This window comes from Panthera leo, chromosome D3, assembly GCF_018350215.1.
Source record: "Panthera leo isolate Ple1 chromosome D3, P.leo_Ple1_pat1.1, whole genome shotgun sequence".
In the NCBI taxonomy this organism is placed as follows: domain Eukaryota; kingdom Metazoa; phylum Chordata; class Mammalia; order Carnivora; family Felidae; genus Panthera; species Panthera leo.
The window spans coordinates 24,695,116-24,825,441 of NC_056690.1; the positions used below are offsets into that span (position 1 = coordinate 24,695,116).

Here is a 130,326-nt window from a genome sequence, read left to right on the forward strand (position 1 = left end):
GATCTGTCTTAAGCTGATATAGGGTGTTTAAGGGTTATACTAATATTTAATCTAAAAACATTTTCATCTTGAATACTAGACTTACCATCAACCAGCCACAGAAATGAAGACTTAATTCTAATGGAAAAATCATAACACTTGAAGTAGTAAAGACATGTCATAACAAATTCACTATTGATGCACACAACAGCAATAATTTTACTATGTATCCGTTTTTATAAGGTAGAACATGGTTTCATTGGCTATGATTTTTGTATTATTATCGGCAGTAAAAAATTGTATGTTTTTTTCCTTTCTTTTCCCCCCACCCTGTTTTGTTTTTCACTTTAATTTTTATTATTTTTTAAATGTTTATTTTTCAGAGAGAAAGAGAGAGAGAGGACACAAGTGAAGGAGGGGAAGAAAGAGAGGAAGACAGAGAATTTGAAGCAGGCTCCAGGCTCTGAGCTGTCAGCACGGAGCCCGATGTGGGACTCGAACCCACGAGCCACGAGATCATGACCTGAGCCAAAGTCGGATGCTCAACCGACTGACCCACCCAGACACCCCTTGTTTTTCACTATATAGGTATGCCATCAGGTCCTCTAGTGTTGCCATGCAGGCTCAAGGATTATTTATTGATTGCTTCCTAACCAGTTTAATAACTTTTTAAAAAATTAGACACTTTCAAATTTAAATTTTTAAAATTTGACACTTAAAATACTATGTATTCTGGAATCTCTCTCCTGCCACTACTTAACCTGATGAGAAGTGAACTGTAAGAAAAATTAGAGAAACCATGAAACTTTATTTATTATAAATGGCAGGGAAGGGAGAGCTCAGAAGTCACTGTACTCCTCCAGTTTAGCAGAATATTCCCTCCAGCACCGAGTCCTCTCTCTAATAGATACTATGTGAGAAGATTCTACACCAGTGAAAACAGAAAATGCAATTACATTTTATTGCAAGAAATTTGGAAAACGTATTTTTAACAAAGTTAGCTATTCAAAAGTGTTACCTTAGGCTGTCTCTTAATAGCTCCTTTTCACAAGTGTGAAATTTAATGAAGGCAACTGCACTTACAAGCAAGACCAAAATGGTATCTTAATTACTAGCTGCATTTTCTTAGGCAGCAAGAGATTAAATGGAAACAGAAATTAGTTTTACAAATGGCATCATACATCTTTATGTTACACCCCCCTCCATCAAGTCACAGATGGTTATGTATCTGAAACTTCCTCATATTGTGGGCAATTTTCTTTTCCTTGGGCACACCCAAACCCATCACTGCTCTAAATTATATAGTATTTTGAATCATTTATAAGACTGAAGCAGTCTCTCATAATGATTTAACATTTACTGACCACATGAAATGGACTTTTCCTTACTTGACTCCACAGGACTATGAAATGTAAGACTTGTTGACTGGCCCTAGAAGGCTGCAGTGTACTCATGACCTGTGGGTCAGAGAAATAACTTGATCTAATGTTAATGGAAGGTCCCTGGCCCAGTTACTACTGCCAAATGCAACAGTCAAAGCTCAGGGTAAAGTCACGTCTAATATTTTTGGCTGTCATAGAATTCATGTCTTAAAATAGGGCCCAAAAGGCCCATGTGAATCTGCTCTCCTCAAATGTCTATAAAACTAAGGCATTAAAAAGAGTCCAGAGATTTTTGCCTCTAATAATAGCCAAGTAACACCTACAGAAAATAATGATTCCACAGATAACAATTATACACTCTGGACAAAATATATTTTTAAAAGTTACCTAAAAGCACTGGAGAGCAATCAAGAGAAGGAAGGAAGAAGATTCCATAGTGGAGCACTGAGCAGTGGGGTGAATCTTCCACTTTCAACTTTGGGCAGGCCCCAATCCATGCCATGTCAAGAGGCAAAAATTCAGATTTTAAAAAATCTATAGACTTTCTCGTCTAATAGGAAAAAAGTCAGGGCAAATACCGCAGCTGGTGAGAAAGAAAATGCTTCAAAGGAGAGAACAAGAGAGGAGTATCCTCAAATTGTGTCATAAACACTGCCCAAATATCTGGCTAACCACCAAAGCACCCACATGAAGGGCAGACTCCAAGTAGCCAATAATGGTAAAAGGACCAAACACAATTTTCAGCTGCTACCCATTGCAGAGAAGTTTCCAGTACCAGTTCAGCCAACCGAATGGACTGATTTAAAAAAAAAAAAAAAGAACAAAAAAAAAAACCCCGATACTCTTAGGAGGAATATAACAGAATCCAAAGTCTTCATATCATTCACAATGTCTGGGATAAAATCCAAACGTACTTCACAGAAAGAGGAAAGTACAAACCATACTCAGAGGCATTCAAGTGAAGGCTGATCCTGAGAGGACCCCACATGTTGAAATTTATAAACAGGGAATTTAAAGTAGCTATTACAATTATGTTCAAGGACACAAGGAGAATATATTTGTAAGGAATGAATAAATTAAACAGTCAGCAGAGAAATGGAAACTATATAAAAGGACTATTGAAATGACAATATCTAACAGAGAAAAAATTTTCTGGATGGGTTAACATCAGTTTGAAGATAATAGAAGGATATATGAACTTGAAGAGACATCAGTAGAAATTAGACAATATTTATAGAGAAAAATATATTTAAAAAATTTTTAACATTTATTTATTTTTGAGAGAGACAGAGTGTGAGCAGGGGAGGGGGCAGAGAGAGACCAGAGACACAGAATCTGAAGCAGGCTCTGAACTGTCAGCACAGAGCCCAACACAGGGCTCAAACTCACGAGCTGTGAGATCATGACCTGAGCTGAAGTCAGATGATTAACTGAGCCACTCAGGTTGAGAAAAAATTATTTTATTTTATTTATTTTTTTTAAACATTTATTTATTATTGAGAGACAGAGACAGACAGAGCGTGAGCATGGTAGGGGCAGAGAGAGGGGAGACACAGAATCTGAAGCAGGCTCCAGGCTCTGAGCTGTCAGCACAGAGCCCGACGTGGGGCTTGAACTCACAAACCAGGAGATCATGGCCTGAGCGGAAGTCGGACGCTTTACCGACTGAGCCACCCAGGCGCCCCGAGAAAAAAATATTTTAAAAAATGAACAGAGGCCTGGGGACTTGGGACAAAATGAAAAGGTAAAATTGGACTCCTAGAAGAGAGAAAATTAAAAAAAAAAAATCTAAATGAATAATGGCCAAAAGCTCACTCAACAGGGTAAAAGACATTAACTTATAAGAAATTCAGAGACCCCCAACAAAGATAAATACGAAGAAAAATATGCCTAGTCACAAATGATGAACACCAAAATTAAATAGAAAAATCTTGAAAGCAGCCAGAGGAAAACACATTATACATAAGGGAATAATGAATGATTCAAAATGCTGATTTCTTATCAGAAACAATAAAGGTGGGGAGAGGATCAAGAGAGAAGGATAAGAGAATCCTGAGCTCACCTCCTTCCACAGACACACCAAGACTACAACTATATAGAGAGCAACTCTCTCTGAGGTCAGCCTAAAGACTGGCAGAACAGCTCTCCCACAGCTAGAGATATAAAGTAAATGACACATCGAAAGAGGTAGGAAGGGCAGAGACATGGTCCGCTCAGAACCTACAACCCAAGTGGGAGGGATACCCCAGGTACAAAAGCCTTCCCTGCAGAGTGAAGGGTTCAAGCCCCACACTAGGCACCCCTGTCTGGCTTTGAAAATCAGTGGGTCTTAACGGTGGGAGAGCTGGACGGCTACAGGAAACAGAGACTCTGCTCTTAAAGTATCCCACACAAATTCACTAGCTCCGAGACCTAGCACAGAGGCAGCAGTTTGAAAAGCACCTGAGCCTATGTGATGATCTAGTAAGTTTAGGGCATGTGCAGGTGGGACAGGGGTCTGTAGGATACCTTCTCTGGGAACAAAAGTGCTGGTGAGAACCATTTTCATCACCCTCCTTCTACCTAGCTGGTGTAGCAATGGTAGGTGCTATTTCTACCACTTTCCATCTACCTGGCTAGAACTGCTCTCCTGCCCTGGTGTTCCCCTGTGGACCCGTGCAGCCAACCCATGCACCCCAGCAGGTGCCCCTCCAATGTGGTTCCCATGCCGCTGCACAGTAGGGAGCCTTGGCTGAGACTGCTTCACCCCCCAAGTGGCTCTCACCCACCAGCACACCTGCAGTAATTGTGGCGGGCCCTGCGGTCAGCCACACCAGGGGCTAGCCCTGCACACCAGTATACCCACAGTCACTGAGGCTGGGCCCCTCAGCCAGCTGTGCCAAGAGCACCCACCCCCCATTGCCCCCCACCCCCCACCGCAGTGTGCTTGCGGCAGTTGTTGCTGGGTGCTGCAGCCAGCAGGACGGTGCACACAGCCCGCACAAGGGCCACTCCTGGAGTACCTGGTTCCGGTGGCCAAAGGGAATTGTCCTTTCGGGCTCCACGGGACACCTTCTATATAGGACCACTCCTTCAAGACCTGGAGTTGTAACTGATCTACCTAACAGATATAATAACAGTAATGGACCAGCCACTTAAAGGGCTAGCATGAAAATTAAAAACTGCAGTAGTAAAAACAACTATAATAATGTATATTCACAAATAAAAAAGATGTAAAATGATATCAAAAACATAAGATGGAAGATTAAAATGTAGCACTTTCAGAATGTGTTTGAACTTAAGTGACCATCAAAAAATAGACTGCTGGGGCGCCTGGGTGGCTCAGTCGGTTGAGTGTCTGACTTCTGCTCAGGTCATGATCTCCCGGTTCGTGAGTTCGAGCCCCACATCGGGCTCTGTGCTGACAGCTCAGAGCCTGGAGCCTGCTTCGGATTCTGTGACTCCCTTTCTCTCTCTGCCCCTCCCCTGCTCATGCTCATGCTCTGTCTCTCTCTCTCTCTCTGTCAAAAACAAACGAACATTAAAAAAATTAAAAAAAAATAGACTGCTATATAGGAGGGTATCATAGATGAACCTTACGGTAACCACAAACCAAAAACCTATAACTGCATGCATGTGCACACACACACAAAGGAATCCAAACATAACACAAAGTCATCAAATCACAAGGAAGAGAGAAAGAAAGGAACAGAGAAGAGGTACAAAAACAACCAGAAAACAACACAATGGGGAAAGAACAGTCTCTTCAATAAATGGTGCTGGGAAAATTGGATAGCCAAAGCACAAAAGAATGAAACTGGACCACTGCCTTATACCAAACACAAAAAATTAACTCAAAATGGATCAAAGCTTTGAAAACAACATCTGAAACCATAAAATTCCTAGAAAAAAACATGGCAAGCTCCTTGACTTTGGTCTTGGCAATGATTTTTTGGGTTTGACACCAAAAGCAAAGGCAACAAAAGTGAGACTAAATCAAACGAAAAAGCTTCTGGAGAGCAAAGGAAACCAACAGTGAAATAAAAAGGCAACATACCAAATAGGAGAAATTATTTGTAAATCATATATCTGACAAAGGGTTAATATCCAAAATAAAGAACTCATGGGGCACTTGGGTAGCTCATTCGGTCAAGCATCTGACTCTGGATTTCGGCTCAGATCATGATCTTCCGGTTTGTGAATTCTAGCCGCACATTGGGCTCTGCGCTGACAAACCAGAGCCAGCTTGGGATTCTCTCTCTCCCTCTCTCTCTACCCCTCCCCAGCTCACATTCTCTAGCTCTCTTTCTCTCAAAATAAGTAAATAAATGGTAAAAAAAAAAAAAAATGATCTATCCCCATTAACCTCTAAAAAACAAAGAACTCATGCAAAAAACCAAAAAACTTTATTGAAAAATGGGCAGAGGATTTGGGGCGCCTGGTTGGCTCAAATAGACATTTTTATAAAGACAACACAGAGATGGCTAACAAGTATATGAAAACATGCTCAACATCACTAATCACCAGGGAGATGCAAATCAAAACCACAATGAGATATCTCCTCACATGTTAGAATGGCTATTATATTAAAAAGACAAGAAATAACAAGTATTGGCAAAGATGTGGAGAAGAGGGAGCCCTTGTACAGTTAGTAGCAAAGTAAACTGGTGCAGTCCCTATGGAGGACAATATGGCAGTTCCTCAAAAAATTAAAAATAGAACTATCACATGACCCAATAACTCTACTTCTGGGCATTTACCACAGAAAATGAAAACAAGGACTCAAAAACACATATGTACCCCCAGGTTTACTGCCAGCATTGTTTACAATAGCCAAGGTTACAATGGAAGCAAACTAAGGGTCTATCAACAGACAAAGAAAATATGGTGTATATATACACAAAGAACTATTACTTGGCTATAAAAATAATGACATCCTGCCATTTGCAACAACATGGATGGATGGATCCTGAGGGCACTATGTTAAGTGAAGGAAGCAAGAGAAAGACAAACATCATATGATCTCTCTTATATGTGGAATCTTAAAAAAATAACAAACAAAAAAACCTAGTTCATGGATACAGAGGACAGACTGCTGGTTGCCAGAGGCAGGGGAAAGAGGGGGAGTCAAACTGGCAAAGGGGATTGAAAAGTACAAACTTCCAGAGGCACCTGGGTGGCTCAGATGATTAAGCATCCAACTCTTGATTTTAGTTCATGGGTTGGAGCCCCACATTGGGCTCTATGGTGACATTGAGGGCTTGCTTGGGATTCTCTCTCCCTCCCTCTCTCTCTCTCTCTACCCCGTCCCTGCTCACATATGCTCTTTCTCTCAAAATAAACTTTAAAAAAAGTACAAACTTCCAGTTATAAAATAAATAAGTCATGGAGATATACAGCATGGTAACTACAGCTAATAGCACTGTATAGCATATTCAAAAGGTGCTAAGACCATAGATCTTAAAAGTTCTCATCACAAGAAAAAAAAGTTGTTACTGTATGTATGGTGACAGATGTTAACTAGAATTACTGTGGTGATCATTTTGCAATCTATACAAATGTCAAATTATTATGTTGTATACCTCAAATTACTATGTTATATGTTGCTATACCTCAATAAAAAATGGGTAAGAAATTTGAACAGATGCTTCACGAATGAAGATATATGAATGGCCAACAAGCACATTAGTCATCAGAGAAATTCAAATTAAAGCCACAGGGAGATAACATTATCCATCCACCACAATAACTAAGATTAAAAAGATTGAGAACACCAATGCTGATGAGTTTATGGAGCAAGCAGAACTTTCATATATTTCTGTTAGGAGCATAAAATGACACAACCACTTTTGAAAATAATTTGGCAGTTTCTTACTACAGTAAGCAATTCTCCATCTATGTATATATACAATAGAATTAGTACAAATGTCACTAAAGAATAGTGTCACTATTTGTAATAGTCAAAAACTGAAAACAACTCAAATGACTATTAACAGTTAAATGGCTAAATGGTATATATTCCTGTAATGGAATATTTTACAGCAATGGGAATGAACAGTTGTAGAGGAATCTCACACAGTGCTAAGCCAGACAGACACAAAAGAAAGCTTCTTTTATTATTCCATCTATGTAAAAGTTCAAAATAAGGAAAAACTAATCTATCATGATAAAAGATGAGAGTGATTACCTCTGGATGGTAAATCCTGAGAAGGACTGCAGGAGGGACTTTGGGGCTCTGTTTGATCTAGCTGTGTTTATGTGAGTGGTTGTTAATTATTAAAAACTCACCAAGAGATATATTTATGATTTTTTGTACTTTTTGGATGCAAGTTACATTTTAATAAAACTTTCCTTAAAAAACTAGAGGGGAAAGAGGCAGCTGGGTGGCTCAGTTGGTTGAGCATCTGACTTCAGCTCAGGTCATGATCTCACGGTTGTGAGTTCAAGCCTCACATCGGACTCGTTTCTGTCAACATGTAGCCTGCTTCGGATCCTCTGTCCTCCTCTCCCTCAGCCCCTTCCCTGCTTGGGCTCTCTCTCTCAAATAAATAAACATTTCAAAAAATTGAAAAAAAAAAAAACTAGAGAGGAAAGATGAACCACCTACAAACGATCAGGAGTTAGATGACTAACATCTTTTACCTCAATAATGAGAGCTAGAGACAGGGCCATGGTATCTGAAACAAGCCAAAAAAAAGGAAAACCAAACCTCCCTCCCAAAACAACAACAAAACCCTGAAATCTCAACCTAGAATTCTACATCAAAGTATTAAGAATGAAGATAGACTATTTTCATTTCAAATACTGTCATTTTCAAGCCAAAAATATGTAATTTACCACCAAGAGATCCTTTAGAACATGACCTTCAGGGAAAAGTAAAATCATCCAAGATTGGGGCACCTGGGTGGCTCAGTGGGTTAAGCATCCAACTTCAGCTCAGGCCATGATCTCGCGGTCTGTGGGTTCGAGCCCTGCATCGGGCTCTGTGCTGACAGCTCAGAGCCTGAAGCTTGCTTCAGATTCTGTGTCTCCGTCTCTCTGCCCCTCTCCCACTCATGCTCTGTCTCTCAAAAATAAATAAATGTTAAAGAAAAAAAATTTTAAATTATCCAAGATAGTAGGGCTGTGATGCAAAAGGAATGACGAGCAGACATACCAATAAATATGTAAGCAAATCCTAATAAATGTTGATTGTATGACATGGGTACAAAAATGTTTGATTTGTAAGAGAAAAGAAGGATGGGACCAATATAAAGTCCAGTATAATTGTTCAAACTCTTGTTCAAAGTTAAACTATTCTAAGGTCCTTGTATTATTCATGAGGAGAGTAAAAATACTGCTTAATTTTACTGCTCTCGCTCTCCCTCTCGCTCTCTCCTCTCTCTTTCCCTCGCTTCAAACATTCATGTCATAAAAGCTAGGATAAAAATTGAAATAGACAAAAACATATAAATTCCAAAAAAGTTGGCTGAACAAAACTGAGTAAGAAAAAGGGGATAAAACTCCTTCAATCCAAAAGATGACAGGGAATACAAAGAGAGAGTGAAATGGAAAAATCCACCATTTGAAAGAGTATTAGAATGTATTAAAAAAAAAAATCACAGGGGCGCCTGGGTGGCGCAGTCGGTTAAGCGTCCGACTTCAGCTCAGGTCACGATCTCACGGTCCGTGAGTTCGAGCCCCGCGTCGGGCTCTGGGCTGATGGTTCAGAGCCTGGAGCCTGCTTCCGATTCTGTGTCTCCCTCTCTCTCTGCCCCTCCCCCGTTCATGCTCTGTCTCTCTCTGTCTCAAAAATAAATAAACGTTAAAAAAAAAAATTAAAAAAAAAATCACAAAATAAAGGCTAACCCAATAAAGGCTAACCCAATAATCTGGCTATAATCTGTCAACAAGAGCCACATAGAAGGTAAGGATGAACAGTCAGGAAATGGAAAACAATAACACTTGTAGGAAAAGTACACGATAGCTTGGGTTTGCTTTAAAATATCACCGAAGTGTGGGGTGCCTGGGTGGCTCAGTTGGTTAAGCGTCCGACTTCAGCTCAGGTCATGATCTTGCGGTCCTTGAGTTTGAGCCCTGCGTCGGGCTGTGTGCTGACAGCTCAGAGTCTGGAGCCCGTTTCGGATTCTCCGTCTCTCTCTCTCTCTCTCTGACCCTCCCCCGTTCATGCTCTGTCTCTCTCTGTCTCAAAAATAAATAAATGTTAAAAATTAAAAATAAAAAAAAAATCACCAAAATGAACTGGGGAGGGAGAGTAGATGAAACAAGAATGCCAAATTGATAATTGTTGAAGGTAGGTGATGCACACATGAGAATTCGTTCCAATCTTCCAACTTGGATATTACAAAATTGCTTTTGTAATAACAAACAAGTTTAAAAAGGCACAGAGAAAGATATTCCAAAAGAATACTAACCCAAAGTAACTTGGCATAGCTACATAAGCATCAGATGAAAGGTAAAAGCATTGCTAGAGGGGTATTACAGATCGTAAGAATATCAATTCACCTAAAAGATGTAAACGTTCTACTTTTTATGCACCTAATCATATGGGCTCAAAAATATATGGGAAAAATTGAAAGAACTACAAGGAAAGAAAAATACATCAATCACTATATTGGGGAAATTTTAACACATCTCTGTCAGCAGTTGTATCTCTCTCTCACACACACACACACGAGTTAGAAAATATGAACAACACAATGAATAAGTTTAGCCTAATATAGTCCAAAAACTGGAGAAAACCGATTTTTCAAGAATAGTCACACATTTTACAAAAATGTCACACATAAAGAGATCTTGGGAAAAGTTTGATATACATCGGAGTTAGCATATATATCGGAGGAAAGACTATAAATTATGGTAAGATTGTTATCCATGTGGGGAAAGAAAATATTGGATCCTTATACCTCACACCATACACAAAAAATAAGTCCAGGTAGGGCCACCTGGGGGGCTCAGTCAGTTAAATGTCTGATTCTTGGTTTTGGCTCAGGTCGTGATCTCATGGTTTGTGGGTTTGAGCCCCGCATCGGGCTCTGTGCTGACTGCAGATCCTGCTTGGGATTCTGTTTTTCCCTCTCTCTACACCTCCCCTGCTTGCTCGCTCATTCTCTCGCTCTGAAAATAAATAAATAAGTAAACATTAAAAAAAAATAAGTCCCAGGTAGATTAATGACCCAAATACAAAATGTGAAGCTTTAAAACTTTGAGAATATCTTTATCATCTCTGGATAGAGAAATGTGGTATTTTTGAATCTATAATAAGTCAGGATGGTGACTCTTTGGGTAGAAGGCAAGAAATAAGAGAGGGAGACACAATCATACAGGTATACATGAGGGCTTCAACTTTACTGGAAATGATTGCTTCAGTAGCTGGTAGGCATATAGATATTCATTGTATTAGTCTTTTATCTTCATGTCAGAAGTATTTTACAAAGAATTCTTTAAAAATTTTTTTTAATGTTTATTTTTGAGAGAGACAGAGCATGAGCAGGGAAGGGGCAGAGAGAGAGGGAGACACAGAATCCAAAGCAGGCTCCAGGCTCTGAGCTGTCAGCACAGAGCCTGACACGGGGTTCAAACTCATGAACCACGAGATCATGACCTGAGGTGAAGTCGGATGCTTAAGCGACTGAGCCATCCAGGCACCCAAACGAGGAATTGTTAAATGTAAAACAAACACCCTTGTACACCAAGCAAAAGATACTAACCAGTTCAATCATGAGACTAAGGTGAAATAGATTAGATAGTATCCATGTAAATGGAAAAGAAAATAACGTGAAAAACTTAAAGGAAATCCTAGTTAGAAGGTAGAGGAAATGGGAGTAATTAAGAACATCTCTTCAGATATGGAGACCAAGAGAATGAGTGGAAATTCAGTCTTTGAATAGTGTCCACTCTATTTACTTAAAAAAAAAAAATCTTCCATTTAACATTTCAAATTATGTATTATTACCATATTACAGATAGGACTAAGATACTATAAATGATGCAGAGTTTTCTTGGCTCCAAAGCCAATATTCCCTTCCATGATAACACACTGGCATTAACAGAAATGGTCCAGAGGGGAAGCTAGCACACATGCACATATATGCACAATTATTAAATAGTCTTTAAAAGACGTTTGCATAGAACAAAAATTGTATGGTCTTTGAGTACGGTAGTGTTAGTTGCCTCACTGGGATCTAGTTATAGAACCAGCCTCAACCAAACATTCACAAGATTCTGGAGGCTATTCAACCTAGCATAGTTCTAAATGGAAAAAAATAAAACTTCTCAAGCTACACTTTTAGGTATCGTTTTCCCCTCTTTCTAAAGTACTGTCTGAATATCCTAATACTACTAGTTGTCTTAAACCACATTCTGCCATAAAATATGAAATTGGGAAAATTCAGCATGTTTCAATAGTTACGAATATTTCCTTCAATAGAATATTGAGGCATCTGAATCCTTTTTCATGGATATTTGACTACGTCAATAAGTACCATCAGCTACATGAGGGCCTTAATAAGTGTTAACTCAATGAAAGAATAAAACAGAGCCTGGGTGGCTCAGTCAGTTGAGTGTCTGACTCCTGATTTTGGCTCAGGTCGTGATCCCAGGGCTGTGGGATGGAACGCCACGTTGGGCTCTGTGCTGAGTGTAGAGACTGCTTCAGATTCTCTCCCTCTCTCCCCCTCTCCCCTGCTTGCATGTTCGTTCTTGCTCTCTAAAATAAAAAAGTAAATAAATAAAACAGAAAATGAACGAATGCACATAAAACATCAAAACTGGCCTTCCCACCTTCATTCTAGTTCGCCAAGGTTCCCAGGTAATTCTCAGTGGTACCACTCTTCTACGCTGGGAAAACCTGAGGCAGGTATGCCCAAGGCCCGCTAAAGCTTTTTAAATTCTATGGTTTCTTTTTAAGTCAGTATACCTCAAAATATACACTTAAATCAAATAATCTAGTGACAAAAATTCTGAATCCTTTAAATCATAAAAGTAATAAAACTGAAAGCTAGTAGAATTTGGTGGAAGAGAACTGTAAGCAGAATGGGAATGGAGAAATAGAAGATAGTAAGTTCTTCAGTGGGAACCAGGATTTTCGGTGTTGAGGAGATAAAGATACAAAAGAGGTTAAGTAAAAACTCTATAGTCCTGGATTTTAATTAGTATCAAATCATAGGGTACTTTATCTTCAAAAAGCTATTTTCATATTTATATAATTTATAGTTTGTACACTTGGAAATTCTATCACTTATACATAATACCTATTCATAACAAAATATGTTAAATTATATTTAGATGATATACAAATCTTATTTACATAATTGCACTAACAAGAATTCATGTTCTATTTTTCTGATTCATACATTTATATGTTATCTATGCTTTCAAATGTACAAAGTCTTTTAGCTATACCTATCAAAAAGACCAAAAAACAATTACTAGCCCATTAGCCATGACTTACCCAAGCACAAAGATTACATTCTGGAAATACTATTTGCCATCAAAAGAAACCAAAGTTTCTTGGCAAAATGGGAGATTCCAGTCTGGGGCAGCAGAAAATGTACAAGATCGGTCTTTTCATGTCAGATCCTTCCATACGAGATACAGAGAAAGTTATCAAGGACTACCCGGAACACTCAAAAGGACTCAGAGACGACTTGAAGAGGCTCAGCTGGCCCAAGATAGGACAGTGTGGGCAACAATAAAAACAGTATAGAAAGCAGTACTTCAAATGTGTTTAAATCTACACTAAAAAATAGTAATTGATCACTTTTAGGGGAAGATAGAAAACAAATTCTCATTTTGAAAAGCGGTTAAAAAAAAAATGGGCAAAAATCAAAGGTTTTTTTCCTGCCTTTCCTACATAAATTGTACCTACCACTAGATGGCCAGTTTCTCGTTATAGAAGCATTCCAGCCAACACATCAAGAATAATAAAAATCACCATTTTGCAATCCCCGATAAATTAGTGGATCTAAGCATTTAGCAATAATGGAAATGGCTACTATCACTGCAAAAAGAGAAAATATCCATGTTCTTTTAATGGAAGAACACACTACCACCTATGAAGTAAGTTTGCCAAAAATATCGCAGCTGAACCTGGTCAGCTCTCAGTTTGCTGAGAGCAGCAAAATCCAGAGTGGGGGAAATTCTACAGATCAAACACGATTTCCTGAACACACTGCATGGGGGGAAACAGGATAGGATTATATGCAGATTAAAAGAAGCAATTATTAGACAACAGAATTTGAGGGATGCATACTAAGGTGAGCAAAACTATAAACAAAGGCAAAGAAGTGATTCCTGTAAAAGTCAAGGAGGGAGAAGGGAGTTGTAGCTGGAACAGGTACATGGAGAACTTATGAAGAGACTGGCAAAGTTCTATTTCTTGGTCTGGCAGACATAACCAAGTGTTGTTCTCCTTACAATTAATTTGCAATTAATCTGTTTTGTGTAAAATTTTTGTATCTGTACTCTATTTTACAATTAAAAGTTTTTAAAAAATGTTTAAAAATACATTGGGATAATTTGAGGAAATGGGTACTCTCATACACTCCTGGTAGGAGCATAAATTGGTAGTCTTTATGGAGAACTTTTTGGCAGAGTCTGTAAAAATTACAAAAGTACATACTCTTGACTTAATTCCACTTTCAGGAATATACCTTACAGTTACTATTCTACATGTGTGATGTTAAAGGCAATTTATTACAGGACTCTTGTAAAGGGAGACTACTGGATACAACCCAATGAGGCCAGGTAAGAAACTATAGTGCACTATACAATGGAATTATCATGTATCCACCCATAAAATGAAGCAACCCAAGGTCACCTACACACCCAGTGGAATCTCTATCAAAATGCCAATGCAGAAAGGGAAAAACCTATCCTAAAATTCATACAGAGGGATCCCAAATAGCCAATACTACAAAGCTACAGTAATCAAAACAGTGTATTACTGGCATAAAGACAGATAGATGGATGAACAGAAAAGAGCCCAGAAATAAGCCCCTGCATATATGGTCAAATGACTTTTGACAAGGGTACATGACCATCCCACGGAAAAAGGAGATTTTACAACAAATGTTGCTGGGAAAATTGGATGCCCACATGGAAAAGAATGAAGTGAGAACTTAACATATAGCAATTAACTCAAAATGAATCAAATATCTAAATATAAGAGTTAAAACTTAAAAACTCTTAGAAGAAAACACAGGGCAAAAGCCTCGTTACCTTGTATTTAGCAATGATTTCTCACATATGACACCAAAGATACAGGCAATTAAAGAAAAAAAAAGATAAACTGGACATCAAGAAAATTACAAAAATTTGGGCACGTGCAGACAATATCAACAAAGTAAAAACGCAGCCCACAGATTGGGAGAAAATACTTGTAAGTCTTCTATCTGATACGGAATTAATATCCAGAGTATATAAGGAACTCCTAAAACTTAACAGTAATGACAAAAAAACCCAATTTGAAAATAAAGGACGTGAGTAGACATTTCTCAAAAGAGATTCAAATGGCCAACACGTACATGGAAAGATGCTCAACATCACTGATCACTAGGGAAATGCAAACCAAAATTACAATGAGATAGCACCTCATACCCATTATAATGGCTACTGTCTAAAAACCTGAAAATAACAAGAGTTGGAGAGGATGTGAAGAAACTGGAATCTTAACACACTAGTGTTGGAAACACACACTAGCACAACAGCTATGAAAACCAGGACGGTGGTTCCTCAAAAAATTAAAAACAGAATTACCATATGATCCAGTAATTTCACTTCTGGGTATACACCCAACAGAATCGAAAACAGGGTCTCTAAGAGGTACTTGTACACCCGTGTTCATACTAGCATTATCTACAATAGCCAGAATGTGAAAGTGACTCAAGTGCCCATCAACAGAAGGACGAATAACCAAAACATGGTCTATACATACAAACATGGAATGTTATTCAGCCTTAGGAAGGAAATTCTGATACATGTTATAATATGAACCTTTTTTCTGTGAAATAACCCAGTCACAAAAGGACAAATACTGAATGATTCCATTTATATGCTATTTACAGTAGTCAAAATCATAGAGACAGCAGAATGACGGTTGCCAGGGACTAGGGAGAGGGAAGAATGGAGTTATTTAATGGGAATAGAATTTCAGTTTTACAGGATGAAAAGAGCTAAGGGGATGAATGTGTAACATTATGAATGTATTTAATATTACTGAACTGTACCCTTAAAAGTGGTTAAGATGGTAAATTTTATGTGTATTTTACAATAAAAAAATTGAGAAAAAACTTATGTGAAATGTATCACAGACCTAAATGTAAAAGACTTTAAACCTTCTAGAAGAAAAAATACTAACACAAAGCCTTTGGGACTTTGGGGGTAGGATAAACAATGATTTCTTCGGCAGGATACAGAAAGCATAGATAATAAAATAAAAAACTTGATTGGGGTACCTGGGTGACTCGGTTGGTTAAGTGCCGGAGTTGGGCTCAGGTCATGATCTCATGATTTGTGAGTTCAAGCCCTGCGTCAGACTCTGCTGTCAGCGCCAGTCTGCTTTGGAACCTTTGTCCCCACTCTCTCTGCCCCTCCCCCCAAAAAATAAACATTAAAAAATGCTTAAAAGATAAAACAACAAAAAAACTTGATAACCTGGACTTCCTCAAAATTTAAAACTTCTGCTGTTTGAAATATGCCGACAAGAAAATGAAAAGGCAAGCTACGGACTGGGAGAAACTTTGCAACACCTACGTCTGAGAAAGTACTTCTATCTAGAATATGTTAAGAACTATTATGACTCAACAATAAAAAGAAAAACCAATTTAAAAATGGGCAGGGGCGCCTGGGTGGCTCAGTCAGTTGAGTGTCCAACTCTTGGTTTGGGCTTAGGTCATGATCTCACGGTGTCATGAGTTCAAGCCCCTCTTCGGGCTCTGAGCTGACCACACAGAGCCTGATTGGGGTTCTCTCTTCCCTGTCTCTCTGCCCCTCCCCCACTTGTGCTGTCTCTGTCTCTCTCAAAATAAACTTAAAAAAAATGGGCAAAAGATCTGAACAGATGCTTCACACAGAAGCTACACAAATGACCAATAAGCACACAAAAAAGTGCTCAATGTCATTAGTCTTCAGGGGGATGCAAATTAAACTACAATGAGATACCACAACACATCCACTAGAATGCCTAACATGTGTTGGTGGGGATGTGGAGGAATCAGACTCATACATTGCTTGTGGGAATGTAAAATAGCACCACCACTTTGCAAATCAATTTGGCGTTTCTGCTAGAATTAAACATATACTTCCCTTATGATCCAAGAAAAACTTTCCCAACAGAAATGAAAACATATCTACAGAAAGACTTCTGCACAAATATTCATAGCAACTTTATTTATAATGGCCAAACACTGGGAAGAACTCTAAAGTCCAACAACAAGTAAATGGATAAACAAAATCTGATATATCTATACAGAGGAGTATCACTCAGCTGTGCTAAGTAGTGAACTACACACTATGTGATTCAATGATAGGATATGCTAAAAAATGTCTACTTTACAGCAACTGAAAGCAGTTCTATGCATGCCTGGGGCTGCAATTGTGGGGTGACTGACAGGAAAAAGACAAGAGGAAACCTTTTATACAGACTCAAATGTCTTGCACCTTGATTGCCTTAAGGATTATGAAAGCATTTGGCATAACTCTTAAAACTGTGTATTCAAAATGGATGCGTCTTATTGTATGTAAATTACAGCCTAGTATAGTTGGTTAACATTTTCTGCACATTAGAAGACATAAACAAGGTTTCTCCTTTTTAACATAGGGGTAATAAGAGTACCTATTTTATATATGTGCTACGATGAGTAAACGGGTTAGGGTTAGGTCATGTGAAACATGTAGGGCCTGGCATATAAAAACTGAAAAAAATGTTAGTGAGATAAACTTTTGCTAAAGATAAATAACTGCACAAGAGTCACTATAAACCAGTGGTTTTCAACTCGGGCAATTTTGCCCCCTCCCCCCCAGATACTGGGCAATGTCTGGAGAAATATTTAATTGTCATGACTGGAGAGGTGCTACCAGCATCTAGTGGATAGAGGCCAGGGATGCTGCTAAACATCCTACAAGGCACAGAACAGTCTCCACAGCAAGGTATAATCTGACCCAAAATGTCAATACTGCAGAGGTTGAGAAGCCCTGCTGTAAACAAAGTGATACAACAAACCCCAGATAGAAAAAATATATATAAAATGCACCTGATCAACACAAAATTCAAATGCAAAATGACTGTGTATATGAGTATACGCACACACACACAAATATATATATCCTTTACAAATCAAGAAGAAAAAAAATAGGAAAACAAAAAAAACCATGAACATGGATAGTAAACAGCAAGATCCACACCCTGCAGGGAATTGCCAAGTGAATAGGTGAGATGGCATTCTAAAACCAACAAAGTGGCAAAAATGAAAAATTCTGACAATGCCAAATGTCTGTGATGATACAGAACAGAAATCTGTAGTATGCACTGCAGGTGAAAAGGTTAGAACGACATATGAATATGCAGTGAAAGGGTTATAGCCATATATGAATGTATAAGAATGCATGTATACATACATGCATTTTTATTCATGCATTAGGATCAATAGTGATTAATGATAGTAGCTACCTCCAGGGATGAAAGGAGATGGTTGGGAGGAACTCACAACAAATTATTCCCCACAACAAACCTATGTTGTAGATTTTCCTTTTATAGTATCTCCAAACAATTGAATAATACGCTCAAGGTACAGACCCAGCAGCAGAGCCTGGATTCAGGTCAAGGGTTTTCTACTGCAAAGCTCAATCCTGTCACCAACAGTGGTAAAATATTATAACCAATGCCCTAAGGTTTGACAAAATTAAGGCATTCTTGGAAATATTTCTAGTTTTCATAGAGAGTCTCAATCAAGAGAAATCTAAAATGGGAGTGCGGCAAAATGGGACAGACCCAATGCAGAGTAGGCAAGGCAAATGTAAGCTACAGACCTCTCCCCCAGAAAAAAGACGTGAAATAACATATATATTATCAGTGGTTCACAAATTCCCTGAGCACCCGCTAAAAAGCCTTTGGTGAAGAACATCTGGTTTAGGAAGAAAAAAAAAAAAAGAGGGGAAATTCAATTACAATATTTGAAAGACCAAATGTCTTTGACCAGAATTGTACTTTATCAACTACTGCAGAAGTGTTCCAAACATTGCTCATGGTCAGAAATCTCTTGATTTGCCTCAATAAAATCTACCATTATTCTTACTATAATGAGCTCTTTGCTCCAGAACAATACAAGAAATGAGACTGGTGATTATAGGAGGCTTGTACAATTGAATTTAACTAATTCTACATCTTGTGTGTAAAGGTTACCTTTGTTGAGGGCTGAAAGAACAAAGAACAAGAGACATTAGGCTTAAGTTGGATTTTTTTTTTCTACATCCAATTAGAAGTTATATCCCGTATTACGCCCATATTTGCAAAACGCATAAGATCTAACATCTTTAGTTTTAAAATAAGACTATGCCACGCAATCTGTTAGTTGTTTATTTGTAACATCCTTTTTATTTGTAATTTCTCTGTATGTCCTTTTTCGTTTTGGGGTAATGGTTCATGTCTTTGCTGCTTTCTAGTTCTCTTCAATATTCCCTCATTCTCCCACTTTTATCTCTAAAGCAGATATAAAGCACAATATCTTGATTTCATGTATTGTCAACCTAATTTTAATTAGTATGTTTCTTTCCCTCAATAAATACATCTAAACTGGTTACTTTCTTAATTTATCCTTGTGGTCTGTAACTGAATGTTTTAATACGAATCTGAAACAATATGCATAGGATATACTGGTTCAAAGTTATGCTCCATCCAGCACACTTTGACAAACATTTGAGTGCCAACTATGAGCAGCAATTGTGCTAAGCAGACAATGGAATTAGCATACACTTGTGGGAAGACTCCAAGAGTTACGCAACATCCTAATTTTCTTAATGATTGATAAAAGCAGGTCAACCACAAATTCATCCACAATTTTTCAAATATTTATTTTTGAGAGAGAGCGCACGAGTGGGGGAACAGAGAGGGAGGGGGACCGAGAATCCCAAGGTCACACAGACAGCAGTGAGCCCGATGCAGGGCTGGAACCCACAAACTGTGAGATGCAGACCTGAGTCAAAACTAAGAGTTGGATGCTTAACTGACTGAGCCACCCAGGTGCCCCTCATCCAAATATTTTAAAGCTGTTATGCATATTTTCAGCATGCATGACATTTGGGGAGAAATTACTACATAAAATGACTACTTACAAGTTTGGCAATTAATATTTATCTCCTTGGACATTTTCTAACTAACATATTTCTGTGTGTGTAACTCTAATACATATATGTATATATATATATGTACAGGAGCATACTATTCAAATTTGTACTTTATTATCATCTCTAAGTATCTTCTAGATTTGGTAACTTTCTTTTTTCCATAACTGAGAACAATGATTTGTTATAAAGATTGTCTGCATGCCCCAACCTCTTACTCACTTTTTTCTAAAAAAAAAAAAAAAAAAAAAAAAAAAAAGGAAAAGAAAAGAAAAAGTGCAGTGGAAAGACCAGACTTTGAAGGTTTTAACACCTGGATTTGAAAACTAGTTCTGTAAACAAGCTGGCTGAGTGATTTTTGCACAGTTCACTTAATTTGGCGCTCTGTACCTCATTTTCTTTCCTTTCTTAAGCATGCTAAAATACCTATCCTATAACGTTGCTCTAAGGAGGAAATGAGATAAAGCATCTCCATCATCTCGCACAATACTTAGCATATAATAGGTGCGCAATCGATGGAAGCTACTCCCAACTTCTAAACTCCCTGAAAAGGGCAGGTTTCCGTGAACCTTCGCAATCATAGTAACTAGCAAAGGGCTTCATACATCACGAAAATGATCCCCAGATACTGCTTTAGGAGGAAATCTCTAGCTTTTTGGTAAATATTTCACTTCTATTACTTTTAAGGCAGCCCTAACTGCATTGAGTGTATTCCAGTATCAGATACTGTACCATCTGGTATCTATCATATAGATAATAGAACAGTTTTAACGTTCATGTAATTCTTTTGATAACCTTTTAACAGCTTCCCGTGGTTCTTAGAATACAATTAAAATTCTTTACTATGGTCCAGTGACCTATTTAGTCCCAGCTTATTTCTGCCCCCTCATTTAAAATGTTCTAGCCACACCTACCCTCCACCTGCCCTGAAATACTCCAAGCTTATTCCAGCCTCGGGGACTATCCTCCTCCAACTGGAGTGTCTCCTCCACTTTCTTCACAGGCTAGGCTATTTATACCACTAGGCTCAACCATAGCCTCCCCAGAGTCCTTCCCTTGATGAGTCTGCCTCCTCCATTACCCTATTTTAGCTTATTTATAGGAAGCCAAATTCTCTCATTTGTTTCCAAGGGAGGTCAGGGGGCGTGCCCCCTGATTTTGTTTCCAGGTATATCCCCAGCGCCTAGAACAGTGCCTGGCGTTAATGACTCCTGGGGCCACCACCGCTCCTAGGCTTTCGGGCAGAAGGGCGCCTGGGGGGTAGGGGTCGCGTGGGCGTTCCCTATGGCCGCGCGACTGTCCTCCCAGCCCAGGTCCCTTTCCTGGGTCTTAAGGGCGAGCACCTCTATTCCCCGCGGGGGCCCTCGCTGCGAGTGGTGGGGCACTCCTCCCATCGGGTCACTGGATTCTGGGGTGGCTTCGGGCGTTGGGGAGCCCTGTGACCACACCTGCTGGCCCTGGCTGCACTCACGAAGCTGCTGGTACATGCACGTGAGCAGTGAGCCAGGTGAGCCTCCGTGTGTCCCGCGCAATCCGACGGGGCCCGCGACGGGAACAGAACGCGGTGGCGTCGGCCTCCCCACCGCGTCAGCAAGACTTTCCTGTAGACGTCGGAACGACAGGCCAGTCAAGGACAGGGCCTCTTCTCAAAAGCAGCGAGAGAAAGCTTAGCGCTGGTCACCACAACACGACTTCCAGGGAACTGACTAGAAAACTCACCAGAAACCGTAGGCTGCACCCACGACCCGAGGAAACTAGACTGGTGGGAGGAGTGGCACCTAAAGGACGTGCGAGCGCGAGCCCAGTTTGCGCAACCGCAGAAGCCGCACGCTTGCCTACTAGCCGCGCAGCCGCAGTGGAGGCTCCGTGAGCCTAGGGTGGGGCTCGGGACTGGGGCGGAGCTAGCCCCTCGCGCGCGCTGACGCGACGAGTCGCGGCGGAAGGGTGTGGACGCGCAGGCGCCGCAGTGGTTCGGGTGGGGGCAAGGAGGCGGGGCCGCGCAGGCGCCGTGAGGGGCGGTAGCGGCGGCGGCGGCGGTAGCGGCGGCAGCGGCGGCAGCTGTGAGGGGGTTCCGGGAAGATGGTGCTGATCAAGGAATTGTGAGTGGGTCGGTGGGCGCGTGCGGGGCTACGGGACCTCGGTGGTGGGAGACTCATTGACTGAGGAGTGGCGGAAGCGGAATATTCCTAGAAAGGAACGAACCTCCAGGTGGCCGCTCCCTCCCCCCGGCCCGCGCCCCCGGCCCCACTGAAGGCCTTTCCACTGCGCGCCCCCAGACCCGCTCCCTTGACGTTGCCGTGATAACACCGCCGCCTTCTCCCCTGGGGCGGAGGCGCCTGGGTTCCCGGCCGGAGCGCGTGGCTCGGGAAGGCGAGGCCGGGAGTTTCCGCTGGGACCCGCCTTCTTCCCACCCCCCACCCCAGTCTCAGTCTGGGCCCACCCGCAGGCCCGCCAGTGGGATCGAGCCGGACCCCGAGGATGGGGAGTCGCGGTGGGTCTGACAGTGATTTGTCGTCTGGGGTGGAGCCTACCTGTAACCCGCGGAAGACAGGTCTGCCAGGTGAAGACAGCCCTGGTGCCCCGACTCGAGGTGGGACGTAGGCACCCTGAAGTTCAAGCAGGAGCTGGGAGTTGGCAAAAGTGCGCTCCCAGGGCAGCTGTGTTGACTTACCAGGAGAGCCATCTCTCTGCTCTGAGTCTCAGTTTTCACATCTTTAAGATGGGGTGATACTCTGGGTTCCACCTACTTCACGGGGTTTAGACGAAGAGTTAACACGTGGTCTGTCAAATGGAATGATTTTCAGGTGCATCAGGACGGGCAAAGTGATTTTGCTGAAAAGTTACAGCATTTCCCACCGGCAAGGGCTGTGACTATCACAGGAAATCTGGTTAGGCATGATTGTTGAGCTGTCACAGCTGGTTCGTATCGTCAGCATCCTGTGGGCAACTAGGGATTTCGAGTGTGGCCCGTTCCTTGGCTTTTCAGTTGCTCTTCTCTTTATAAATTCTTAAACAAATTTCAGCTTAATTTAGCCATCTCCAGACACTTTATTTTTAATGTTCTCAAACTTCTTTTAAAAGTCACTCCTGTCATTTCTCTACTTGCCTTCCACCCCCCCCCCCGCCCCCCTTATTTCACGGTGTATAAAAAAGCGCTGACAATAGCCCACAGAAGTCTTCCGCTATTTTCTTTTCTGCTCTGATCACATTTACTACCCTTCCCGTGCCCATTCCAAGCTCGCAAGCTTCCTTATCATTTTCATTAGTTCAGGGAAAACGCTTGGTTCAGGGCCTTTCTGCTTGCTGTTCTCCCTGCCTGAAGTGCTCTTCCCTCATCTCATTAACTAACTTGCCTCCTTCAGGTCTTTGCTTAAGTATCACCTTCTTAGGGAGTCCCTCTCTGAGAACCTAATTGCAGTCCCCACCATTTGGTATTTGCCTTTCCTGTGTAATTGTTGTCAGTAGCAATTCTCACTGTCTAACGTGCAACATACTTTTCTAAAATCTATTTTACTACACGTGTTCTTTTACCATATGTAAGCTCCATGAAGCTCCTTTTTGCTCACTTTTTGCTCACTTCCACATCCCCAGCTCTTAGAATAGTCCTTGGAACATAGTAAGGGCTCAATAGCACTTGTTAAATTAATGAAAAATTACAACTTTAATCAGTGACGGGGTCCTGAGAAAAGACACATTTTCACTTAAAGTTTATAGTATTGAATTTTGGATTTATATAAACCTTTTCTTCCAAGTCATTTATACACTGTATCGTGAAAGTTTTATTTATTACTCTGACATCTTTGCAATGTAGGTAGGTGGCAGAAATTAAGACAAATGGAGGGAACAAGACAGAAGGAAATTGACTTGGCCCAAGTCACATAGCAAGTGGGTTGCCGAACTGATCTTAGATCACCGATCTCGTCATTTTTATTAGAGTTATTTCCTCTTTCCTAAAATATGAATTAAGTGTTCAGTAGATCCCTTTGACAGTTATGTGAGGAGTATCCACCTAACTCATGGAAAGCAGTTCCCACTGGGAATCTGCACAATACGCTTTTTGTGAACCATTACTTTCATTATAAAAGTTTAAATGCACCGAGGTAATGAATGTTGTAATGTGCCCAAGTGTAATTTTTTTCCTGCGGAGTTATAAATTACATTTGGTGTTCACTCTTCATGTGTGTCTCCCTAGACTTTTTTTCCTCTTAAACTTTTTGAGAGCAGAGAGTGTTCTAAGTATTCCTGGTATCCAGCATAGCATCTAGGCTAGCATACTGTAAGTGCTCAGTGCTGTTAGACGAAGAGAAAATGATTCTTCCTGCTTGCAAGTCAACTTTCTAAAATTGTTTTTGGTCAGGAGCAATGAATAGGTCATTCCTATGTGAAGATGTTGGTAAACCGTAAAATACTTTGGCGAATGTTTGTTTTCTTAAAAAAAATGTCATCTATTTTTGACATGGATTAAAAGTTTAAAAATGACTTCTCAGGGTGGGGAGTTCCCTTCAAGTTGTTACTTGAGCAATGGATGAAGTTGCCGTTCGCAGAAAGGCCTGATTTTAAAGAACTAGTTGTTTTATTTGGAGTATTATTTTCCTGATGATTTTCAGAGAATTTGGAAATTTTCAAATCACTCTAAGTTGAATACTACTTTGAGAAGAAGAGAAAATCAGAGCCTATCTATTCCTTTCACTTTTCATTAAGCAAATGTTGAAGAATTTATTTGACTCATCATTCATCCAGAATGTCTCGATCAGTCAACTTAGATTTTGTGAAATAAGTCCCTGAAAGTGCTGTTGTATGAAAATAGGGATCTTCCTACCAGTGAGTAGTTGTTAAAATTACTCAGCAGTGATTTTTGGTTTTGTGGAAGTTCAGGGAAGTCTTTAACTCTTTCCTCTCTATTCCTTTCATTTCCTCTGCAGCCCATCTTCTTGGTTCAGGCCTTTGTACACCCTTGCCCAGCTTTCCCAAAGATGGCTTTTCCCCCACATCCTGCTTCTTAATGGTTTTTAATTACCTACAGATGGCTTCTTCAGATTAACTGTAGTCATGTCACTTCTCTTTTGGAGCAACCTTCCTGGATTCCTTGTTGCCTAATAAACGTAATAGATTTCTTACCATTGTATTCCAGGTCCTGAAAATATGCTCCCAACCTGTATCTTTGTATTTTTCTCTATCTTTCGAAATATACTCTCCATCTGTATCTTATTTCCCCTATGACCACTGCACCCGCTTGGCCCTAGTTTATTTTGCGTGACTGAGATAGCAAGTTAGTGTGTACTCCGAGGAGACAGTTGAAAGGATTAGGTATGGAAGGAGTTTTTGTATAACAAGTTTATCCTTGATGAGAATCGGAATTAGTAGTCTTGGTGACTTGTCTTTAGGTGACCATTCTCAGAAAGACAAAGAATGCTGAGTGATCCCCTAGTGAAGGAGGGGAGAATAACAGGAGGCATGTTTTATGCTGTTGGAAATCAAGGTGATTTGAGCACTCCAGCATAGCTGTTTGAGGAGGATAGGGAGAGGGGTGGGTGGGCAGTGCAGCCAAAGAGAAGTTGGAATGAGGAAGAAGTTGTGAATTTTCTATAAAATGAAAATCGAGGTGACTGCTGTGAGATTTTTCTCTCCTTTTAATAGAGTTAAAACAAAATTTTACATGACGTTGCTGTGTCATTTAACGATTAGTAGGGAAAAGTCTGAAAAGGATCAGGCCAAAAAAAAAAAAAAAAAAGTTGCTATCTTGGACACCAGCTATTCTCATGAGACAGTTGATACTCAGGGATTTTCAGAGTTTATGCTGTAAATAAGTGAAGATACTTCCATATAAAAATCTGGTGATAAAATGCAATATTCTGACATAAAATAATTCACCCCGGTATTCTTTTTTGGAATATATTTTCAGGAGCATTAGCCTCCTTTTAGGTCCTTTTGTATGTCCAGTAACAAACTCTTGGACAGGATCAAACATCTGTCAACCTTAAACTGAATCTACCCTGGAAAGGTTATATTTATAAAGTTTAAAGTGTTTTCCTTGGTAAAGTTTATTCTTGTTAAGTCTAAAGGACCTTTTTACTTGTTTTTCTCTTAGTAAAACTGAGGAATAGTTGGGGAACGATTTTTGGAACTGTTCGTTCAAGTGGTTCAAGACCTATGTCCAATGAGAGATATCATGAAAACAAAATTCGTAGTGTAGAGATGGAGAATGAAACCATACCAAAAATTTCCTGAGGGCAACCTGACCACACAGTCCAAAGATAATATATTCGGCACCCTGCAATTTTCAGTGATGAGTTTTCACTTGTTCCTTTTCTCCTCACCAGAATCTCTGCAACTGCATTTGGGGTCCTGGTACAATGAGGACACTAAATGGGAATCATCATCGAGACCCAGAAACAGTAATCTTATTTCCCCAGTTTAAAAATTCTTATTTAAAAAAAAAAAATTTTTTTAATGTTTATTTATTTTTGAGAGAGACAGTGAGACAGAGAGCGAGCCCGGGAGGGCCAGAGAGGGAGACACAGAATCGGAAGCAGGCTCCAGGTTGTGAGCAGCTGTCAGCACAGAACCTGACTTGGGGCTCGAACCATGAACTGTCAGATCATGACCTGAGCTGAAGTCGGGCGCTCAACCGACTGAGCCACCCAGGCGCCCCACCGGTTTAAAAATTCTTATTTAGAGCTGTAAACATCGTGAAGACCCTCTTCTGTAAATGACGTTCTTGTATTGGATGATCTGCTATCATTGGATTCAAGTAAAAGTTATTGTAAACCTAGAGACCTGTGTTCTCATACATGATAAATATTTTTTTTTTTTCTTTTGTCGTTTTAGCCGTGTGGTTTTGCCATGTTCTGTTCAGGAGGTAAGTCTCGCTTGTTTTCTGTTTGTTTTGTTGATACATTGTGTTTTGGTACATTAATCTCAAATCATATTTTTGTTGTGTTCGCTTACCTTTACATTCGTACAAGTGAATTATGGTGTATCACAGATGCTTAATTATAAATGAATTCTGTTACACTGCCTTGTTTCAGAAGGCTCTTAAAGAATGTAAGTTTAATCTCCTGCCCAGTTCAGGAATTCTGGCTACAGTATATCCCAGAGAAAGGAGGTTCCGACCTCAGTGTGAGCACTGTAAGGCTAAGAAATTTGCTGCTTAGAGAAACAGTCTGTTTTACTGTCGGATATTTCAAGCCTTTGACTTTATGCCCAAATCTGCTTTCCTGTAAGGCTTGTTGTCTCCAGTCCCTTCCACTCGTGCAGTGGGAAATAAGCCTGTTCTGACTGGCATATGGTAGCCCTTTAGGTTTTCTTTTGGCCATTCTGGCTCCTCCCCTTGAGTTCTTTTGTTCCTTCTCCTCCACACGAGGTCACAGGGTTAACCATTCCCAGTGCGTTCATTTGGCCTGGTCTAACATGACCTCTAGACTTCCTCACCAGCTGCTCTCACTACATGCGTCGTAGTTGGTGCTCCGCTGAAACCACTATTCCAAACACAGCCTGACCGGCACGTAACTGTGAGAGCTTATCGTCTCCCTTGATCTGCACATGGTACGGAAGTACACATCCAATCCAGAACTCGTACATCCTTCGGTGGTAGGCGTCTGTGGCATAGCCGGGAATGAGGATAAAAGCAGAGAGACATCTGTGTAGCAAACCCCACAAAGCCCGCTGGGTCCTTCTAGAACTCGCATACAGTTTGCACTGGCTCAGTTTTCTTGTTTTCCTAGAGCTGACAGTAGATTAGAAGCAGTGAATTGGAAGTGGGACAAAACAAACTGATAACCTAAGAAGTGACAGCTGACAGAAGACAGAAAGGAAAAAAAAAAGCGCAGAAACAAAAAATGAGTAGCTGCTGGCATAGTTGAGAGCAGTCTTGAACACAGCTGTATACATCTCAGTAGTGCCTCAGGTTTCCCTGTATAAAAAGACTCAAGCCAGACACCCCTGTGCTTTACTTGTGCAATTGATTGTTTGAACTTGAATGTGGAAATTGACGTTTGTTTTGGTTAAATTTTTTCTTTTGGTTTCAGTTGGTCAGATCAATTTGTTGAAATCTTTTTGAGTCTTGATGTTGTCATCCAAAATAATCTTGGCTTTTTCCTCTATTCAGATTTACTAAACACCTCTCTTGTCTGTCTTTAAGTTACTCTTAAAAATGAGAATGAAAGCCTAGTAGCATGCCACAGAATATCAGTTCATTAATATATATTTTTTTGGATACTGTTTAGTTGTTTCCGTGTGAAGTTTTGTTACTCTGTTCCTGCCTGAGATTAAATTTATCTTCTGATTTGGAGACATTTTAATCCTTCTTTAAAAATATGACAGTGTTGAAAAGTACGTTTTGAAGGACTTAATTAAGGATTGTAGCTTACTGGACCAACCCTGGTGGTGTTATTACAAAAACCAGAGAAGAAACATCTCCTCCTGCAGTCTAAAACCCCTACAGAAATTATTTTTGTTGCTCTTAAGAAACGTGTTTGGTTCTAGCTTCCTAAACCCAAATTGAGTGATTGAGTTAGTGTATATTTAAATTAACCTTTAAGACAGTATCATAACTCCCATGGGCTTTTTAGATAATGAGTGTTTACTGAGCATACCACTACCCCTATTTTTGTCTCAAATAAAATGTTCATTTTGAATGATTTCATTTTTAGAGATAGCTTTGCTTTGAAAACATGCCTAAAAAGAAAAGAAAAACGTTTCTTTAGGCCTTCCTCACCAGGAGGAAGAAATTTAGCCAAATTTGAAGAGATTGGAGATAGCGCCATGGTCTAGTCACTAGAACAAATTAGAACATGAGAACTTTGTTCTTTATTATTTGTTGGAACTGTTAGCAGCTCCAAATTGACACAGAACAATACTCCCCACTCACAGGTATTGGTTCAGGCCATTGAGAATTCTGGTTCACTTTAAAATGCAGTAGGGGCGCCTGGGTGGCTCAGTTGGTTAAGGGTCTGACTTCGGCTCAGGTCATGATCTCACAGCTCATGAGGTCGAGACCTGCGTTGGGCTCTGTGCTAATAGCTCAGAGCCTGGAGCTGCTTCAGATTCTGTGTCTCCCTCTCTCTCTCTGTTCTTCCCCTGCTCTCACTCTGTTTCTCTTTCTCTCAAAAATAAATAAACATTAAAATTTTTTTTAATGAAATAGAAACTACTGTCAGCAGTTCCTTGCCTTTTATAGTAATTCTTGTATATGTGTAATCCTTAAAAAGTATTTCTGTTTACTGGAGAACTTTACAATAAGCAGTTTTGATCCTGAGTACCCACCATCGCCTCTGTTTTGGTGGACAAGGGCCAAATTGGGCATGTCAGGCAGAAGGTATGGGAAAAAAACACCCCAGAGGTCTACCAGAATTTGGGCTGTAATGGTTCTCTGCGTTTTCAGGGTTTATTTTTATACTTCGTGCATCTCCTCTTTATCATTAAGAATAGTATTTTGGTTGCTCAGCTTTCTTAATTGGCAGAGTAACAATTATATTCCTGTCATTTTCAGAATTTTGTGAAATTAAATGAGATAAAATGGATGTGAAAGTGCTTTGGAAAACACAAATGTATATCATACAAAAAGTTGGGCCAAGCATCAAGGTGTTTTTTTTGATAAGTGAAACGGTACATATTAAAGCGCCCCAGAGTGTTTGTAACTAGCAGTTTTCTCAAATAATGGAAATCCTGTAAAATATTACAGAGTTTCTTAAAGCTGTATGATCATCTAGTGTTTGTCTTCCTCAACATACTGATTTCTAATTTGAGTCCTGTTGTCACATGGAACAAATGCGCTGAGTGCTTTGGATATGCTTTTCAGTATCATATATGGTACTATTTTAGCACAGGAAGTTCCCACAGTTACTTCTAGCTTACTGAAATTCTGTGCTCTGAAATTCCAGTATCAGGTTGGACAGCTTTACTCTGTTGCCGAAGCTAGTAAGAATGAAACTGGCGGTGGAGAAGGAATCGAAGTCTTAAAAAATGAACCTTACGAGAAAGATGGAGAAAAGGGACAGTATACACACAAAATCTATCACCTAAAAAGGTAAGCTGATTGTTCACATTTGATGCTTACTCATTCTATTGAAAATGATGCCTTAACTATCCAGTTTATTGTTGATCATGTAACCCCTTAACTTCCTGGCAGGTGTGCCGAGGTATTTCTTAAAATTTCACTCCGACAATGCGTTGCATTTTAATTTTTTGAGAGAACCTCCCCATTTTATTGGTTATTTTTAAATTATAAAAGTAATGACTGCTTATTAAAAAATTCAGACAACGGAGAAGGTTATAAAATAAAAACTTAGTCCCCACCTCTTGCCATCACATACCCGTAACCCCAGGGAGAAACACTAGAAGCAGTTTCTCCTTCCCAATCATTTTCTATACATATGCAAATAAGCCTTTAAAAACAAATATACTGAGAGCTCTGTTACTTGTGTTCTTGTTTTCTACGACAAATGGGATCATACTATACGTACACTTCTGCAGTTGCCTTTATCTTTTGTGCAGTGACACATCGTGAACGTCCTTAATGTCTGTGGCATTTTTTTTTTAAGGCTGAGTGAGATTTCCTAGGGTGAACAAAGCATAGTTGACTTACCCATCCTGTAAATGATGAGTCAACATAGGTGCTTTAGGTATTTTCCTTTCTGTGTGTTACATACAAGATTTCTGGGAAAGGTGGTTGTACATGCCTTCATGCCTTCGGTAACTGTTTCTCTAGGAGAAATGTATAAAAGTGGGATTGCTGCAAGGACATGTTCATTTAAAATTTTGATATTACTGCCAGATTGCCCCCAAAGAATTTGATAGTGTTCATTTTCCATAATTTTCTCTGTTTAGTTTTTTGCCAGTTAGATATACAAAAATTGTTTCTTGTTTCAATTTGCATTTATTAGCGAAGTTGAATGTTTATATCAGTGGACCATTTGAATTTCTTATGTGACTTGACTGTTCAGATCTTTTTTGTTCATTGTTTTTATCTGTTTGGTTGATAGAAGTTGTTTTCTGCATTCTCTTAAGTTTGGCCATCTGATCTCTATCTTTGGCATAAATATTTTAAACCGAAAAAGCATACCAGTATTTGTCCAAGGAAGGCAAAAGATCATCAATGGTTTTTAAGAGTCCATTTTTTCAGTAGTTCCCCCCTAATTTATTAAAGGTAGGAGAGATCTTTGATCTTTTCTTGCCTTTATTCTTTTCATACTGGAATGAATAACACCCATGTTTTTTGTAGAGCTCCTCAAAGTTGTAGATGAGCTATGATGATCAGTATTTTTCCTATTGTTTCAGTTTAAGACCGCTGCTTGATTTATACTGACACGTGAATATAAAGAAGGTTATGACTTTATCGAATCTTAAATTTTATTTATTTATTTATTTTCTCCTAGAACACAACATTTCTTTGTTTCTGATGCAGGTTTGAACAATGGCAATAATTCTGATCAATCAGTTGTCCATAGAGACTGCCTTATTCATGGTTCCTGTTAATTTGTTAGTGCCCTAAGTATACCTAAAAAAATATGTCAGTTGAGAGAAAAATGTGGCATTCTAGATGTTATGATCTACATAACATTTGTAATATTGAATTTGCTTGTGTACAGTCCTATTTTTAGAGAATTGTACGCTTCCTCATTAATTGAATTTTAGCAACGTGTAAAACTTTTTTTTATTGTAAACATTTAACTCTCTGGGGATTCTAAAATTAACCAGAATGTTTGATACATAAAACTTTCTGTTGCTGTATGATATCCATATGTGAATAGTCTTGAAACAGATTCAAAATACCCTTCATTTGAAAACAGAGTGGGCAATTGGGGAAATGTTTGATATATCATTACATGGAAAAGATTAGTTGCTAGATATGTATGTAAATATAAATATGCAGTGCATATATTTTTAAAAAACTAATCAGAAAGCAGTCTATAAAGAGATTCATTAAAATGTTAAGAATGTTTTTCTCTTGGTGGTGGGATTATGGGTGATTTAAAAAAAATTTGTTTTGCTCTTCTGTATTGTTTAATTAGGGAAAAAAATAACTGTTTTGAAACATCTGATTCAGATGACATTCCAGCCATAAATAGGAAATCTTTTGAGTTGAAGAGGGCCATATAAATACGGGTAGTGCAAGAGTTGTTAATATTCTGAAGAGCTTATTTGGGGGTGACTATTTCTCTCAGGCTTTTAATAGATTAAATAAAGGAAAACCGGCTCTCCGGAGGCCAGCCTCCCAGTGAACTTATGGCTTCTTCATTCCTAAAAAGAGCTAATATCATTCCACAGTGCCCTTTGGTTTTACCCTGTCACGTATTCATTTACTTCTCACGGCAGTCCTGAAAAATAAGCAATATACATGTTGTACATCAGAGGACACTGAAGTGCGTGTTTACCCAAAGTCACACAGCTAGTAGATGGCAGAATGGTGACTGAGACCTGGATTTTCTAGATTCTGATCCCATGGTCTTTTGGTCACAAGTAGGCAGTCCCAAGTCCTGGACAACAAGTGCTCAGGACCTCAAGAGCACAGGTGTCCTGTGAGAAGGGAGGAAGGGGGTCTGATTGGATGGTAAGGGCTATCTGATGCCCATAGAAGGCTGGTTTTGTCACACAAACATAGCAGCTGTGGACAGCAGCATGGAGAGGCCTGAAACAGGAAAGGAAAAGGAAAGAGGGTGGCACTAATGGGTCCCGGTCAGCGTGGCAGGTAATAGCCTCTCTGGCAGTGGTGAAGAACCACTGAAAACCTGTCTGGGAATAAAGACAAAACCAGAACCGATTCTGCTGTAGTCCAGGGGAGAGAATGGTCCAGGGCGAGGCAGTCAGATGTCCACACTCAGAGTCATCAGTGTCATGCCGATGGCACAGTAGCCACAGGATAATTATTTTATGGAAGGGCAAAGAATCATTTAGCAGTAAGTGCTGGGGCTTCGCTGGGCCATAAGAAAGAAGGCAGTCACGACACAGGGCTGGCAGCATAGCCTGTCAGACTTGTGTATCCTGTGCGGGCATCCTGCAGGTTTAACATGCTGAAGACCTACCCACAGTTCCTAGAGAGTTTTAGGGTTCCTTCCCTGAGGAAGTTGTGTCCAGTAATCCCTGTTCCCCTTTTAGGCATTTGCTCCATTGGGTAATCTCTAGTGCTGTGTGCACTCTCACTTTATAGCATCGCTAGAATTGCAAACCTGGCTGGCGAAATTTGTTGCCCAGGGCCGCCAACACCTTATTTTACGTTTGAGATACTTGAAATTTGAGGTTTGCTTTACCCAGTGGAATCATCGTCTCTGGATTCCCTGGCCAGTATGCTTTCCCATTTCAGCAAGACACTTCTTGGTAAGATATGTACACTTCATCTTATACAACTCATCATGTGTTGAGAAACAGTCTTGGCAAGGTATTAAAAAACCCATAATTTAGTGACCACTGCAGGGGACTTTTCTTTCCTTGAATCTCAAATAATAATCTTTTTACAGGATAATGAGATATCCTTTGACATCCTTTTCCATGTCCTTTGATAACTTACAGTAAATAGTTGCCCATGGTAATTGTAAGCAGAAGATCTAGTATTCTTACTAGATCTTCTTATTTACTGTATTCTTACTGTGTGCTGGTCACTGTAAGTATTCTAGGTGGGACTTCAGTGATTCCCTGTAGCAGCCTTTTCTAGTGAGGAAACGAAAGTCCAGAAAAGTGTAAGTAACTGGCCCCTGTGTCACTACTGTTGGTAGCAGAGACAGGCCATGACCCCAGGCAGGCATTGTGATTCCAGAACTTACCCTTTTAACCACTTTGCTCTACTGCTGGGCTCTGTGGGAGGGTTAGAATATTTTCCATTTTCTGAAGTGAACACCAAAGAAGTTGACTGAGAAATTCTTCCAAGACGATGGGTTTCACCATATCCCATGTTCTTGTAACTCTTTAAAGTCTCAAGCCTTCTTTCAGAATAAAGTTAAGCTTAACAAGGTGTACTTCTCCATGCCTCTTAACCGTTACAACTGTCCAGAGTGCAGACTATTGGATCTAAGTAAGCCCGTCTCTTCATTGTCCTTCAAAAGTGCCATGTTCAGCTGGTTAGGTTCTTTTCTTGTGATACGGGCTTGCCCATAACCTCAGTTTCCCACGCATAGTCAGCGCTGTCCTTTGCAGAGACATCCCTTGACTACTTTTATTCTTCCCATTACTTTGTGTCACATCTACTCATTTTGACACCCGACCATGTGTTTCATGTGTACGTATTTGTCTTGTATCCCATTTACCATAAAAGTTTTGAGTATGTTTCCTTATGATGTTTAATATACACTTAACAGTGGACGGTGGGGAGGGAGAAAAGACTTTATTGGGCAAAGAATTTTGAAGCAAGGCAAGGAAGTGTGTTGCAACTTTTGAGATGGTTATTTCAGAGAAAAACTTGCAGCTCTCCTGAGACTTTGTAGGAAGGAACACACTGACCAGTCCTTTTGTTTTTTGTTTTCTCTCCCTTCTTGGGGAAGATCAGCTTTACTCTTTTATTCTTCATAGTAAGCATTATGTCTTCACCATCTCCAGTCAGTCCTGGATGATGCAGAATTCTTAAAGTTGTGCCAACTTCTGAATGATCTTATTCCCCAAAGATTGGAACAGCAGAGGTTTAATTGAACATCATTTTAAAATTTCATGTGGTTCCAGTAAAGACCTCATTTTTGTAGGCAAAAGAGTCATTTGCCAGGAACTAAAGTTAGTTCATGTTTAAAAATGAGAAGTTTAAAGTCACCTGAGAATACAAAGATCGATTATATGAGATGATTCACATCAGAGAGCATCTTTGAATAAGTATGAGATTGATGAATATCAGGCAAATATAGTAATTCATTCTTGAGTCCAGAATTAGACATCAACACAAAATTTTTTCTTTGTATGTAGTTCTGAGTCATAAATTTTGCACAGCTTGCACTTAAAAAAATATTTTTTTTAATGTTTACTTTTAAGAATGAAAGAGAGAGAGAGAGAGAGAGAGAGTGTGCACGCATGATTGGGGGAGGTGTAGAGAGAGAGGGAGACAGGCTCTGAAGCATGCTCCAGGCTCTGAGCTGTCAGCACAGAGGCCAGTGCGGGGCTTGAACCAGTGAACTAACTGTGAGATCATGACTTGAGCTAAAATTGGACGCTTAACTGACTGAGCCACCCAGGCGCTCCTGCACAGTTTTCACACTTCTGAATCAAGAATGATCCTGTTCCAGAAGATTATCAGAAATAACTTCTGTTGTGTATTGTTTCCTCATTGTATGTTAACGTTTCTTATGGCTGTTGTCTTTTGTTATGTGAAAAACACTTCCTTCCCTCTCTCTTTTTGATATTTCTTCAAAACTTTATTTTATTTATTATTTAAAAAAATTTTTTTTTAATGTTTATTTATTTCTGAGACAGAGACAGAGCATGAGTGGGGGAGGGGCAGAGAGAGGGAGACACAGAATCCAAAGCAGGCTCCAGGCTCTGAGCTGTCTGCACAGAGCCCAACACGCGGGGCTCGAACTCACAAACTGTGAGATCATGACCTGAACCAAAGTTGGTTGCTCAACCGACTGAGCCACCCAGGTGCCCCTATATTTCTTCAAAACTTTAAAGCCTTGTCTTACCTCCTGAAAGTTAGCCAGTTTGTGTCTGGTGATTTTACTCCTTCCCACAAATCAGGATTTTAACTCATTTTGTAAATTTTCCCCGTTAAATCTACCCATTTTTTCCATCTCCATCCCCACCACGTTAATGCAAGTTATCATTGTCTGTTTTCTCTTGAACTTTTCCAGTTGCTTCCAGACTGATCTCTTGCTACCCATTCTTTTGGCTCTTATAAATAATGCTGTTGTGAACACTTGGGTACAAGTTTCTGTGTAGCCATATGTTTTTAGGGTGTGTATATACATGCATGCGTGCACTCTCCTACAGTTGAAATTGTTGGGTCGTATGTTCACGCCTCACTTTTTGAAAAACTACCAGACTGTTTCCAAAGCCACCGCACCATTTTACATTCCCACCAACAGTGAATGAAGGTTCCCTTGTCTCCGTATCTTTGATGATATTTGTTATTTTCAGGTTTTGTTTTGGTAATAGCCATCTTAATGGGTGTGGGGTGGTGTTTCAGGGTCTTGATTTGCATATCTCTGCTGATTAATGATGTTGAGCATCTTTTCTGTGCTTACTAGTAATTTGTAGATTTTCTTTGGAGAAATATCTGTTAAAATATTTTACCTGTTTTCTAATTGTCTATTTTGTTGTAAGTTTCTTTATATATTATAGAAACTAGCTCCATCAGATATATGATGTGCAGTTTTTTCTCCCCCATTCTGTGAGTTTTCTTCCCACTTTCTTGATAGTATCCTTTGAAGCATAAAAAGTTGATAATTTTGAAAAAGCCCAGTTTACTTATTTTTTCTTTTGTTGTTACTTGGTGTCATACTTAAGACACCATCGTCCAACCCAAAGTCCCAAAGATTTCCCATCTACGTTTTCTAATAAGAGTTTTATAGCTTTAGCTCTTATGTGTAGATCTTTAATCCGTTTTGAGTTAATTTTTGCCACTCTTGCCCACTCCAGTTAATTTTCATTTACTAACGTGACTACTAAAGTGACAAAGTTTTAAGTTCTGAAAATTTAAATCTGGTTTTGTCATTCTCCTTCTTTAAGCCTTCAGTAGCTTCTCATCATACAAAGAATAAAACCCAATGCTTTTAGTCTATAAAATGGGCCTCAGTGTGATCTGTCTGCCCTCTGCTCACCTCACCATCATCATTTTGTGTCCGTCCCTCTCCTCCTATACTGTAGGCTAGCCATGCCAGAGACCTCAGAGGGACCCAAGCAGGCCACGGCTTTTGCTATTTGATGGGACTCTGGGGCCTGTCTCTTCATGTGCTGGCCCTCCTCACCCTCAGATCACCGTTGTAGTGTCACTTCCTCAGGGAGGCCTTGAGCACCCTTACCCCAGTATGTACTTGTCCAGTTCTCTGTTCCTTCACTGCACTTCGGGAGAGGTATTTCACTGCCTTTGGTTATATACTGCTCTGTTTCCTGCTCCTTTCTTTCCCTGGAAGGTGAGCTCAGGGTAGGAATTGTTTGCGTACTGTTATTTACATAGCCCCTGATACAATGGACAGTAAATACTTGAATGAATGAATGAATGAATGAATGAGTGAGGTGCCCAATGTATTTAAGGTATGTTTCAGTTGATTATAAAATGAAAGATTATTTTATTTGTGACAGATTAATCTGGTCTTCAGATTTTTTCATAAGGTTTTTTCTACATTTTGGTGTTTATCCACAGTAGGATGTAGGATGGAAAAATAGAAATGAACAGTTTTGCTCATTTTGTTTATAAGTAGGTATAAAACTTTGATGGGAAAAGTGCAGTTTGAAATGATTTGTCAAGGTATTACATATCTCAGGAACAAGATTTTTAAAAAAAACTATGCTCCTAGATCAGGAGTTCAGTATACATTATGGTCATTTATTACACATCTTTTAAACCACATAAGCCCTTTGTTTTCCCATACCACTATGACAGAATTGTCTTACCCACTTAATAGGTTCGCAGCCATTCTTATAGTGACGTCAGATCTTAGTATTGTCTCCACAGTTGTCTCCACAATTGTCTCTTAGTGTTGTCAACACAATTGATGACACATTTTGGTTGAATTTTTCCCTGAAGTTGGATATCCTTCGTGTGCATTTAGAATTGGGGTGGGGAAAGGGCTATGTATGGCAACCTTTTGTGCTCTTGGACATTATTTTTTGCCTTAATTTTTTTTTAATGTTTATTTTAGAGAGAGAACGTGTGTGTGCACGTGCAGGAGGGGCAGAGAGAGAGGGAGGCAGGGAATCTGAAGTAGGCTCTGCGCTGTCAGCACAAAGCCTGATGTGGAGCTCAAACCCACGAGCCTTGAGATTGTGACCTGAGCCGAAGTCAGATGCTCAACTGACTGAGCTACCCAGGCACCTCTATTCCTGACTCTTAAACAGCTGAATCTAGAGGTGTCTATCTTGAGTTAAGCACTGTCATGAATGTTGGTTTATCACAAGAGTACATTTCATGATAGTTGGGAAAACAAGAGGAGGAATGTCCTTGTTAATTTGTTTAAGGCCTACCTGCATCTTGGTAATTCAGTAAATATATGTCCCTTTTGTGAGACCCTGAGCTTCCAAAACAAATTACTTGGTAGGTAGGTTGATAAGTGAGGTAGAAAAGCCAATTACATATAAATGGTACGCTTGAACCACCTTGTTAGGAAAATTTTAAAGTTGCCACCAGTGAAGATTTTTCTCCCTTAAAGCAGAATTGAAATTTACTTACCCTGTTTATGTGTTTTCTCTGTTTAGTCCATAAGTTCGATTCACTGAGGAAAGATGTTTGTTAGTATTAAATGTAAAAAGCCAGCCAGTTTGAAACAACTGGCTCAAAGGTTTGGTCATTCTTAACCAAGTCGGAACAAAATCTGTTGTTAGAATTGGTATCGTGGAAAAGTATCCTGGAAATAAGGTAATAGGCATTCGGGAGGAAAATGAAGAAATGTCAAAACTTTCTTGTAGATTTGGTTCTTGCTGGCCTTTAGTGACTACCGATTTTCTTCTGTTTGGGTCAGCAAGTTTTAGAACTGTGGATGAATGTTTCAAGTTTTTAGATTTTTGGGCACTATAGGGATAAATAGGATAGTTAAAATATGTTTCTGAGCAAGTTGACCAAATGAATCCGTGATAGATCTTTTTGTCATACTCTCAGATGGATAGGTAATCTGGTAGCTGTGTGTAGAAAATCACCCATACGTGTTACATTATACCCCGAATAGACCTCTCCCACGGTTGAAGGGATTTTGGTTCCAGTTCTTCAGCAATGAAAGAAGTAATATGGACTCGTTGACTTTTAAGGTGAAAGTATTTTCGGTTTCTTAGCTTTATTTTTATGACGCCATGCCCCTTTACATGAATCTTCCCAAGATTTGGAAAGAATGAGTGCTCAAAGAATTAGTTCCTCTTTATTACTATGTTTTCGGGATGTAAAGGCACAGGTAAATCTCTTTATGCCTTTGGAATCTTGCTCTAATGTTGTATGTAATGGTGCTTCAGCTTTTCTTTTCCGGTGGTTTAATGGGCCACAGGAGGGGAAGCTCCAAGACATATGCACATTCTTATGTACTGAGGAGACAGTGGAAGGGCTGTCCGCCTCTTCTGTCACTGCATGGCTCTCTGGCTGGTGGGGTTCCTTTCATTTACCTTGCTTAGCTTCCAAAATTCAACAGGTGTGTGTGTGGGGGGGGCGGTCCTCTGGTCAACTGCTGATTCTTAGGAGACAGAAGTCCTCTCTGGGGCCCAAGTTTCCCTAGTTTGTTCTTTCTCTTACTTTAGGAAACCAAGTTGTGTTTGAAAGTTCTCAGAGAAGCAACTTGGATACAGAAGAGAGTGTATGGGACTTCAAGTTGGAGGATATAGTTTTGACCTGCAATTAGCCACTTAAATGCCGGTTATATGAAATAATAAATTAACGTGTACCTCACAGCGCTATTGGATATAAGAGAAGAAAGGCACGTTGAAAGTACTCAGCTCCAGGTCAACTGATAATTAAAAAGCAGTACGTCCCGTTAATTGGGCTCTCACTGTACTATGCAGTGTGCTGAACACATTACAGGTGTTATCTGATTGGATCCTCCCAATAACCCTGCAGAGTTAGGTAATAGGGACTCTGTTCAACTCATGAGCAAGTTCAGAGAGCCAAGTAATGTGTCCAGTGTCCCACGGCTTCTAAGTGGTGATGTTGGGATTTGAATCCGGTCTGGATAAAAAGCCTGTGCCCATAAAACTGCCTTCTTTACAGTAGGCTTGAGCCATTAAGAGTGGTCATTTCAAGGGTGTCTGCATGGCTCAGTCTTGGTTAAGTGTCTGGACTCTTGATTTCAGCTCAGGTCATGATCTCATGGTTTGTGAGTTCAAGCCCCGCATCAGGCTCTATGCTGACAGTGCAGAGCCTGCTTGGGATTCTCTCTCTCCCTCTCTTTCTGCCCCTCCCCTGCTTGTGCTCTCCCCACCCCCTATCTCTCAAAATAAATAAAATAAAAAATAAAAAAAGTGGTCATTTGGACTGGAAAGACTGATTTTCCCATTTGTTGGTTAGCCAGTTGTGTTTTTTATTTGTAATGTGTCCCTGCGTGTCTTTTGCCCACTTACTGTTGGGATCTTTGCTGACTGTCCTATGAATTGGCACAAACTCCTGTGTTACGTACTTAACCTTCCTCCAGCTATACTTGAGGCAGCAAATAACATTCATCTTCCAGACATATAAAATTTTTATTTGATATGCTTTAGATGTTTTTCATTTTGTTTTTGGGAGAGGGAGGGTATGAGCAGGGGAGGGGCAGAGGTCAGAAGCAGACTGCACTGACAGCAGCGAGCCCAGTGCGAGGCTCAGACCCACCAACTGTGAGATCATGACCTGAACTGAAGTTGGACGCCTACCTGACTGAGCCATCTAAGAGCCCCTGTACTTGACATGTTTTACTATCACATTTCTACATGGGTCCTTCACATCGTCATTTTTCTTTAGGTTTATTCTGTACAATGTACTTGAAAGCTTTCATTCAGAGACACTCCAATATTCTGGGGGCTGTTTTGTGTTCCACAGTGAGTGTGGTCTATCTAAACCACGTAAGAGAACTTCTGTGCTGTATTATCTACAGGTTGAATAGCCTCAGTTAACTTTTGGATTTCATATCAGGGAGTAGAGCAGAAGCCCAACACAAACTTGTTTCTTTTCTCCCCCCTTAAATCCTGCGTACGGTTAAATGTTCCTAATCATTTTGTTGTTTTTACATTAATTTTCCACTTAGTTACTTTGGGATTGAAAATAAAACTGTTGATAACAGTCTTGAACGTGGATTATGAAACTCAGAACGTAATCACTGTTGACGATGGTACTCCTTGAACTAGCCCTGTGGATGCCAACAAGGAAGGAATGGTAGTACTGAAAATACATTCACTATTTCTCTCCTCACAGCAAAGTTCCTGCGTTCGTGAGGATGATTGCTCCAGAGGGCTCCTTGGTATTTCACGAGAAAGCCTGGAACGCATACCCCTACTGTAGAACAAGTAAGCCTGGTCCATGGCAGCCGTTTTACCCCTCCGCCCCACTGATGAGGGGGAGAGGGACTCCCAGTATCGAGACCTGTGAGAAGGGTGACACCTGAGAAAGCCCTCTGTGGGGTTCTTGGGGAGTCATGGCAGGTGCTGTGGCAGAGGAGAGATTGCACTGGGTTCCTCTCCTGAGACCTTTGTGAGGGGCATTGATTCATTCCCTGCTGACAGCCACCTGGAGGTCCTTGCTGATGGCACTGGCTCCAGGGGTGAGACCTTAAAGGTCATCCGCACTCAAAAACGTCTTTCGGTGTAGTTTCAATAGTATTGTACTCATCTTGCCACATACTAGGGGAGGAATATGGCAGACTTCTGAAACAGTTTCCTGTTGTTTGCTAAATTAGCCTTAAAGTGATGTATTGCTTTTGTGACCTCATTCCTTTTACCATTGTTTTAAAATTACGTTATTAATTTCATAACCTAAGGTATCCTGTAGTGTCACTCGTGTAGAAACTTTGCAGACATGAACTACTAATTGTTCTGTGTTTTCAGGTAGTTTAATCTGCGTGGTATTAAGTAATATGACAGATTGTTTTGACTTTGATTAATATTCTGAAATTTTTCCCCTTTTATTGCCTACCTGCCCATTATGACTCAGTTGTAACGGTGAGTAAAACTATTTTCGTGTCACATACTCTGCATCTTTAAATTTTGCTTTACATAGTTTATTTTCAGTCATTGCTTACTTTTTAAATTAAAAGTGTCCAACGCTGCATGGCTCCTCTGTGCTCTTTCCACCAGCCCACACTCTCCCGCATGTTCCCAGTTAATGGGGTTTTTTTCCAGCCTTGTCTCAAACTCTCCCTGTTGACTTTATTTTGCTTCTGCTACTTCCTTCGAATGCCGTATTTGCTCACCAAACCTCTCAGCTTCTTTAATATTAGCCCCGTATGCTGCATGACAAGTAGAGTTGTTTAAATTATTTAAAAGCATGCAGCATTTGGTTTGCCTGGTGAGTCTATAAAAATAGGTAGCTAGTGATTCTTTGTCACTTGAGGATCAGTCTTAGAGAGTCAAAGCGCAGATGCTTACGCTGGGGAAGGCTCCCGCAGACAAAAGCCCCAAAGAACCGGTGAAAGATCACTGTTATTTTGCTGTTGTGTTTTCTACAGAATGAATATATGAAAGATGATTTCTTCATTAAAATTGAAACATGGCACAAACCAGACTTGGGAACATTAGAAAATGTAAGTTTTAACTCTGGGCTTTCAGTGCAGAAGCCTGGAAATGGGAATACCGTAGTTCATTTTGTCATGGACAGACCATTTGTCACCAGGGTGATCTACCTTAGACCTACCTGGACCTACCAGGGTGCGTTCGATTGCGGTGAGGCAGGCAAGCAGCCAGCAACAGACGGGCTTTCCCTGTCAGCCCCCTTGCTTTGGTGCGAGAGTGGACTGGTGAGGTTGCCGTTTTTTATCTGGGTCAGGGAGAGCAGAGATAAAATTCACAGATCATCCCCAAACCGATTTTAGCCATTAATTTCAGGTTTTTTTCACCTTTTCATCTCTGTGTTTGCCAGAGCTACTCTACAAAGCAAACTTGACTGCTTTAATTTTCACCTCTGCTCCACTTGGCTGGGGCTGGGTTGATGTCAGAGAAATGGCCAAAAGGCGAGAGGGAAGAGCAGCTTTCAATATTTTATAAAAATGTTGACAAGCTTCTGGTTTTTACAAGTTGGTGCACATTGATCCCTAAAATAAATTTCAAGAAAATCATTATTTAGGACTCAATGTAATCATTAACTTTTGATGAGGCTTGTCAAAGAATTTGGGGAGGCGTCTGGTATAGATTGATGCCCTCGGCCCAGTGGCTGTCCAAAGTGTGGCCTCTGGACCAGGAGCAGCATCTGGGAGCTTGTTAGAAGTGCACCTTCTCAGCCTCCATCCCATACCTATTGAACTAAAATCCCCAGTTGGGGGGGTCCAGCATCCTCTGTGTTGTGGTGCACGCTCCAGTTTGAGAACTACTGTCCAGCCTTGTGCTGCGCTGTTATAGGAGAGAAAGTTCATGTTATGGTAGATTCTGCTTTTATGTGATTGGTGCCAATTAATAGAACTTTTGAATTATGACTTGTATTTGATTTGAGTTCTTCTTCCTGAAGATCATTTGACATTTCCTGTTGTTTTTTTCATAGTGATTCTAAAATTTCGAGTCTAAATGAGAAGATTTGGTATGCTGCAGTGTATGAGTTCATGTACCTTTTCCAGCTCTCAAATGGGCGTATCTGTGGCAGTTTTTAAACCGTTCTTAATTGGTTCATAGAGGGAGTTTCAGAAATAAATGATTAATCAACACAAGGAATGGAGGAATTGATGATCCTACTGAAACTGGAAAGCTTTAGGATAATCAGATTCAGGATAGGTTTTAAACCACACAGTGCAGCTTCTTGCAGTCTAATATGTCACCTTATGTTTGTCTAGGACTCAAGGCTTGCAAGAACATTGTTGTGTATCGTTGGGCTAAACATAGGTTCGGTACATTTGGTTATATGGCTCATGTCTAAGGACTACCAGGAAGTAATGGTGATGGGTTTCTGTTAATCGGCAGCATCCTCACACCTCCCCCTTCCCCACACTTATTTTTTAGGGCTACAGGGGGGAAAAGATTTGTAGATCCCTTAAGACTTCAGACAACTAATTTAGTGAGGTAGGAATTTGGGTTTCTTTTATTCTTCATAATGTGCTCCAAAAGGCTCAGATAAAGATTATATACATAACTGTAGTAGTTTTGTCTGGTAAGAATAGTCTACAGTTTGTTGTTTCATTTATCTTTGTCATTTTTAGGTACACGGTTTAGATCCGAACACGTGGAAAACTGTTGAAATTGTTCACATAGATATTGCAGATCGAAGTCAAGTTGAACCAGCAGTAAGTACTGCATAGTCCTCCGTGACATTTTAACCTGCTGCCTCTTAAAGCTAAAAATGATCTTCACTCTTTCTTTTACGGCCTGCATTTCTACACTGAAATGAGTCTGGAGGTCAGGTGTCGGTCCGTACAACAAAGAGACCAGCGAGTAGGAGAGAAGGTTGTCTTTTGTGTGGATTTCACCTTTACACAAATGATCCCTTTGAGAAATGCTGGTATACCTGAGATATATAGAGGTTTGTTTTCATTGGGGGGGAAAGGGACTAACATTATTTTACAAAAGAATTCTCCCTTGAACTTCTATAAATAATGCGGGTCCCTTATACTTTTAAAGAGTGGTTAAGAAAGCTTAACAGTTGTACAGCTTCCTAATCTTGATTTTTACTAGATGTAAATATTTGTACTTCAGGCTTTTGACTTAATAAAAACACCCCCCGCCCCCAAAGGTGAAGACCTGCATTCTCCCAAAGTAAGACCCTTGTATTACTCTGCTGCAGCTTGTGAAAATTAACTCAGTTCTTATCTTGGAGTGTGGTGGGTGCTGCTTGGTTTTGCAGGGCACGTTGTGGACTTTTTATACGTTAAGATAACCAGTGTCCCTTTTCCTGCTAGTCCAGAAAGCAGAAGCTTTGAAACAAGAGTGGCAGGCATCCCTTCTTTCTGTCACAGAAAAGCCCAGTGTATTCAGTTAGATTTTTATTTCATGGCCTTTACGTTTCATTTTCAGTGCTTATTGTCTGAACCTGAGCAGTGTTGTAAGTTGAACAGAAATAACCTCAACAAGTGCCTGGGTGGCTCAGTCGGTTAAGTGTCTGACTCTTGGTTTCGGCTCAGGTCGTGATCTCACTGTTGGTGGCATTGAGCCCTGCGTCGGGCTCCGTGCTGACAGCGTGGAGCCTGCTTGGGATTCTCTCCCTCTGCCTCTCCCTCTGCGCTTCCCTGCTCATGCTCTATCAAAATAAATAAGCTTAACAAACAAACAAACAAACCCCAACACTAAATGTCTGGTTTTGCTGTTGCAACTTAAAAGTAACCCTTCTAAAACAGAGGTCTCCCACCTTTTCTCTGCAATCACTGGGGTCGAGACTGCCATCAGTGACCTGCTAGACTGGATCCTGTTTTGTTAGGATATCCTCCCTTAATAGAAATGTAAGCACTCATGAGGGACCCTTGTCATAGAACTTCTTAAATTTTAGTTGTGCTATGATTTGAAGTTATTTTCAGTTCTAAGGAGAATTCCACCTTTGAAGTTATATAGGATTTTTTTTTTTTAAATCCTCAGAAGTGAATGTATTTTCTGTTTTAAAAACAATATTCAAGTGTCTGTTTTGCCTTTTTTTACCTCTGTGTCTTTCGCAGCCACGATTCACTGAGTGTGAAAGAATGGTGGTAGGAGGACAGTGTTGGGAGTGAGCAGTGCGTGAGTCAGTTAGTGGGCGGGGGCAGGCTGACCTACATGCCTGCACCGACAGATCACCAGATCATGCCGAGCAGCCGTACGGGTGCCCCAGGGAAGGCATTCAGTTGGTGTTGTTGGTGTTTGGAACAGTTGTGCTGGCCAGACAAAATGATCGGATCTTGTGGTTCATGGGTTTGCATTCCAGGTTGTTCTCCTGCAGAATACAAGACACCTTTGGTCTTGCTGGCGTCATAAGAGCGGTTCTTTGTTCTTGTTCTCAGGCTAAAATGGGTGCTCAGTGTTTGCAGGCATGAATGCAAGTGGGAAGAGCAGTGAAGGCTGATTGTGCAAGAACCCTGGAGGCCCTTGGTCTCATGCCTTCGACCCCAGGCTAGCCTTCAGCGAGGAGAGAAAAGGCACTGTTGGCCCCGAGGACACATGACAACAGCACTTGAGATAGCTGCTACGCTAAGGCTGAGCGGGTGCTTCCCTGTGTGGAATGTTGTTTGGGATGGATCCGTAGGGAAAGAGCTGGATTGGGCCCAAATGAGAAGAGTCTGTATCGTGAGTCCATGGAGCTGTGTCTAAAAACATACATTCTGAAACTAGATTGGCTTCAGATTCAAATTTTGAGGTTCTGCCACCTGCTGGCTATTCAGTCTCGGATGGGTTGCTTACTCTCTCTCTCTGCCTAATTATCTCACAGCGTTAAATGTGAGCACTTAGAGCACCACCTAGTTTAATAAATGTTCGCCATTATTGTCTACAGTTGTGCAGGAGTTCTGAGACCTGTGTTCAAACCAAGCATTGTTGGGGAGTAAATAAATATGTATATGTGGTTTTATTACTCAGTGTTCGTAGCTCCTGTTTTCCAAGTTACATTTTAGAGATTAGTGAGATAGAAATTTATTTTAAAGTTTACTGAATTCACAGTACTTTTGAGTTGAAGCACACATAACATTTACCATTTTAACCACTTTAAAATGGACAGTTCAGTGGCATTTTGTACAAGTATATTCTCACCATCGCCATCACCCAGTTTCAGAACGTCTTCATGACTCCGAAAGGACGCCCTGCACCTATTGACTGTCACTCCCTTCTCTGCCTTCTCCCCAGCCGTTGGCTACCACTAATCTGTTTTCTGTTTTCATGGATTTACCTCTGCTGGATAATTCATAGAAGTGGACTTCATAACAGTACATGACCTTCTGTGTCTGGCTTCTGTTACTTCGGCGTGTTTTCATCCTCGTTGTAGGATGTGCCATCACTTCATTTCTTTTTATGGCTGATAACAGTCCAGTCTGTTTATGTGCTCATCTGTGCATGGACATTGGGTTGTTTCCACCTTGTGGCTCTTGTAACTAGTGCTGCTGTGGACATTGTGTCACAGTAGTTGTTTATGTGTTTTGTCAGTTGTGAATACTAAAAATACAGCTGATACCATGTAGGGATGCTCAGACCTTTGGACGTCCAAAAGGAACCCTGACATACACATTTACCGCTGTGAAAGGGGAGAACGGAACTCTGTGCTGGGAGGTGAGGATACTCTGAGCAGTTGTAAACCCAGGGGTGTGTGAAGCCCTGGTGGGTGGGGGGTGAATTGTGGGGCCGGTGCCCATCCCAGCAAGGAGGTAGGGAAGAGACGTAGTGGGGCAGGGGCTCTGGGTCTGCCCTTTTCTTCCACTCATCTTCTTCTTTCCACACTTCAGGCACAGACATTCACCCTCACACCCTCCCTTCAGCTTCCACCCCATCTATTTGGCCATGAATAGTTAATGTTTGTCTTAGGATTAGCGTCTCATGCAAACATCTGGACCACCTGGCCATCTTTACTTCTTAACCAGATCCACTTTGGTTTTCTGTTTTGATTGGTTCATTTGATTCTGCTCTTTCATGTTCCTTGAAAATTCTGGTCCATGGTGTTGGGAAAAGTACACATTTGCAGTTCTCAAATGACAGCGTTGTCTTAGCAGTCCACAGGTACTGAGTGCCTGCTCTGTGCTGCTGGACTAGCCCTGCAGTAGCTGTCCAGGGTGGTACAGAACCTCCCAGAGGCTTGCAATCTGACTGAGACCAGCCCAGTGCAGTGAAACGGTGAACAAACGGCAGAGCCTTATGCATGGTCCAAAGTGCTGCGGGATTTCAGAGAGAAGAACAGAGTGTGAGGACGAAAATCTGGGAAGACCGAATGGAGGAGGCGTAACATGAGGAAAAGTACGATTTGATGGGTGGAATAGTCTACTCCCACCCTCGTTACATTTTTCTCTCTTACCCTCATTACTCTGACATTGTAAGTTTGTTTTTCTCTTCTCCCTAAGTAGAGATTGCACCGTGGAGGGAAGCGTCTTTTTTACTCCTAACTGTTGTCTTCCCAGCTCCTTGAACAGTGCCTGAGCTATGTTAGGTAGTCAGTGAATGAAGGCATTGTAGGCAAGTGGAGGTGCAGGTGCGTTATCCGACACTGAGGGGAAAGTTGGAATAGTTTTTAGAGTCGAAGGGGACCTGAGCTACCTCGGCCTCATTGCTTTCAGACCGTGTTTTGTGTAATCCCAAGAATTTCTTGGAGCTCACCAGTTTCTCCGGCTGTCAGGATGGAGTGACTAGAACATGGGGCTGAGGAGTTCCCTCTGTCCCCCTCTCCCAGCATAGTCCTGCCTGTCTGACATTAGTCTTCACCATAAAATGGACTTTGAACACACAGTTCTGCAGCCACAGAAAGTTTGACTTCGGGGCTAACCACCCTGTTTTACAAGTCAGGAAACTGAAGCCCAGGTAAACGAGTCTTTTCCCAAGATCGTTTAGCCAGTGCCAGCAATGGAAATTCTGACTCTCAATCCAGAGTTCTTTCCACCGATTTTCCAGTCTTCCATTTCAGAGCTAAGGCCCTGCTTTGTCACTCGTCAAGCTGCTGGCTTCGTTTCCCTGCTATTTGTTCTGTCCTGCCTTCCGGTACTCCTTCCTCTCTGTCTGAGGCCTGTGTGTCCTGAGGGTCAGACAGCATTTCTTCCAGGGGATTTCATTCATGTTGGAATCCTCTACCCTTCTGCTCTTACTCGTTTCATTGATGTATCTTGGTCTCCATGTTCTCAAACTCATCCCCTTTTCAGAGTGAGGACTTCATCAGCATTTGTTGAGTGAACCCGATGAGCTTGAGAATGATGAGGAAACTAACCTTTGTGAGTCAAGACATTTTATAAAATCAGTTTGATGTTAACTTGACACCTGGGTTGGCAAGGAGGGAGAAGAAACAGGCACCCACTTACATTGCCCCTGGGTGTGTAAATCGGCACAACCTGTTTTGCAGAATTACAGATGTACAGCAGAATTCCATTTCTAGGAATTGATCCTACTCAGTATGAAGTGACAAAGGTATAAACATGACTGGAAACAGTCTGACGTCTAAATGTTTCTCCATCAACAGGGACTAAGCACCTTATGGGTCACCTGTATAGTGGAGTTCAGTTTGATCATTAAGAGGGAGTGAGCTCTATTTGTACTGATCAGGAATCCTTCACAAGGTAATGTGGGAGAAAGATAAAAAAGAGTACATATAGGATGCTTCCATTTGTAAGAGCATAAAAGGGAGAAAAATAGATCTGTATGCATGTACTTGCTCATGTATGAGACAGTCGGGAAGAAAGTGAAAGGCGGTAGTGATTCCTTCATGAACGCTGGTGAGGGAGCCAGATGGCTGGGGAACGGGGTGGAAGAGTCGAGGTCTGTCGGACGTGTGTGCAGCGAACTGTTGGGGGACGTCTTCTTCTTGCTTAGCGTATCGGTTTTCTGTTGCTGCACGACGCCTCACAAATTTGGTGGCCAGGGAAGGCAACCTCATCAAAGGAGTGCCAGCCCTGTGCCGCACATACGTAGCCTGCTGGTGAGAAGCGTGTCGTGGGTTCCACCAGTGCTCGGGGGAGGAGCTTGTACAGGAGTGTGACTCGTTGTGGGAGTCCCCTTGGGACACGTCTGCCATGCCATCGGTCAATTTTTAGTACCTAAACCTCGCTCTTCAAGGATTAAAGTGAACACTAGAATCAAGAGTTTAGTAACTATGACTGGACCGACGATGTGGATTTTTAGTAGGGAGACCTTGAGGGTGTGGTGATCTCTCAGGAGTTCAGGCTGTGGCACCTTAACCCCTGGAGGTTTTGGTCTCGGTCTGACTGAATCCATGATTTTCATCTGGTGGGTAATGAACTCTGGTTTTTCTTGAATGAGCTAGTTTTTCTAAAAACTTCTTGAATGACTGAATTTCTTTCCTGCCTATTAACATGCTTTAAAAGAAATAAAAGCAGTTAATTAGTAATTTTGAGAGGATTAATAGCCAGGTCTCCTCCCCAATCAGGAGTAATGTGAAATAGTTGGGAGTTCAGGAAACCCAAGAATTTGGGGGGTGCCTGGGTGGCTCAGTCGGTTAAGCGTTTCACTGGATTTCTGCTCAGGTCATGATCTCAGTTTGTGGGATTGAGCTCCATGTTAGGCTCTGTGCTGCTGGTGTGGAGCCTGCTGAGGATTCTCTCTCTTCTCTCTGCCCGTCCTCACTCACGCATGCATGCTTCTGCACGCTCTCTCAAAAGTAAATAAAATCAGCTTTTAGAAAAAAAAAAAACAAAACCCAACCCAAGAATTTGCAAGTGAATCTTGACTGTTAACTCCACCTGGTGGGGGGTTTCTGTCACTGCAGGGGCATTTAACACAAATACAGCCCTGGACAGTTTAATTCAGAGTGACTGTTGATTACTTTAAGGATCAACTCTCTGCTGGGTTGCTGGTGTCAGACAGCTCATATATCACTCTTGTTGTAGACTTTGCTGTTTTTTGGTTGTGCTTATGAACTGTACCTCACTGTACACAGAAAGGATGTGAGAAGACCCACAGAGTAACTAAATATTTGAGTGGATCCTTTGACATATTTACATAATTGAAGGGTGACATTGTCACAATAACTCTAGGAACAAGAATTTGACCCAAGGTCACAGTAATTTGCATATATATACACACACACACACACACACACATATGTTTAAATATATGGTTTATCCACTTTTTTTTTGTTGATTACTTATGGAAAGTCTGTATAGGACTGTTACTATAGCCACCATTCTCTGTAGTTTCCTAGAAGATACATGATTGCCTAATGAAACAAGCTAAGGATTCTGGGATGTCTGCATAAATGTCTCCTCTCCCCCCCCTCCCCGTTTCCTTTGGCCACCATACAAAACTGGTTTCCTGTTTTGGGGGAAAGAGGCATTGTAGTGAAGTATTAAGGTGTTCCATCCCTTAAGAACGAAGCCGCCTTCTGCTTGGCAAGCCATTCCAGCAGAACACATCCCTGAGCCCCCTCCCCTCCTCCATCCCCACACCGTCCCAGCCCCTCTTCCATTTCAGATCTAACCTTGGCATGACTCCTGAAAAGCCTTCCTCTTTTCCACGGTAAATTGGGTACCCTTTGGGGGCCCAGTCTCTGTTGTACCTCATCGTCTCTGTGTTTCCAGGAGATGATGAGGTACGACATCATCTCTTTCTTTCCAGCAAGATGCTCAGTGCATGATACCGAGTGAACTTTTAATAAAGGCTTGGTGAATCAAAAAGAATTTGCAGATTATTTTCCTTTGTGTTGTCTAAAAAAAAGAAGGGGGAGAAGACAGTTTGGAGGAATTGATGTTTTTATCATTCAAATATTAAATGAACAAAATGCTGCTTTCGTTCCTTCTTTACTAATCCTAGGTGATGAAGTAGATGATACGCTCTCGGTTCTAAAAATTCATTTCTGAATGAGCAAATACCTTTCTGTCAGATTGAAAAATGTTTTAGTTAGAGCACATTGTAATGAATCAAGGTTTTCTCTAGCATACGGAGGATACCAGAATATATATATGTTTTTTTTAAATTTTTACAGTTGTTGTTGATACAGAACCACAATAAAAAAAAGTTGAGATTTCTTTAAACGTCCTGATGAAATGCACATGCATATCTTCAACTCATTTCCAAAATATATACAAATGAGTCAGTTGACATCTGCTTCTGCTTTTTTTTTTTTTTTTTTTTTTTTTAAGGTAAAATGTGAATCTGGCCCCTTTTAATCATCTCCAGCACTTTGTCTAAGTAGCTTTTCATGATTTGTATACAAAAGTCACTTCCCAGGAGAGGAAGACCCTTTAAAGTGTAAGCCGAAGTGTACACACGATTAACATCAGAGAGACCTTCGTTTTTGGAAGTAATTTGAAAGAAAATGAGCACGGTTTAAAAAACAGAAAGAAATTGGAACCACATTTTTAGGTATTTATGTGTAACCAGAAAGGACTGTATCAGCCTTCCTCTGTAGTATATGCTTCCTCTGTAGTATATGCTGTGACTTTATTGTTATTTCCAAGAATTGATTTAAGTAGAAGTAGTGTTTAAATCAGGATTTTAAGGCTCACAGGTCTAAAAATGACTTAGTTGAACATCTGTTTTTTAAGTGTCAGTAATAAGCGAATACTTGTAGGAAAGCATTGTTTGGAAGACATAGTATAAAAGTACAGATCTATTCCCTGTTAAAATGCAGCTCATATGAAGAGGGAATGAGGTTTTTTTCCCTCCTATTTCAGCATGTTGGAGTGTATCCGCTTGTGGTGAAAGATTTTTCCCAGGTGAGGCATTTCAAAACCAAGACGTGCCCAGTTTTGTGACTGTAGTGGTGTTTCACCACACCGGGTTGTGTCTGGGTCACAGAAAGGATGTGGAGGGTGTGCTCTGACTGGTGGGGTTCTTCTCGGGGACTTCCCTAGAGAGCTTGAAGGAGCCCCTTTGAATGTGAGTGACCCAGTAGGCTTGTGCTCCTAAACTAAAGCTCAGATTTCATGCCTCTTCTTTCTTTTGTTCTTTCTGACCTGCCTTTTAGCCTCTTGTTACTCATTACCCTCAGTCCCTTCATCCCCACCTGCCTGTGAGTGTAATTGCCCTGTCGGATTTACCCCAACTCTCCGCCTTTTCTCCCAGTCCCTGTCATTTGCAAATGCCCCCCTGGGGGGCGGTGGGGAGGGCGTGACTTGCAGCTGCTCTGCAGCCCTGACGCCTGCCCGACCGAGCTGGACATCCCGAGCTCTGGGCCTTGGGTCCCCACACACTGCTCAAGTCTGGACTGCCCTCTGGGCCACCTCTTGGCAGTAGAACCCTTCTCCCCGGCAGCTTTTCCAGCCTAGCACCTGGAGTAACACGTGGCTCCACTCCCTTGTCACAGTGGGGTCCTCCACACTCCAGGGGACCCTGACACTCCCAGGTGAGGGCGTGGGCTGCCAGTCCAGCTCACCCTTCCTGGAAGTTCCTGGAATCCAGCCCATTCGGCCTCACCCCCCTTGTTTGTTTTCCTTTGGAGAAGACCCCCCCCCCCGCACCGTGGCGAGGGGGGCAGGTCTGTACTTGTGGGAGTCCCAGTTGTGGGCTGGATCTGCTCACAGGTCCAGTTCTCTGACCATTGGAAGCGAAGAGGTTCTTTTCAGGGCTTCTGAGGCCTTGTGGGGAGCCTTGTAACTAACTCCCAAGCCTGCCTCTCAGTGCCTTAGCTAGGACTCCAGCCAAAACGCTTAAGTCCCTTTCCTTTCAAGCTTGGTCTGTCCAGGGACAGCTTGTTAGAAATGCACATTTTTAGCTTCCTCCCCAGTCAGTGTCCAGGTAGCACTCTGGGCTCCACGTAGCTCTCCAGGAGATATCTGTACATGCTCACACTTGGGACATGCTCAAGTATACACGATACAGGGTGAAGATTGCACAGTGGGCACTCTTTGAGGGTCATGGTCCAAAACATTCACCCCAGCCTTTATTTTCACTGTTAAGGAGTTTGAGCCCAGAAGGAAGTGCTGTAACTTCCTGAGCCACATAAGTACCGGAAAGAGGAATCAGGACTTAAAAGTGGGGCTGCTGACTTATTTTTGTCTTTCTAGAGCATCTTCTCACCATATGATGTTCCTTCCTTTGCAATATGTTAAGAGCATGCTTAATTTATTTAAAACAAACAATCAGCCACCTGTTCTTTCCATCTCCCCTGGTTCCCCAAAATAGCAGTTTCATTAGTGGCCTTGGTCACCTCCTCCCGCAACTGCTAGATGCTGGGATATTTGGAAATTTGCATCTGTGCAAGAGAACAGAAAAGGATTGGAGCCCCTAAGATGTCTTTTGGTGTGGGCGCTTACAGAGAGCACCATACGTTTTCTCTTATGTGCACTTAGCTAACATCTTTTGGAACTCACTGTTTGCTCTGTGTTGGTATGGTAAATATTTTTCCAGATAAAGAGAAATTGTATCTGTCTGAAGGGAGTGCAAGATTCTTAATGTGCAAACACATTAAAGTGTTCCTAAGTGACTTGGAGTTGGTTGCTTGTGTAGTGAGTGTGGTGGCGCGAAGTGCCCCTGTGCCAAAGGACGCCCCCCTCCCCCCTCCCCACCCCCACCCACACCCCCACAACTGATACAGACCAGTGCTGGGCTCCAGGCTGTAGCCAAAGTCCGAGTTCGAAGGCTGACTAGAGCCTAGAGGTTTGGGGTTTTGTACTTTACTAAAAGAAGAGTTCTGGCCCATTTTAGTTGTACACCAAAAGATGATAATGGAATTGTTGGGCTCTTCTAAACTGCTCCCTTAAGCCGTTTGTGGAAATTCCATGGTAAGCCCTTTAAGGATTGTGATGTTCAAAGAAACAAGTTTGGGCTTTTTGCTTGTTCTCTCTGGCGTTGGCCATTTGTTCTTTGTTTATGATCCATTTGTTTGGTATGTTTTGGTAGGCATTTTAGTTGAGAGTAGAAATGTGCTAAGCAGTACCTGATTTTCTGAATCCCGTTTGCCTTTGAAAAATGAATATTTAAGACTTGCTTTTCCATGCATTTAGCTCGTTTTACTTTGAATGCACCGTTCCCTTGAGTGTGTGACATTCTGACACTTCTAAGTTTATTTTTTTAGAGAGCGGAGGGGGGAGGCCAGAGAGCAGGACAGATAGAATCCCGAGCAGGCTCCATGCTGCCAGCGCAGAGCCCAGTGTGGGGCTCAGTGCCACAAACCGTGAGACCATGACCTGAGCCAAAATCAAGAGTCAGATGCTTAACCAACTGAGCCACCCAGGCACCCTGAACAATGACCCTTTTTAATTGTTTTAAACCACGAGTGTATATTGTGTTTAGTTACTGCCCTTTTTTTGTTTTTGTTTTTTCTTTTTTAAAGATACTTTTTCCTGAATGTCAGCCTTGGAAAGCTGATGAAACTTGGTTTGTTTATTTAGGCATGTAAGTTTTGGTCACACCTTAAGCAATGCTTGTTTCTCGTGCTCTAGGAAGGATTTGGGCCTATCTTTTTCTTTGATCAGGCATTCTGTGAGACAGTGCCCAGATGTTACACATTTGAGTGCATAGTCTTGGCAACATATGCTTTACTGTACTGCCTTTAGAAAAAAACTTCATTAATTTTAAGGAAATGGAAGAATCATAAATTATGCTTTCTATGTAATCTTTAAAAGATTAAAGTTTTTTTTAAAAACAGGAAATCTGGCTAGAAAAAGTTAAATATTAGCTCCAACTTTGTGAAATTGTTCATATTTGTCAGCTTTGAGCCACACAAATGACATTTTTGGGGTCAACCTAATAGACCTTCCAAATTAATCTTTGATGGATAATAACCCATAGCAGTCAGCACCGACCATTACTTCACTTCACCGTCTCTCCCGGCTTTTCAAAAAGGTCTGCATTCTAGATGTTGCTTTTGTTCCAGCTGTAGCTGCTTGCTTCCTAAGAAGGGCTTTCTGCTTGTCGGAGCTGTGCAGGGGCTACCTAATTCTTCAGTCCTGAAAAGAGCTTTTGTTTATTAGAAGTTTGTGACTGAGAGCCAGCGAGTCCAAGGAGAGCCTGTGGTTGCCAAATGTGGCTTCAGTTCTCTTTGGTGTGAGCAGACACTCGATCTAGTAGAGTACCTCTTCCTTTTGCTGTTAAAATGAACGTAGACTAAGCGTTAGAAACTTCTCTCTGGTGTATGTGCGAGAGCTCCAAGAGCTCCTTATTAAAGCGTGTGCAGAGTAAGGAGGGGAGACGTGTGACCCAGCTCCTAACTGTAATCGTAGCCCCCTTGAACTCGGGGGAAAGAAAAAACCAAAACAACTCAAGTATAGCTTTTAAGGTAGCGGTGATTTTGCATTTGCTTAAGAAATTTCCCCTTGTCAAATAAATGCTCGTCTTGTCCCAACTTTTCTATGCTGGGAAGCAAGCCACTGTCGAAATCCTTTTTGTAGTAAGTTATAGAGGTTTACCCCCCATCCTTAAAGGAGATACAAATAAACATAGGCATGGTTTTTATTAAAAAGAAATGTAAAAACGTTCCCCACTTTATTCTGCTCCCTTACATGGTCAACTTTTGGAACTCTTAGAAGATTTACATCCAGCCGGGGATTTGGAGAATGTCCTAGTGTATTTGAAGGCATAGTTGCATGGCAGTGCCCCCTTGTGGGAAAATAACATATTGCTTCGTTCATAGCTTGGTTAAATCTTAGCAAGGACTTTTAAATTTCCCTTAAAAATCTGCATGTACAAGTCTATTTTGCACAAAATGCTTTTTCACTAAAACCTGTTAACTTAATGTTTACTTCTGATCTCTTCCATATTTTAAAAATAAAAAAGTAGGGGGGCGGTGGAGGTGGTGAGGTGTGAGGTCGAGTTGCTCCAGTTTCTGGATTGGGGGGAAAACGCCATTTTGAGCAGCTGAAAGAAATTCGCATAAATGGCTTCAAATCGAGTTTTTTTTAAAGTGTATTCCTTATAAAAGCCTCCCACCCCCCTTTTTTTTATTAAAAGCAGTGCAACTCTTTTTTTTTTTTTTTTAATTTTTTTAATGTTTATTTTTGAGAGAGAGAGAGAGAGGGAGAGAGCGAGAGCACGTGCACACATGAGCTGTGGAGGGGCAAAGAGCAAGGGAAACAGAATCTGAAGCAGACTCCAGACTCTGGGCTGTTAGCACAGAGCCTGACTTGTGCCTGGCTTGGGGCTCAAACTCATGAGCCCTGAGATCATGACCTGAACCAAAGTCAGATGCTCAACCGACTGAGGCACCCAGGCACCCCGGCAGTGTAACTCTTTCTTAGGGAGAGGGGGAGCAAAGATCCCTTCATTACTTGAGTACTCTCAGATGATAAAGCGTAAATCACATCACATGTTTGCATTCAAAAGTGTGGTGGTTGGCCAGGTTGTTGACAGAGCTGCCTTGAGTCTTGGCCCGTCTGCTCTGCAAGGGCAAGGGATTTCACTTCTCCACCCCCAGAAATGGTGGGATCACCTGTGTTCCAGCATTGTGACGGTTAGCTGGGAGAATGCATGTGCCTGGCATATAACAAGTTCTCCAAACATAGTAGCAAGAATAGTGCTGGTTATTGGATTTTGCTCTTGCTGTAAAAAAAAAAAATGTTTCCCTGCAATTATTTCCTACTTAATGTTTGTGAAATTAGGGCTAATGGGTTAACTGGGGTCCTGGGGCTTAGGAGCAGCTGTGTCTGAGGTCAGCTCATAAACCAACATGGACGTTTTGCTGGAAAGGGCTCACCTGAATATTCATTAGGGCTTTCCCCTGGTTTTAGTTTAAGGAATTTGATATGATAGGTTTTATGATCTGTTGTCATTTAAGAAATAAATACATTTTGTGTTAAGCAAGACTTTTCCTGAACATATTACGTACATTTCAGGCATTTGTAATTTAATCTTTAAAAATGTAATGTTCAACATTGGTATCAAGAGTATTAAGAGTTATTCATTTTAAAATGCTCTAATAAGTATTTAACTGTAAATAGGTGGTAGTAACAAATATTTTGTATATTTGTGCATGAAACATAGGGTTACCCAAACCAGTAGCCCACTTATCTGAGGGCAGGGCTCAGGAGTAGCCCACCAGCCCTGGGCTATCCAGGAACCCCTTTTCCCGCCCGCCAAGGGCTTACTCCTCCCCTCCCCCCCCCCCCCCCCCCCCCCCCCCCCCCATCTTTCCGAGTCTCATCTAGAACACAACTATCTGGTTCCCCTGCAGGTGTGCAGGAGGAGATGGAGTCTGTCACTTTAGGGTTGTTTTTTTTTGTTTTTTTACTTTCATTTTATTTTTATTTATTTTTTTTAGTAGCATGGGGCTCAAATTTAACGGCCGCTAGATCAAGAGTCGCTTGCTCTAACAACTGAGCCAGCCAGGTGTCCCTGTCACATCAGGCTTTTGGTTGCAACTTCTTTTCAGGGCTGAAATTGATTTCTTTCTGTTTCTCTATTAATTTGTAGCCTTCCAAAGGCTTTGGGGGTCTGCCTTCGTAAGCGTGACAGTGTTGGCGGTCTCTGAAAGAATGGAAGAGGCACCCAGCCCACTGTGCCCCTAGCCTGGCTGTGCCCTAGCCTGACTATTCTAAGCTATGGCCACCTTTTAGCATAGAGCTCTGTTGACAGCCTCTGCCCCCTTCCCATGCTCAGCCCCACCGCTACTCCCACCCCAGATCTCTATGCAGGGTCTCCAGGAGATTAAAAAGATCACAAAAAAAGTGTTCTCTTCAGCCCTGTAGGTTTGACTGCATTTCTCTGTTCTGAGTGCAGTTGTTTAAAAATTAGCCTTTTAGGATTCATTGGTGGGAAGCCGGTAAGGATTAATGAGAAGGCTGAATTAGAGAATATTTTTTAATGCAGTTTTGTTCCTCAGAGGTACATTCAGTAACAGAAACTAGGCCAACAAGTTATTGACAATTAGTGGTCCTTTGGGAATCTGCTTTAATGAATAGATAAGAATGATTTGTAATTAGCATAATAATTATATGCAAATGAATGCTTCTGAATTGCTCTAAAACACTTCTGAACTGTTTAAACAGCCCTCCTGAGATCTTGTTACTCTATTAATTTGTGTAGCAAATCTTTTTTTCATAGATCACGCAAAGATAAACTTCAGTCCAGCCCCTGTCCGAATTATTATAAATTCCAAGGTGGTAGGACCTGAATTAATGAGATTTACTTATACTATATTAATGGTGCTCTGTGGGAACCTGAAAGGGTGAGGGGTCCTTGGGGAGCTGTAATTAAAAATAGGAAAGAAAGCTGCTTATTTGAAAATAACCGTTGAAATGAGTTTCTTAAACAAGTTCGTAAATGTTATTTGTCTTTACACCTCTGTTACTTGCTGTTGCAAAATTTAATGCAAACATTTTTTTTTTCATGGGCTTCCCCTCTGGAGTCTGGCTTGGATTTTGTCAGCTCCAATTAGTTATGCGCTGGGGTCAGCGGTGATAGGATCCAGGAACGCCTTGTTTTCCAAGTGCCACAATACGTACTGAGAAATGAAGCGCAGTGCTAATAGATGATGTTTGTTATTTATCTTCATAGTTAATTTGGTTTTCTCCCCCTCATCCTGGGCTTTACTTTTAGGATGTGATTAGAGGAAATAAGCTTTGCTAGGTTGAGCGGCGATACCCGTGCAGTCTCAACTTCGTGATTATCTCTGAGCTATTTGGATAGACACCTAATTAATCATCTTGTGCTCAAGGAAAGCATTTTACGGCAGGCTGCGGGATCCTAATATCTCTGTCAAGTTTTTATTTTTGACCCCATAGAATGGTTTCTTTGTGCTGGGGGCGGGGCGGGGCGGGGGGCGCTGTGGTTCGCGCAGGGTGCCCTTTTAGGAGCAGGTGCGGAGGCTGCCAATGCTGTGGCTTAGGCCCTCTTCTTAGCCTCCATTTCGCCTCACCTGTGGCAACCCATGCCTGGTTCTCCGAGCAGTTTCTGGCGTGTGGCGCTCATTTCGATGTTTCCACAAGCTGTCAAGAATCTCCTGCCGGTCCCCCCCCCTCCTACTCACTTCCCATTCATAATCATGAGTTAAATCTGGGCTCAAGGACATTTAGGTTGGCTCAGCACAGATTTTGTACTTGCATTTGGGGGGACAGCCACTATGCTAAGAGATTCATAAAACTAATATTCTTTGTCTTCAGAATGAATCTGGTTTCTGTTGAGAGTTTCTGTTGAGAGCTGTAGAGACTAACAGATGTACACCCAAGAGGTAGCACAACTTTTGTATTCCAGTGACAGAAAACAGCTATTTATAAGAATTTAATGAACGTACTCTGTGGCTCCAGCATGGAGACTCAGTAAGCCATTTATTTCCCATATTATATTTTATTTGTTCTCCAAAGGGTGTCTTGACTTTCACTTGCCTCCTTTTTTACTTAAGTGAGAGTTTTCAATTAAATAGAGTTGTATTACCACTAATCCGAATCTACCTTATGCTGATACCATTGTGTTTTTCTGTCGTCGAGGCCCTGGTATTGGTGGAGCGAACGGGTGTCCGGGGACGTTACACCTAACTTGATAATGATGGTTTTACCGAGCCCTTATCCTGGCCAGGCCTCTGGGCATCATACAGATAATTAAAATTTGATCGTAAAATTTTTAAACACAGTGCACCTTAGCAATAAGATTTTTCTACTTTTAAACGCGATTTTAAACCTCGTTTTAAAAATACACTTCCTTGGCCTGGTGAATTTGCTTGCTTTTTTTTTTCCCAAGGATTACAGAAAGTGCATAGCAAATTCAGCCTTCAGAATACCCAGGAGCTGAAGACTCAAGTAGGCTACAGCTGTCTTCACCCACAGTATTCTAAAAGAACTAATGAGATGAGAAGTCTGCAGCTGGTGGCAAGCACAATAAACCATGAGCCAAGGGCTTCTCTTCATCAGAGCCTTCCCTTTCCCCATGGGATCCCGAAGGAGACAGAATACTAACAAAGCCAGCAGGCTGTCTCATTCCACACTATTGCTCATTTGCAGCTATAATTGGTAGCTGAGGTTGCATTCTGTATGCCGAAACTGTCATACATGAAGGAATATATTTGTTCATTGTGATACGGATATGAATCGGCCAGTTTTCAAATGCAGAAAGACCAAACCAGCAATCCAACAATAAAATCGTAGCGAAGAAGGTAACTGTTCAGAAAAATTAAGTGTTTTGTTATAAAGGTACAAAACTGACGTTGTTAAAACCACACCTGCCTCCTGCTTTGTAATACCTTGGCACTTAATTCAACTGATTAAACATTTACGTATGCAAACTAACAGTAAAACACAAAAAATTCCTGGGTTTTGACAAGATGCATTATCCTCATCTGTCAGGGTTAAGGTGCTATTGTTAATAATTGGGTCTTGTGACACTTTCAGTGTTACACCTTTAATGTTTGCTGCTTTTTAGTCAAGAGAAAACAGCTGGGAAGACTTACCTTGGGAGATACATGAGTGCGTGTGTGTGTGCGTGTGTGCGTGTGTGTGATATTTTATACGCACACACTCCTGCCTTACAGGCAAACCCACTTTGATGCCTCTGCTGCTGCTGCTTCTTGTTGTTTTTGAAATGGGTTTTGCTTATCTGGCAGTTGTGGACACCCTTCTGCTGCCTCCCGTGTGGTCCGCTAGAATGAGCCGGGGACAGAGGCCAGGAAGGCTGGAGTTAAGTCCTGGGCTAGGAGAGCCATACCACTTGGTCGTTGGGACCGTGGCTTCCTCATCTGTCAGATGAGGCGGCTGGGATGGTCTTCATGGGCGGGTTTCCCTCCGTAATTCTGTGGATCCTTTAGTTCCGAAAGGTGTCGCAGGGTATGTACCTGGTAGTCACGACGAAGGCTCGGAAACAGGCTTTTTCTGCCACGGTGTGACAGGTACAGAGCGGAGAAGCTCTGAGGCGTTACTCTGCCTTCTTCAGTTAGTATGTCAGACAGGCATTGAAAGGCCCGGAGGTGGGCACCCTGGTACGGAGCTGGGCTCGGGAAGGACCTGAAGGGGTGTCGTCAGCAAAGCCCACCCGATCCATCTGTTCGTTTTGACCTCCACCGGTGCCATGATCGTACAGAAGTTCGTTCTGCGGGCTCCGTTTCATCAGTTCTGAGGTTCCCCTGCCCCCTTTTCCTCCTGTTCTAATACACTGAGAATTAGGGCTTGTCTGCCAGGTATGGCATGTTTCATTGGCTGAGTGTGTTCCTTCTTCTTGTCACATAAAATGGCGGAGCGTGCTCTGACAGTCCCTCGGATTTAGGAAATGTGCGATTTACCATTCAGCCCATGCCAGGCTCCATCATATCTCACATTTTGCATTAAGAAAAAATTTTGAACGGCATGCCCACAATGAGGTCACATCTGAGATGGTATTTAAAAGAAAAAAAAGTATTCCCCCCCCCCCCCCCCCGCCCCCCGACTTAAGTGGGTTGAAACACTGGCCAGGCCTCTGGACGTTATGCAGGTAGTTAAAAATTGAATCCCAAGAATTTTTAACATCTACCTTTGCAGTTAAGGTTTTTCTGCCTTTTAAACACGATGTTAAAACTGATTTTAAAAATGCCTTTCCTTGGCTTGTGTCCGTTGATTTCGGTTCTGACTCTCATTCTCTCCATTCTCTGTTGGCGGTTAACTCCTACTCTCTGGGGTTTCGGTTCTTTTCTTTGTTTGCCTCTTCTTTCTCCCAGCTCCACTGCGACTTCCTAGGAGCTGGCACCAGGTAGGTGCTGCTTCTCCTTGTGTCCTCAGACCCCTCGGGCTCCCCTCTTAGCATCCTGCACGCTACCTTCTACGTGGTGGCTACCGAATAAATAGATTCGATTGAGGGACATGGTGTCAGAAGTGATTATTTGATAGGATGTTAAACACTTTCAATTTTGGGGAGAAGTAAGCTTGTCTCTAGATTTTAATTCCAAGCCTCAGACTTAGAGAAAACATTTGATGGCGTTACATGACGGTTTATATCGGCAGGATGGCCGATTGCGCACTGTGAACCTTGGTGTTGAGACTGCCTGCACGATGGATACTTTCCTCAGCAGTGAAGTTGTTAATTTTGAGGGTGCGGCTCTAAATTGGAATTTAAGAATTCGCGTTAGTTGACAGAAATTGAACTTTCTGTGATGTGCCCAGACACATGTAACTCCAGAAGTCCTCCGGCCCCTTGCAGGCGGCTTGTTCTGGTCTGTCGTAACTGGATAGCGCTGCCTGACCTAATGCCTACTACCACATTGCAGATCTTAAAGCAGTAAGACTCAGTGTAGCCAGCTAAATGTTTGTGTAATAATTTTAGCCACTGTTGGGCCCTTTTTGAATTTTTGTTTTCTACTTGAACCTCACATTTTCCCTTCTTCACACAATTTACGTCTAACTTTCTCTTTAGGAATTACTGACACGTCATGTGCATCTACTGAGTAAGTGTTGAATCTCAAAGCGGCTGCCTCTCAACATGCTTTCTTTGATTTGTGAAAGTTTGTATTATACTTAGAGATGTTCAGTGCTTGCCTTTATCTCTAGAACAGTGATGTTTCACATACGACTTGCCTGGGTGTTTTCCTTAAAGTACATGGTCTTTCTGTGAATGTTGGGAAGGACCCCAGGCTCAGGGGCTCAGGAATTCTGCGTGACAAGGCAAAGGCTCTCCCTTTGTAGTATTTTCAGCTCACCAGCTGACCTCTGCTCACTGTGACCGTTGAAACTCATTTCTTTTTTTAAATCTGAACTTTACTCTTTAAGGTAGTTTTTTTCCTATCTGTAGGTTGTGTGTATGTGTAGAGCAGGCAGGTTGAAAAAGATTACGTCTTTCATTTCCTCCATTCTATAAGGAAGAGGATGTTAGGGAAATAGAATTTACACACACTAGAACTTTGCATAAAAGCAGTCTTAAGGCCGTTCCGCTGTGACGTGATACAACTGAGGTAGTTCTATGATGGAGGCATAAACCCCTCGCTCACCTCCTGTGACGAGGGGCTTCCATTAGCAAGCCGAGGGATTTGCACCCTACCGGTCTCTGAACAAGGGTGTGGACAGGCTGGCCTTGTCATTGAGGCACCCAGCACAGACCCAGCCATGGAAGAGATCAGGGCGGGGCTGGGGGGTGGGGGTTGCTGCCGCAGGATTGATAGTTCTGATCTGCGTTCCCGGCCACAGTGGTAGCTCTCAGTCATCACCGAGGGATATTGTCAAGACCGGGATGGTTTTATTTCTTGAATGTGCCTGTATGTGTATCGACATGTTGAAACTGTTAAAAGACGTGGGAAGGTTTGTGGAGCTCTTCAGTAACCAGTGGCTTGCTCGTCAAGACTTTTGTTACTAAATATTGTGTAGTCGTCTTGCCTTAAAGTGTAAAACAGAACCAAACCCAAAACTTACTATCATAACGAAGCGTTTTCCTACTTTTCTGCAAAGGCACAGTAATAAGCCTAATCAGTTTCTGTCCTGTGTTTTAGTAGCTGCAAAGAGCTGTTCTGGCAAGGTTAAAGAAATTTCTCTGGGTTCCTTCTCTGCCTCTGACTTTGTTTTGCTTTGCAGGACTACAAAGCTGATGAAGACCCAGCGTTATTCCAGTCAGTCAAGACCAAGAGAGGCCCTTTGGGACCCAACTGGAAGGTACTGGATGCTGACCTTTCTGACAGGCAGAGTCTTGGCAACAGACCACTTGACAGGTCCCGGGTCTGGGAGAGCTGGTGACGTTTAAGTGAAAAATAGAAATGGCACAGAAATAGTTGTATTTGCGATGCAGTTGGCCAGCATGTCTGTGCTGCATTAACAAACAGAACATAGCCAGACTGTCACTTTCAGCATCATGCTATTCTGATAACTCTTAAAAAGAGACAAGTGATTTAGTCTTTGGGGATTGTAGTGTTCTCTTTTGAGACTTGAAGCAGTACAAAAATCCATGTTAAATGAAGGTTTATAGTTTAAATTTAGTCTTAGTGGAAACCGAACAAGTTCCCTTCACCTGAGCTCGTGTTCCTGGCCTCTTAATAGTTACGTCTTGGAAACCGGAACACCAGAGAACAATTTTGATGGCAAGTAGTCACTTTCTAATAAAGAACACGCCCTTACTTTATTCACGGGAGTGAGAAAAGCAATGTCAAGGTAATAATTTAAATTGCTATAGAAATAGAAGGCATTTTAAAGACATCCACTAAACTAAATGAGAGACCCTTAAAGAGGGCTTACTGTGGTGATGGCAAGTGATTACAGGTAATTTGACAGGAGCAGGGGAACGTTAAAACCTAAGCGTGCCGAGAGCACATTTCCACCAACACGTTTTATTTGGTAACCAGTCTGTTTATGCCGAAGCCGGTCACCAGTCATCGGTAGAAGACCTCTAGGTGTTAGTTGTTGTTTGCAGATAGGGGATTACTGTGACAGATAGCCCCACAAGTAACCCGTGGAGTGGTTCTTGGTGGGTGTCAGACTGTTGTGTGGACTGTCTTGCACGTCAGCTAAAATGAAGGATGGATCTGACTGTTCTACAAGAAATGATTCAGAATTCTCTTATTTTTACATTTGTTCTCTGGGTGGAGTTCAGTTCAAGATTCTCCCAGTTGAATGGCCATGACCGTAGACTTTTACCTTGAATTCACAGGAAGTGATCTATGTCACTTACAAATCAAGGAACAAATTCAGTATGTGTGATCTAAACTTAGTTCAGTGGATTTAAGAATTTCCCCGATCCTTGTGCAGATTTCTATATGTGGACCTTAGAACTTACACTGAGTCAGAGAAGAGGTCTTTCCCCTTTGAGATTTAACCTGGCCTTCCAAAAAGGAGTGCCGTGTTGGAGCAGCAGATGGGTGGCTGCCTCTAAGGCAGCCATATCTTCTCAAAGGCCGTCTTGCTCCAGTAAGTACTAACTCTAGCTAATGATGCTTTTACAAGGGAAGAGAGGGGCCCGAAGTTGAGACTCAGGTGAATTAGACATTAAATTTTTTTGAAATTGTCAGCTTTTCAAGTGCACACTTGAAAAGGCGATGCTCCATTTTATGCTGGGCTGTCATGCTTGAGCTCCAGTCTCTTCTGTCGGAGCTCCCACCCAGTTTGAGAACAGGCAGCACATGTAGTTGGACACTGTGAGTTTTACCTAATTTCCAACGTTTTAGGAACCTAGAAGATGATTTTTATTCCTTTTTTATTTATGATTTTTGACTGCCATTGCTTTGTCTTTTATTATCAATTAATGATTAAAATTCTAGAATAGGTTTACTTTCTAGAAATAATGTGAATTTTACATTTTTTTCAGGTTGCATTTTAGCAGTCTTTTCCCCCAGTGTGTGTGTGTGTGTGTGTGTGTGTGCGCGTGTGTGTGCATGCGCGGGGGAGGGGGGAAACAATAGCTTATTATTTCTCTGGGAGAATGCTCACTGATAGTGATCCCTTTTTACCTATTTAACTCTTGGTTATTAACCTTACCCAAATGATGGTGAGTGCAGCTACCCTTAAAAGTTCAGTTATAGCTTAACTAAGTTACCACGATCCCAGAAATAACTAGTAGTTCCCCCCTGTCTCTGCGGTTTTTCTTTCCACGGTTTCATTTATCCGTGGTCAACTGCATTCTGGAAGCACATGATCCTTCTGATGTCAGAAGGTCAGTAACCTGACGCTGCATCACAGTGCCTGCGTCATCCCCTCGCTTCATCTCAATGGTCATTTTATCATCTCACATCATACAAGAAGGGTGAGTTCAGCACAAGAAGATATTTTGAGAGAGAGAGAAAGACCACATTCATGTAACTTTTATTACAGTTTTTGTTATAATTGTTCTGTTTCGTGATTAGTTGTTGATCTCTCACTGTGCCTAATTTATAGATTACACTTCATCAAAGGTACACATATAGGAAAAAACAGTATATACAGAGTTCGGTACTGTCCATGGTCTCAGGCATCCATTTGGGGGTCTTGGAACATATTCCCCGTGGATAAGGGGAGACTACTGTAATCATGCCATCCATGTATTCCTGTGAAGGAAAGAAAAGTAAAAAGGATGACGGTGGCTGGTAATACAACATATAGAAAAATAGGAACCTGTGGATTGACTTGATCTTATCAGCATCTCCTGTAATTGTGTTCAGCAGGCCCTGGGGCGCCTGGGTGGCTCAGTGGGTTGGGCGTCCGACTCCGGCTCAGGTCATGATCTCGCGGTTGGTGAATTCGAGCCCCGCGTCGGGCTCTGTGCTGACCGCTCAGAGCCTGGAGCCTGCTTCCGATTCTGTGTCTCCCTCTCTCTCTGCTCCTCCCCTGCTCATGCTCTTTCTTTCTCTCTCTCTCTCCTTCAAAAATAAATAAAAACGTTAAAAAAAAAAATTTAAGTTGTGTTTGGCAGGCCCTGTTTGCCAGTGACGATACCCACCATGGCACTGATGGTAGGGCTGGGTGGTGGTTGGGGATTTCTGTACGTCTGAACTAGGAGAGAAGGGAGGAATGCGTGGTAATTAGGCGAAAAGGAAAAAGAAGTCCTGTTCTGGACCCACTTGCCCGAGAGTGTCTGTCAGAATGCTCCTGTGCAAGAGCGCAAGGGCTGCCCGCTCCCTCCGCAGCGGCTCCGGGCCTTCCTTCCGTGTGCCGTCCCATCCTCTCCCTTCAGTCTTCTTTCCCATCGCCCCTCAGGAGAAACTCCCTTTCACGAGTACAAATTCAAAAGTGCATTCGGCACCAGGTTCAGACTCTGGGATCTTTTGGAAACTCTTCCTTACTTACCCCACGCTGGCGTGTTCCTTCTGAACTCTCACAGTATTTACTGGCTGTCTACGCCGGACTGGAGAGTGGAAAAGACACTTTTCCTTGGTGCCAGGCGCTACGCGAGGTCGTGTTTCATCTTCACGACCTTCCTGTGGGGTAAGTACAACTGCTTCATTATATAGATGAGAAACTTGGCCAGAGAGACACAGGTAATAGTTGTAGGAGAAACAGCAGGATGTCTGACATCTCTATGGCACCTGATTCAGCGCCAGTCACAGAGATGCGTAGTGGGTGGAGACGTGACGCTTTCTGACCCCCACATCACCAGTAGGCATCTCTTACGCCCTGTTGCATCAGGCCACGTGTGTGTCTCTCTGTACTCATGGTATTTGCTAGAATTTGATAATTCCTGTTAACATTTGTACGTTTCCACTGGTCAGGGAATCTGTAGGTGACAGTTGCACTGAGGGAAATCCATTTCCTTATTGCTTGTGGTATAGGCTGTGACTTCGTTAACTTAATCCTAGTTCTGGGCCTGGGTTTCCACATCTCTAGAATGGGAAGGACATTGTCACTGCCTTAAAAGGTCGTTGCCAGGACTGAATGAAGTAGTGAGTGTTACGTTCCCAATGCGGAGGAAGCTTTGGTCTTTGGAAATGAAAAGCCACATCATCTCTGGGGGTTGGTGAGATCTATACACAAGCTGCCCTATTAATGACACAGTTATCCCTTTTCTGTGTCTGGTATCCAGGGGTTCTCTTGTCTTAATAGCTGGGAGTCGTCAAGCCCATCTTGACTCACTTGTCTGTCTGTACCCCTTGTCTTTAACGTGTGTGTGTTACGAGTGCTTGATGTGGGTCAGCTGAAGAGCAGAGGCCATATGAATGCTAGAGAACCTTTACTAGTAAGTGGTCCTGAGGGTGCCAGGGGAGCACCAGTGAGTAGATTTTCATATTTTCCAACTGGGTTAGAGTACGGACTTTTTTTTTTTTTTTTTTTTTGCCTATGGTATGATACATACCTTTTATTTTTTAAAAACTACAAACCCAGGGATGCAGGCTTTAGTTATGGATTCATCTTCCTTCTGAAAAGAGAATTTTTTAAATCTGAGCACATGAGTTATATTTTGTTATTTAGGGTTCAACACTTAAGTGCTTTTGTACATACGGATAGGGGAGGGATTTATAACCTGGTAAAGATTTTTGCTTCAAGGTAGATTAGTGCATTTCTTACGGATGTAAATGTTTATTTCTTTATAGCACTGCATGCACATGTGTGTGTGCACATGTTTTGGTTTCTTCCATGTTTTGAGGGCTTTGTGTATTCTATGACATTGGTATGGCTGCCTGTTCTAATGGTTTATCACAAACCGTGTACGTGTGGATGTCTTTAGCTTTCAAGTTTACCTCTTCCGATCTGAAGGGTTGTCATCTTAACAAATTGAACCACCATCTTTGAAGATTATGGTGTCGTTTGCATCCTATGGCAAGGCCGAATTTCTTTCTTTATTTAATGCTGACTCTTCCTGAAGACTTAAAGTTCTGTGTCTCTATAAGATAGTTAAGAATTAGGCCTATAAAGGTCTTTTGTAGGAGACTTTGCCAGAGTATCTGGCCCTTAGAGTGCTTGACGGGTCTCGGAACCATCCAGTGTCTGAACATTGTGGTATAAGGTGATCAGGTCAAATAAAGAAGTTGATCTAGAAATTGGGATTCTTTTTTTTTTTTTTTTTAATTTTTTTTTAACGTTTATTTATTTTTGAGACAGAGAGAGACAGAGCATGAACGGGGGAGGGGCAGAGAGAGAGGGAGACACAGAATCAGAAGCAGGCTCCAGGCTCTGAGCCGTCAGCCCAGAGCCCGACGCGGGGCTCGAACTCACGGACTGCGAGATCGTGACCTGAGCTGAAGTCGGATGCTTAACCGACTGAGCCACCCAGGCGCCCCTAGAAATTGGGATTCTTTAATGTTAACTTTGTGTGCGTACATTTGCTTTTTCTAGCCATAAAGGCACATCCTATTGATGTTGGAACTCCAGTCTGGAGCGAAAGTTCTGGCAGCTGGAGCTTTCACAACAGTATGTCGTGCTGTTTACCTGCTCAGTCCTGCTTTAGACTCATTTTAGAATTACCCGTGAAGCCGATCTGGATCCTTCAAGCTAGTGGAGGGCAGCCATCTGTGGATTGTAGGGATGCTGATTTGTTCCCTGCCACACTACCAAGACTCCTTTCTCCTCCCGCCTCTCATCTGTGGAAAGAAGGTGGGAGCCTTGTCAGTGGCCCGAAGTGAAGATACCACAAGGTTCTGTTGGCCAGGGATGGGAGGAAGGGAAGCGGGGGTGAGGGAGAGCTCAGAGCCCAGCTGTGGAAATCTCTTTGAGATAGAGCCTTGCGAGAAGGCAGCCCAGAGCCCTCAAGAGGCTAATGAGCACCTGATAGCCTCTCGAGGAGAGAGACCGAGGGTCCTTTCCTGTCTTCATCTAGACATGGCTCTGAGTCCTGGGAAAGATGTGAAGACATTAAAACATGTTCCCTCCCTATCATCTCATTTTCAAAAACCTATAGTGGGTGGCATACAGAGACTTAATAATTAGTGTCTGGTTAGACCACATTGTAGCTTATGTATAATAAAGCCGACCTGAAAACATGGCTAGGTTTTTTTGGTTTTGTTTTTGTTTTCTTGAGCACCTGGTTTGCAAATGAGGTTTTTAATTCAGTATAAAAATAAGTAGCGCTTGGTCTGTGTGAATTACCCAATTCCTACAGAGGACAGCAAGAAATCTGTCCCATGTCTTCAAGAAGCTAAGTGCCCGGGAGTGATACACGATTAGTTCTAACCTTATCGTGGATACTGAATGCCTCTGTTCTCAGGCAGCACCAATGGACGCAGGCAGGGAGACAGATGGAGTGTCTTACTTGGGTTCGAGAGGTGATCCGACAGGATGGGCCCCTTGCAGGGTTCTTACTGACACTGTCAGGGACAGTGTTTTCTTCACGAGCATTATCTGAAGAGTGAACCTGTGGTTTCACTTGCACGTGGTGTCACTCCTAGAGTAATTGGACACAAGCACGAAGCACATGTCATAGTTCTGATTAGGAAAATGGGTGTGAGCTCCACAAACACTAAGTTTGGAGACATGGAAAATGTGACTGATTATCCTGTCACAGGCAGTAAGCTTTCCTGTCTTCACTTCATTTTGCCTGTTTTCATGAAATTAGTTTAGCCTGTGATTAGTTTAGTCTTTTGAACTTCTTTTTCGCATTTGCTTACTCTCTTTAACATTTCCCATTTGCCGAGTCAGATAAGAATCTTCCAGCCCTGGACTCTGCTGAAGTCCTCTGTTGATGACCTTCTCATGGTACTTGGTGTGTCCCCTGTCAGAGCGGGGGTCTGTGTGCTCACTGGGCCTCCTTCCCCACCCCCTTTATCCCTGTTACAACACTGAGTTTTCGGCCATGGGCTCTGTATCTGACCTACTTAACGTGGGGCACTGCCCAGCACCGAGGTTTGTGCCTGGGAGAGGCTTAGTAAGTATTTGCTGGATTCAAGTTAACTGCCTTGAACCAAATAAAAAGCAACCAGACGTTGGACTTGCTGTGTACTTACAGAGAATGTGATGTCCACCGTAGGTCTGTCTAAATGGCTGCCAAAAAAAAAAAAAAAAATCCGGTCAAAACTGAGGGTGTGGTGAGGCTGAGTTGGGGAATTGGGTTTTGCTTGAGAGTTAAGTACACATACTTCACATATATTCTGTAATCTTCTGTTGATATTTACTGATGCGTGCACTGGCAGCAGCCCCAGCAGTGCATTTATTTTTAACTTTCTTAGTGAAATCTGGGTTGGAAACTTACATTATGAAATCAACAGCTGAAATTGAGCATTCAGATTGCCTAAAATTGAAAAATTAAAATATGAAGGCAGTATGAGCCTTCCAGAACCTGCCGCGTACTTCCAGAGTATCAATCTGGTGATCTGTAGCACATACCAGTTCCTTCTCCATCCCCACGCATTTTGACTAGGAAGGAGAGTGTGTGGAGTTGACGTGTAGCGTGGCATTGTGAGAGGACTACGTTTTTAGGAAATGAGTTTCCATAATGCCTTTGGGCCTGTTTCATTTGTTTTTCCTAATTGTCTTTTACGTTTGTTTATATTTGTTTGTCACAGATACAAGAAACTAGTTCTTGTGGATAACTCGGGCTGATTGCTCGCCATTCCGGTTAAACACGCTGCGTTTTGTTTAGTTATGCTGCGTGGCTCCAGTATACATTACTCTCCCTTAGGCCTCGTCCACATACCTCAGAGTAACCTAATATGCGTTGTTAAATTAAAAACATGATTTGCGTTTGGGGGTTTCATTTATGGTTAGAAACATGAAATGTAAGGAATTCAGTGAACACACAAACGAAATACAATTTTAGAAACCTTTTCTCCACTAGCTTGTGCTTGCTGCATTACAGATGAAATTTAAATTATGTAAAGATGAGTCATAATTTAGGGTTCTTCTGTTAGCCTGTTGTTTTCATTTTATAGAACTCCTGACTGTTCTTGTCTTTTGGTAACCAGCTAGTCTTTACCTTTTATTTTCAATTGTTCTTTTAAATTTTCGTGCTTTCATCTATATAAAACTCATGTTTATCAGCAAAGTAATTTTATTTACAACTCGATTTAGGAAAGAGTTAATCCTGTTTTGCTTTAGGTTAGCAAATGTGAAGTTTGAGCTGAGTCGGAATTAATGTGTGAATGATCTGAATTTTGATTTTGGCTTTATTTGCCTTGGGCTTATTTTTCTACCTGATCAAGAGGAAAACGTTTGTATTGTTCAAGGCGAGAGAGGAAGCTTTGCTTTGCCCCAGTGAACATCCTGAGAACTGGACAGACAAGCTGGAACTCCTTTGGGTTCTGTGGATCCTAGAACAGTCCTCTGAATGTGGAATGCCAAATATTTGCCCCATTGAGATTTTTCACGTTTTGAAAGTCACACATTTTTTCACAAGAATATTTCTGATGACTCTGAAGAGTATGTCATATTTTACTTTGCATGTGTACCTCATTTTTACTTTAGAAGTTTAAGATTAGGAAAAATGTAATATGGACTGGACTAAGATTATCTGTTTAAGATCTTAATTCAGCTTTTAGCTTGATTTTGTTTAGCTTTTATGTATTAAATCTCAAAACCAAAGGCAGGAAAACATTTAGATTATTTATAGTCAAAAGAAGAGTGAAGATTTGAAATAGTACCCAGATAATTTAGGGCAAAGGAATTCATTGTCCTAAAATAGTCACCTTCGGGCAAAAACTCTTGTATTGTCGAAGCGTATTGGGTTTTTTTCTGATTACGAAAGATGTATACTTCTTAAGTTTCAGAAATAAAGAATTGTACACAGAAGAAAGTAAAAATCCATTACATTCTCACGATTTAATTCTTGTTATCTGTTACATATCCTGATTTATGTACTGTATTTTGTCAATAAATGTTTATACCATGGATAGATACCTGTTTATGTTCATATCGTGCCTTTAAAAAATGTTTACATTATTAAGCATTCTCTGAAAAGATGGTTTTTAATGTCTATGTGTGTAGCAGCCCATTGTTTGGAAGGCTTGTAAAATACTTCACCATTAAGTCCAGGTTGTTGCTGTTATAAGTAAATATGTAGTGTTTTCTGATGAATCGGGATACGTTTCTGGAAGTGGAATTACATGGTTAAAGGGTTATACATAGGATATGGACAGCTTTAAGGCTTTTTAATGACAGAGGGTCAGATTCCCTTCCGAGAAGATGGTGCCACAAGGATTGTTTCAGCTTTTACTTAACTATGTCTAGGCAGTCTCCCTATTTTCTGTTTCATTACATGTGGAGACTTTTTCTAAGTGTTTATTTATTTTCATTGTGTATGGAGACTTTTTTTTTTTTTTTTTAATGTTTGCTTATTTATTTTGAGACAGAGCACAGGAGGGGCAGAGAGAGAATCCTGTGCAGGCTCCGCACTGTTGGTGCAGAGCCTGACCTGGGCGATAGATCTCACAAACTGTGAGGTCACGACCTGAGCCGAAATCAAGTGTCAGATGCTTAACTGACTGAGCCACCCAAGGCTCCCCTGGAGACTCGTTTGTTTGTTTAATCTCCACACCCAACACATGGGACTTGAACTCAGTACCCGGAGATCAAGAGTCACATGCTTTTCCGACTGAGTCGGCCAGATGCCCCTAGGTATAGACACTTTGTAAGCCATTTCTTAACCACTAGTCTTAAGGTCATACATAGCTGAAATTAAGAGGCAAATCGCACAAGTCATCGTAAGAACTGAATGAAACCTTAAATATTGCATATATTTAAAAAAAATTTTTTTTTGAGAGATGGAGGGGCAGAGAGAGAATCTTAAGCAGGCTCTATGCCCAGTGTGAGCCTGACGCGGGGCTCCATCTCACAACCGTGAGATAATGACCTGAACCAAAATCAAGAGTTGGACACCTAACCAACTGAGCCACCCAAGCGCCCCAGATTTCACATATATATTAATAATATATAATATATATTAAAAATAGGTAGCTTCCATGTTCTCCGTTTTTTCCTGTGGTTGACATGACGTTTCTGTAGGTCCCCTCACCTCATACTGTGAGGTGTTGACACTGTAAAGAATTATGCTAAGAGATAAAGGCAGCAGGCTCTTCGTTGACTTGTTTCTTAACTTGTACATATTCTGTGAATTTTTTTTTTAATCACTTGTAAGTTGTATGGAAAAACAAAAAAAGCAGATGAGACTGGAATGTATATTTAAGGTCCGAGGAAGATAGTTTGGAGAACGGGTTCATTTTGTCCCATGACTTAAACTAAATATTATAGATCACTGTTTGTAAATTACCACTATTCCTTTAATTGATTTGAGCAGACTGCCAGAGTCACTAGAAAGCGTGTGAGAAACAAACTTAGGTAATTGTTGGAGTCATGTGTGTATGCTCTGCTCTTGGAGCCCAAGTGTGGTATAAGCATATTTGTGTTAAATTCAGCTTACCCTTTAATTAGAACCATGCTTCATCCTGCCGTTTTTATAAAATGGTAGAATTCTGAGGAGTCGGTGTTCTCCTGGAAACAACCAAGGTTTTCATTTAGCACACTAAGGTGTCCAGTGATTTGGAGTTTCAGAACGAAGCTATCAGCGGCCCATAATTAATAGGGCCTTGGAATGTTCCGTCTGGAAGGTATCTTAGGGCTAATCAGTGGTGCATCAGAGGTTCTTAGCTGCAGAGGCGATTCAGCCCAAGTGCATAGGCAGGAGGATATTTTGCTAATAAGCCCATTATGGAATAAAATGCAAAATTATAGGAAGTCTTAAGCCACTGAATGCCAAGGACATGTGCCGTCCCTGACCCTGGAGGAACTAAGTTCACTGACCCTTTTAGCGTCGCATCAGTGGAAGACGAAAAGTTGAGCCCAGTGTTTCCTTTTATTGGCAGAAGCAAGGCCCAGAGAGGTTAAGGATCCTACCCACCTAACATAGGAAGTTACTTTGCATAATGGGAGCTGCAACCCACATCCCCTTACTCCTAGTCTAAGGCTACTGTTTAGCAGGTGTATTTCATAATTTTAAATACTATATTCTTCATATTTTCTTCAAATTGTGTTTCATCATGAAGGCTTTCATTGATACTTGTTGAACGAGAGAGTACCTCAATACTGGCTCATTGCTTACTGAAAAAAAAAAAAAAACGATCTGTGAAAGACCAGCCGTGTGATAGTCTCGGTGAGGCTGGGCACTCAGAAGCTAGTTATGTCTTGTGGAAGGCTGCTGGGCTAGTTCCACACACAGGAGCCCAGCTGAAGTGCGTGGGGTCTGCAGGCTAGGGAGGGGGAACTGCAAATATGTTTCAGGCCGGGGCCACAGCGACAGAAGGGTGTCCCTTCTGGCAGAGATCCTTAGCACCAAGGATAGTGGTTTTGTCGTTATTTGTGCACATGTAATTACTCTCCTCTCTCCCGGCCGCTTTTGTGTCCTCTTACAACACCTAGCACAGATGGGGTTGTAAGTGGCACCCTCTTAATACTTGCCGAATTAAACCTGTTCATAAAGTGTATGGGATTGGATACGCGTGGGTGTGTACATACGCATCCCTGCTGAATTATGATGTTAGTACTCTGTTTTATGGGAGGGAAGTCATGGGGAAGTAGAGCTCAGCCAGCCAAGTTCTTCTGTTGACCTAGAATTCACCCACACCAGGACAGTTTGCTGTATATCGTGTTTTTATTTAAACGCTTGTGGTGGTACCTCACCGATTTAACCCCTGTGCCAGCTCATTAATAAGATGAAATGTTACAACCGAAGAGATTTCCTGAGAGAAGTTGATCAATCACGCAGGACTTTGTAGAACTTTGGAGTCATATTAATAAGACCAAGATAGAATTTTTCCATCTATCCTGTCTTTAGAATGCATTTGAGACTGGAACGTTAACTGAGGATTTGGGGGGAAATGTGGTCTGGTGCTGTGATTGCTTAAATGAAGAATCATTTTGAGGTTTTAGAATATGACCTAGGAATTCATCATTTTTCGAATTTGTGTACATGATGGCTGCATGGAACGAATACTGGCTACACTCAGTGGACGTACTGAAAGTGGGATGTACGGATGGGTTGCAGCTGACAAGAAGGGACCGTGGCACACGGTGTGACCGATGCTGGCGTCGTGATGTCCTGAATGTGGCGTGGAGCTGAGAGCAGTGGTGAATGAGGGGGAAGAACCCCTAAAAGACTGCTTCATCTCTTCACCTGGCCATCCCGTTTTTATAAAAAGGGGATGTATGTTATAAAAAGTACATGACCTTGTACTCTTTGGAGAAACATTATCTAAAGTTGTTTTGCAAATTGAAACCGGTAATCCCTACTCTATGAAAGAATAAGAGAGTGAAGTAATATGTGGTAAGCCCTTGAGTTCCCCCAGCTAAGCACGGGGCTCGCACCACCTGGTTGAGTCCCCACAGGGGTCCTGAGACGTAGCGTTTGTCTTGCAGGTGCACCAGCCCTGGCCCGAGAGTTTACAGAATGGCCCTTTCCCCTGTCCGTACCTGCAGTCTGTGATTCTTTGATACCTGCCTGCTTTCCATACAGACTGGGAGCCCCAGAGCCGGGACCGTGTCTGCTTTTGCTCGCTTCCGTGAGCCCGTCCCAGGCGCTCTTCTGGGTGGGCCCAGGACTGTCTCGGGCTCCTGCACACACACCTTGGGAGACCCACGTGAGCTCCTGGCTCACCCACTACTTAACCCTTCCCCCCGAATAAACACGCTAGCATCCTGAACTTGCTAATAAGGCAGAAGCCTGTACTAAGTTTCACAGAAACGGGCAGTAGTAACCATAGATTGCAATCCCCTGCCTTATTTTTACAATGAAAATTTCAAAATTAGCCGAAAAACCGAAAGCGTCTAACAGTGAGCACCTCTACCTAGGTTCAGCCGTTGTTGATGCTTCACCATCTTTGTTTTCCCTCTCTTCCCCTCCTTCCCTCTCCCCCTCTCTCGACACAAGTACGTATTTAAAAGTTTTTTTGGCTCAACCTAGGGTGACATAATCTAAGGTTCCAAATTCTAATTGCTTTTTAACGTTGTTTTCTGAAAGTAAATTGTAGACATTATATACTTCTTTAGTCTCTTTCCATCCAGATAGCCCCTCATTTCTTTCCCTTGCTTCTTTTAAAAAAAAAAAAAAAAATACCCCTCTCCCCCCACCACCACCTTTTTACCCTAACAACTCTTGATTTGATTCCCTGACTGTGCCATTTCAACTATGAGGTGTGACCGTTTGTACAAATTCAAGCCGGGATGTCAAACACTTGGTAATTGTAGACCGTTTTTCCTGCTTGCCGCGTCCCTTTTCGGATCCCCCTTGTAGTGAGAATACCTCAGTTAATAAACAGTGCCACTCCACATGCCAGCGTTAGAAAGACACAGAAGACGGCTAAACTTCCTGATCGTTCTTTATTGTGCCTCACCACATCCATGGGGACGGTGCAGTAATGGCGTTAGGTGAACCCTTATGTATTAAAGCTCACTACTGATACGACGTGGATAGAATTTGGTATTTAATAGAAAATCCGAACAGTGTAATTTGAGGCAGAACAGTGCGCCTGTTAAACTGTAGAGCCAAGAAGTAACTTCATCTGTGGAAGGAGGGTTTGCAGCAGGGGAATACTGCTGCTTTTGCTAAAATGATTTCGAATTTCCAAATACCTAAACTAAACCCATGTGAGATTGTACTTTTCTTCACCTGTGTCTGTGATGTCACTACACAACGGTCACTTTTCATCAAAACAAATATTGAAGTCACGATTTCTCCTTTTCAATTTTCGTCATCTAGAAGGAGCTGGCAAACAACTCTGACTGCCCTCAGATGTGTGCCTATAAGCTGGTGACCATCAAATTCAAGTGGTGGGGACTGCAAAGCAAAGTAGAAAACTTCATTCAGAAGGTAACGTCTGTTCAAAATGCGGAGACTTAAATTTAGGTAGCTATTAGTGGGATATTTTCTGTTACCATGTCTTTTTCTCGCTTATTAGGTAACAGTTATTGTCTCTGTATAATTCCTTTCTACCCTTTTCTGCCTAGAAACAGCAGACAGATACCAGCAGGTTTTAAGGAGCTTTCTTTGGGGAGGAGCGTAGCCGTGTTTTGTTCAACATGCTTTCCCGATGGTTTGCCCAGCTGTTTTCACAGAGAGCCCTCTCCGTGTACAGCATGTCCCCAAGGGTTCCTGGGGTCTTGGCACTGGCTGGAGGGAGAGGCCAGGCCTTGCCTGCTGAGGGGCTCCTCTGTCCGACCTCGGTTGGCTCCCTGCTCACATCCTCCACAACATCTCTCTCTCTCTCTCTCGACACACACTTTCTTACGTACTTGGCACTTTCTAGTGGGAGGTCTTCTTAGAGGTCCTTACTGAGAATAGTTACACTCTGAACCTAGGGTGACAGAATCTGAGGACCCGAATCCTAATTACCTCTTTCGGACGTTGTCTTTATTAAAGTGAAAGTAACATGGACACTTTGATCTAGAAGGAGGAGAAAATTGCAGCTGTATAAAGAAACACACATGTTGTAAACACGTAAGAAATATGGAAAGTTTCTTTGGTGTTTACTTTTCCTGTAGTGTGACTATTTCTTCTATTATCGTTATAAAGAAACCCTGTTATACCTTTGAATCCACAAATGGTTGTATCTGTCCTACCATAATTTTCCTACTTTTTAGCTGTAACCACTCTGACATTTTTTTTAAAAAAAGGGTCCTAATGTGCTGGACACTGAGATTACTGTTGGGCCTGCTTGCAGCTGGCCCATGGTAGGCACTCTGTAAATACTGGCTTCCTTCCTTCCTCTTGGATCATAGTAATAGATTAACAATCTAGTTCGTCACACATGTAATTGATGAAGTCCCTTCTGTTCATGGAAAGAAATTTTAAAGTTGAAGATTGTCCAAAAGTATTAAAGTACTGTTTTTGTTCAGTGAGCTTTTCTCTCTTCTTGGGAAATTTTAGTAACATTTAAATAACGTAGCAATTAAAACCACTCATTAAATGTATGGTTTTTTATAGAGAGTGAGAGTAACGTTAGAGTAGAAAAATTGATGGAGAGTATGTAATAATCCTTAATTTAAATAAACGTCTTATTCCAAAGAACCCAAGATTCTTTTGTCTCCGTACACATTATATTCAACCTCACAATATTCTTTGAATCGCAGAGAAGTTAAGAATGACCATGTGTTGTTTTATAGCGGAAGAAATCGAGTTGACCCTTGGTCACCAGATTTAGAAAAAGGTACAAATAGACCACGTCTAGCGGGAGTTTATGTTGGATCACAACGTGCACATCGCATTTTTTTCAGTTCCTGACAGGTTGTGCTGCCTTTGCAGGGAGAGATTTCACATTTCACAGGGAGATTTTTCTTTTTCTTTTGTTTTACAAAATGATACAAAAGACACAGTGGTCTTTTCCAAGTATATGTAGATTGCATGGGTTAATTGGGATGTAGAAAGTTAATATGTTACTAATCTTCTATTTTTGCCATCTTATACTACTTTTCTTCTTTGTTTTAAAAGCAAGAGAAAAGGATATTTACGAACTTTCATCGCCAACTTTTTTGTTGGATTGACAAGTGGATTGATCTGACAATGGAAGACATTAGGAGAATGGAGGATGAAACTCAGAAAGAACTAGAAACAGTAAGACTTCCCACTCTGTGGAAACTCTCATTTCCCCTTTCTAACTATGTATGTGCTTATTAGTAAGTGTAGACTTAGAATTAAGAAGAGTGTCGTTACAGGCCATGTTTAAATATATACCTCCATCAGAATTGGGTTTCTTAGACACTAACATCCTTTTGCATGTTCTGATTTCTCTTTATTTGAGCATCTTCCATGAAAGTAGACTAGAGCTTTATGGACTTGGAGTCTGTACCTGTAAAATGCCCAGGGGTTTCATACTTTGTCATGCAGCAGCTCTCTGTGCTGGGACCTGGTTCATAGTCCTTTTAGACACTCACTTTATCAGACCAAGTTGCCTTTGGCTCATTTTGTTATCACTGTCAGTTAGATAAGGCTAGCCATATTGTCACACGTTCCAGAGATTCCCTCCCACAGCTAGCACTTAATCCTTAGCTCTTTAGCAAGCTTTAGGCAGAAATTCGGGTGATGCTTGGGCTGGAGGTCAGCCAGCCCTGCTTGGCAGTTAAAGCCTGCCCCAGCTCCTGCCCAGCCCCAGCGGGCAGGGCAGACCCTGCAGCGCGTGAGCGCCCCCTTTCTGCCCGGGATGGGTTCTTCCCACTTCCTCTTAGAAGTGTCTGCTTCTGCTTTTGCTCTGGGCCACGCTGCTTTTCAGTTGAAAGTAAGGCCCTCTTGGGGGACGTGAGCCCAAGGAATGTCGGGGATGGGCTGGTGGTTTCTATGCAGCCGTCCAGAGTCCCGCCAGCGGTCCTAGTTTTGGAAGCCCTGAAGGCGGGAGCGTTTGACGGACGCTTGTGTGTGAGGCAGGACCTCCACTTAATCACAGGAGAGTGGCAGCAAATCAGGTTCTTTGGCACAGAAGGAAATCTGTTTGGCACACAGCATCATAAAGAATCTGTGTTGAAAATTGCTTACTTTTGGTGATTACGGCAGATCTGCTTCTAATTAGCTTTATACAAACCTTCTGAGAGGACTAGGACATATTTTCTTTATAAGGCAATAAAATGTTTTAACCTTATCTTATACAGAAAGTAAACTTTCAGCAGTCTCCAGTTTATGAATGGATTTTGTCCCAAAAGTTTTTAAGTTGATTTTTTGGAATTTGGAACCTGTTTTGCCATGGAGACAACATTGTAAATTGGAGTTCGGTTTCTAGGCCAGACAATAGAAACCTCTTTAGCCTCCGTTTCTCACACTGAGAGTATGACTTTCAGTTCTGGGTCTTGGAAGTAGGGTGGTAGAATGGCAAGTGTGGAGGACTCTCCCTCACCCCCTTATTTTTAGGCTGGCCCCTAAATATTTAAACAGCCAAGAGTAAACCATGGTTTACTTGCCCCCTTTTTTTCCCCCATGCCCTTCTCCCACTTCTGTCTTCCCGTTTTCTTTTTTTTTTTTTTTTTTTCAACGTTTTTTATTTATTTTTGGGACAGAGAGAGACAGAGCATGAACGGGGGAGGGGCAGAGAGAGAGGGAGACACAGAATCCGAAACAGGCTCCAGGCTCCAAGCCATCAGCCCAGAGCCCGACGCGGGGCTCGAACTCACGGACTGCGAGATCGTGACCTGGCCGAAGTCGGACGCTTAACCGACTACGCCACCCAGGCGCCCCTGTCTTCCCGTTTTCAAGAGTCCAATGCCCTTCTCTAAGAAGCACTCCTACCAGCACCCAGTTTTGGTCCCTCCTCCCCTGCCTTGGCTGGCTCTGCTCCCTCCACGTGCTCCAGAGACACCTGCCAGCCCTGTCTCCAGCCCCTCTGGGCAGCTAGACTCAGCTGAATGTTAAAAAAGAAAGCAGCATAATTACATTCATTCTCACTAAGCTCATGGCACAGCCTTGGTATCTTCAAAAAGGATTTACCAGCGCTCAGATAAAACCTGTTTTTCTTAGTTTGAGCCCGTAAGACGGAGGTTGGCTTTTGGTTCTCATTTTTATGTTGCAAGGACTGTCCAGAACATGAGAAGAGGTCACGGTTGAAGGGTGAGGGATGAAGCCCTCTGTGGTCTGAGCTCTGAACCCCAAGACAGAACTTGGCTGGGACCTCTTCCCTTCCCTGCCAAGTTCAGTGTCAGGACAACAGGAATCAGAGCAGTCCCAGTGTACTCACAGTGAGTGCCCTGACCAGGAGGTAGAGGTGCCCGCTCCCACCTCTTGCCATGGGCCTTGCAGGCTCAGCTTCTTGCTTCTCCAAGCGGGTCCATAAGGTAGATGCGTAGTTACACAGAAGCCCCATTTATCCGAAGATACCATTGTCGTGCCTGTACGGCTCAGACTGACGGATTCCCACATGACGTCGGTAGAAGTCTCTTGCTGGTTCAGGGCTTGGGGGGGACGTGGCAGTTTCTTTGTTAAATATTGCAAAAACGTTTTAAGGCAATTTCAGCATTATATGCTGATCATCGTCACGTAAAATCCCATTTAAGTTATTTTGCTGTGGGTCATCGGGGAATGCTTTATTCCGCGTCAGGTTGCTGTTGCTTTGAGCCCTAACGGTTGGTTTGTGAGCGTCTTCAGGCTCTGGGCGGCATCGTGCCTGCAGGCCAAAGCGCCTACCCAGAAAGCACCTGCCTCACGGTGGGGCTTGAGGTTGCCGAGTCCTCATCACCACAGAGGGATTTCCCCTTTTCTTGACGTCCTGTTTCCCTGACACCTGACGATGGAGTTTGATACATTATAATTCTCTTCTTAATTCACAAATATTTTAAGACCTGGATTTCTTTCAAATGGGTTTTGGCCCGGGAGAAAAGGAACTGCATCTTGAGAGCTTAGGCATGACAGGAATGCCCTGCCTGGAATCCTGAAGAGAAGTGCGGGGTTAGGCTTAGCTGCTGAAGAAGTGCTGGGGGTGAACTTAGTGCTTGTATGTCACAACTGGCACTTCTGGGGGTCGGGGAGAAGTGTTGAGTTGCAGAAGTGTGTTTATTACATCTGTTCCTTTTCTGTCCGCTCTTTTCTGATTCTCTCATTGAGTTTTTTAAAAATTGTCCGTAGGCTACTGTAATGAATGCCTGTCCTTTCTGATGCGTCCTTATGTCCTTCTTTGTTTCTCATACATTGTGCCTGTGCTCACTTGTTCTTCCTCTTGTCCTCCCTCTTATAAATAAACTTCCCATAAAGAACTCCTGTCAGGGACTCTGGTCTCAGAAGCAGCAGAGGTGGCCACCCCTCATGGCTTCCTGTCTGGTCTAGGGACTATGAACATATGACTCAGACCGTCGGGGCATTTTCTCACATTGTATTGGTGAACAGTTCATTTACCCTTGGCTGTCTTTGATAATTCCACATCATCAGTCTGCAGGCTTCCGTTTCCTAGATTCAAGAATAGATACACATTTTTTGTGTGTGTGCTGTTACAAGAAAAGCCTTTTGCAGGATTTTCCTTAGATCAGTGTTACTGGAGGGGCCTCAGAACTTCATTCTCAATGTGGATGTGGTTATAAATAGGCAGTGGTCATTCACAATCTTTCCTAGATCTTTTTTTCTCCCCCTGCTTACTAACCCAATTTAGAGTCTGTGATTTTGGCAGCTCATGATTTTATTTTACGTTTAGATGCGTAAGAAGGGTACCGTCCGAGGCACGTCGGCTGCTGATGTCTAGATGAGTCCCCTGTAGGGTCAGAGACAATATCAAACTGTGTAAGTGAAGACCCGGGTAAAAAGAATGTTTAAAAACCAATACCTTTTTGGTAATGGGTAGTTAACTTGCTGAGCAGAGACTAAGTGTTCAATGTGGTTTAATTTTTAGAATTGAAAGAGATACATATGTTCGAGATTGACACGGAACACTTGAGTTATTATTCTGTAAGAGTTTTATCTGTGGGAGCAGGTTGAATGTAGTCATCTCCAGTTCTTAGTGTTAGGGTCAGACACACACCAGCTGCCCGGCATACCGTAGTGTTATCCTAGAAGCCAGCTGATTTTTCATTGATGGCCACTTAATCGACCTATTTCTCAATAGGATCATATGTCATTAGTAAGGAAATATGTAAAAACATTTTAAACCAGAGCTCCTTCGTCCCATACCATAAAGGCCAACCTCGGTGATTCCTTGTAGCTGAAATTTTTTCTGAACATCTGGATGTCTTCCATCATGTTGAATCTTTAGTTAACCTTTATAGTTAGCTTTAATATGTATAAATACACTTTGGTTTTCACTGTAATATAAAATATTTCTACGGCCTTATTTCCCTAACACAAATCTATACACCCAGAGAAGAGATTTTCCTCAAAGGGGAGAAAAGAGCCTCAAAATCTCCCCCACGTACTGAAACTAGTGTGAGTAAACACAAATCATCAGTTGTTACTATTGAACTATAATGTTTATTGAGGAAAAGAACAAGATTAAAACACTCTCCTCACTCACTGTGGCTCTTTGCTGCCCCCTCACATGGGCTCCCTGCTCTCGAATTATCGAGTTATTGAACACGGGAGAAATGAAGTATTCAGTCATGAACAGAAGTAGTCGTACGAATAAGAATGAATGAACTCTGCCAGGATTCCTCCACAGCCCTTTGTTTAAATTCAGTGTTCATTTAAAAAAAAAAAAAAAAAGGTACGGTTACTTTTGTTAAGTTCTAAGTTCTGTGACTTATTTCCACTTGCAATTTATTTTCCCTCTGATGAAACAAGATGTTATACCATTAGTAAGACCAAATCTCCAAGAGATTAGAGTTTTAAAATGTAGTATATGGGGTACATTTTCTGCCAGAAGTTTTACCATGTTGAGGATCCCCCCCCCCCCCACCCTGGAGAATGTGTGACAAGATGATAACATTTTTTGGTGTGTCTCTGTATTTTAACACATGGCACTGTCTTTCGCTTTTCTTACAGTTACGTAATCAAGGTCAAGTGAGGGGAACAAGTGCAGCCAGTGATGAGTGAAGAAGAATCTGACCAGTATCTTGCAGTGTTGACGTTTCCCAGACGTGTGCTTGTGATTATGTACTCACGTGCACAGATTCCCAACCACGTGTGTGTATATGTTTGTGTGTGTATGTCTGTAGCTGTATATAAGACGCATGTAGAGCTACAGATCAAAACACACACACGTGTATATTTGTACATACAAACATACTGAAGGGATTAGTACAATTTCTCCAAAGTACTGTACCTATCTTCAGCAAGAATGCAAAAGAAAATATTTTCAATATATATACCTGGAACAGATTTTAATAATTATCAGAGTAATACCATTAATGGACAAATTGACTGCAATGTAATACTAGCTGGTATGTTTCATAAATGTCGAATTGTGGACCAATATATGTGTGTGTGTGTGTGTGTGTGTGTGTGTGTGTGTGTGTGTGTGTGTGTGTATACACACACAACATAGCCTTTTATTACTTTTCTGTTCTTTTAAATCCGTCTCTTATAAAATTTTATTTTAGTCTCATAAGCAACAGACTCCCACAGAAAAATTTATTCAACATCTTTTGGTATTCCAATGAATCTGGAATGTAAACTCTGAATGTATTTATACCGATTTATTTCTGGATGGTTATTATCTTAAATTCAAATTGGACAATGTCTATTAGTAAGGAGTGTAGTTACCTGCCAATTTTTAACTTGTTTGCCCTGAGGGAAAAATCGTTTTAAAAAAAAAAGTTCCGGTTTTTATTGGATTTTTGTATTTTAAATTTCAAGTATTTTTCTACATCAAACCTAGCAAAAATGGAGATGACGGCTTGTGATTTATAATAAACACTATACAATTTTCAGGCTCCTGTTAGGCAAGCAAAGGAATTGATGAAGAAATTAATAGCATTGTAGGCTGCAGGAAAACTTGGAAGTAGAGCATTTCCACAGAGTCTTGTTTCTGGAATGACTGTTTTCTGAAATTAGAGCTTGGAAACTATGCAAATGATCTCGATTCCTCACAGCTTACGAGGTAGAACGCAGATAGTGATGACGGTTTGCTCTTTTCATATTGAAATACACCCTAAGAGAGAAGGCGCCTTTGAGACAGCAGGGAGGGAGGGAGGAACTGGGGGGGCAGCACTGGCCTGTCCGCACACCTTCCTGGGCCGAGGCCCTGCTGAGGGCCTAGCCCTCACTAGAGGTGCTGTCTAGTAGGGCGCCACCGGAACCCGTCACGAGTAAGCGTCACGGACATGCTGGTTAGCAGCCGCGGCCACCTTGTCTTCTTCCTTCTTCTTCTTCCTTCTTTAAAAAAGGAAACGAAGCTAGGTAAGATTTTTATCAGCTTTCTCTGTCCAAACCCGTTTTCTCCTGTCAGTCCTGGAAGCTTGACTAGAATGATATTGTTGAAGCCTTCCGGTCACAAACCGTCTTCTTTAACCTCTCGTCCCTCCTACAGCACACCGGCCCCTGTGGTCATATCAGTTTGTAATCTGATTTGCTGACAGTCCTGCCCGCCCCGCTTCTCGTTTGCCCACACGCCCCGTGTCCCCACCGAGGCGGTGGCAGTGACTCGGACCAGGGTGTTTAGGATCACTGCCGCACCCACGATGCCCTGTTAGCCTTGGCTACGGACCCCACGTTGCATATGTCCTCCGTGTACTCAGGATCAAGACTGATGTTTACTCTCTGGGCACTGTTGTAAGATAGGTGTTGTCAAAGCATAATCATTTTTGTCTGCAGAGTGTTTGGTGCAAGGAAGATTATTGCTAATTTTGTGAAATAAAGAGTCTCGCCCTCTCCTTTTAACGGACTTAACTCTCTGTAGCATCACCGGGAGCTGGGGCGCACATGGAAATGAGAGCCCAGCGCATGGATCTAATGTTTTTCTAACAACTGTGGAGATTGGAGGGAATGCGTGGTGAATGTAAAATATCTAGTTTACTTGGCAGTCTCTTGTGTAAATTACAGTAAAACAAAGTAAATGAAATTTAAACAAAAAATAAATTTGATCACAAAATGCCACTTGTGTGCTTGAGTGGTTGTTTCCCTGATGCCCCGTCTGGTTCAGACCACCGTGGACCACTTCTCTGCCGTTTTCTCAACAGTTCTCTAATTTGCAGCACTACCACTCTGGGAAAAATAAAGAAAAGATGTGGGTTTTTTTTTTTTAATTTTTCACTGCAAACTCTCGTTCTTGAAATGTGCCTGTGCCACGTTGAACTGTTAGGTTTGGTTTCTTAATTTTCTGCCTTTAAAAGCTAAGCAGTAAACTAAAGAAGGGTTATTATTGGTCTCCGAGGTTCTTTAAAAATTACATTTCAAGGGGATAAATACGGAGAACGCGTAGTGTTTCCAAAAGCACTCAGTGAAGATTTTGTCGTCAGAGTCTGATGGTTTCAAGATGGCGGCTTTTCGGTTCAGGGCAGTGCTTCACAAACTCTCGGGACTTCGCCGTTTCCACTCTCCTGTTTCTGGACGCCTCGCAGCTCTTTTCTCATGGTCTCGCCTTACACTCGAGAGCCGCTCAGCGTCAGCAGAGGTGGCCGGCCACACGCATGGATGCGTGTAGAGTGTTATGTTTCCGAATGTTCTTTTCCGAGGTGATCTTCTTAGTGTGCTATCTCAGACTTCGTGTCTGCACTCGTGGGGCCGGTCTGCCGTTCAGGATGCTGAGCGGCAGGGCTCAGCGAAGGCCCCCAGGGGAGTAAACGCCACAGCCCGGCGTGGGAGACAGGCGCGTGCACAGCTGATTACAGCTCGGTGCAATAACGGAGAGAGCGCTTAGACCTCGCCCGCTTCATACAGACGACAAAGCAAACGTTCGGGTTCAAGGCAGCTGGGCGGGCACTCGGGGCCCGAGGAGCCCAGAGTGCCGCTCCCGGGCCGGTGCTGCCAACAGCGGGCCTGGGGTCAGGCGCACCCCTCCCGGCCGCTCGCTGAGCCCTGGAGCGCCCAGCTGCAGAGTGCTGAGGGTCAGCTGAGGCGTTGCATCCCCGAGCGTGTGGTGCGCCCTCTTCGGTGTGATCGCTTCCTCCTTCTTCCGTTCATTTCCCTCCTGGTTGATCTGAAATCACTGTGGACCCAACACCTGGCTTTTCCAAAGCTCACCTCTCTCTCCCCTCGCCAACTTGCTAAGCTGGGTGGTTTCGCAGCCCAGCCTCCTCCTGACATCTTGTCTCTGAGGAAGGAAGAGACACTTCACTGACGGTTGCTCTGTTCATCTCTCAGCAGCTGCACCGACGGGGTCAGTGTGGGATTCCCTGTTCTTGACCGTTTGGAAGGAGAAAGTTCTGCCTGTTCTTAGACCCTGAGATCTGATATCATGAGAGCCACCGAATGTTACAGTGTGTTAGGACTTCTGAGTTTTTTCAGGTTGTGCACACTGGCAAGTGTAGATTTGGAGACTACCGCGGTCGGGGGAGGGAGGGAAGGTGCTAGGGGACAGGTTGAAGATTGTCCCTCCGAGCTCGGGGCATCTATTGCCGACAGAGTGCTTCCCGGGAACCCCGCCAGTGTCACTTGAGGTTATGTCCTCTGACTTGGAAACGTTAAGCAACAGCCGGTCTCTTCAAAACCAGTTCTTCAACCAGATTGGACGGGGAAAAAGTAGAAATTGCAGTTATTCCAGAGCTGCCTCTCACAAGGCCGTGTCATCTGAGGCCACGCTGAGCATTTGAAGCCGTGCTCGGCAGCTGGAGGCCCCTGGTGCTCTGATGCCCGGCCCTTTCTTCCTTCTGGAAGTGCCATGTCGTCAGCCTGTTGTTTAAGGAATTCAGAACTGCTTGCCTCCACTGCTTCCTGGCTTCCTCGTGTATGTAAACCAGGGGTTCCCAGCCCTGGCGGCCCGAGAGTCACGGAAGCCTTGAAAAGCGCCGGCTGCCCACCGGTCGCCTTTCTCTGGCTTGGCTCCGGTGTGTCCCGTGTTCAAGGGACAGGGAACAAGAGCTGAGAAGATGCCCACTCTCTTCCTGGGGGATCACTGAGAAAAGCCCTTGGTCTCCGTGCAGCCAGCCTTCCCCCTGGCGTGGTCTCCGCAGCAGTCCTCACCCCTCGCTTGGCACCTGCAGGCTCCACGCTGCCCTAATCGGGGAATTGACGCTTCATCTTCTGTGCCTGGATGGTTTGCATCCCAGGTTAGCTCGGGACCTCAGCACGGGCAGGGGCCGCAGCCGTCCCCCGCCCCACCCTGTCCCTTGTTGCCTCCTTCCCTGTGAGAACTGGGACTCTGAGACTGCCCAGTCTGCCCACAGCAGATGCCTGCCCGCCCTGTGCAAGGGTCCCTTTGGAGCCCTTGGGGGGAGGGGAGCGCAGCCCCCAAATCCATACGCTCCGGTTCCTGCCCTCGGAGAACGAAAGTGTGGCAGCTAGCTGCCACAGGAGGTGGTAGTTCTGGAAGCTGACGGTAGTGAGTGTGGCAAGAGGACAGAGGAGGGAGCTCCAGGCCTACGTTTCCTCGTCTCTTCGGACCTCTAAACCGGAGTTTTGGTCGACTCTTGCACCTCCAGGAGTCTTCGGCCAAATCCGCGTCTGTCCTCCTCTTCCCAGATGTATGCTCGTCTGTCCGTGACCTGCATCACCGACGGCGCTGCCCGAGCCAGGGACCCTAGTTGGTCACCGAGTCTCAAAAGTGCTCACAAACGCCTGTGAAATCCTGCTCCTCTCATACGGCCTAGTCCAGGCTGTGCTCTGATGAGCCACCCTCTTATCTAGCGCAGGGGTCCGTCAGCTTTCTGCAAAAGGCTGGGTGGTGACCATTTTAGACGTTACAGGCTCATGCGGCGTATCACAGCCATTCTCCTCTGCCCTGGCAACGCAGAAACGGCCACGGGCAGTCTGTAAACAAATCTGTGTGTCTGTTCTGACAAAACTTTACTTACACAAATAGGCAGCCGGCTGGATTTGGCCGCTGACACCGTAGTTTGCCAAGCTCTGGTCTAGAGCGCGGACGCATACCCTTAATCAGGCTGTGCTGGACGTGACTTTTCTAGAAGACCCCGGACGGTGCCGCACCCCTGCTCCGACACCTGCGTGGCTCCCAGAGGCCCAGGAGACCAGTGCAGCCAAAGCCCATGACCGGCGAGAGGCTCATTCTGCTGTTGGTAAAGTGGGGCCCACGATACTCCTCTGCCTCGTGGCCGTTGGATGGTCAGGCGCGGGTGGAAGGGACTGAGCTGCTGTCTGCTCTGCGTAGTGTGGATGTCGTCCACAGAAAGAGCTCAGCCTGGGAAGACAGTTGCTGTTGTTTGCCGTCAGACTCCCAACCAGTACCAACTGAAAGCTGAAGGGCAGAGCTATGACGGGCTAACAAAAGCTGTTGGTGTTCGGGATACAGCGAAGATAATGCTGCTTAGCTAAACTTCTCAACTGGCATGTTTTAACGTCACTGTCTGTCGTCTGTCGTCCAGGAAATACCATCTGTGGCCGCTAAGCTAAATGCTACACCCCTGGAGAAGCTCATAGATGCCCTCCACGTTTTCCGTGATTGAGATTTGGCTCTCTGGATACCACTGCGGACAGGTTAACCAGAGCTTGGCTTCGTGACCCCCTAATGGGGCACAGTAAAGCCGGGCCCTTGCCCAGAAAATCAGCCCTGTTTCCCAGAGTCCGTGATACTCGACCTTGGGTCGACTCTGTTTACTCCTGGAATTTCTGAGAAGCAGTAAAGCACCGTGACATGCCTCTGCCTCGTTGATCCCTTATATATTCTGACACCACCTGCTAATCAGTCGATGGCAGAATTGCCTCGCGCTGCAGACTGAGGGAGGTTCATGAAGTGGAACGGAGGAGTGGCTTACAGTGTTTATTAATGTATGTGCTAAACAAAAGCTTCGCCTCTGGGCATCCCGTTGCACGCTGGCTCCCTGCAGCCTGGAATACTGATGGCATGTTGTCGCAACGCTGACTCCCTTTTCCCATGGCCTGGGAAGCCCTGAAACAACTCAGCCTTACCAAGAGGTTCTGTGAGTGTTTTGTAGCCGTCGCTCCAAAATGTCATTCCCAGAGAGGCACCGTGTAGGACAAGAGACTTCTCCCAAGCAAGGCCGGAGGGAGGCTTAGAATCGGGCCCCGAACAGCCGCGCACAGACCACGCACAGGCCCCCTCGTTCCTTTCTTTAGATGAGGCGTTGGCAAACCTTCTCCCTAAAGGGCCGTATGGTAAATACGTTGGACTTTTGGGGCCACGCAAACTCTGTCACAGCTACTCAAGTCTGCCTTTGTAGCACGGAGGTAGCCTTAGACGTGATGTAAACGGGTGAGTGTGGTGGGGTTCCAATAAAACTTTATTTACACAAACAGGTGGGGGGCTGGAGGTGGCTGGCGGAGCCGGGGTTCTAACCCAGGGGGCTGCACCGGAGTCACTCCTAACCGCTGCCCATCCCGCCCCCTGCCTTTCAGGACCCGCCGAGTCCCATGCCTGTGGCATTTACCAAAGGTCGAGGGAGGGAGCCGCCATAATGATAGAAATTCTGCTGAGGACCCTTTGTTCTTAAACACCACTTAGGAGCACCCTTCCATAACTGATTCTTCCCAGAGCCCAGAGCCGAGAAAACGTTTTTTCCTAGACCATGTCCGGTTTCCCCCTGGGTCTGGGGTGTCAGGCAGCTCCCATGTTGCACCTTATGTCCAAAGGAGGCAGCCTCTTTAGGCAGGGCTTCCTGGTTATAAGTCCTTCACCCCCATCCCCCCGCCTCCCGACACACACCCCCCCGCTCTCAGCCCTCCCGCTTGGTTTCTGTGACGGTGCTGTGAAAATTGAGGGTTTGTGGTTCTCCATACCCATGCCACCGCCGAGTGCTCGGAGGGTGCGGGGGGGTGGGTGGTGGAAGAGATTTAGTGATAATTCTGAAATGCGTGTGGAAACACAAACAATGTCTGCAACGTGGAGGTGAGAAATCAGAGCTGCAATCACTCCTCAGCTGCAGGAAATCTCTCGGCCTGTGAACATCTGGAAGGGAGCCACCGGGGTTGTTTTGTTAACGTGGTGGGATTGTGGGTAGCTCTCCCCCGCCCCGACCCCCTGAGCCGTCTTCAGTGTTTCACTTCACGGGAGAACCTTACTGAAAACTCTTTCTGTAACGCGCGAGGCCTCGAGAACCCTTCCCCGTCCGCGAATGCCCAGCAGTGCCTTCTATCACTGGGGATAAGATCATCTGGTGGTCCATGAGGTCACTGCTCTTCCGAGGCGCGTGCCAGAAAGCCGTCTGGGGGGGTGGGGGAGGATTTCAGGATTCCTCCCGGCCCCTTCCGAGCCCGACAGGCTCAGATTTTCCACTTGTGCGATTGAGGTCAGCGCCTGCATTCCGGCTGGCGGGCTCCCCGCACATGCGAGCCCCAGGCTTCCAGCGGGCGCTTCTCCCCCTCGGCCTGGAATTCACCCCCCCCCCCACCTCCCCCACCCCGGTCGGTCCTCTCAATCCCCAGGCTGTGTGTGTGTGTGTGTGTGTGTGTGTGTGTGTGTGTGTCTGGGGGTGCTCTACCGGTGACTGAGGACAGCCTGGCCCAGCCCTGGCTCTGGGCCACCAGGATGCAGTGCTGGTTTGCTCAGGCCTTTTGGCCAGGATGCAGCCCCTGTGTTTGCTCAGGCCTTTGTGTGAGTCGGCAAGAGTCGTCTGGCCAGGCGAGGAACAGGGGGATTACTGTTGCTTGCGAAGAACTTTGTTCCCTTCCTTGTCAGCCTCCCCAGAGAACGTGGAGCTTGGCAACCGCGACCGCTGCCATTGGGTTTTACTAATGGTCGCTGCTGCTGTCTCTCCGAGAGGCCACGCCGGACAGGGGGTTTCGGCGTCCGACGCCTGTGTTCCGAGTCGGCCACGTCCGCTTACCGCAACGGGCCAGTGAGGAGTCTCGGCCCCCCTGAGCCTCTGCGTCCTGCCCGTGAAGGTTGGGGTACTAACACCAGCATGGAGTGTGGCCATGAGACAGGAAATGTGTAAGTAATGGGTGAAAGTCTCTGCAGCATCGGATTTACCCCTTCATTGGTCTCCTACTAGTCAGTGAGGGCGACCAGCCCATCCCCGTTCACCCAGGAGAGAGGAGTTTCCTGGGAGGCTGGACTGGGACAGTCCTGGGCTTAGTTTGCCCAGGACTTCGTTTGCCCTGCGCTTTAGTTAGGACAGTTGGTCACCTTATTTTCAGCCCCAAATGTCCACATTCTTTAAGCCAGCAGCACTCATTTAAAAGCAAGTACAAAAGCTGAACTAACATTTTTTAGGAGACAAGCAACTTCCTTTTGTAGCCTGATGTGGCCCCAAACCAGCCGCCTAATCCTTTCTCCAGCCTTCATTAGGGCACAAAAGTTTCCCATGTTAGGGGTGCTGATTGGGTGGAGGTTGGTCTCTGATCAGGTGCCGGCCCCGGCAGCATTTTGCCCAGGCAGGGCCATTCATGGGGGGAGAGAGCGGGCCTCTCCTCCACCTGCACATCCCCTGCCGCGGCCCACACTTGCACCCTGACACCGCCCCTGGGGAGAGTGGGGCGTTCTCACATTTCCCGATCCTTGAGGACACTAGGGCACACACAGGTCAAGAAGCTGCCCTCAGCTGAAAAGAGTCGGCACTTCCTGCAGGAAGCGCTCGCTCCAAAAGGAAGGTTGATTGCGTCATCCCATCTTTGCTTTGAGGACAGAGCCAAACCCCCTCCCTGTGCCCGAGAGGCCCTGCGTGTCAGGCCTGGCCACCCCATCCATCCTGGCCCCTCGCCTCCGTGACCCGGCATCTCGTGAGCAAAGCCCACGGTGTCCTCTAGGCCTGGAGTCCCTTCCCCTCCCCTCTTCCGTCTTCCACCTCAGCCCGGGGTCCAGGTCCTCAAAGACGCTTCCCCTGACCGCCCGACGAGGCCAGCATCCCTAAGGGCAGGTGCCAGGGGCACCCGCCACTGTTGTGGTCTCCGGGCCTGCGCACCGCGCAGTCCCATGCTCCACAGATCTGTTTGGAGTGAATGGAGCCGAGGAGCCCCGATTCAACCCCTCTCCTCCCGTGCCTTTTGTGTGGAGCAGCCACACAGTCTCCCTTCACCACTGACCGTCCACCGTTCCCCTGCCCCTGCCCACAGCACGGCTGAGGCCCCTTCCACCCCGATCCCCTCCCATCCTTGGCGAGGAAATATTTCTGTTTTATGACTAACTCTGCTCCTCATTTCTCTCGCGTTATCTTAATGAATTAACTGGGTCCCCATCGTTCCCCCGGCCCCCCGTGGTTTATGTGCTGTACGACGATATCTGCGATCTTAGTCAACCCCACGCAGTTGTTGTGCTGGTTCCTATTACAGTAATTGGCATAAACTTTATTCTTTTGCAGAGAGATTTTTTGGCCCGCTGAGACTGCATAACCATCTGCCATAAATTGAGACTAGTACGGCTTATTTTGGTGAATGCAAAATTGGAGCCCATTCTTTACTCTGTGGCTTGATTCAACTTCCAGATGGTTAATCCACATGAAGTAATAGGAATGCACCACAACTCTGCTTAGCTGAAGATGGAGACGTAATATTTATTTGCCGATGTGGAGGCCTCCGAATGCTGCCCTGTCGGGATGTCGATACATAACACAGCAGCACAGAAATGTCAGCTTGTTTCATAGGAGCGACAGCCTTCCTCCGAGTTGCCATGGGGGGACCCCTGGATATCTTTTTTTTTTTTCTTTTTTTTTGGGGGGTCTGCCCTTGACCTAATCTCAAGAGGTTTTGTTCTCTCCTGGGCTGTTTCTTATCAGCTATGTCTGCCCGTGTAGCCGGCTTCGCATCTGCTTTGACTTTAGTGCCTGTGACATTTTCATTAATACTTCTCCAAGGTTGAGCCTTTACTTCAAATATCCTACAGCTCACGGAAGCCGTAGCTCAGCTGTGCCCAGCTAGGGGCCGCCGGGAAATTTGGCTCAGCTTCATCGACAAGCTCGGTCTTCTCCGCCCAGTTGGGCTCGTCAATCCATTTTCGTTTTTGCTTCTCCTCAACATTAGCCTGCCACGCTGGGAATGCCTGAAGGGGATCGAGGTCAGCAGATTCGGGGTGCTTAGACCCCACTGGCACTTTTACACCCAAGACTGGCTCCTGTGCCTGGATTACCTGCCCCCGGGCCAGCCAACCTTGCCCATGCAAACTCCCCACCTACCTCAGGGATGACTGGGGCTCAGGGCCTCCGGTCGGCTGCCACGATACCCTGTGGACTGCCAACATCTCAATCACCTGGGGTTGCATTTTAAAAATGCAGACTCCTGGGGCGCCTGGGTGGCTCAGTTGGTTGGGCGACTGACTTCGGCTTGGGTCATGATCTCATGTGGGTTGGAGCCCCGCGTTGGGCTCTGTGCTGACAGCTCAGAGCCTGGAGCCTGCTTCCGATTCTGTGTCTCCCTCTCTCTGCACCTCCCCTGCTCGTGCTCTGTCTCTCTCTGACTCTCAAAAAATAAATAAATGTTAATAAAAAAAATTAAAAACAAAAATAAAATAAGAATGCAGACTCCTGGGGGCGCCTGGGTGGCTCAGTCAGTTGAGCGTCTGACTTCAGCTCAGGTCACGATCTCACGGTCTGTGGGTTCAAGCCCCGCGTCGGGCTCTGTGCTGTCAGCTCAGAGCCTAGAGCCTGTTTTGGATTCTGTGTCTCCTCCTCTCTCTGCCCCTCCCCCACTTGCACTCTGTCTCTCTCTGTCTTTCAAAAATAAAAACTTCAAAAAAAAAAAAAAAGATTTAAAAATGCAGACTCCTGGGCCGAGGGAGACCAACTGTGCCAGTTTGCTCAGAATTATGCTGGTTTAGTGCTGGAGTCCTGCGTCCCGGGGAAAACCCTCAAGTCTGGGCAAATGGGGACAGTCAGTCACCTTACGTGGGCCGTACCCCGGCCCTGCAGAATGAGAACCTTTGAGGTCTCAGGCCCAGGGTCCTGCATTTGCACCAGTTTCCAGCAGTGATGCTGGTGCGCACCTGAACTTGGGGACCAGAGCAGGGAGCCCCAAGTGCCCGCAGAGCCCATGTTTTCTCACTTGTGTGCCTGACACAGAGTGGATTATAGGACATTTTGCATGAATTTAGCACCAGATACCATCATCGTTTACTTCTGTGGAGTGTGTGCCTCCCTGCCGGCCGTGAGACCCGCAGGAGAAGAGGTTCTGCCCCGTTCACTTGTGCATTCTTAGTTCCCAGCTCTGTGCCTGGCCTACAGTCGACACTCCAAACAAACTGGAGGAATAATTAGATACAAGCAAATAGCCATGGTAGGGAAAGTGACCCAGACCTGTTTCCCACGTACTTTTCCAAAGTTCTGGGATGGACTTGATTAGAAATGAGATCAAGGACATTCTAGTTAGGGCAGGAATTAGATCTAGGATTTTTTTTGTTTTAAGGGAATGAAAACCTTAGAAGTCCCAAGATGGAACAAATAAGGAATTAGATCTAAGAAATTCTAAAATGGAATGGAGTGGAACTGTGAACGTTCTAAGACGGGATTGCGCTTTCTTCCTTGATCGTCCTGGGAGCTTCTGTAGGCACAATGAACAAGAGGCCGGATGCCTTGTACCTGATTGTCACCACTCGACATCCCTGAGTGCCTTCAAATGTTTTAAGTCTGCGTTTCCCCAGATAATCACAGCTGTGCACGAAGACTTACTCATGTGTGAGATCTCCAGGCTGGGGAGCCGGGTGGGGGTTGTGGGGAGCAGGGGCCAGGGGGCCCAGAAAATAAGCTGAGCCAAGGGGAAAGGCGTGGGAACTAGTATCTGGCCCCAGCAGGATCTCAGCACCAGGATCCTTCACTCCTCCACGGGCAGAGCCCAGCCACGTGACCTCCTGAGCGCCACCCCCCCCCCCCCCCCCCCCCCCCCCCCGTGTTACTCCAAGTTGCCCGGGTGCCTCAGGGTAACAGACCTGCCACCTCCTCTGTCCGATAAAGATGGAAAGGCTCTCCTCTTCTCTGGTTTGTGGTGCAAACACAAAGGATTATTTGCATGGGGTTTTGTCTGTGAGCACGCCGCCCTAGCCTCAGGATCCTGGTCCCACAGCCTGCTCGGGATCAAGCTGGCAAGAGGGAGCCGATGCAAAGAGTAGAGTCTGCGACTCTAGGAGCCAGCCGATCACCTTCCGGGATTGAACCCGCCTGTGCGAACCCGTCAGCGTGCTTGTTCAAGTGCATCAAGGCCCCAGCGACAGGCTGCAGTGGAAAGAAGCTGGAACAGCCAAAGAGGAGACCTGGCTCAACGCCCCACTCCCTGACTGGGTCAAGTGCGTCTCTCCCTCTCCACTTCAGATTGTGTGGGCTCCACCTTCAAAATAGGTCCAGAATCCCGACCCTTCTGAACCTCGTCCATCACGACGACGCTGACCTGGCCCAGCCACCATCCTTTCTTCCTGGGAGGTTGCTCCAGACCTTCCTATCTGGCCCCTTCCCCTCCCACAGAGGAGCCAGAGGGCTTCTTTAAGTATCAAACAGGTCACATCCCTCCTCTGCTCAAAGCCCTGCCATGTAACTCAGACGGAAGTACAGATTCCCTCTACTCTGACCCTCTTTCTGCCCTCACCCCTCCTAGGCCTCTCCCTCGCTCCACTCCAGCCACACTGGCCTCCTGCTGGCTGCTTCTCCAACACTCCAGGCAACTCGCCTCAGGGCCTTTGCACTGGCTGCTTCTGCTGTCTGGAACACTCTTTCACTCTCACAGCTCATGTTCCCTTTTCAAGGGGGCTTTCCCAGGCTAACTCATATAAAACCAGGCCCTGTGCCTATGTGTCATAGTTCTTTATCCTTCACAGCCCTTATGCGTGTGTGTGTATACTGCTCGTCTCTCCCAGCTGGACTAGAGGTTCCACGAGCGTCCATTTTTCCCTATCCTCAGTTCCCGGAGCCAGGTGTGGTTTGTATAAGGTTCTCAGGACGCATTTGCAAATGCAAACGTTTCTCCCATGTTACACTAGGCTGGCGACTCTCAGTGAACCACACGGTGGTTGCAAAGATCACAATATAACCGAACGGGGCTGTCCAAATGTAATGATGGCCATTAGCATCTCTCTACCCCAGAGCAGCGATTCTGGAGCATTCTGTGTAATTGGAGCACAATTAAGCATATGGCACTGCTTTCACCAGGCCGTACATCCGATTCTGAGCTTCCTCGACCTGGGCTCTGGTTTCTTTCTTTTTCCCCTGTAACAACAAACCTGGATCCACCATCGGGCGGGCCCCGTGGTCTGGATCCCAGGGGAGTGCTGGGGAATGAGATTCATACTAACAGGATTTAATCCTGAGACATTGGGCTATATATTCAGTGGCGATTTCCTGGATTTTGCAGCCAACATAAATAACAAGGAGAGGACTCCCGCTGCGTGATGTGAGATGCGTCCTGCTAGTCTGGGGCAGGAAGTTGCCCAGCCCGGGCTGTTATTGATGGACCAGGCAGGGCCTCCCTCCGAAATCAGCGGAGCTGCACCCCACCCCGCCCCACCCCCACCCAGTGCCAGACCACTCACTGGCCTTGTTCGTTCTTCCAGGAGGGCTGGGCACCGTGGAAAGCTTTCTCAGGGTGGGAAGAAGTTTAGAGACCGACGGCAGAGATGAGAATTAAGACACGTGTTTGGCACCCCGTTCCGCTGTGCAGTGAAATTCCTTTTTCGCATGTAGAAGTCTGCAAGTCCCATCTCTCCCATTGGACCGTGAACTTTCGAGAGGTGAGGTCTGTGCTGCAGGCGGCCAGGTCATGGAAAGTTGGAAGTCATCTGTGGTACCTCATTTTTATAGAACAGATAACTAAAGAAAGAAACGGAAGTGTCTAGCAAGGCAGGCTTAGAAATAACCTACATGTCCATCCATGGGGAAATGGACAGATAACGTAGGGGGTGGTCACGCGATGGAATGTTATACGGTAGTTAAAAGGAGGAGTTATAAAAAAAAGGAGTTAAAAGGGAGCTGCCTCTATACTTTCCAGCAAGGATGAATCTTGAAAACTAGTATTGATGGAGAAAAAAAATGCAACAATGATGAGAAGATGATGTCTCTTACGTTCATTTAAAAACTACCTACTCGGGGCGCCTGGGTGGCGCAGTCGGTTAAGCGTCCGACTTCAGCCGGGTCACGATCTCGCGGTCCGTGAGTTCGAGCCCCGCGTCAGGCTCTGGGCTGATGGCTCGGAGCCTGGAGCCTATTTCCGATTCTGTGTCTCCCTCTCTCTCTGCCCCTCCCCCGTTCATGCTCTGTCTCTCTCTGTCCCAAAAATAAAATAAAAAAGGTTGAAAAAAAAAAATTTTTTTAAAAACTACCTACTCGGGGCGCCTGGGTGGCTCAGTCGGTTGAGCAGCCGACTTCGGCTCGGGTCATGATCTCGCGGTCCGTGAGTTCAAGCCCCGCGTCAGGCTCTGGGCTGACAGCTCAGAGCCTGGAGCCTGTTTCGGATTCTGTGTCTCCCTCTCTCTGCCCCTCCCCTGTTCATGCTCTGTCTCTCTCTGTCTCAAAAATAAATAAACGTTAAAAAAAAAATTTTTTTTTAAAAACTACCTACTCAAGGCATCCTTCTTTGTTCTTGGATACATAAACGTGTACATAAACGGGTGACAGGTGTCCTGGAAGGAGGCAACTACATTAAAAATGTGATGGCCCATTTCTATGGTAGCAGGAAGGGGAATGGATTGGTGGGGAGGTTCTGTCCAGACTGATGATAATGTCGAGTACTCCTGGATGAGTGTCCTTGAGGGAATCCATTAATTCCTGTGCACCTGTCAGTCAAAAATAAGTCACTGAGGTGAGCCCCGCATTGGGTATAGAGATTACCTAAAGAAAAATGTTCAAAAGGGGCGCCCGGGTGGCTCAGTCGGTTAAGCACCCAACTCTTGATATCGGCTCGGGCTCTGTGATGACAGCATGGAGACTGCTTGGGATTCTCTCTCCCTCCCTCTCTCTCTGCCCCTCTCCGCCTCTCAAAATAAATCAACAGACATTTAAAAAAATATATTCAAAAATAAGTCAGGCTCCCAATGTCCCCCAGCCTACGGTGGCACAGTCCGGGCCTGGCTTCCATGAGCCTCAGTCTGCCTCCTCTGTGGGAATTGAATACCTGTTCAATTCCCAAGACTTGTGCATTCATAAAACCAACGTAGGGGAGTTTTCTTGGCCAAAAAAAAAAAAAAAAGATGCTTTACGGAATCCTGAATATAAAAACCCACCTCCTAGTGGGTCCTCCTCCTGTCTCCCTGTGAGATTCTGCTGATCCCTTAATTTGCACGGAACACTGCTGCGTCGGCCTGTTCTGGCTGTTGTGTCTGTTGCTTTTGCTGTTCGGTCTGCTACAGGAATCTGGTCAGCTGTAGCACCCCATTCCTTGGAGGTCTCCTTTTCCCTGGCCATGACTCAAGTTTCCCTTTGGTTCTTGGTTGGGTTTTTGGGTTTTTTTTTTCCCTTCTCTTTATCCGACCCACGTGTCTCGAAAATAGCTTCTCTGTGCCACTAGCTCTGCTGGGTGGGATCCAAACGTCAATGCAAGATCATCCCTCCCCTCAAGGGGGATTCAAATCGAACGCTCCCCCTTCCTTAGGTCACCAAACGTAAGGCAAGGGTCAGGGGTGGAGAAGCGGGGATGCCCGAAGGGAGAGGTCCTCTGTTCCAAGCAGGAACTCTCATAAAGGCCCCTGACACCCAGGCACGCATGCAGAGGGGTGGGTGGACGGAAGGCGGAGGGAAGCGAAAACCGACTGGGTTTGTAAGAACGCTGGAAGGGCCTGGAAGTCCACATTCCATTTCAGAGACGGCAGATCTTTCCTCCTGTCTGCAGCCCTCAAGGACTGGCTCTGTGCGTTTGGGGGAAGGAGGGCCCCAGCTGGGAGTCCACACAGGTTGAGACAATTAGGAGGATAATTCGGGCTGAGTCATCTTGGCAGAGGCCGGGAGGAGAGTGTCGGGTGGGTGGGGTCCCCAATCAGCGTAATTGCTCCAGACTCCTGCTTCTCTTTGACACAGCAGTAAAATAAGTTAATCCACGGCTTGCAAAGGGTTGAGTCGGCTCATGCAACGTGGCATTAACGGCGAAATCTGCCTGAACCTGACACCCGGGTGGCCTGGCGGGGACCCCGTCCTGGGCCAGGAAGCGGGGAACGTAGCGGGGGGGGGAAAACAGGCGTATTCTATCCCTGCCCCGAGTCTCCGTGCCCGGATAGGGAAAACGGGAATAAGGCTGTCTTCTGTCAGTTCTAAGAAATCCTCCCCCCGACCCCCCACCCCCCACCTCCCCGCCAACTCTGCATTTTAATAGCTGTAAAATTGGGATGTGGTTTACAACCGATCATGTCCCAGATTTGGTGAAATACGGTGCTAAGAAGAAACAAAAAAGAAAGAGAAGCATCACCACAGGTGACGGCGTGCTGCCTCTGTGCCTCCAGGAACTCTCCAGTTTAATCGTCTCCACAGCCCTATGAAACGAACGCTGATTTCATGCCCGTTTTATGGATGGAAGAACTGAGGCTCCGAGGTGACTCTCACACCCGAGTTTCCAAGGCCAGCCAGCAAGGGATGTAAAATCTGGCGAAGTGGGTTTTTTGGATGCTTACGCGCGCACCCGTTAATTTGAAGACAGCGCGTTTGAATTTTCAGCTTGGTGCGTGATGCATGGTGGGCACTTGATGGTTTCTACCGTACCAGGCTGGCGAGCATAGCACCGCCAGGCACATGGAGGTCCGAGAAACGTTTGCTGCCTGCCGGACTAGATGGCCGTAATCGATGACTCAGGTTTCCGGAAGTTTACAGAAGTTCAAGTTTACAGAAACTTATGATTCCTGTAATCGATGCCCTGCCAACATGTCCTGGCCCACCCGGGAGGTCACCTGCACACGGCGGCTGCACTCTCTGGCCAGGTGAGCGAGCAGGCTGGCTGGACACGCCGTGCAGTTAACCACCCGCCCCAGCCCCACCCCAGGAGCAGCTTTCCTCAGAGCAGGATGGGCCTTGGGGGATAAATACCCCAGCTCCCTCATCTCTCAGGCGGGGTACCGCGAGTCTCATCTGTACAACATCCCAGAGGGCCCCCCCCACAGTGGTACCCCACGCCTTAACGCATCGTTCATCGGCGTTCCTCTTCTCTCACGTCCCCGCTCCCCGCTCCTGTTCTGCTTCCTGGACCACCTGCCAGACAAGGTGCTGACCCCCAAATCCCTGCCTCGGGGTCTGCTTTTGGAGGAACCCAGACTGAGAATGTCTAGCGGCTGGCCAGCGTTGGGGGTGTCAAAGGAATCGAATGAAAATCCAGGAGACCCACCGGGAGGACGAGAGGGGGGCCAGGCCCTGAGACAACCGTCGGCAGACCACTGCACAGGATGGTCGGTTCTGGAGCGGGGGTGCCGCTCAGCCTAAGGATCTGCCGAGGGTGCAGACACAGCCACAGTGGCAAAAAGACGAGGAATCCGGTGTGCTTCTGTGTGCAGGGGTGGGGCTGACGTCGGGGTGAGGCCTGTGCTGGCCCTCACAGACACTTAGAAGTTACTGCAACTCTACTCGGGGCTCAGCTCACCTGGGTTTGGATCCCAGCTCTGTGGCTTTCCCGCTCTGTGACCTTGGACGGGTCCCATGCCCTGTCTGAGCCTCACTTGTCTCATCTGCGCGATGGGGGTGATAAAGGTCTCTGTGTCACGGGTTGCTGAAAGGAGGCATCGAAATAATGTATAATAAATAAAATATCTCACACAGAGCCGAGTACAGCATAACCCCCCCCCCCCAAACTGTGCGGGCTGAGGAGGCAGGTGGGGTCGAAGGCCAGCTTTGGGGACTCTCGGTGTCTGAGTTTCCATTTCCCTTTATCTGAAAGATAGGAGGGAAATACCCTCCCCATGGAAGTGTTGTAAAGATTTAAAGGGATCAGGTACAGGAAGCTCAGGGTCAGTGTGCAGCGGCCACACGGCAAACGTTAGCTGGAACCACTGGTGTTAGGAGCTAATCAAAACTTACTCATTAATTAATTAAGTACTTAATTAAATGTTCATTATTTTGAGAGAGACAGGGAGTGAGAGATTCCCAAGTAGGCTTCGTGCTATCCGCGCAGGGCTCCAACTCATGAACTGCAAGATCATGACCTGAGCCAAAATCAAGAGTCAGACGCTTAACCGACCGAGCCACCCAGGCGCCCTTAGTCAAAATTAATTTTATTTCCTTGACATTTTCTAGGCTCCTATCACACTGACCTTTTGGGTCCTACCACAGGGCCTTTGCACATACTGTTTCTACTGCCTACAGTACTGTTTCCTCCTTTCTTTATCACCTCCCAGGACCTTCAGCTCTTAGCCCATGTGGCACTTCCTCAGGGAAGCCCTCTGTGGCCCCACATTCTCATGGCGTCATGTACCCTCCTTGCCATGTGCTTGGCTGACTGCCAGCTCCTTGTGCTTGTTGAATGTTGCCTCTCCATTTAGTCTATGAACCCCATGAAGGCAGAGGCTGTCTCTTTTATTCACACCGCCTTCCTTACCTCCGTGCAGATTCTGGCAGTACAGTCATCATTCCACGGATGTACGTTGAGTGAGTATCTGAGGAGGGGGCTTATGTCTAAAGAAAGATCCTGAAAGAGTGACTCAAAAGCAAAGAACTTGGGGCTGGGAGGGGTGAGAGAAGTGAGTTGTGTTCGTTTCTGCCGTGCAGCTCAGAGCTGGAGGGAAGGGTCATGTTTGGGGCTGGTGCGGGAGGAAGGGGGGGGGCGGGGCGCTCATTCAAAGCCCAGCTCTGACTCTTACCGGTCTGGTGACGCTGCCCACACGCTGTTTTTCAGTTTCCTCCTGTGTGAAACGGAGACAACCACGTATCGCGATGAGCTGTCAGGGAGGGTAAATAGGATTATCTGAGTGCATAGCCTGGCAAAGCCAGCCCTGTCTGCAGACAGAAGTTACTTCTTCCCCTTAGAAGGAGGGTCTCTTTGCCTAGCTGGCGGGTGACACCCTAGAACTCCCCGCTGAGCCTGGTGCCCGGGGACGCACCACGGTTCTGAGGCCGTCGCCGCCCTCAAAGTCATAATTGCCGGGTCAGATTTAATTCTGTACTAGAGAGCAGATGGCCACCCCGGGCGGCTCTGACACTTTGCTCTGTCTGCTCGCCTGGCGGTGCGGCCCAAGTGGGCACAGGGGTCTTTGTTCTCGAGATTCATGCAGAAGTCAGGCTGCGGCGGTGTGGACATTTTCCAGGCCAGTCTTGCCTGTTGCAGAGCCTTCTCCGGCCGTGCTCTGTGTGGTCTGCCATGGGAGACTTGGGACCGAGTCTCGGGGCAGGGGGGTGCAGGGCGGAGGGTGGGGGGGTGGAGCGAGGGTGCAGGAATGGTCGGCAAGGAGAAGAGAAGACCCCAGAGGCAAGAGTTTTGTCTTCAGCTCTCAGGAGGGCTGCAGAAGGGGCTGGCCCGGGCCCCGGGGATGGCTCAAGGTACCCACTCAGGGTCAGCTGCTCAGTCCGTCCCTGCAGCACCACGTGCAGAATGGCTTCTCCTCCCTGGCCTCAGTCTCCTCATCTCTGAAATGGGAATAACAGTACCTATGGGATGAGGGAATGTAAACGTAAAGAAACTTCATTTTTTTTTTTAAACGTTTGTTTATTTTTGAGAGAGACAGAGACAGAATGCGAGTGGGTTAGGGACAGAGAGAGAGAGGGAGACACAGAATCCGAAGCAGGCTCCAGGCTCCAGGCTCCAAGCTGTCAGCACAGAGCCCGACACAGGTCTCGAACTCATGAACCATGAGATCATGACCTGAGCCAAAGTCAGACGCTTAACCACTCAGCCACCCAGGTGCCTGGGTTTGAGGTGATTTTTATGTTTTTCCCACTTTTTAGTACATTAAATTTTTTTAACGTTTATTCAATTTTTGAAGGACAGAGAGAGCATGAGTAGGGAAGGGGCAGAGAGAGAGGGAGACACAGAATCCGAAGCAGGTTCCAGGGCTCTGAGCTGTCAGCACAGAGCCGGACGCGGGGCTTGAACTCCTGAGCTGTGAGATCGTGACCTGAGCCGAAATCAGGAGCCAGACGCTTAACCGACAGAGCCGCCCAGGCGCCCCTCGTGGCTCACGTTTCTTCATGGTTACTAGCGGGTCCGTTCGGTGGTGTTTCAGGAGTAACTAAAGCACACACACACACACTCACCCACACATGCTCATCCATATACGCACACTCACACATATACACCCGCGTACTCTCTCACACACACGCGCACACACACACTCATGCATGCACACAATCTTTGCCACCAGTGAGGTGTTCGTAGACTCCTGCCATGACGCCACCACCGGAACGAGTATCTTCGTGTGGATCGTTTGACTTTGCTACTTTCGAATTCTCTCCTGAGGAGCAAATCCAAAGTGGGAGATCCCTGAATCTTGCTGTCATTTTGCCATTTTGCGGGGGGTTGAGGGTGGCGTTTCTAGCAGGGCTGTTCAACCAAGGGACAGACTGTCTCGCGTGGCAGTGAGCCTCCCGTGCCCGAGGTGTGCAAGACCATTAGGGCAGCCGCCCGTTGATCTGACAACTATTCTTTGGGCCTCACGGTGCGCCGGGCGCGTGCTGAGGACACAGGCGACACGGTCCCTGCCTTCCTGGAGCTCACGGCCCAAGGGAGGGGGCCCAGGGGTCAGGGGCAACGACCTCGCAGTGCATGTCATGCTGTGCTGGGCCGTGAGGGGGCGCCCAGCGCTGTTTTGCTCCCCTGCTCCTGTCGCGAGGACCCCACGCGAGCTCTGCGTGTCGAGGTGCATCTGTGCCTGGGCCGCCAGTCCCTCGGGTATCACATGCTTCCCAGCACCTCAGCTCCACCGACCTGTGGCCCTTTCCTTCATGTCTCCCACACGAAGCCATTTGTTCTGGGGCCTTCCAGGCTCTGTTCAAACCCGGCTCTAGGCCAGAGGTGGCTTGAGGCTTTACCTCTCTGTTTCCACTTGAGGGAAATGGGGATGGTAAGCCAGTGGGATCCATTTCTAGCCCCTCATAGGTCATGATCAAGGTTCCTGGAAAACAGAATCCAGGTTTTCCTTTGGGGACCAGTCTCCCTCCCATCCCAGACTGTGGATTTGGGGTGGGGCCGATCCCACTCCCTCACTCCAAGTGTGGGCCTTTGTGTAGACCTGGCCAATGAGAGACCACTGTGATTGGTTGAAAAATGGGCCTATGAGAGCCAGCAAGTGGTAAACACTATGACTTAGGCTGAAAGTACTATGGGACAGACACACTCTTTCTGGTGGGGTGGCTAAGCCACAGGAGGCAAGCCTTGAGCTTCTGGGGGATCTCCTATTGTCAAAGAGAGAGGGTCTATCTGGAAAGACACCAGAATGGAGGCAAGACAGGGAGAGAGACTGGTTTCTAAATTGAGCACCTGGATGCAGCCATGCCTGAAGCTAATGCAATTATGTAAGTCAATGCATTTCCAAGCCAGTTTGAGCACGGTTTCTTTACTTCCTTCCTAACTGTTCTCTTGACCCCAGTCACAACCCCTTCCAGTGTAACTCCTGCATAGGAGCTGGAATCATCTTGCCAAAGTACAAATTTGACCTTGTTACTACTCTTTAAACCCTCTCGTGGCTCCCAGTGCCTTCAGGATAAAGTCCAGATTCCTTAGCCTGGTGCTCAAGGACCTGGGTCTGTCAACAGCAGTCTCCTCTCCTGCTCTGTCCCTCAAGGGCCTTATATTCTGATACACACTCATCAGTCCCCACAACTTTATGTTCTTCCTCATGCTGTTCCCCTGGCTTGAATACTTGTCCCTATTGAACTTACCTTTCTGTGTTCAGTTCCAAGGCCATTCCCAGGGGAGCTTCGTCGAGCTTTGCACATTGAAATTACTTGCTTGTAAAATCATTAGGAGGGTGTGTTATAAATGTAGATTCCCCCAACCACTGAGCTGGATTCTCTAGGGATGGGGCCCAGGGATCTCTGATTTTAATAAAAGCTCCTGAGGATCTTCCACTCTCTTGCTGTTTGACTTCCCCCTCAGAGTCTCAGTTGCCTGGTCTGTAAAATGGGCATAATCTACCTGAAGAGGTAGCTGAGGGAATGAAGTACAACAATGTTTTTATAAAGCCTTAGCACGACAAGGGCACTTAGAAGATACTCTATGCTGGTCATCGTTATTACTCCCTCTTGTAGGGTGACCACCGGCCCCCGGCTACCCCGGATTGAGGGGTTTCCTTAAAGGTGAGCCTTTCAGTATTTTTTTTAAAAAAATTTTAAAGTTTATTTCCTTTTGGGGGAAAGAGACAGAGTGTGAGCGGAGGAGGGACGGGGGGGGGGGGGGGGTGGGGGGACGACACAGAATCCGAGCAGGCTCCAGGCTCCAAGCTGTCAGCACCGAGCCCAGCGTGGGGCTCGAACTCACGAACCGCGAGGTCATGACCTGAGCCGAAGTCGGACGCTTCACCGGCTGAGCCAGCCAGGCGCCCAAGCCTTTCAGTTTTGAAACAGGGCAGGTCTCAGGCAAATCAAGATGAGTCGGGCACCCCACATCTCTTGCTTTCCCCCGACCGGATGAAAGATCTTGCTTACTTGCCTTGGTGTCACCGGCCAGTAGGAATCACTACATCTGGGGCCCCGACAGAAGGGATGTAAACTTAGTGAACAAAGGCACAGTTTTTGAAAATACTAAGGATTGGTGTTTGCCTTCCAGGAGTACTGGGGTCCCACTGAAGGGGTCACACTATGACCCCACCCCACCCTGCACTCCCTGGCCCCTTACTGTCAGGCATGCGCATGATGGGGCAGAGAAAGCCACGTTGGCCAAACTCTGGCCCGAGTTTTCGGAGTTCTTGACACTCCAAACTATACATCTGAATATTCCCTCGATTAGAGTCTTGAGGACTTTTTTTTTTCCCCCCTGCATTGAGTTCCTGGATTTATTTTGAGCCAAATGGCTCTTCACCCAAACTCCTCTGCCTCCTTTTAAAACCCAAGGCCACGTCCAACCTCGCAGGCCCAAACCACGCTTACATAACCTGCAGTGACACTAAGTGTTTGTGAGGCCAGCCGGAGCGGGGCTGGGGCCGCCCGCTCTGGAGCACAGGGGACATTTTGTCCTGCAAAACGATGCTGTTTGGTGTGTGTATGTGTGCGCGTGTGTTTTTCCCCTCCCGAAATTCAAAAACAGCTCCTTTTGCTCAAGCTGTCAAAAAAGGAGGAGGAGGAGAAGAAAAAAGTCTGCAGTAATTTCAGTGTTGGGCCCGGATCAAGAATTGCAAATGCTAGGAGAATATTTTCCAAAGTTGTGAGGTGAGTAGGAGTCGCCAAGCTACGGGAAATCAGAGACTGACCTTGTGTAATTTCCAGGGGCCCTGTCTCCTGGCTCGCCCCTCAGCGGCGATGGGGGTTTTTCTCTGCTCATCATCGCTCACAAGGATCTGGTCCTTTCCAGACCAGACCACGTGCCTGGCGCTTCTCCCTTATCTCATTTCTCCCTCGCAGGCAGGTCCTCTTGTCCCCAAATCAAGTTCGGAGAAGTCGATGGGACTTGCCCAAGGTCAGCAAATCATTGATTACGGGAGAGCGGCGATCTGAATCTGGTTCTACGTGACTCCCAAGTCCAGACTCTCCGCTGAACACATGATGTGGATGTAAGCACCCACTGTGTGCAGATAGTAGGGTTTCATCTTTCATGCGTCTTTCCTTACATTTATTTATGTTTGAGAAACAGAGTGAGACGAAGCGTGAGCGGGGGAGGGGCAGAGGGAGAAGGAGACACAGAATCGGAAGCAGGCTCCAGGGGTCGAGCCGTCAGCACAGAGCCCCACGCGGGGCTCGAACCCACAAACTGTGAGATCATGACCCGAGCCGAAGTCGGACGCTCAACCGACTGAGCCACCCAGGCGCCCCTCATGCGTCTTGCTTGCTGCATATCCAGCGAAGACGTGGCCTTCAAGCTTGCAACCGGTCTTCTGAAAGTGGGCATTTGGTGCTTCTGTTGGGGGAGTTATGGTCAGGGGGGTGGCACCTGCAACCACCTAGCTGAGGCCGTGATGAATGCCCCTGTGACCTGCTTCTTTGATGGAGAAATCTGAGGCCTGGGATCCAGCCCAAACCGTCACCTAACTCAGAATCCGCCTCCGTGGCACAAGACAAAGACACAAAGAAACTGTTAAACACCTACTGTGTGCAGGATGAACCTCGCCTGGTTTAATTCTTGCAACAACGCCTGAAGCCTGGTGCTGCTGTGTATAGCCACTTTAGAAATGGCAAAACTGGGCTGAGAGAGGCAAAGGGATTGTCCAAGATCACACAGCCAGGAAGCAGTGAAGCCGGGATGAAGCCCAGGTTCCCCCATTCAACTCATGTGTCCTCAGGGCCCGCTCTGCGCCAGACGGGGGCCCTGGCACTACGGAAGTGAATGAGACACACTCCCTGACCTTAAGGAATCCAGTTGAAGAGATGGGCTGTTGACTTTACAAGATGATGGCACTGGGCTAGGGGGAGCACAGAGGCCTAGGAGCCCCTCGGATAGTCAGGGAGGGCTTCCTGGAGGCAGTGATCGTCTATACTGAGACCCACCAGTCTGGGAGGTCCATTTGGCAGAGGCTGCGTTTGTCCTGATCGCCGCTGTGTTCCCCAGTACGGTGGCACCCCAAATGTACTCAATAAATCACCGAATGAGTGGGAGAGGTCAAGGTAAGAAGAAGCAGTCATCATAGACAGAATAACGGCTCCCCAAGATGTCCAAGTTCTAAGCCCCCAAACCTGTGACTACGTTTCCTCGCGTGGCACAAGGGACTTTGCAGATGCGATTAAGGTTAAGAATCTCTAGACGGGGGATTATCCCCGTTTATCTGGGGGTAGTCGGTAAGGACGCTGTAATCACATGAGCCCCTCAAAGCAGAGCATCTTTCTGGCCGTTCAGAGGGAGATGTGACTACGGAAAGAGGGCCAGAGAGATGCAGCGTTCCTGGCTCCGAAGGTGAGGGAAGAAGGCCTCTAGAAGCTGAAAGAGCCCAGAACCCAGATCTCGCCTCCAGCCTCCGGAAAGAAATGCCTTAACTTTAGCCTAGTGAGACCCTGACCTCCGGAACCGGAAAGTAATAAATGTGTGTCATTTTAAGCCATGAGGCCTGTAGCAGTTTGTTACAGCAGTGACAGGAAGCTAACACAGTGGAAGAGGGTTGCAGGCACGGGGAACAGTATGTGCAAAGTCTGCAGGTGGGAAGGGACACGCTGAGCCAGCAGGTGCCCTGGGCCTGCCACCCCTCACCTTACTTACCAAGACACGTTGCCAGTGAGACGGGGGCATTTACCGGCACGGGCAGGCTCCAGAAGGCTCCCCTCGTGCCTCCCTGTGTGCACCCACAGGGCACGTTCTCGAAAGCAGACCCCCCCGGCAGGTCACACACAGAGAACACCCCTCACCTCTGGCCTCCCTTCTTTCCAGGGATTTTGTGGGCACAAGGTGAAATAGGGCCCTTCGGAAAAAGGAAGAAGGCTTGACCAACCTAAGGGGGGTCAACTGTCTTCACGGAGCTCTGTTTTGCTCTCGTGGTCACAATACAATGACCACAATGTGAAACATGCGGTCTCCTGCCTGAGCTTCCCCTGAGCCCTGTGAGGTCTGCGGGGCCGAGAGCAACATGAAGGAGGACAAAGATGCTCAGAGAGGTTCGCCGGCCTGCCCAAGGGCGCCCAGCGTGTTGGGCAAGAGCTCAGCTCCGATCTGTGTCCTCTGATGCTCTTTTCCATCCCCCACACCACCTCTTGCCTGAAAGGGGAGTGATATGCAAGTGTTTTCTTTTCTTTTTTTTAAGTTTATTTGTTTATTTTGAGAGCGAGTGAGAACAAGCGGGCGAGTGAGTGCACAGCGGGGGTAGAACAGAGAGAAGGAGAGACAGGATCCCGAGCAGTTTCCGCACCATCAGCGCAGAGCCGGATGCGGGACTTGAACTCACGGACTGTGAGCTCATGACCTGAGCTGAGATCACGAGCCGGACGCTGAACCAACTGTACCACCCAGGCGCCCCCAAGTGTTTTTTTTCTTTTTAATTGTGGCAAAGTACATATAAAATGATAATTTGGCCCATTAAAAATTTTTTTTTATTTATTCATTTTTGAGAGACAGACAACGAGTGGGGGAGGGACACAGAGAGAAAGGGAGACACAGAATCTGAAGCAGGCTCTAGGCTGTCAGCCCAGAGCCTGATGCGAGGCTCGAACTCACAAACCAGGAGATCATGACTTGAGCCGACAGAGCCACCCAGGCGCCCCTCGACCACTTTAAAGGGAATGATTCAGTGGTGTTGAGTACATTTACAAAGCTGGGCAATCCTCGCTTCTTTTTTTTTTTTTTTTAATTTTTTAATGTTTATTCTCGAGAAAAGGAGAGAGACAGAGTGTGAGTGGGGGAGGGGCAGAGAGCAGGGAGACAGAATCCCAAGCAGGCTCCAGGCTCCGAGCTGTCAGCACAGAGCCCGACGTGAGGCTCGAACTCACGAGCTGTGAGATCATGACCAGAGCCGAAGTCAGACACGCAACCGACTGAGCCACCCCCCGGGCACCCCTATGCAACCCTCACTTCTAACTAGTTCTGGAACATTTTCACATCCAAAGGAAACCTTGAATCCCTTATACCAGTCACTCCTTCCTCCCTTCCTCCCCGAGCTCCCGGCAACCACTAATCTATACTCTCTGTTTCTATAGATTTGCCTGCTCTGGACCACCCCACACAAGCGGAATCGCACAACACACGGTCTTTTGTGACTCGTTCCTTTCACGGATGCGTAATGATGTCAGGCTTCATCCATGCGGTAACATGTGTCTCTACTTCATTCCTTTTTAAGGCTGAGTAATATTCCGCTGGGCGGATAGACCACGCTCTGTCCGTTCATCTGTCGAGGGACATTGTGTTCCTTCCACTGAGCACTTGGGTACGAGTTTTTGCTGGAGCACCTGTTTTCAGTTCTTTGGGGCCTATACGTAGGCGCGCGCTCGCTGGGTCGTAGGCACGACTCTATGTTTAACTTAACCGAGGAGGCTACAGGTTGAACTTGGGGCAGCACAGATTCTGGGGCACCAGTGAAGGTCGATAAACGAATGCGGACACTTACGCCTCCTCGTTAACTTGCACGCTGTTTGGGCACTTCCGTCGGGGCTGCGACAGCTACCAAGGCAGACGTGTCCTTCAGCCACACGGACAATGGGGACTGTGATGTGTCCCCTGAGGGAGCACGGAGACATGTAACATCAGGGCTTCCACCGGGAGGTGAGGTTCAGGTGATGTGTAACAGGTGAGGCAGAGCCATCGGCTGGCGAACAGGGATGAGGAGAGAATTTTGGGCAGAAGGGACAGCACCGCAAAGACAGGTAAGCTGGGTGTCGCCCAAACTCACCTTTTGTAAAGAGGGGGAGACTGACGTCAGCCCCAGAGAGGGGAAGGGACTGGCTCAAAGCTTGTTATGGCTAAAATCCAAATGATAACCAGTGTCCACACCTGAGACTGATCCCAGCTTGGGACAGAGGATGCTGGCCAGTTTTAAGAGAGCAGGGAGCAGGGTGCTGGGTGGCTCAGTCAAGCCTCCGACTCTTGATTTCGGCTCAGGTCATGATCTCATGGTCTGTGAGTTCGAGCCCCGTGTCAGGCTCTGTGCTGACAGCTCGGAGCCCGGAGCCTGCTTCGGATTCTGTGTCTCCCTCTCTCTCTGCCCCTCCCCCACTCGTGCTCTGTCTCCTTCTCAAAAATAAATAACCATTTTTTAAAAATTAAAAAAAAAAAAAAAATAAGCTGAGGTCCAGACCGAGCTGGATTAGAGTCCTGCTGCAGCCCCTGCCTAATTGTGTGACTTCTGCCAAGCCCCTTCCCCTCCGAATCTCGGCACAGGGGCGGAAGAGTGGTGTTTGGGGACTAAAATAAAATAAAAAGAGTGGCCGCTCTTGTTTATGGGGTATGAAGCTCCTTAAATGCCCCATTTGGCTGTGTTCTCAAAAGAGCCGTGTGAAGGGAGGGGACGCGGAGGCACAGAGAGATGACATCAATTTTTTTTTTTTTTATTGTGGTGACATTCCCGTAACATAAAACCCACCGTTTTAACCATGTTAAAATGTCTCATTCATTGGCGTTTAGTACATATACACTGTTGTATAACCACCACCTCCGGGGTAGTTCCAAAATGTTTACGTCACCCCAAAAGAAGACCCTGGACCCATTAGCGGGAACTGCCCCCCTCCCCTCTCCTCTGAGCACCTGGCAAACCACTAATCTGCTCGCTGTGTCCATGGATCCGCCTATTCTGGATGTTTCGCGGCAACGGAATTGTAACAATATGTGACCTTCTGTGTCTGGCTTTTCGTTTAGCGGAATGTTTTCAGGGCTCCTCCATATTGTAGCGTGTGTCTGTCGTTCGCCCTCTTTTCACTGCTGAATGATACTCGATCACACGAATTCACCACGTTTTGTTTATGCATTTGTCCGTTGGCGGACGCTGGGTTCCCCCCCCCCCCCCCACCTTTCAGCTGTTAGGAATAGCGTTGTTATGTACATTCGTGTCTTAAGTTTTTGTTGGAACAGACATCTGTGTTTTTTAAAGTTTATTTCTTTATTCGGGGGGCGGGGCAGAGAGAGGAAGAGAGAGAATCCCAAGCAGGCTCCCCATGGTCGGCACAGAGCCCGATTCGGGGCTCGATCCCGCAAACCGCGAGATCACGACCTGAGCCAAAATCCAGAGTCGGGCGCTTAACCGACTGAGCCTCCCAGGCGCCCCCAAATGTCTGTTTTTTCATTTCCTCGGGTATCTACCGAGGAGTGGGCTTGCTGGGTCATCTGGTAATTCTAAAGTTGAACTTAGGAGCAGGAGTCTATTTTTAACCTCTCCCCAGCCACGCAGCCTGTGAAGCTCAAGGTAGAGCTGGTGTTTCCGATTCGAATCCAAGCGGTCCTCCACAGCGCTCTCCTGGTGCTGAGGAGTCCTGAGGTGTCTGTGTGTGTTAGGGCACGACACAGCCTTGGAGAACTGTCACGGTCCTCGATTAAGAGCTCAGAGGAGGCATGGTCTGGAGCCAGTGGAATTGCCTCGGAGGAGGTGAGACGGTCGTCAGGAGAGGTGCTCACGTGTGATCTTGGAGGAATAAGGTGTGTGAGGGGCCGAGCGGGTGTCAGATGTCCTCGCGGATGACCGGTGGGGTTTTAAAGCTCAGAGGGGGGGATGTATTCCACATCTGTGACCGTCAACAGGATGTGGAGGGGGCTGGAAATAGTTTAGAAGGTCCCAGAGACCCCGTTCAAGCCCGGCTGTGTCGCGCGGGCCAACACGTGCCTCCACCTTGGTTTTCCCATCCACAGAATGGTACTGCCAGTCGAACTCTCTCTAAGAGCTGAGGGATGGAAGTAACAATGCGTAGGCGGCTGGCACCTGTTAAAGGTTCCGTGAATCACAGCTGGCACCGCTGTGCTGATGGCTGTTAGGATTATTTCACCTTAGAGACTTCCCAGCCCGGGTCCAAGGCCCACGTCTGCCCTGAGCTAATCTTGTTCCCAAAAAAGCACGGGGCAGATTCCATTCGAATGAACACCCTCGCATTCGAAATACATTCCTTACACAATTTCTGCAGCGTTTTCGCAGTGTGATCTCCCCTTCTAACATCTTTAGGGATTTAAAAAGTATATTTGCAACAAAGAGGCCTTTGTCTGCTGGCCTGGGCAGTCTGGTGGGGATATTACTCGAAATCTGATCGGCGGTCGCCGGCCACAAACCTGCCGTATTGTGCTCCCGCCGTGGTAGTGGTGACTGCCGCTGGGTTAAATCGGGCCTTTTGTCAGGGCAGGAAGGGCCAGCAGACACGTGATACAGCAGGGCTTTACCCTTGCAGGGGCCAACAATCCCTTCCCTGAAGTGGCTCGGCCGTGGTGATCCGTCACAGCAGCCTCAGGAGGGGCAAGAGCTCCAGCCCAGCTTTCCGGATGAGGAGTAGGCAAAGGACTTGGTCAAGGCCACCCGACATGTGAATGGCACAGCTGGGATTTGAACTACGATCTGAACGTAAGCCCCATGCTTCTCTGTGGGACCAGACACTGGGTTTTGGGTCCAATCACTTAGCAAACATACGTGGAATACTTACTACGTGTGGCCCCTGTTCCAGGCACTGGGGATCCAGTAATGGGTTAGACAAAAACATTGGTTCATTCACTCAACTAATAGTTATTGAGCTCCTACTATGTGCCAGGAGCTGCAGAACCAAAAGAGGAACTGTCCAGCAGGAGATCCGCTTTATAATTTCACACACCTCGTCATCTCATGCTGTGTGGCACAGACCCAGAGCTCAAGGGAACAGCCATGTTCCTAGCTTTTTCCCTGTCGCTTTCCCGATGCCCGTTACCACGGCTGGCACCCAGTCGTTTGCTTCGACAAGAAGCAACTTGACGAGCACAGCTGTCTGCCCGAAGTACCATCCACAACAACCAAAAGGTAGAAATAACCCAAGTGTCCGTCAATGGACGAATGAACACACAACACGTGGTCTATCCGTGCAATGGAATATTCTTCAGTCATGAAAAGGGATGAGGTACGGACCCCTGAATGAACCTCAAAGACCTTACGCTGCGTGAAGCAAGCCTCGCGCAGAGCTCATATGTTGTACGGTCCCGTCGACATGAAATATCCAGAACAGGCAAGTCGGGAGAGACAGAACACACAGCCTGGCGGTTACCAGAGGCCGGGGGAAGACGGTACAGGGAATGACTGCTTCATGGGAATGAGATTTCCTTTAGAGGGGTTGAAAAAGGGGTTGAAAAAGTGTCCAGCCCCTCTGGGTGGTTTCCCAAATGGCCGGAGGTCAGGGTGAGTGTGGGGTTCTGTCCAGAACTCGTCTTAGAAATGCAGCCCCCAGAGAGGTCTGGGGGTAGGGGGCTTGTCAAACCAAGTTGAAGGGTCTGTTGTTACTGAGACGTATTTCCGTGAAGCAGTGTGAGTAGGGCTCACCTTCACTCGCTCCTCGAACTGCCAGGAGGCACCCAAATATCTGCGCCTGGGGGGCTGAGGCTTCCCTGGGCCTCTGAGGTGTGGTGGAGACGCGTCAGCTTCGAGATGAGCGGAGCCCTTTCTTGGGCTCCAGCCTGGGTTCTCCCGGGAGATTGGAATTCACCTCCGTGCTCTGGGTGCCTCCAGGGCGAAATTCGACTCCGCAGAGCTACAAGGCCTTCTCAAGTAGCTGTCTTTGGTTGGAGGAGTTGTGCAGACGTTAGTCCTTCTGGGGGTTGAGGGAGGGGTTCTGATTTCCTGGGTCTAAGGAATTTCACAAGCAGAGGGTCAGGAAAGCTGGTTCTAGCCCGGGGTGGAGACTGGTTTTGAACTTGCTGGCTGATCCCCGGAGGGCCTCTCGACTCTAAACTGGATCTTCCTCACTGTGCCACGTCTTGGCAGGAACAGAAAAGTCCAGAAACATGACCAGGATCTCAGTGGGTTAGCCCATGAAATATTACTGTAGAAATATTACTGTCACCACCCAGACTCAGTCCTCACTGTTGTCTCCAGGCCAAACTATTACACACAGATTATTTAGTTATTATTTTTATTTATTTATTTTTTATTTGGGGGGGGGGGAGAGCACAAGTGGGGGAGGGGGCAGAGAGAGGGAGAGAGAGAATCCTAAGCAGGCTCCCAGCTGTCAGCACAGAGCCTAATGAGGGCCTGAACTCACACACCATGAGATATGACCTGAGCCAAAATCGAGAGTTGGACGCTTACCGATTGAGCCACCCAGAAGCCCCTGCACACAGATTATCTATGTTTGTTTATTTGTTTATTTGTTTATTTTTATTTGAATTTATTTATTGTTTTTGAGAGAAAAAGGAGAAAGAAAGCACGAGTGGGGGAGGGGCAGAGAGCGGGAGAGAGAATCCCAAGCAGGTTCCAGGTTCAGTGCAGAGCCCAACTCAAGGCTTGATCCCATGACCTTGGGATCATGACAGGAGCCGATATCAAGAGTTGGATGCTCAACCCACTGAGCCACCCAGGTGCCCCTGCAAGCAGATTTTTAACATTTCAAAATATTTGTCTCATTTTCTGTTGACTATAAAGCTCTAAGGGTTAAAGTATTTTGTTTTTTCTGTTATCTGATTTTGAGTTATCATTACAGTTATCAGTGGCATACAGTTGACCAAAGTAACAGAAATAGATTATACGTTTTTAATAAAATTATTATAAAATCGTTATTATAATGATATAATTGTTATAAAATACTTGTCATAATAACATAATTATAAAAACAATTCCATTTTAGGAAATAATTATTAACTCTTTGGGGGAACCTGTCCCATAATTAAAGACTACGAGGAGAATCACTATCAAACTCTTCCTCTGCCTAGAGGACAAGCTAATGTGTATGTTGCTCAAACCCAATGGGTCGGCAGCTAGCTTCTTTTAAAAAATTTTGTTGTTGTTAATTATTGGCTGAACCTATTAAATGTCACGTGAGATGAAATGTGGATTGACTGTAATAGAATGAAATGCTATTATTTATGTGTTTGTTCGTTTAGAGAAAGAACAGGGGAGGGTAAGAGAGAGAGGATCCCAAGCAGGCTCTGCATTGTCAGCAGAGCCCGACACAGGGCTTGAACTCATGAACCGCAAGATCATGACCTGAGCTGAAGTTGGACGCTTAACCGACTGAGCCACCCAGATGCCCCCCCCCCGAAATGCTTTCTGATATATCTAATAAAATATATTTTAGCACCTAATTGGATAACACACGCTGAGTCTGGACAATTCTTATCCATGGGTTTTACCCAGTGTATCTTGGAAAAGTCTCTGGAAAGCATTCTAGTTGATTTAAAAAACCCAGAATGTACCGAGTTGAATAGTGTACCCCAAAATTCAGGTCCACCCAGAGCTTGTGGGTGTGACCTTATTTGGAGGTAGGGTCTTACTTGCAGACGTCATCAAGTTAGAACGTGGCAGGCACTGGATTAGGGTGGGCCCTACCTTCAGTATGACCGGTGTCCTTGTAGGACAAGGAAAGGGAAATTTGGATACAGAGACACAGGAGGAGGAGGCCACGTGGGGATGGAGGCAGAGACTAGAGGGAAGGCTAAGCATGGTTGGTGGCCACAGAAGCTGGAAGAGGCAAAGAAGGACCCTCCCCTAGAGCCTTTGGAGGGGGCACGGCCCTCCAACACCTTGATTTTGGACTTTTATCCTCCAGGACTCTGAGAGAATACATTCCTGTTGTTTGAAGTCACCCAGTTTGCGGTGCTTTGTTATGGGAGCCCTATGACGTTACTGCACGGGGTCACTACCCATCTAGCAGCTGCTGGAAGATGGTTTTCCTCCAGCTGGTGACATGACACAAGGGTGAGCAGTGAGGCCCTTGGGGAGGGAGGGAAGAAGGAAGCAGGAACGGAGGAAGGAAGGAAGGAAGGAAGGAAGGGAAGGAAGGAAGGAAGAGAGGAAGGGAGGGAGAGAGGGAGGGAGGCAGGAAAGAAAGAAGGAAAGGAGGGAGGGAGGGAGTGAGAGAGGGAGGGACAAAGGAAGGAAGGAAGGAAGGGAAGAAAGAAGGAAGGGACAGAAGGAGGAAGAAAGGGAGGGAGGGAGAGAGGGAGGGAAGGAGGGAGGAAGGAAGGAAGGAAGGGAAGGAAGGAAGGAAGAGAGGAAGGGAGGGAGAGAGGGAGGGAGGCAGGAAAGAAAGAAGGAAAGGAGGGAGGGAGGGAGTGAGAGAGGGAGGGACAAAGGAAGGAAGGAAGGAAGGGAAGAAAGAAGGAAGGGACAGAAGGAGGAAGAAAGGGAGGGAGGGAGAGAGGGAGGGAAGGAGGGAGGAAGGAAGGAAGGAGGGAGGGAAGGACAAAGGAAGGAAGGAAGGAAGAAAGAAAGAAAGAAGGAAGAGAGAGAAGTGGGAAGGAAGGGAGGGAGGGAGAAAGGGAGGGAGGTAAGAAGAAGGAAGAAAGGGAGGGAGGAAAGGAAGGAAGGGTGGGAGGAAGGAAGGAAGGAAGGAAGGAAGGAAGGAAAGAAAAAGATGGTTTATGAAATATCACAAATCTGGTCTCGAAGGGGTCAGCTCTGCGAGGGGTGGGATCTTGTCAGTCTTATCCAGTATTGTTTCTCCGGGGCCTAGAACAGAGCCATACAAAAGGCAGGCCCACAGTAGATGCTAAATGCCCAGAGAGGCGGTGACTCACCCAAGCTCACACAGCGTAACAGTGGTGGGGCTGGGACCTGAAGTCAGGGTGAATCCCGACTTGGGACTGTTGGCCTCACCTACATCTTGGTCACGTGTCGGCACCTAGCCTGGCGTCTTGAGGGCATGGAGATAACTGTGACACAGGCCTGGGCCCTCATGAGCTTGTGCTCCAGTTCTGGTGGCCGACAGAGACACGTGAGGCTAGACCACAGGGATGCTTGCTGAGCGCTGAGACTCGGTGCAAAAGGGCCTGAGAACAGACAGCGGGGAGCTGGTCACTGTCCCCAAGGTCAGGGCAGGCTTCTGAGGATCTGTGCCCCATCTGCCCCAAAGGCAGTGTTTTTCAAAATTACTTGATCTTGACCCAAAGTAAGAAACATATTTTATACAAATACACTAATAAACACACAAATGAAACAAAAGTTTCACCAGATAAATCTTACTTGGGTACTTACCTGGGTAGTTTAAGGCTTTTATGATTGTTTATTATTAACATACATAATGTACAGTTACCATGTTAACCGTTTATAAGTGTAAGGTTCAGCGACGTTAAGTATATTCACAATGTTGTGCGACTATCACCACTGCTCATTTCTAGAACTTTTTCATCACTCCGAACAGAAACTTTGTACCCATAAAATGGTGACTCCCCACTGCCCCCTACCCCAGCTCCTGGTGACCTCCAGCCCACTTTCTTTTTTCTAATTTTTAATTTTTTAGAAAGAGAGAGTGAGTGCACAAGGGGGAGAGAGGGGCGGGGGGGGGGGGAGAGAGAGAGAGAGAGAGAGAGAGAGAGAATCTTAAGCAGGCTCCATACTCAGTGTGGAGGCCAACACAGGGCTCAATCCCACGACCCTGGGATCTTGACCTAAGCTGAAATCAAGAGTCAGATGCTTAAGTGACTGAGCCACCCAGGCACACCCACACCCCCAGATGGATTTTTAACGTATCAATTGGTCACAACCCTCCTATGAAGTGGGGTCTTGCAGGATGAATAGGAGTTTGCCGGGCCCAGAAAGACAAGTAACAATGAGACCAGGGGAAGGCCCCAGAGACGGAGGGACTGAACAAGGAAGACTGAACTGCAAGGGCCCTTGCTGGTTGGCAAAACTGTTGGGCCTAATCTATTGCGTTTTAGAAATGTTCTGGACCCCGAACCTTGCCACTTTCTCTGGATGGCACAACGTCTTCATTCATTCATTCATTCATTCAGCAAATGTATGTTGAGCAGTCCCTACCTGGGGCCAGCAAACAGTAGGGACCCAGAACCAGGGAGAGTCCCTCCCTGCCCGGCACTCACTATTGAGTGGGGTGGACAAAGATTCGTCGAACGATCCCACGAGCTAAAGCTGCATGGATGTCCACCGTCACGGATGTCACGCTACCCAGGCCTGGGATGAAGAGGACATTCTGAAGTCAGCTTTTGGGGAAGACTTCCCTAAGGATGTGGTAGCTGAGCTGAGGGAGACTATGCCTCACCTGGGGAAAGGGGGCAGGGGCGGGAAAGAGCCCCCCAGCTGTGGGCATTGCACCTGCAAATTCTGCGAAACACAAAAACAAGGTGTGGCTGGCAGACCGTGGCGAGGAACTTGATCGTCATTGCCCAACACTGGGATCCACTGTGCACGTTAAGGGTGTGGGGAGGGTGGGGGCGGGGCAGGGGAGGGGTGTGTGTGATCTGATCTGATCAGATTTAGGTCCTGATTGCGGTCCAGGTGTTGGGCAGGGGGGTGAGGGGGGGGTGGCCAGAACCGGGGAAGGGAAGGAGCCAGGAGACGTGTCGACAGGGCCTGGGGATGTGGATGTGAGAGAGTGCGTGCGTGTGAGTGCGTGTGCGCGTGTGCATGGTCACGGCTGGGCGAGCCCCTCCAGGCCTCGCTTCCTCCACCTGACATCCCTCCAAAGGAGGCGTAGGCAGGACATCGGTGGCAGGAGGAGGAGATCCGGTGTCTGGAGAGAGTCCCTCCCTCGTGGCCCCACACCCGGGGTGTCACGAGGTCCTTGCTCTCGCCCGAATCCCTGTGATTTAAGAGGCGTTCTCCTTTTGGGTGATACAGATTCCAAAACGCGGCGTTCATCTCCTCGGCCCGGAGAAGCCAGCCTGTCTGAGTTATAGCAGCTTGCTTTCCGCATGCACAAGCGGGGCCGGGGCCCCGTTCTGCTCTTTCTGCTCCCCGGGCCTGGAACATTTGAGCAAACATTCCTGGAGGCCTTGGAAGTTACCAAACCCAGATGAGCTCATCCGAGCCAGAGGTGGGGGCAGCTGGCGCCCGGGAGCCTGCCCGGAGCTCACCAGGTGGCCTGGTGGCAAATGTCAGAGATGGCTGGGCCCCAGCTGGGGGGGAGCCAGGGGAGGGTGGGCCCTGTGCAGCTGGGGCCTGGCCCAGAGGACCCGGGGTGGGGACGCCCGGCCTGCTGTCCCTCCTCGGAGCTGGCGGTGTGCTGGTCTCCGGTCTGGATGCAAGCTTGGAGCCTCGAACCGCACAGCCAGGGTCTGAGAGGGAGCAAAAGTGTGACACAGGCACCTCATCAATCCTTCTCAGGGCCGCCCTGTGGGAGCCGGGCCCGCCCTGCAGGGGCCTCGCTCCATGCGGTAGCACTGCCGTTTATTGAGTGTTAACTACGTGCTAAGTACTCCGTGCAGGGTTCGCCCCCCCTGACAACCCAACCAACTGCTATTCTCCCCATTTGACGGATGGGGAAACCGAGGCTCAGAGAGGTAAAGCGACTGTGAGCGGCCGTGCCCGAGGCTGATCCCGCGCACCTCTAGACTGTCCGGGCCTCCCTCTCAGAGGGAGAGCTGTTCGAACTGTCACGGGCCAGACAGCGATAATTTGTGAACTTTTCCAAGGATCTGACTCCAATAAGCACATTACTGACTCTCTCTGGGCTCTATTGCCTCACTAGAGCGGGAAGGGCATTCAAAACCCACCAGCCCCTGGTCCACTCCACAGCCTGAGGGGTCGGGTGGGCTGGGGGGAGTCTGAGCCTTCCCCAGGGAGTTCTGTTTATTTCCTGCCTGGGTCTTTTGCCTGAACAGGCGAAGGCGCCTGTTTCAAAGCAATTCTCCCCAGGCTCCTTCCCAAAGCGCCGCACCTTCCTCTAAGGTCCCTCTATAAAATGGGCACATACACAACCCTGTGTCCTCTTGCCTTAGGAATTAGAAATAACCTACGGAGGGGACTCAGTGTGGAGGCCGGCACAAGTGAGCACTCAGAACTGGAGACCGTGTTCCTCCTGTTGTGAGTTGCCAGGGCCCCGCCCCCCCCCCCGCCTCTGGTTTTCTGCACTGGCTCCCACTTACCTCCTAGGGGAAGTTCGAGACATCATTTCATCTTTTTCACACAAACACCATTTGGTGTAGGGATGCTGGGACCTGCTTTTACAGATGAGGAAACTGAGGCACAGGGGGCGAATGACCTGTCCAAGGTCACAGATCTCACATCTGTGGGATGCTCTGAGCCACACCAGCCCGCCCCTTCCCTTCGCAGTGGAAAGCTAAGGGGATCCAGCTGGCAAACCCCAGCGGCTGTCGCTGCCACTGACCCACGGGACAAGTCTGCAGACTCCAGGTCCTTGCAGGAATCGTCCCCAGAAGGAGTCCTTGGCTTCAGGCGCTGCAGGACCAAGTCTGGGTGACCTTCTCCCTGCCTTGGAGTGGCTTCCCCAGTGCCCCAACTCCCAACCCCAATGGAGACCCCACCATGTTGCAATCTTCCCCAGCGGGGGTGAGGGAACAGACAAAGTACTGTGAAAGGCTTTGGCTAACGACTGGCTGGTCCAAAGTTTTCCCATCGTATGTATATGCTTGTTTGACTCCGTTTACGAAGCTGGTTTGCCAGCTAGATTCTCAGTGGTAATGAGCTCGCCCTGCTGACTGCTGCAGGGAGGGAATGAAGGCGGTGGGGGCTGGAGCGGGGGGGATCATGCTAAACAGGTTTGTTGCATAATTATGAACGCTGCCGACCTTTCGCATTTTCTGACTCACCGTGTGGTGCGTGACGCTTCGTGCGTGGTCTCTGTTGTTTTGCTGCGGGAGAGAGAACTTTTTCGGAGGGAGGCTGGACCAGGAGATGGCGTTGCCGGGACTTCGGTTCCAGCCCATGGAGCTGGTTTGAGTTATTTTGGGACTGGGGCCTGGGTTCAGCACACTCCGCTTAGAGAATGGAAAATAGAAGCTCAGAGCTGGATGCTGTCTGGGGGAAGAGAAAACCTCGGAGATGGAGAGATTGGCCGGATAGCTTGGGGATCCTATGGACCGCGGTTTGAGACCAGGCCCCAGCCGTGTGGGCTCCAGCGGGTTCCCAGGGAATGGTGGAGGGACCCGGCTCCTAGGATCTCTTTCAAGATAAAATGAAGCCTAGGCGGGTTTCTGTGCTCAGAAGAGAGGCATCTCTCATCAGTGTTCATACCTTCAAGCAGTGGGCCCGCTTCTGGTCTGCCAGGTCACAGCTAAGCCTGCGCGGACTGGCTCTGAGCTAGACTCATGAGAAGGGAGCATGTGCCAGGGATGGCTGGGCTTCAAGGACGGCCCAGTGCTGGAAGCAGGTCACAGACTCGGCCCCCGGGTGCCTGGGTCCCCGGAAAGCTGCAACGCTTTCTGGCGGCAAGAGCTCTTTTCCCGTATAGGTGGCCCTGCCCAGCCCTGTGAGCAGCAAAGCGGCCAGTTTTCCAGGTCTGGTTCAAGGGGAAGGTCACCGGCTCTGTCATACTGACGTACTGTGATCGGGCCCTACAGGCCTCTGGGAGCAGGGGCTGGGCAGGAAGGAGAAGAGAAGGAGGGGGCCCTCAACCCAGGCTGGGGGTCCTCAAGGGCAGTGGAAGGAGGAGTTTCTCTGGCTGGGCCAATTCTCCCTCCTGCCTCTGGGGGGCTCAGACCTGGGGGCGGGGGCCGAGGCTGCATAGATTGCGGACAGGTATAGAGGCCGATGCGGGGGTCAAGCCAGGTCTGGTGTGAGTCCTGCTGTGCCTCTTACTTGCTGGGTGACCCGGGGCAAATCCCTTCACCTCTCTGTGCCTCAGTTTCCTCCTTTATAAAATAGGAAAAATCATAGAACTCACCTCACAGGTTAGCTACATAATATAATATAATATAATATAATATAATATAATATATATAATATAATATATATAATATAATATATAGCTACATAATATAATATATGAGGCACTATAATGAAATATAATAATTATATATAATATATATTCCATTGTGTGACCTGGGTGCTTTCAGCCTCCCTGATACCCTTGGAGACAGGTATGATTCCAGATTCGGAAATTGGAGCTCCAGTCCAGGTCTTGCCCATGGTCGTGCGGTCAGGGGTGGGGGGACTGGGCTTCGAACCTAGGACACCTTGTAAATGTCCCTAGGCCTCCTCCTGCTGAGGGCCAGGTGGGAAGTCCTAATCAACAGGTGACAGCATCTGTAGTCACTGAAGTGAGGGGGCCCCTGTCCGTGCAAACAACCCTGACATGGGGAAGCCAGCTTGTACTGCCTGGGTCTGTGCTGGCTGCCTGGGGACAAGCACGTCACTCTCCCCATCCCAGGCTCTGTTTTCCAGGGAAAGCAGTGAGGATGGCTTTTGGGTCCACCTTGGAAAGCCAAGAAAGGGGAGACCTTCAGGGTCTCCAAGGATCTTTTATTTAAAAACAATTTTTTTTTTTAAGTTTATTTATTGGGGCACCTGGCTGGCTCAGTCGGTTAAGCATCCGACTCTTGATTTTGGCTCAGGTCACGATCTCATGGATTGTGAGTTCGAGCCCCGCATCAGGCTCTGCACTGACAGTGTGGAACCTGCTTGGGATTTTCTCTCTGTCTCAAAATAAATAAATAAACAGTTTGTTTTGAAAGAGAGAGAGAGAGAGAACGAGAGAGAAAGCGTGGGGAAGGGGCAGAGAGGGAGGGAGAGAAACCCAAGCAGGTTCCACACTGTCAGTGCAGAGCCTGATGTGGGGCTTGAAGTCATGAACTATGAGATTGTGACCTGAGCCGATAACCAACTGAGCCACCCAGGCACCTTCCAAAGATCTTTTAAAACTCACCTCTGACTATGTCACTTGGCTTTGCTTAAAACCCTTTCATCATTCCTCAGAACGATGTGCAAACTTTCCTAGATGCCTTTGTGGTCCTCTCAACCCAGACCCTCCTGATCTCTTGACCTCTAGACAAGCCTCTCCCTCAGCCAGCCCTGAACAAAGTGCTGCCCAAACCTCCCCCCGCGTACCGTAATCAGATGTCTCTGCTTCGAAAGTCCCTTGACTCTGTGCTGGTCATTGAAGTTTTATTCTACCTTCCAAACCCACCTCTGGGAATCCCTCTCTATCGTCCCTCCCTCCCACCACAGTTATTTTACCCCTTCTAGCGTGTAATGTAGTCCCTTTTGCTTATACTACGAGGCGGTTTCTTTGATCTGACTTGAGAGCTGGGGCTGCAACTTCCACTTTTTCCTGAGCCCTGGCACATAGTAGGCACTTGATATACATTTATTCAATGGACAGATGGAGGAGAGACCCCCCCCCCTCCAAATATCGGGCATCGTGCATAGAGAGAGGGAGGAGATGTGGTTGCTTAGCAACCGGCGGCCTGTGGCTCCTTGAGGGTCTCATCCCTTCCAGCCTCTAGCGAGCTACTGGGCCCTCCTGGAGGCCTCAGCCCTGGGTCCTCCCTGGACAGGTGCTGGGCCTGCCCCAGTTACACCAGCACAGTGTGTGAAGTCAGGGACGTTGAGGCGACCACCTAACAGAGTCATCCTTTCCCTCAAAGACTGGCTGGTGAGGCAAGACTGATTTGTCAGATAAATCCGATTTCTCTGGGATCACTGTTTCGCCTTCCGCCTCCCCGGATCCAAACACAGAAGAAATAATAACGACAATAATGGTAATAAGAGAGGTCATCTGTCAGGCTCTGGGCCACTTTTTAAACGTTGCCTCCAAACCTTACGATACGCCCGCACTGGCCGTCATTCATTCCCCTTTTCACCAGGGGAAACTGAGGCCAGGAAGAGCGAAGTATGTGGTCCAAGGTTGCCCAGCTCAAAAGTGGGGAAGACAAGATTTGAATCTGGGTATGGAATGCCAAAACTCATGCCCTTTCCACCGCTGACTCAGGAGAGGGAGTCATTCCGTGGACGCTCTACCCTTGGCCTCGGGGGAAGTAGGTTCCCGTCCGGGGCTCCTGGGAGACTAACTGCAAGAGGGACTCGGGCCCCCTGGGAGTCCTGTGCGCTCCCAGGCTCTAAAGGGCAAGGCGGTTAGGGCAGAAAAGGCTGAGGATGTATGTGGGCGTGGGCGCTGTTTTCTCATGTTGTGTGGGAGAGAGGGACCCACAGAGACTGCTAATACTCGTCACGGCCACAATAATTCGGAGAGTGATAGTAGTGGAGTTGTGATAAAGGTAGCCAACATTTCTTGGCGCTCACCCGTGTTCCTGACACATGCTAAGTGCTGTACCTGAACGTTGAGGCAGCGGTTAAGCGCCGGGACTCAGGGGCAGGTGGACTGGCGCAGAATCCCAGCTTTGCCACTGGTTGACTTTGGGAGACTCACCTGGCTGGTGTGAGGCTCCATGTCCTCATCTGTAAAATGGGTCCAGAGCCCCCGTCTCGCGGGCCCCTTCTGAGGAGGAAATGGTACCCTGGACGTAAAGCAATTAGCACTGAGACTTCCGTCCCCAGTAGCCATTATGGTGTACAGACACGTCCACTACGGAGGTGTGTGTGAATGCACGCGTGTGAGCGTGTACAGACACGTCCACTACGGAGGTGTGTGTGAATGCACGCGTGTGAGCGTGTACAGACACGTCCACTATGGGTGTGTGTGAATGCACGCGTGTGAGCATGTACAGACACGTCCACTACGGAGGTGTGTGTGAATGCACGCGTGTGAGCGTGTACAGACATGTCCACTACGGAGGTGTGTGTGAATGCACGCGTGTGAGCGTGTACAGACACGTCCACTATGGGTGTGTGTGAATGCACGCGTGTGATTGTGTACAGACACGTCCACTATGGGTGTGTGTGAATGCACGTGTGATTGTATACAGACATGGCCACTATGGGTATGTATGTGAATGCATGCATGTGAGTGTGTACAGACACGTCCACTATGGAGGTGTCTGTGAATGCACGCGTGTGAGCGTGTACAGACACGTCCACTACGGAGGTGTGTGTGAATGCACGCGTGTGAGCGTGTACAGACACGTCCACTACGGAGGTGTGTGTGAATGCACGCGTGTGAGCGTGTACAGACACGTCCACTACGGAGGTGTGTGTGAATGCACGCGTGTGATTGTGTACAGACACGTCCACTATGGGTGTGTGTGAATGCACGCGTGTGATTGTGTACAGACACGTCCACTATGGGTGTGTGTGAATGCACGTGTGATTGTATACAGACATGGCCACTATGGGTATGTATGTGAATGCACGCATGTGAGTGTGTACAGACATGTCCACTATGGGTATGTATGTGAATGCACGCATGTGAGTGTGTACAGACACATCCACTATGAGGGTGTGTGTAAATGCACACGTGTGAGTGTGTACAGACACGTCCATTATGGGTGTGTGTGTAAATGCACACGTGTGAGTGTGTACAGACACGTCCAGTACGGAGGTGTGTGTGAATGCACGCGTGTGAGTGTGTACAGACACATCCACTATGGAGGTGTGTGTGAATGCACGTGAGTGTGTACAGACATGTCCACTATGGAGGTGTGTGAATGCACACATGTGTGTACACACACGTCTACTATGGATGTGTATGTGAAGGCACACGTGTGAGCGTGTACAGGGGCGTTTGTGTGCTTGTGTTGGTGTTGGGGACCCAATGGGCAGGCGTGAGAGCAGGGTGTGTACTGGGTGAAGGGTGTTGAGTATCGGTCGTTTTGCGTTTTTGTTGAATGGGGTGTTGGCTGGTGGGGGCCCCCTCGTAGACTGGGGCTCCTGGGCTCTTTTGAACATGCCAGGTTCTCAGCCCCAGTAGGGAGGGTTCCAGTAGCTGACTGGGGGCCATTCCAGGCAGCCCCCTGCTTGTCACGAGCTGGGAGCGGCTCTCTTCAGCTCTGGGGCCCCAGTTCAGCTGTCCCCTTTCTCCATCCAGGGGGCCCCCCTGCCTGGATGCGGGCCCATGCAGCCCCCCTCGGAGAGCAGGGCTGGAGGAAGGGGAGTAGAAAGGAGGAGGGTCCAGGGGTGGACCCTGCTGCTCCCGGCTCTGCGCCGTGGGGACTTTGAGTCGTCTGAGCGCTAGGGGGCAATGTGTCTGTTCCAAAGAAACTGCAGGCCCTTGCAGGCCGAGCGCGCACACAGGCACACGCAGGGGCGCCCACCCCGTGGAGGCACACACACTGGCACGTCCACGGGCACCGATGTCCACTTTCACACTCACAGAGAAAACAGACATGCTCGAGCAGAGACAGAGCCGCGGGTACAAACGCAGGCGTTACACACACGCAGAGGCATAGGGTTGGGGGACAGACAGCACCTCTCCTGGGGACACTCACGGAGACACCCGGAGACCCGAGAAGTCCTGTACCCAGATACACGCAGGTGCCCTGCCGCGCTCGCCCAGGCGAAGACATGGACGCAGCCGCACGTCGCCCTCCCGCACATTACGGAAAGGTGACCCAGACACATCCTGGAGAGAAACCCAGCCAGGCCCCAACACACCCTCCTTTCAGACGCTCACACACCTTGTAGACTGAACTCTTGGAAACAGCCCCAGAAAAATAGTCCCACACCCCCTCCCTGGAGCACACAGTTATTCCACAGGAAACCTGCCCAGGTGTTCAGGGGACCCCCACCCCCGTGTGAAGTCATGCCTTGGCCTAGGACACACCCCAACGGGGGGCTCCCCGGACTGCAGGTCTGTGGGCCATTCTTCCCACTGCCCTGGCCCACCCAGGTCTCCAGACAGGTCCGACTGCCACTATTTCCTCCAGACACGCACGGAGACATAATGCTCCTCACAGAGGGCCTCCTGAATGGCTCCCGGCACCGATGGCTCTGGATGAGGTATGTGACCAGGTGTCATGAGCTTTGCATGGGCCTTTGCCCAAACTGGGTCTTCCCCTTGGCCACCATCCCCTCTAGCTGTCCCCTTCTTGACCAGGAAGCTCAGGGTCTCCCCTGCTCTGGCCTGGGGCCCTGGGTGGGTGGGTGGGTGGGGTCACTGGAGGCCCACCCAGTACCTCTATTTCTTTGTGCCTAAATCAGCCAAGCCTCAGTCTTTTCCGGCTCCCACTTCCCTGTCACTTTGCTAAGTAATAATTTCCATGTCCGATTCCATTTCTTTCTAGTTCTGAAACCTCTAAGCTATCAGCAAGAGGATAGTTCACATGAAAACTAATTACACAAAATCAATATTTAATCACAGACCAACAACCTGATCCTGCAGAAAAATCCTTTTAAAACTCCACCGCCCTGTACAAATACTTCTTCCCGATGCTTATTTATGGACCCCATTTTTGGTGGGGGTCATTTTCATTTTTAATTTCGAAAAGAAAAAAAAAATCTGGGTAGACATCCACAACAGGAAGGTCCCAGGAAGGGCCCTAGATCTGAGCTGGCTTCGGCTCTCTGAGTTTCAAAGTTGCAAGTTTTTATTGCTTGTTTTCATGTTTATTCTTTTTGGGAGGGGTGTTATTTTCTCCTGGAGTCCCTCAAGAGACCCCCGTCGCTGTCCTCCCCTCACCCGAAGTTGAGCGGTGTCCCTGGCATTTTGGCTCTGGAACACCCAGAGTCTGCCTTCCCAGCAGTGACTCCAGGGAGTAATGAATCCGTGTGCACACAACGTGGTAACTTTTTAACTCCCGCCCGCGACGGTGGAGTGCTTAATCTGAGGTTTTTAAATAAAAAGGGCTCAGGGGTTGGTTTTATTATAACGTTTATTTCATTTCAGATTTCATGCGCAATTTAGCAAACGCTAGACAGACTTGGGCGATAAACACTTTCTTTTGTGGGGGGAAAGGCATTTTTATACACCATGCTTAATTTTATTTAGATTTAATAGCGATATCAGGGGCACTTCAAAGAAAGTTCTTTTTTTTTTTTTTTTTTTTCCTCCCCTTCTCCTAAGAATGCTGGTCTGCTAGCGAAATCGCCTGGCGCTATTTTATGGCAAGGGAAATTACAGGCCTTCTCCCCCTTCCTCCCTGACGCGCACTTTAGGGAGGAAAACACACACACACACACACACACAGGCACACAGAATAAACACCTTCCCTACCCTCCATCCCCTCTAACTCCCAACTTCTAATTGCAAGATAGATTTCAGCCTCAGTGGGGATCAGGAAGATCTAAACATTTTAACTAAGATTATTGGGATAAATATTTCATAAAGAGCAGGGCAGATATTAAATTACTCTTATTGATTTTAGTATCACAACCCAATTCCGTTCTTTGGCCTCTTCAGTTTAATTGATCTCTTAAGGAGGCCAACCTCGCGCCCGCAGAGGGCCTGTGCCTTGGCCCGGGTGTCCGGGGTAGGATGCTCCAGCGGGTCGGTGCACCTTTTGCGCGCGGGTCTTCTTTCTGGCTCTGCGATCATCCGAGGTGCACCCCCCCCCCCCCCCCCCCGCTCCACACTCCCCCCACAAGTGGCCAAGCGGTTAAGGCTCCCCTGGGCGGAAGCCGGCGACCGAGAACGGGGAACCCCGGGCAGGGAACAATTGTGCGCGCCCTAGTGAGGAGGAGTGAGCAAGCGCCCGGGTCTTTCGAGGAGAGCCCTAACTTCGGGATCCCCCGTCTGCTTTCACCTCCAGGAAAATCCGAGGGCCGGCTAACTTGGGTGCCACTAGTAGGCAGACAGCGGTGGAGAACCGAGGGTTCGCCCCGGGGCTGAAGCGCAGCTGACTCTTAGCGACTTTCCGTGCTCAGTCCGAGAGCTTTGCTTGGCGACCCCATTGTCTAAGCGCCCCGCACCGCTTACCGCCCACCTCCCCGCCCCCTGCCCAACCCGCAGGTCTGGCTTCAGTTAGGGGTGGGGAGTTGGGAACTGTGTGAGTGGGCAGGGGGGCGAACAAAGCCAAGCTCCCGCCATTCTCCGCCGGCGCCCTCTCCACCCCGATGCGCCAGGAGGCCAGGGCGCGCCCCCCAGCGCACTGGCGCCGGACCCCGAGGCAAAACCCGAGCGGGGTACTCCGGAGCTGGCGAAGTGCGGGTTCATGGCGGGGGCCTCAGCAGCCAGCAACCAGGACCACCTTAAGAGCGAGCCCCGCCCCGGGACCGGAGCTCGGGCTGCGCTGATTGGTGCAAATGTAATGGCTGAAATTGATTGCTGAAATGCAAAACTTGTTGCTGCTTCTCCCGGCGCTGGGCGAGAGGCAGACACCGAGAGGGGAGCCGAGACCCTCGGAACGCCCCACGCAGAGCCCCCCCCGCCAGCCAGGAGAGGGGTGCACGGACCCCCCCAGGATTGCCCCCGCCCCCCCATTCCGGGCTCGTAGAGCGTAGCCGGAACGCCTCAGCCCGCTCGCCCAGCGTGGCCCCCCAACCCGCGTACGCCCCCCTCCTCGGGTCCGAGGGGGACTCGCGAAGCACCTCGGAGCGGAGGCACGGAACCCGAGACTCGGAGCGACCCAACCTCTCGTCTCGCTGTCCGCCCGCGCCTGGAACCGGGCGCGGAGACCCCTTCGAACTCAGAGACCGAATAGAAGAGGACAAGAAGCGGCAGGCGGCGGACGTGGCCGCGAAGCGGCGCGCCGG

The 130,326-nt window shown here is 45.9% G+C and overlaps 1 protein-coding gene across 2 annotated transcripts; it reads left to right on the top strand.

The window, feature by feature from the left end:
* Nucleotides 1-21,700: 21,700 nt before the first annotated feature.
* Nucleotides 21,701-85,610, top strand: PITPNB (phosphatidylinositol transfer protein beta). Of its 2 annotated transcripts, XM_042911643.1 has the most exons (12): nt 21,701-21,778; nt 26,508-26,538; nt 29,561-29,706; nt 40,669-40,760; nt 41,404-41,411; nt 41,918-41,992; nt 43,592-43,675; nt 63,383-63,460; nt 76,881-76,991; nt 78,609-78,731; nt 82,279-82,364; nt 83,559-85,610. In XM_042911643.1, exons 1-11 carry the CDS (start codon nt 21,759-21,761, stop codon nt 82,324-82,326), a joined length of 816 nt encoding a protein of 271 aa, XP_042767577.1. In that variant the 5' UTR covers nt 21,701-21,758; the 3' UTR covers nt 82,327-82,364; nt 83,559-85,610. The 2 variants fall into 2 exon arrangements, with proteins under 2 accessions (XP_042767577.1, XP_042767576.1); XM_042911642.1 differs by lacking the exon at nt 82,279-82,364.
* Nucleotides 85,611-130,326: the final 44,716 nt, after the last annotated feature.

What these genes read in the sequence shown, in the direction of transcription:
- PITPNB (XM_042911642.1), top strand. Translation starts at nt 21,759, where the DNA reads ATGGTGCTGATCAAGGAATT. An exon ending in TGCCATGTTCTGTTCAGGAG is followed by an intron (nt 26,539 to 29,560) that starts GTAAGTCTCGCT and finishes CTGAAATTCCAG; the next exon opens with TATCAGGTTGGACAGCTTTA. An exon ending in AAAATCTATCACCTAAAAAG is followed by an intron (nt 29,707 to 40,668) that starts GTAAGCTGATTG and finishes CTCTCCTCACAG; the next exon opens with CAAAGTTCCTGCGTTCGTGA.